We start from the raw sequence: 110,271 nt of genomic DNA, 5'->3' as shown, positions 1-110,271 counted from the left end.
GGGGAAGGGTAGTTACCTGGTCAGACTCCATGCAAGCCTTTTAACCCAAGGACTATTGTGTGACTTGTTTGGCATCTAGCCGTTTGTTATCTAACCACATGATTTCCTTGCAGGTTTTGATTGTAGGACATACTTGTCCTTACTACCTTGTGTGTGGCCTAATGCATTGCATTCGCGTGACATCATGACATCATAACATCTCATGATTAACTAACCCTTTCAAGGATCTTAGGAATTTAGGACGCACAATTTCAGGTGCTCTTATCAAGGACAAATTTCTTATCAAGGGGCAAGGGGATTTATTTTCCTCCGGCCATATACCTTCCGGTTCAAAGATACAGTACCTATCAAGGGGCAAGAGGATTTAATTTCCTCTAGCCATACGCCTTCAAATTCAGAGGTACCCCAAATCAGAGGCGATGACCCACTCGATATGGTGAGCTTGATTTTCAAAGAAGAACATCCAAAAATCAGAGTTCTTCAAACGAAGAAACGATCAAATCATTTTTGACGTTGCTAACTAAATTTCCAGAGATCCTTGAAAATATTGCATTTGCATTCATAACATTGCATCACAGGTTTCCACCACAGGTTTCTCATCTCCTTGCTGTTTATTTCAGCATCATGAATCTCGAACAATCAGTCAAAGACCTTCAAGCCCAGAACGCCCAGTTTCAAGATCTGATCCTGAATTTGTCTAAGGGGCAAGAAGAACTGAAGACACTCCTTACTAAGAAGGAGAAGAAGACCAAGAAGACTGTGGGTGTTCTCAATATGGGAAGAAGATTTCGAGGCCCTCTCAGAAAGGTCAAAGAAATCGAAGAAGAGACTGAACAAGAGAAAGGTGCTAGTGGCAAGACTGATCAAACGAGTAACAATGGTTCTGGCAAGCAAGACGATGAAGAGGAGGAGTACTATGACGACGAAGAGTATCCGGAGGATAAGTACAGACAGTTGGAGGAACGAATGAAGGCTGTGGAAATCCAGAAGATACCAGGACTAGACTTTGAGGAACTAGGGCTCATATCAGGAGTCGTGATCCCTCCAAAGTTCAAAACTCCGACCTTTGCAAAGTATGATGGAGTCTCTTGTCCCAAACTGCACCTAAAATCATATGTGAGAAAGATCCAACCTCACACCGCTGACAAAATGCTGTGGGTCCACTTGTTCCAAGAGAGTTTGTCAGGAGCTCAACTCGAATGGTACTATCAACTGGAAAGTACCAACATCCGTACTTGGGAAGATTTGGTTGTTGCTTTCTACCAGCAATACCAATACAATGCTGATCTCGCACCAACTCGCATACAACTACAAAGCATGTCTATGGGACCCGAGGAAAGTTTCAAGGAGTATGCTCAAAAATGGAGAGATTTAGCTGGAAGAGTCAAACCCTCCTTGACTGACAGAGAATTGGTTGATATGTTCATGAATACACTGACTGGTCCTTTCTACAGCCACTTACTTGGAAGCTCCTCGTCTGGTTTCACCGATCTCATACTAACTGGAGAACGTGTTGAAAGCGGTATCCGAAGCGGAAAAATTCAGGTGGCTACTTCTTCTGGTACTGTGAAAAAGTCATACAATGGAAAGAACGAGTCTAACACTGTTGGAGCAGTTCTGGTCTCTAGTCAGGCACCAACACAACAACCTCAGAAAGATCATCGTAAGCAACAAGGTGGTCAGCGTACTTGGAAATCCAAACCCAAGAGGTCATTCACTCCACTGCATATGCCATTGTCTCAAGCTTTGCAACGTCTTCTCAATCAGAGCCTGATAACTTTGCTGCCTCCATACTCAGCTCCAGTAAATCCTGCTCCTGGATACAAGCATGATGCGAGATGTGATTATCATTCAAACAGTCCTGGTCATGATACAGAAGATTGTGGTCCGTTGAAGCATAAAATTCAAGACTTGATTGATGAAGGAGTTATTGAATTCGGCCAGCCAGAAAAGCCTCATAAAGTCTAATGCATTGATATCTAGACGGATGACTTTTTAGATCATTAGTTTATTTGCATTCGCAATTTCTTTCCCGTTTGTTTAAACATTCATCTTATGTCAGACTCTATTTATTTTATAATAATCATTAATGCATTGCATATGTTTGTCTTGAATTATTTTGTACCGTTATTTTAAAACTTTGTTTTTACTGGGTTTTCTTTATGATATTCAATTCTCGCTAAAGCTGTGAACCTTTTGAGGGAGGATGACGAAAATAATACCGTAACCTCATACAGTATGCTTTTGAACAGACTGTGCTGACGATGTACAGGCATTGTTTCAAATCCCAAACAGTGGAGATATAAGGATGTTAATCCCTAGTCAACCCCTTTGAGCCTAAGGCGTAGGAGTTTTCTTTCTTGTACAAATTAAGACCCTTAATCATAACCTAGGGCAGGGTAGTTACTCAGCTAACTCAATTATGCTGGTAGTTCTTTTACAAGATCGGTGGTGGGTTCTTATAATCATTAAAAACTAGGCAGTCAATATCCATCAAAGGAAAGACGATTAAGTCAAAACCTATGAAGGTAACTTAGTGAAAAGAGAAACATCCCGCTGACTGTAACTCCAAAATAAACAGTCAGGCAAAAATTAGGGATAACCAAAGTCAAAAAGAGGTCACTACAAATCCTCGACAAGAATATTACAAGAAAAAGGAGATAGATGACTGCCTTTTAAATAAACTTCAGGTTTTTTGAATCTTCACCAATGTCAATGTTACAATTCCAAAGTCTTTTGGAGCACCAGCGCACAGTTAGCTGAGCATAAGATTGAAGAACATCACGAAGATTGGGATGGGTATAAATATATTTTGAGCCATTATCTTTTGTTTCTTAAAACCGTGAACCAAGCCACGTTACAACCTTTGAAAGTCCTAACTGAAGCATGGTTAGTTCGAAAGCGTACTGTTACCAAAGGTATCCTGACTCCTTAAAGTTTACTATAAATCCTGAGTTGACATCATGTTTTTACAAACATCGTTTTCTTACTTTTTCTGTTGGTTTTACTAAAAAAAAAAAAACGTTTTAAACTTCAAGACAGACGTATGCATTACATTCATATGAGTGTCATTATAAAAAAAATTTGTCTACATAATTTCAAATGTTTGGGCATCAGGAAGAAGCTACATGGGGCATGACTAATGACTAAAAGTCCTCCCGACAGATAAAATTGCAGAGACATTTCATACGCCTGACTCAGTCAGCTAAAAAACTTGTATATACAAGGGGCATGATACATTATTATCCCATCTACCAGGGGCAATCGAGCCACGATTCATATAATCTCTCAAAGGCACTGAATAACCAGAAAGGCTAGTCCATAACTAGGGGCAGGTAGACTCCCACAAGAAAAGGACCACGTGTGGTTGAAGGTTGTTTTCCAACAAAGTACCCAAAAGACATGGGGCAATAAAGAATTGAAATCTCTGAGAATCTTCCCCACAGAGCAGTATTCATAGCAATCCTCAAGAAGTTATCTTCAAATAGTCTCTTCCCAACAAAAGCTTGGTTCCCCAACGGAATTTACATCTCCGACATTGCCGGTTCTCCGATATAATCTTCTTCTTCGACATGGTTCATCCGAACTCACTATTTCCATGAAAGTTGACACTCACAGTTGAACTCGATCGGATAATACGTCAGAAGGATATTCTTCTCTCTTGTCCCGAGGATACATCAGGATCAAATCACTCAAGTTACTCTCTTCCCCAAACGGAGATGAAAATCCCCAGCTGGATATCCTCGAATGAAAGACAGGAATTCTCAATACTCTTGTCATTATCTCCAGCAGCATGCAGAGATTTATTTTCTCAACCAACAGTTGCTATACAAAGTTATCAATATGCTTCGACTATATAGTTATCCTAGCATCATTCACATTACATACATAACATTCATCATTCTTGTTCATTTCGAGAACCTCACCAATGTATGCATCATGACATTGTATAAAACTAATTTTGCCTTTTCAAGTCAATTCACAATCAAAAGAACTCTATCATTCAAATACTGCACAAAGATGATCGTGTCAACGATTCAATCTTAACGCTCATTCAAGACGCAAATACAATTCAAAAGCTTCATCCTGAATCTTTCTTTAAAGATAATTCAGAAACAATTAAAGAACTTCTCATCCTTTATAGGAACCTTTCTAGGTAGTCTTTTCTAAGACGTTTATCAACCTTTCTAGGTAGTCTTTTCTAAGACATTTATCAACCTTTCTAGGTAGTCTTTTCTAAGACGTTTATCAACCTTTCTAGGTAGTCTTTTCCAATAAGTTTATCAACCTTTCTAGGTAGTCTTTTTCAAGACGTTTATCAACCTTTCTAGGTAGTCTTTTCCAAGACGTTTATCAACCTTTCTAGGTAGTCTTTTTCAAGACGTTTATCAACCTTTCTAGGTAGTCTTTTCCAAGACGTTTATCAACCTTTCCAGGTAGTCTTTTTCAAGACGTTTATCAACCTTTCCAGGTAGTCTTTTTCAAGACGTTTATCAACCTTTCTAGGTAGTCTTTTCCAAGACGTTTATCAACCTTTCCAGGTAGTCTTTTCTAAGACGTTTGCCGACATTTCTAGGTTAGTCTTGTTCAGGACGTAACATAGTCTTTCTAGGTGGTCAGCTTTAAGACACATCTCCACCTTTTTAGGTAATCTTCTCTAACATATTTATCCAATCTTTTCTAAGATATCTTTTGCCCTTTCAAGGAGCTTCTCAGTTAATCTTCTACAAGACACGTATTCCCGAGCTTTGTTTAAAGCCTAAATCTCTTTACATCATTCAATGATCTACCCTATCCAGGAACCTCTTCAGGTAGTCTTCTATAAGACATCACTTCATAAGACACAATCAATGTATATGACTCAGTCTAAAAAGCGTCTGCTTTAGACTATACTCTATCAACACCTAGATGGCATCTTTGAGCCCATCTCAGACAACTTCATGTCAACATCCTGATGGCATCCGTAAGCCCATCCCCGCTATAAGTCCCTGCATCTGCAAGGGCAAATTTCTTGGCATTCTAGTGTTCAATCCTCTTCCATCTTCAGATTCCGACTGGCACACAAACCACTCTACATCCTCAGATTTAAGAAGATTGAACAGGGGCAGCTGTCATACCCCAAAATTTGCCCATCATATTTTGACTCACATGCACAAGGCTACACAAGAATTGGGCATGCTCATCCTTCTCCTAAGCAAAAGGACCCCAATTAGGATTCTGTTTCGTCTCAAGGAAAAGAGATTTTTGACACCTCAAGTGGACTCCATGTTCTCTCATATGATTCAAATAATCCTCATGCCAAGCTTCAAGCCCTGGCTCAAAAGATTGCTCACTCAATGGCCCGAACGATCAATAATCGACTGGTTAACCTAAAAGTCAAATTATGGTCAAACCACAGTCAAAACTCCCGATTTTTGGGCAACATCAACATTTCTCTGATATATTCATCATTTGATCAACACTTGATCATGATTCATCAAGAAAAAGGTTCTAAATCATCAAAGGAAGAAGGGAAAGTCAACCGAACTTTGACCGATCATAACTCTCACATGGTTCATCAAAAATTCCCCAACCAAAGCCTATTCTCAAGGAAATTTCATTCTCTACAATTTTGGTGTTGGGCCCAGAGTCAAGAAATGCACCAGTTGAAAGATATGGACTAATACATTATAGGTCCCTTTGAAAGTCGACAAAAAGACGTTTTTTCTCAAAGGATGGTAAATGAACATGGCAAGTTCAATGAAGGTGAAACCAAAAGAATCTTTTAGAAGACTCTTTGAGCTTTCTAAAATTTACAAAAACACCTTCATATGATAAAAAACGAGGGAGATATGATTGGTACAAGGTGGACGATTTTCATGAAAGGCGCAAAAACCTAAGTGATGAAATTTCATATTTTTGAGTAATGGGCCATAACTTTTTGATCATCCACGAAATTACAAGTCTACAAAGGGCCCAAAGACCATTTGATATTTATTTTATGGTTTTATTCTATTAATTTTTGAATTTATTAATTTAAATTCAATTTTAAAAGAAATAAAATCATAACTTAATGGTAAAGAGATCATATGTGTAATTTCCAAATACTTAAGGGCCCCACATGTGTGCAAAGTCGTATGAAAATATAAAAGGAAGGTTTGAGACAAAATCTTGGAGTTTTGGAAAGTTTTCAAAAAAATGTTTTGGAAAGAAATCAAGATTTTTCCACACTTTCAAGACAATGTTTCTTTCCATTTTTTTTTTTAACCCTAATATGGCCTATTATATATTCAGAACAGCTACAGCCTCATGAAAGGGGACCCCTAGCTTCTCAAGCGCTTCCCAAAGTTCCAAATAACACATAAAAGAAGTTTTTCGTTTTCAGGGTTGCAGCCCCTCTCAAGGCCAAAAAATTCTCCTAAACATCTCTCAAGGTAGACTAAAGTGATAATAGACCATCATTGAGGTTCCATAACACGCAAAAAAGCTTGCATGCTATTCATATTTTTTATGTCATTCTTGAGTTTTGGTTTGTTATGTTTTAACGTCTTTGCTTTGGATCTAACGACTTGTATGAGTTCCTGGTATTATTTAGGACAGGTTAAAGCCATTGGAACGATGCCATAATGCATAGAACATGAATCACCATTGTTAGGGCATTAAGGTCGTGCACTTTCGTTTTCGTAGCTATGAGCATTATTTTTGAAAACTAATGATTCCATTGAATTCGTAGCGCCAAGTTTAGTGGATCTGGGTGGTTTTCGCGTTCGTTTTGATGTTATTTTGCAGGCTGCAAAAAGAGCCTCGTCGGAGAAGATGAAGGCCTCACCGGATTCTGCATTTCAGGGTTTTGGGACGTGATATTACAACCTGAGCGTGATTTAATGTCACGAATTGCATCCAGTCCAGTTGGTGAACGTGTGCGTTTTGCAATGAGTGCAGGGGGGTGTGTTCGAGCCCTCTCCACGACACTCCATTTTATTTTTAACTTAATTGCTTTGTTTGCATACAGATCCAGCGTTTCAGGTCAGTGCACGTCCATGATAGACTCTCACATATCGACCATACGATCTCCACCTGATACAAATCTAAGGACTCAGCATTGTAGCCCCCATGGTGCACTCTCCAGGAGGCGCCGCACCAGATCCCATGACATTTATCTCTTTATTTTTATTTTGTTCTTTCTTTCCCTATTTCAATTTCCTATTTTATTAACCACTTTTTAATTAATCAAATAACCAAATAAAAATTCAAAAAAAAATAAGATCAATTTGAATTAGGATTAGTTTTTTTTTAACTATTTAGTTTTTTTTTATCTTAAATAATTTTATTCAACTTAATTCAATTTAATTAGAATAATTAGCTCTTAGGATTTAAATTATTTAGACTTTAGGTTTAATTTTAACATAATTTCTTTTATTAATTAGTGATTAGGTTTTAGATAATTAATTTAATCAACCTACAAAAATTAATTAGAATTAATAAATTTAGTTAATTAGGTTTGATTTAGTTAGGCCAATTAGATTAACTTTTAATTATTAACCTAAGTTTTTTTTTTTACTAAACCCTAATCTATCTCGATTTCTCTTCTCACCTCAAACTCAATGAATGTCGCATGCTTGTTTCGAATTATGTCCTTTGATTATTTATTTACTTATTTATCTAAATACTAGAAATCAATGTATAGGTCGCAAAGTTTTTTTTGTAATAGCTTAGGATTTATTTTTCTCGCACATTTACCTTTCGCACATTATAACTGTCAATATTATCTGTTTAGATGCATGACTAATAGGATTGTATGGCAAGATAAAATCAACCGTTAGTTCACTAATTTCAAGATAAATATATATTTGAATCAATACACTTGCACTCACTCACCTCTAAGGTGCCCCCCCTCTTGGTTGCCTTTCGTAAAATAATAGTCAAGTCCCTTCGAATGTAGGGATATCTTAGCCTATGTTGCCTACGATTCAAAAATCACCATGTCCCTCCGATTTAAAAGATCATAGTCCCTTCGATGTCGCCTCAGTGTAAATGATCTTGTCCCTCGATTAAATGGTGATAGTCCCTCCGATGGCTAAGGTATCCTTACATGTTGCCTTTATGACTATTCATATCTCATAGGACTTCCTACCCTCTTTATGGTATGGATAGTCTCTATGACGATTCGATGACCCTTCGATGACCCGCACATCCAATGTATAGGACTACCTACCCTCAAATGGTATGGATAGTACTATCGCCCAAGGAAAACTTTAAAGTATGGGAAAGACCTTACAAACTTAGGGTAGGAACTCTTAAGTGCTTGCTCACAACAATTAAACTTCAAATGCTTTTCACACCATGTTTTTTAACAATGTCTTTTCAGACATTTCAAAACAAAAGTGTTTTTCTAAACACACACTACTCTTTCAAACGAATCAAACAAATCAAAATGAGCTAAGCAACTAAGAGCCCGTAGATAACTACGGATGAAAAGGGTGCTAACACCTTCCCTTTTCATAACCTACCCCCCGAACTCAATCTCTTTTCAAAGAAGGTCTTTCCTGTTCTTTTATACCTTTCCTAATTGGATAAAATAAAAGTCGGTGGCGACTCTTGCTCTCACCGCAACATTGTTGCTTATTAAAGATAAAAAGTCAGTTCACCGTATTACAGAACTGGCGACTCTGCTGGGGACAAAATAAAAAGAGGGGTTTACCTTAGGGCTTAGATCACTATTGTTTGTTTGTTTGCTTTACTTTTTCAAGGTTGCTTGGGAATTAAATGAAGGACGAATCCTATACCCGGATTCAAGTACACTTAAGATAAGAGTGGCATAGTCATGGCGACCTCTTTCACATATGTGGGAGATGAGTCAATATGAAGTTCACGCTTGAGTTAGGACTCCATAGATATATGCACACCTTTCTCAAATGAGGGGGGTCTATGTATATAACTTTGGGTGCGCCGGAGCTCAAGGACCTTTAGTCACCTTTAACCCATCTTGGCCTTTAGGAACGTAGTGGGGGGACTACTCTTGACAAATGTTGAGAACTAGTCGCTACCCGATGCTACAATTCAGATAGGTTCTCTCTCAAAGTATCATTACATGGTGCAAATGCATCATGTCTGAGGGTGCTTTAGAAGGGCTGGCAATTCTGAATAACTCGGTAGAACCCGTTGCTGATTTCATCTCATCCTTAGAAGTACCTATTGGGGAAGGGTAGTTACCTGGTCAGACTCCATGCAAGCCTTTTAACCCAAGGACTATTGTGTGACTTGTTTGGCATCTAGCCGTTTGTTATCTAACCACATGATTTCCTTGCAGGTTTTGATTGTAGGACATACTTGTCCTTACTACCTTGTGTGTGGCCTAATGCATTGCATTCGCGTGACATCATGACATCATAACATCTCATGATTAACTAACCCTTTCAAGGATCTTAGGAATTTAGGACGCACAATTTCAGGTGCTCTTATCAAGGACAAATTTCTTATCAAGGGGCAAGGGGATTTATTTTCCTCCGGCCATATACCTTCCGGTTCAAAGATACAGTACCTATCAAGGGGCAAGAGGATTTAATTTCCTCTAGCCATACGCCTTCAAATTCAGAGGTACCCCAAATCAGAGGCGATGACCCACTCGATATGGTGAGCTTGATTTTCAAAGAAGAACATCCAAAAATCAGAGTTCTTCAAACGAAGAAACGATCAAATCATTTTTGACGTTGCTAACTAAATTTCCAGAGATCCTTGAAAATATTGCATTTGCATTCATAACATTGCATCACAGGTTTCCACCACAGGTTTCTCATCTCCTTGCTGTTTATTTCAGCATCATGAATCTCGAACAATCAGTCAAAGACCTTCAAGCCCAGAACGCCCAGTTTCAAGATCTGATCCTGAATTTGTCTAAGGGGCAAGAAGAACTGAAGACACTCCTTACTAAGAAGGAGAAGAAGACCAAGAAGACTGTGGGTGTTCTCAATATGGGAAGAAGATTTCGAGGCCCTCTCAGAAAGGTCAAAGAAATCGAAGAAGAGACTGAACAAGAGAAAGGTGCTAGTGGCAAGACTGATCAAACGAGTAACAATGGTTCTGGCAAGCAAGACGATGAAGAGGAGGAGTACTATGACGACGAAGAGTATCCGGAGGATAAGTACAGACAGTTGGAGGAACGAATGAAGGCTGTGGAAATCCAGAAGATACCAGGACTAGACTTTGAGGAACTAGGGCTCATATCAGGAGTCGTGATCCCTCCAAAGTTCAAAACTCCGACCTTTGCAAAGTATGATGGAGTCTCTTGTCCCAAACTGCACCTAAAATCATATGTGAGAAAGATCCAACCTCACACCGCTGACAAAATGCTGTGGGTCCACTTGTTCCAAGAGAGTTTGTCAGGAGCTCAACTCGAATGGTACTATCAACTGGAAAGTACCAACATCCGTACTTGGGAAGATTTGGTTGTTGCTTTCTACCAGCAATACCAATACAATGCTGATCTCGCACCAACTCGCATACAACTACAAAGCATGTCTATGGGACCCGAGGAAAGTTTCAAGGAGTATGCTCAAAAATGGAGAGATTTAGCTGGAAGAGTCAAACCCTCCTTGACTGACAGAGAATTGGTTGATATGTTCATGAATACACTGACTGGTCCTTTCTACAGCCACTTACTTGGAAGCTCCTCGTCTGGTTTCACCGATCTCATACTAACTGGAGAACGTGTTGAAAGCGGTATCCGAAGCGGAAAAATTCAGGTGGCTACTTCTTCTGGTACTGTGAAAAAGTCATACAATGGAAAGAACGAGTCTAACACTGTTGGAGCAGTTCTGGTCTCTAGTCAGGCACCAACACAACAACCTCAGAAAGATCATCGTAAGCAACAAGGTGGTCAGCGTACTTGGAAATCCAAACCCAAGAGGTCATTCACTCCACTGCATATGCCATTGTCTCAAGCTTTGCAACGTCTTCTCAATCAGAGCCTGATAACTTTGCTGCCTCCATACTCAGCTCCAGTAAATCCTGCTCCTGGATACAAGCATGATGCGAGATGTGATTATCATTCAAACAGTCCTGGTCATGATACAGAAGATTGTGGTCCGTTGAAGCATAAAATTCAAGACTTGATTGATGAAGGAGTTATTGAATTCGGCCAGCCAGAAAAGCCTCATAAAGTCTAATGCATTGATATCTAGACGGATGACTTTTTAGATCATTAGTTTATTTGCATTCGCAATTTCTTTCCCGTTTGTTTAAACATTCATCTTATGTCAGACTCTATTTATTTTATAATAATCATTAATGCATTGCATATGTTTGTCTTGAATTATTTTGTACCGTTATTTTAAAACTTTGTTTTTACTGGGTTTTCTTTATGATATTCAATTCTCGCTAAAGCTGTGAACCTTTTGAGGGAGGATGACGAAAATAATACCGTAACCTCATACAGTATGCTTTTGAACAGACTGTGCTGACGATGTACAGGCATTGTTTCAAATCCCAAACAGTGGAGATATAAGGATGTTAATCCCTAGTCAACCCCTTTGAGCCTAAGGCGTAGGAGTTTTCTTTCTTGTACAAATTAAGACCCTTAATCATAACCTAGGGCAGGGTAGTTACTCAGCTAACTCAATTATGCTGGTAGTTCTTTTACAAGATCGGTGGTGGGTTCTTATAATCATTAAAAACTAGGCAGTCAATATCCATCAAAGGAAAGACGATTAAGTCAAAACCTATGAAGGTAACTTAGTGAAAAGAGAAACATCCCGCTGACTGTAACTCCAAAATAAACAGTCAGGCAAAAATTAGGGATAACCAAAGTCAAAAAGAGGTCACTACAAATCCTCGACAAGAATATTACAAGAAAAAGGAGATAGATGACTGCCTTTTAAATAAACTTCAGGTTTTTTGAATCTTCACCAATGTCAATGTTACAATTCCAAAGTCTTTTGGAGCACCAGCGCACAGTTAGCTGAGCATAAGATTGAAGAACATCACGAAGATTGGGATGGGTATAAATATATTTTGAGCCATTATCTTTTGTTTCTTAAAACCGTGAACCAAGCCACGTTACAACCTTTGAAAGTCCTAACTGAAGCATGGTTAGTTCGAAAGCGTACTGTTACCAAAGGTATCCTGACTCCTTAAAGTTTACTATAAATCCTGAGTTGACATCATGTTTTTACAAACATCGTTTTCTTACTTTTTCTGTTGGTTTTACTAAAAAAAAAAAAACGTTTTAAACTTCAAGACAGACGTATGCATTACATTCATATGAGTGTCATTATAAAAAAAATTTGTCTACATAATTTCAAATGTTTGGGCATCAGGAAGAAGCTACATGGGGCATGACTAATGACTAAAAGTCCTCCCGACAGATAAAATTGCAGAGACATTTCATACGCCTGACTCAGTCAGCTAAAAAACTTGTATATACAAGGGGCATGATACATTATTATCCCATCTACCAGGGGCAATCGAGCCACGATTCATATAATCTCTCAAAGGCACTGAATAACCAGAAAGGCTAGTCCATAACTAGGGGCAGGTAGACTCCCACAAGAAAAGGACCACGTGTGGTTGAAGGTTGTTTTCCAACAAAGTACCCAAAAGACATGGGGCAATAAAGAATTGAAATCTCTGAGAATCTTCCCCACAGAGCAGTATTCATAGCAATCCTCAAGAAGTTATCTTCAAATAGTCTCTTCCCAACAAAAGCTTGGTTCCCCAACGGAATTTACATCTCCGACATTGCCGGTTCTCCGATATAATCTTCTTCTTCGACATGGTTCATCCGAACTCACTATTTCCATGAAAGTTGACACTCACAGTTGAACTCGATCGGATAATACGTCAGAAGGATATTCTTCTCTCTTGTCCCGAGGATACATCAGGATCAAATCACTCAAGTTACTCTCTTCCCCAAACGGAGATGAAAATCCCCAGCTGGATATCCTCGAATGAAAGACAGGAATTCTCAATACTCTTGTCATTATCTCCAGCAGCATGCAGAGATTTATTTTCTCAACCAACAGTTGCTATACAAAGTTATCAATATGCTTCGACTATATAGTTATCCTAGCATCATTCACATTACATACATAACATTCATCATTCTTGTTCATTTCGAGAACCTCACCAATGTATGCATCATGACATTGTATAAAACTAATTTTGCCTTTTCAAGTCAATTCACAATCAAAAGAACTCTATCATTCAAATACTGCACAAAGATGATCGTGTCAACGATTCAATCTTAACGCTCATTCAAGACGCAAATACAATTCAAAAGCTTCATCCTGAATCTTTCTTTAAAGATAATTCAGAAACAATTAAAGAACTTCTCATCCTTTATAGGAACCTTTCTAGGTAGTCTTTTCTAAGACGTTTATCAACCTTTCTAGGTAGTCTTTTCTAAGACATTTATCAACCTTTCTAGGTAGTCTTTTCTAAGACGTTTATCAACCTTTCTAGGTAGTCTTTTCCAATAAGTTTATCAACCTTTCTAGGTAGTCTTTTTCAAGACGTTTATCAACCTTTCTAGGTAGTCTTTTCCAAGACGTTTATCAACCTTTCTAGGTAGTCTTTTTCAAGACGTTTATCAACCTTTCTAGGTAGTCTTTTCCAAGACGTTTATCAACCTTTCCAGGTAGTCTTTTTCAAGACGTTTATCAACCTTTCCAGGTAGTCTTTTTCAAGACGTTTATCAACCTTTCTAGGTAGTCTTTTCCAAGACGTTTATCAACCTTTCCAGGTAGTCTTTTCTAAGACGTTTGCCGACATTTCTAGGTTAGTCTTGTTCAGGACGTAACATAGTCTTTCTAGGTGGTCAGCTTTAAGACACATCTCCACCTTTTTAGGTAATCTTCTCTAACATATTTATCCAATCTTTTCTAAGATATCTTTTGCCCTTTCAAGGAGCTTCTCAGTTAATCTTCTACAAGACACGTATTCCCGAGCTTTGTTTAAAGCCTAAATCTCTTTACATCATTCAATGATCTACCCTATCCAGGAACCTCTTCAGGTAGTCTTCTATAAGACATCACTTCATAAGACACAATCAATGTATATGACTCAGTCTAAAAAGCGTCTGCTTTAGACTATACTCTATCAACACCTAGATGGCATCTTTGAGCCCATCTCAGACAACTTCATGTCAACATCCTGATGGCATCCGTAAGCCCATCCCCGCTATAAGTCCCTGCATCTGCAAGGGCAAATTTCTTGGCATTCTAGTGTTCAATCCTCTTCCATCTTCAGATTCCGACTGGCACACAAACCACTCTACATCCTCAGATTTAAGAAGATTGAACAGGGGCAGCTGTCATACCCCAAAATTTGCCCATCATATTTTGACTCACATGCACAAGGCTACACAAGAATTGGGCATGCTCATCCTTCTCCTAAGCAAAAGGACCCCAATTAGGATTCTGTTTCGTCTCAAGGAAAAGAGATTTTTGACACCTCAAGTGGACTCCATGTTCTCTCATATGATTCAAATAATCCTCATGCCAAGCTTCAAGCCCTGGCTCAAAAGATTGCTCACTCAATGGCCCGAACGATCAATAATCGACTGGTTAACCTAAAAGTCAAATTATGGTCAAACCACAGTCAAAACTCCCGATTTTTGGGCAACATCAACATTTCTCTGATATATTCATCATTTGATCAACACTTGATCATGATTCATCAAGAAAAAGGTTCTAAATCATCAAAGGAAGAAGGGAAAGTCAACCGAACTTTGACCGATCATAACTCTCACATGGTTCATCAAAAATTCCCCAACCAAAGCCTATTCTCAAGGAAATTTCATTCTCTACAATTTTGGTGTTGGGCCCAGAGTCAAGAAATGCACCAGTTGAAAGATATGGACTAATACATTATAGGTCCCTTTGAAAGTCGACAAAAAGACGTTTTTTCTCAAAGGATGGTAAATGAACATGGCAAGTTCAATGAAGGTGAAACCAAAAGAATCTTTTAGAAGACTCTTTGAGCTTTCTAAAATGTACAAAAACACCTTCATATGATAAAAAACGAGGGAGATATGATTGGTACAAGGTGGACGATTTTCATGAAAGGCGCAAAAACCTAAGTGATGAAATTTCATATTTTTGAGTAATGGGCCATAACTTTTTGATCATCCACGAAATTACAAGTCTACAAAGGGCCCAAAGACCATTTGATATTTATTTTATGGTTTTATTCTATTAATTTTTGAATTTATTAATTTAAATTCAATTTTAAAAGAAATAAAATCATAACTTAATGGTAAAGAGATCATATGTGTAATTTCCAAATACTTAAGGGCCCCACATGTGTGCAAAGTCGTATGAAAATATAAAAGGAAGGTTTGAGACAAAATCTTGGAGTTTTGGAAAGTTTTCAAAAAAATGTTTTGGAAAGAAATCAAGATTTTTCCACACTTTCAAGACAATGTTTCTTTCCATTTTTTTTTTTAACCCTAATATGGCCTATTATATATTCAGAACAGCTACAGCCTCATGAAAGGGGACCCCTAGCTTCTCAAGCGCTTCCCAAAGTTCCAAATAACACATAAAAGAAGTTTTTCGTTTTCAGGGTTGCAGCCCCTCTCAAGGCCAAAAAATTCTCCTAAACATCTCTCAAGGTAGACTAAAGTGATAATAGACCATCATTGAGGTTCCATAACACGCAAAAAAGCTTGCATGCTATTCATATTTTTTATGTCATTCTTGAGTTTTGGTTTGTTATGTTTTAACGTCTTTGCTTTGGATCTAACGACTTGTATGAGTTCCTGGTATTATTTAGGACAGGTTAAAGCCATTGGAACGATGCCATAATGCATAGAACATGAATCACCATTGTTAGGGCATTAAGGTCGTGCACTTTCGTTTTCGTAGCTATGAGCATTATTTTTGAAAACTAATGATTCCATTGAATTCGTAGCGCCAAGTTTAGTGGATCTGGGTGGTTTTCGCGTTCGTTTTGATGTTATTTTGCAGGCTGCAAAAAGAGCCTCGTCGGAGAAGATGAAGGCCTCACCGGATTCTGCATTTCAGGGTTTTGGGACGTGATATTACAACCTGAGCGTGATTTAATGTCACGAATTGCATCCAGTCCAGTTGGTGAACGTGTGCGTTTTGCAATGAGTGCAGGGGGGTGTGTTCGAGCCCTCTCCACGACACTCCATTTTATTTTTAACTTAATTGCTTTGTTTGCATACAGATCCAGCGTTTCAGGTCAGTGCACGTCCATGATAGACTCTCACATATCGACCATACGATCTCCACCTGATACAAATCTAAGGACTCAGCATTGTAGCCCCCATGGTGCACTCTCCAGGAGGCGCCGCACCAGATCCCATGACATTTATCTCTTTATTTTTATTTTGTTCTTTCTTTCCCTATTTCAATTTCCTATTTTATTAACCACTTTTTAATTAATCAAATAACCAAATAAAAATTCAAAAAAAAATAAGATCAATTTGAATTAGGATTAGTTTTTTTTTAACTATTTAGTTTTTTTTTATCTTAAATAATTTTATTCAACTTAATTCAATTTAATTAGAATAATTAGCTCTTAGGATTTAAATTATTTAGACTTTAGGTTTAATTTTAACATAATTTCTTTTATTAATTAGTGATTAGGTTTTAGATAATTAATTTAATCAACCTACAAAAATTAATTAGAATTAATAAATTTAGTTAATTAGGTTTGATTTAGTTAGGCCAATTAGATTAACTTTTAATTATTAACCTAAGTTTTTTTTTTTACTAAACCCTAATCTATCTCGATTTCTCTTCTCACCTCAAACTCAATGAATGTCGCATGCTTGTTTCGAATTATGTCCTTTGATTATTTATTTACTTATTTATCTAAATACTAGAAATCAATGTATAGGTCGCAAAGTTTTTTTTGTAATAGCTTAGGATTTATTTTTCTCGCACATTTACCTTTCGCACATTATAACTGTCAATATTATCTGTTTAGATGCATGACTAATAGGATTGTATGGCAAGATAAAATCAACCGTTAGTTCACTAATTTCAAGATAAATATATATTTGAATCAATACACTTGCACTCACTCACCTCTAAGGTGCCCCCCCTCTTGGTTGCCTTTCGTAAAATAATAGTCAAGTCCCTTCGAATGTAGGGATATCTTAGCCTATGTTGCCTACGATTCAAAAATCACCATGTCCCTCCGATTTAAAAGATCATAGTCCCTTCGATGTCGCCTCAGTGTAAATGATCTTGTCCCTCGATTAAATGGTGATAGTCCCTCCGATGGCTAAGGTATCCTTACATGTTGCCTTTATGACTATTCATATCTCATAGGACTTCCTACCCTCTTTATGGTATGGATAGTCTCTATGACGATTCGATGACCCTTCGATGACCCGCACATCCAATGTATAGGACTACCTACCCTCAAATGGTATGGATAGTACTATCGCCCAAGGAAAACTTTAAAGTATGGGAAAGACCTTACAAACTTAGGGTAGGAACTCTTAAGTGCTTGCTCACAACAATTAAACTTCAAATGCTTTTCACACCATGTTTTTTAACAATGTCTTTTCAGACATTTCAAAACAAAAGTGTTTTTCTAAACACACACTACTCTTTCAAACGAATCAAACAAATCAAAATGAGCTAAGCAACTAAGAGCCCGTAGATAACTACGGATGAAAAGGGTGCTAACACCTTCCCTTTTCATAACCTACCCCCCGAACTCAATCTCTTTTCAAAGAAGGTCTTTCCTGTTCTTTTATACCTTTCCTAATTGGATAAAATAAAAGTCGGTGGCGACTCTTGCTCTCACCGCAACATTGTTGCTTATTAAAGATAAAAAGTCAGTTCACCGTATTACAACAGGAAATAGTCAACTTCATTTACTCTTTTAGTAGAGTTTTCATCAATTCATCACTAAACTTGATGTAAAAGTTTCATATTATTTTAGAGTAATGCTATATATCACGAACCCAATTGGACGCGAATTTCACGAAAGCTACTTTTTATATATTTTTCAATACTATTTTGACAATAGAACCACTACTTACTAGCTATCATGTACTAGTTTGTGTTTCAATTTGTCACGTCAACTAAATATCATAATTTTAAATGCAGTTTTTGAACCATGTCATTGCTAACTCTCAAATTATATCATGTGAATTTTTTTCAAATTTGACACCTAGCATAAGTACTTCCACCATTTAGTGGCTCAAAATAATTCACAACTTTTTTTTATTACAATTCAATAATTTCATTGTTTAATTACACTATTCATGCTCTTACGCTTTTCATTTTGGAAGGTAAACCAAGTGTGAAAGTAAGAATGAGAGATAATAAGACATGATTGGAGAGAGAAGAGATAAACAAAAATTGGAGTCAGCACGTCATTCGCGATGTTTTCGTGATATTAATATTCGCGACATTAAGCATTTTCCATTATTTTATTATAATAAAAAAAGTTTTATCATCACACCAACTGGTTGGTAGCATTGGCTATTATAGTATTTCTTAGATCTTTAAGTAAATTAGGATACACTTTTTCATTTAATTCCAACACCAATCTATTTATTAAACTCAGACAAAAAAATACAACTTTAACATAACACCAGCAACATGTTAACAACAACATTGAAAAACTTACAATACAAAATCAAAGTAGCTGATCAAACAAGAATCATCAAGCTTATTTTAAATAGAAAATTAAAACTAACACAGTCAGAAAGATAACAACAACGACAAAGCTATGACATTTGTATCATCTGATTCATGGTTGAACCATTGGTCCTCCTCACTCTTGTTCTTCTTTTCACTCTTCTCTTTGGTTGGCCACCAAATATCATCACAAGCCATCTTGGCCTTCCAATCAAGAACATGCAATATCCAAGGCCTATTCCAAACACAAATCCACATCCATATCCAATTGCCACTGGCTTCCATCCAAATCCAAATCCAAATTTCTCTTCACTCCAAAGCTTGTTGGGTGAAGGAGGAGAATGTTGTTCAGGTCCACAGTTCTTTGACAAAGGAAATCCGCATAACCCCAAGTTTCCTTCATATGAATCATTCGAAAATGTATTGAACTGACTTCCTTGAGGTATTTCTCCCACAAGATGGTTATTGGAAAGATTCAAAACTTCAAGGCTGTTTAGATTTGTGAAATCGGCAGGAATCATACCAATCAACATATTTGAGGAGAGATCCAACCATTCCAAGTTTGTCAAGTTTCCCATGGATTGGGGAATATGACCAACGAGTTTGTTATGGGAAAGGTTAAGTCCTATGAGCTCATGAAGCTCACCAATAACATTTGGAATCTCTCCTTCAAATTTGTTTCTTGACAAATCAATAATTACAAAGATTCTTGGAATTTTTACCATTGGCATATTGATTCCTTTCATCATCACAACAATAGAATCAGAGTAATTCTTATATTGTTCTGATCCATTTCTTGATTTAAATCTAAATGTTTGAATGGTAACACCAGGAATAAAAGCCTTTTCCATATATGACCTACCTTCTGGATCTTGAATAACATTTTTCATGGCTTCAAACTTTTTAAAATAGATTTTTGGTAGCGGACCGCTAAAGTTATTTCCTGAGATATCAAAAATAATTAAACTGGGAAATGGATAGTTGATCTTTTGATTATCAATGGAACCATGCAACTTATTGTCTCGCAAAACCAATATTTTCAAATTTTGCAGAGTTTGAAGCCAGTAAGGAAATTTGTCTTCTATTCTGTTACTGCCAATATTTAAGACTTCCAGCTTTTCTAATTGGTTGTCATAGAGATTTAGAGTAGAAAGTTGACTATCCTTTGAAAACTTACTTGGCAAAGTGCCATAAAATTTGTTCATTTGTAGATCCAAAACTTGAAGACGCGATAAACTAACAAGACATTATGGAATGGTACCTGTCAATTTAGAGTGTGCAAGATTGAGAAATTGTAGTGAACTCATGTTGCAAATTGACATAGAAAGTCCACCTTGTAGTATGTTAAACCTAAGATCAAGGAAACTGAGCCAATAACTACTTCTTGAGCACTGATCTATCGACGTGAACAAGTTTTGAGAAAGGTTCAAAAATTCAAATGAGTTAATTGTTTCAAGTAACCAATTGGGAACTCTTCTAGTAAATTTGTTATTGGACATATCAAGAGAATCCAAACTTGGGAGTTTTCCTATGAATCTGGGAAGTTCATTCAAACTCAAAGAAGACAACTCCAATTCAATTAGTTTAGGAAAACTGTAATTGACACTGGATTCAATGCTTATTGCTAATTGGCTATTATGTGAAAGAGACAGGGAAAGCAAAATTTGAAGTTTGGAAATTTTTTGAAAATCAACACCACCACTGAAGTTGTTTGATGATAGACATAGTCTAGTTAGATTTGAAAGGTTGAAAATTGATTTTGGAATAATGCCTTGAAGCTTATTGTCGCATATAAAAAGCTCTTCTAAGGAATATGATGAGATTGCACTAATATGCCCCGTAAATTGATTGTTTGATAGATATAAATATTTCAAACAAGGCAAAGTTAACAGGGAGGAAGGAATTGTTCCATTTAACAAGATGTTATCTAAAAGCAATACAATTATCTAAGAAAGTTACTGCAACTCCATTCTGGAAGATAACTTCTAAACTCTAAAGTCATTACCTGACATATATAGTTCACAAGTTCTTGGTAAACAGATGATGCTTTGTTCCGCTTAATCCTGTGTTTTCAAGATTTAGAGTAACCAATGAGGAAGAATGATTAAAGAGAAAACTAATGGAGTTTGGTCTTATTGTAAAAAATTGAGGCTCTGTTGTATGGGCAAAAAGCCTAACTAGAACGTGAGGGGGGGTATTAATGTACATTGTGTTGAAATATAAACTTGATTTGGGCCTAAATTAGTTATTTGATATTTTGGGCTTTGTTATTTTGGGCTTAAGTAATTTTGGGTAAAGTTTCTAGAGAATTCTTGTATTATTTGGAGAGTCTAGATATTTCTTAATATTGTAATATTCTCTAGAATACTCTTTGAATTTCTAGGATAGAGAACTCTCTAGAATTAGTGAGTCTAGAGTTCTCCTTAGAGTACTATAAATAGAGATGTAATCTCACACATTTGAATCAAGCAAAATACAAAGTTCTCTCTTCCATAAAGAATTCTCCTACCTATCAAGTTTCTATTCAAGCCTCCAATATTTCTAAACACTTGTCCTACACACAAAAATAACCTTAATTCCAACAAAGTGGTACCAGAGCTTCAAGGTCCTCAAAAGATGGCGAATGGAGGTTTCCCTTTTCAAATGCCGATGCTCACAAAGAACAACTATGATAATTGGAGTATCAAGATGAAGGCGCTACTAGGATCTCACGATGTGTGGGATGTCGTTGAGAAAGGCTTCAAGGAGCAAGACGAAGCCTCGTTAAGCCAAAGTGCGAAAGATACATTGAAGGAGTCAAGAAAGAGAGACAAGAAAGCTCTCTTTCTCATTTATCAATCGGTGGATGAAGATACTTTTGAGAAGATATCCAACGCAACGACGGCCAAAGAAGCATGGGACAAGCTTCAAACTTGCAACAAAGGAGTTGAGCAGGTAAAAAAGATTCGTCTTCAAACTCTTAGAGGTGATTTTGAACGTTTGTTTATGGAGGAGTCCGAGTCAATTTCTGATTATTTTTCTCGAGTATTGGCCGTAGTCAATCAACTTAAAAGAAATGGTGAAGATGTTGATGATGTGAAAGTCATGGAGAAAATACTTCGCACTTTAAATCCAAGTTTTGACTTCATTGTTACCAACATTGAAGAAAATAAGGATTTAAAGACCATGACCATTGAGCAACTCATGGGTTCCTTACAAGCATATGAAGAAAAACAAAAGAGAAAAACTAAACAAAATGAGGCTATAGAGCAACTACTACAACTCAACATAAAGGAAGCAAACTATGTAAACTACAAGAGCCAAAGAGGACGAGGACGTGGCCAAGATCGTGGACGTGGACGCGGACGTGGAGGAGAAGGAAGAGGAGGTTACAACAACTACTCTAACAACTTCAACAATGGAGAAAGAAGTTGGAATCCACAAGCGACAAGAGGTCGTGGAAGAGGAAATTCATGGTCGAGGTACGAAAAATCACAAATCAAGTGCTTCAACTGCAACAAGATTGGTCATTATGCATCCGAGTGTAGATTCTCGAAGAAGGTTGAAGAGAAAGCTAACTTCGTAGAAGAAAAAGGTGGAGAAGAAGAAACTTTGTTACTCGCATGTCAAAACCAAGTTGAAGAGAAAAGAAACAAGTGGTACCTCGACACTGGTGCAAGCAATCACATGTGCGGCGATCGAAGCATGTTTGTAGAGATCAATGAAGCGGCAACTGGCGATGTCTCATTTGGAGATAACTCGAAGATACCGGTCAAAGGAAAAGGTAAAATTCTCATACGCTTGAAGAATGGTAGTCATCAGTTCATATCCAATGTCTACTATGTCCCTAACATGAAGAATAATATTTTGAGCTTGGGACAATTATTAGAGAAAGGCTATGACATCCACTTGAAAGAACATAGTCTTTTCTTAAGAGATTGTAGACATAACTTGATTGCTAAGGTGCCTATGTCAAAGAATAGAATGTTCCTCTTGAACATTCAAAATGATGTGGCAAAGTGTCTCAAGGCGTGCTATACCGATTCCTCGTGGCTATGGCATCTACGATTTGGGCATCTCAACTTCGATGGTCTAGAACGTTTGGCAAAGAAGGAGATGGTGAGAGGCTTGCCTAACATCAACCACCCAGACCAACTTTGCGAAGGATGTCTAATTGGGAAGCAATTCCGAAAAAGCTTTCCAAAGGAATCAACATCAAGAGCCACAAAGCCGCTAGAGCTCATACACACAGATGTTTGTGGACCAATCAAACCCAACTCATTTGGAAAGAGTAAGTACTTTCTCCTATTTATTGATGATTATTCCAGAAAAACATGGGTTTACTTCTTGAAGGAGAAGTCAGAAGTGTTTGAAAACTTTAAGAAGTTCAAAGCCCTTGTGGAGAAAGAAAGTGGTCTTTCCATTAAGGCCATGAGATCTGATCGAGGAGGAGAGTTCACTTCAAATGAATTCAACAAATATTGTGAAGACCATGGAATACGTCGTCCACTAACTGTGCCAAGATCGCCACAACAAAATGGAGTAGCAGAAAGAAAGAATCGAACCATACTTAACATGGTGCGAAGCATGCTCAAAAGCAAGAAGATGCCGAAGGAGTTTTGGGCCGAAGCTGTGGCATGTGCGGTTTACTTGACAAATCGCTCCCCAACAAGAAGTGTGCACGAGAAGACACCACAAGAAGCATGGAGTGGAAGGAAGCCTGGGATCTCTCACCTTAAAGTGTTTGGAAGTATTGCTTACACCCATGTTCCAGACGAAAGAAGAACAAAGCTCGATGATAAAAGTGAGAAATACGTGTTTGTAGGTTACGACTCAAGTTCCAAAGGTTACAAGCTTTACAATCCAAATAGTGGAAAGATCGTCATAAGCCGCGACGTGGAGTTCGATGAAGAAGATTGTTGGGATTGGAGTGTTCAAGAAGAAAGGTATGATTTTCTTCCTTACTTTTAAGAAGAAGAAGAAGAAATTGAACAACCAATGATAGAGGAACATATTACACCACCGACCTCACCGACACCAAGGTTGGAAGAAACAAGCTCAAGTGAGAGGACACCGCGACTAAGAAGCATTGAAGAGCTTTATGAGGTAACCGAAAACCTAAACGACATTAACCTCTTTTGTCTTTTTGGTGATTGTGAGCCTCTAAGCTACCAAGAAGCGGCGGAAAACATAAAGTGGAGAGATGCCATGGATGAAGAAATCAAGTCAATCACGAAGAACGATACGTGGGAACTTACTACGCTTCCACGAGGACACAAAGCAATCGGAGTAAGATAGGTGTACAAGGAGAAGAAGAATGCAAAAGGAGACGTGGAGAAATATAAAGCAAGATTGGTGGCGAAAGGATATAGTCAAAGACAAGGAATTGACTATGATGAGGTATTTGCTCCCGTTGCTCGTCTTGAAACTATTAGACTGATCATTTCTTTGGCAGCTCAAAATAAATGGAAGATCTATCAAATGGATGTGAAGTCGGCCTTCTTGAATGGTTTCCTCGAAGAAGAAGTTTATATCGAGCAACCATTGGGTTATGAAGTAAAAGGGCAAGAAGAAAAAGTCTTGAAGTTGAAGAAGGCATTGTACGGTCTCAAGCAAGCACCAAGAGCTTGGAATGTTCAAATCGACAAGTACTTTCAAGACAAGAACTTCATCAAGTGTCCATATGAGCATGCACTTTATATCAAAGCGCAAAGTGGAGATATTTTGATTGTGTGCTTGTATGTAGATGACTTGATTTTCACAGGGAACAATCCGAGCATGTTTGAAGAGTTCAAGAAAGACATGGCAAATGAATTTGAGATGACAGATTTGGGGCTCATGGCATATTATCTTGGCATCGAAGTAAAGCAAGGAGACAAAGGAATTTTCATCACCCAAGAAGGTTATGCCAAAGAAGTACTCAAGAAATTCAAGATGGATGATGCCAATCCAGTTGGCACCCCGATGGAATGTGGAAGCAAGCTGAGCAAGCATGAAAATGGAGACATCGTGGATCCAACTCTTTACAAAAGTTTGGTTGGAAGTTTACGTTACTTGACATGTACAAGGCCGGATATTCTCTATGCCGTAGGAGTCGTAAGTCGCTACATGGAAGCTCCAACAACAACTCACTTCAAGGCGGCAAAGAGAATTCTTCGATACATCAAAGGTACAACAAACTTTGGCTTGCACTATTACTCTTCTAACAATTATGACATTGTTGGTTATAGTGATAGTGATTGGAGTGGAGACTTGGATGATAGAAAGAGCACTACTGGTTTTGTGTTCTTTATGGGAGATACTGCTTTCACTTGGATGTCAAAGAAGCAACCTATAGTCACATTATCAACTTGTGAAGCCGAGTATGTCACTGCCACATCATGTGTTTGTCATGCAGTTTGGCTAAGGAACTTGTTGAAGGAGTTAAAGATGCCACAAAAGGATCCTATGGAAATATGTGTTGACAATAAATCAACGCTTGCTTTAGCAAAGAATCCCGTCTTTCATGAAAGAAGTAAGCACATCGACACACGTTACCACTTCATAAGAGAATGCATTGAGAGAAAGGAGGTGAAGTTGAAGTATGTGATGTCTCAAGATCAAGCTGCCGACATTTTCACCAAGCCACTCAAGTTGGAAACTTTCGTGAAGCTAAGGAGTATGCTTGGAGTCACAAATCAAGTTTAAGGGGGGATGTTGAAATATAAACTTGATTTGGGCCTAAATTAGTTATTTGATATTTTGGGCTTTGTTATTTTGGGCTTAAGTAATTTTGGGTAAAGTTTCTAGAGAATTCTTGTATTATTTGGAGAGTCTAGATATTTCTTAATATTGTAATATTCTCTAGAATACTCTTTGAATTTCTAGGATAGAGAACTCTCTAGAATTAGTGAGTCTAGAGTTCTCCTTAGAGTACTATAAATAGAGATGTAATCTCACACATTTGAATCAAGCAAAATACAAAGTTCTCTCTTCCATAAAGAATTCTCCTACCTATCAAGTTTCTATTCAAGCCTCCAATATTTCTAAACACTTGTCCTACACACAAAAATAACCTTAATTCCAACACATTGTATCATATTCTGAATGTTGACTTTGTCAACATTTCAGTTTTGGGCTTACTATTATAATTGGGCTTATGATTGTTATGGGCCTTTAACTACCTGAGTTGTGTAGATAAATACACTGATATAGTTTTGTATCAGTTAACAGTTTTGTAACGGAAAATGCAATGATTAATTGATTAATTCAATGAAAAGAATATGCACAAGTGCAGAGCTGTACAAATCAATAAAAATTAATGGTGTTTATTGTTGTGGCAAATAAATTGCAAATTAATATGTTGTTAAACCTCAATTAAATCAGCTCAGTTGATAGATGTGTGCATGGACGTCAGATGCATGCAATTATATAGATGAAATTCAATGTATTAATGTAATTCTAAATAAAATCGTACAATGAAATTATAAATTTATTTATTTTTTATATATAGTTTAACATTTTTTTAGTGTTACTCTAATAAATGTGATATTATTATAAGAACTATCTCATTCACAGATTGGGAGAAGAACTTGCACATCATATACGTCCTTTACCATGTTGATCATCGAGGAGTAAATAAAAACATGCATGAAATAATGATAAAACTATTATCATTAGTCACTTTTATTGAACAAAATGTTGATTTGAAAATTAAGTTTGAGCTACTTTCTATTTGAATTTTGACTAAATATTTGTTACCTTTCTTTCCATTTCCATGCACACTTTATTTTGTTTCGGTTTTCTTTCTTTCTGATAAACCAGTAAGTTTCCTCAAACTCCTTCATACATGTCATCCATGAAGTGGTTGCTTCTGTGTTTCCATCTTTTTTTCTTTCATTTTCCATCTTCCTCTTCTTTCAACTTGTCGTGTCATCCTTATGAGACTTATGCTTTGCTTCATTTCAAGTCCTCATTCACTCTAAGTACCGCTTATTATCCTTGTAATGAATCTCCTATGAAAACAACAACATGGCAAAATGAGACTGATTGTTGCTCATGGCATGGTGTCACATGCAACACCATCTCTAGTCATGTGATTGGCCTCAACCTTGGCTGTGAAGGCCTTACAGGTATATTACATTCTAACAGTTCCATTTTTCATCTTTCTCATCTCCAAACACTCAATCTTTCTTCCAATTATTTCTCCAATGTTTCTTTTGGCTCCCAATTTCATTCTAAGTTTGGTGGATTTCAGAGTCTCACTCATCTTGACCTGTCTAACTGTGATTTTCAAGGAGAAGTTCCTCCTCAAATATCATATCTTTCTAAATTAACATCACTTCATCTCTCTGCCAATAGTGAATTGATTTGGAAAGAAACCACTTTGAAGAGACTTGTGCAAAATGCAACAAATTTAAGAGAGATGTTTTTGGATGGCACAAATATGTCTTCAATAAGACCAAACTTCCTTAGTTTTCTCTTTAATCATTCTTCCTTTTTGGTTACTCTTCATCTCAAAAATTCAAGATTAAGGGGTGACTTCAAACAAAGCATTCTCTGCTTACCAGCTATTCGTGAGTTATATATGTCAAAAAATAACCTTACTGGCCAGCTTCCAAAATTCAGTTGCAGTAACTTTGTTAGACTTTTGGATTTTTCATTTAATGGTTTTCAAGGACACATTCCTCCGTCATTTTCTAATCTCACATCTCTTACTTATCTAAGTTTAACGGGAAACTCTCTTAACGGTTCAATTCCATCTTCACTTTTAACTTTTCCATATCTAACTCATCTAGATCTCTCGTCAAATGAACTTAGTGGTCAAATCCCAAATGTATTTCACCAATCAAATAGATTTCAAAAGTTAGATTTGAGTTATAACAAACTTACAGGTGATCTTCCAATATCAATTTCAAACCTTCACCATCTCATTTTCTTAGACCTTTCATCCAATTCATTTATTGGTCAGATCCCGAATGTGTTCGGTGGGATGACCAAACTTCGAGAACTCTATCTATATTTAAACAATTTAGAAGGACAAATTCCTTCTTCATTATTTAACTTGAATCAACTTCTGACATTAGATTGTTCTGATAATAAATTAGTGGGGCCCCTAATCAACAAAATTTCAGGGTTTCAAAAACTAACTTATTTGATTTTACATAACAACTTATTAAATGGAACAATTCCTTCCTCCTTGTTATCCTTGCCTGATTTAAAAGTATTAAATCTAGCAAACAATCGACTGACGGGACCTATCAGGGCAATCTCATTGTATTCCTTAGAAGAGCTTTATCTATGCCAAAATAAGCTACAAGGCAATATTCCAAAATCACTTTTTAGCCTTCCAAACATTACTATACTTTGTCTATCATCAAACAACTTAACCGGAGTTGTTGATTTTCACCACTTTTCTAAACTTCAAAATTTGCATTCTTTGTCCCTTTCACATAATAGCCAATTATCACTAAAAAATGAATCCAAAGTCAATTACAATTTTTCTGAACTAATTTTATTGGAATTGTCTTCTTTGAGTTTGAATGAAATTCCCAGATTTTTAAAAAATTGTCCAAGATTGTATTCTCTTGATATGTCCAATAACAAATTGAATGGAAGAGTGCCTGATTGGTTACTTGAAACAATGAATTCAATTGGATTTTTGAATCTCTCTCAAAACATGTTCACATCAATAGATCAAATCTCAACAAGTAGCTACCGGCTTGGTTCCCTTGATCTTAGTTTAAACTTACTACATGGTGAACTTTCTTCTTCAATTTGCAACATGAGTTCACTACAATATCTCAATCTTGCACAGAATAAATTGACAGGCACCATTCCACCATGCCTTGTTAGTTTATCGTCTCTTCGAGTTTTGGATCTACAAATGAACAATTTTTATGGAATTCTGTCAAATAAATTTTCGAAGGACAGTCAACTTCTTAATTTGAATCTTTTTGGCAACCAATTAGAAGACCAGTTGCCAAAGACTTTGTCCCATTGCAAAAATCTGGAAGTTTTAAATCTTGGTAGCAATAGAATAGAAGACAAATTTCCTTATTGGCTTCAAGCTCTGGAAAATTTGAAAGTGTTGGTTTTGCGAGACAATAAGTTGCATGGTCCCATTTCTAATCTAAGGACCAACTATTCATTTCCAAATTTAATGATTTTTGATATCTCAGGCAATAAGTTTAGTGGCCTACTTCCAAAAGAATTATTTAAAAAGTTTGAAGCCATGAAAGATGAGGATGCAAGATTTTCATATATGGAAGAGTCATTGAATTTTTACAGTCAGCTTAGTATTATATGGTACTACGATTCTGTGACCTTGAGGATTAAGGGGATCAATTCCATATTGGTGAAAATTTCAACGAACTTTGCAACTATTGATATGTCAAGAAATAAATTTGAAGGAGATATTCCAAATGTTGTTGGAGAGCTTCATGCACTCGTAGGGCTTAACCTTTCCCATAATAAACTCACTGGTAATATCCCACAATCCATGGGAAACTTGACGAGCTTGGAATGGTTAGATCTCTCATCGAATATACTCAATGGTATGATTCCTGCATATTTAACCAATTTGAATTTTCTTGAAGTCTTGGAACTTTCCAATAACCATCTTGTGGGGGATATACCTCAAGGAAAGCAGTTCAACACATTTTCAAATGTTTCATATGAAGGAAACTTGGGGTTATGTGGATTACCCTTGTCAAAGAAGTGTGGACCTGAACAACATTCCCCATCTTCATCCAACAAGTTTTGGAGTGAAGAGAAATTTGGATTTGGATGGATACCAGTGACAATTGGATATGGATGTGGATTTGTGTTTGGAATAGGCCTTGGATATTGCATGTTTCTAATTGGAAAACCAAGATGGCCTGTGATGATATTTGGTGGGAAGCCTAAGAGAAGAGTGAAAAGAAGAACAAGAGTGAGGAGAACTAATCATTCAAACATGAATCAAATGATACAAATGTCATAGTTTTATTGATGTGGTAAATTTTCTTTAGTGTTAGTTTTTGTATTCTATTTAAAATAAGCTTGATCATTCGTGTTTGATCAACAAGTTTGATTTTGTATCGTAAACTTGCGTTGGTGTTGCAGAGATGTTTTAAATGTGTTTCTTTTTATAATTGTTATAAATATTGTAAAGTGGGTTGCATTTATTTTTGTTTGAGTTTTACTAATAGATTGGAATTGGAAGTTAATGAAAAAACATTACTTACTTTAGAGCACCCACATCCTTCACATTTTTTAAACAACTCAATTACCTTTTTCAATTTTTTTATATTGGATCACAGTTTTACATTTTTTAAACAACTAAACTACATTTATCAAATATCCATATAACTCACTTAAAACTCTAAACTGAATCCCATAAGATTCCACAATATATCTCACATTTATACTATAAAGAAATTTAATTAAAATAATATAATTCATATATATCAAAATACATTAAAAATTATAATTCCCTTTTTCCTCAACCATCACCGAAGATTACGCCGTTACTGTCAAAGTTGTTAAAATCTCGATTTAAAATCTAAACTCTATAGATTTCAAGTTTTCAGGTCAGCATTTCATGTTAAATCGCAGGTAAAAACCTTTTTATATAAAATCGTATTCTAAAACGATTTTAAGTGATTTAAATCATTCTGAAATCGTGTAAAATTGTTGGATTTTACTCTTTGACCTGATTTTATTATTATTTTTTTGTTAAAATTTATAAATCACATTTTATATTTTGGCCCATAGAATTTCCTCTATGAATTTTTAATTTCATTCATATTTATATCTTGGTTATAATATTAAAAAAAATTTAACATTTGGAGATGAATTTAATCGAGTCGAATATAAATGCTCTAATGAAGATGATGTTGTAGAAGGATTGATCTTTTGATTAAGTTGAAGATGAAAAAAAAAATTAACTTGAAAAACTTTTGAAACTATTATATTTTTATAATTTTTTTGGTGTTACTTTTTATGATTTGGTGGACAATTTATATAGTTTGATACAAGTTTGTGAATATTACACTTTATTATGATGATATAGTATATTTTTATTTTATAATTAAGTTAAAATTTTAAATAATTAATGCATTTAGAATATTCAATAAGTGTATATATATATATAAATTTAATAAGAGGTAAACTCTATGATTTTACGTTTCGATTTTACCTAGGTAAAACGAATCAAGATAAAAACTCGATTCTGACAACCTTGGTTACTGTTAACCCACCTAATCTGACTTATATATATATATATATATATATATATATATATATATATATATATATATATATATATATATATATATATATATATATATATATATAACACGACCCAAATAATAAAAGAACATAAATGTTTAAATAAATCAGTAGCAAAAGTTACAAGAAAACAATATATGTAGAACATTTTTCAATTCATGTTATTCCCTGTCCATAATGTTGTTATAGATGTTCTATGGAAGTCATGTTGAAGGTGTCGTTGAATTTGTTTATCACGAATATTAAATCTTTTAAGTAGAAACTCTTGAAAATCAATATTAAAATTATTCGACAATATTGTCACGTCATAGCTCAAATGATCATAAGAAAAATAATTTTTTTTCACCATATATAACATGTTCATCCTCAACAAACATATTATATAATATGATGCATGTATTCATTATGCATGTCATTAAGCTCATTGACGCCCTTGAACTCTCCGAATATTTGTTAGCCAGTAAATATGAACATATCTCATAATCAATAATCGAATCTTGATCTATCAAATCAGGGAGTCAGTCATATTGGCTAGAGTCAACCCCATTTATCACAACTTCAATATTTTATTAATTAACACATAAATATTAACTAAAAACTTTTTCCGAAGGTGAATACCGAATTATTATTAATCTCCTATTTCATTCATAGGGATAATAGACATTTATCCCCTGTCATATAGGCAAGATTCGGGTTATCCCTATTAATTTTTTTTTTTAGATTACCCCCTTGAAATATGAAAAGTTCTATGATTTACCCTCTAGGACCCTCCTGTAAAATTGTTTTTTTTTATTTACCTCCTGAGTTTTCACTGTTTTTTACACGCTTAGGGGCACCCTAAAAATACAGCGGGTAATCTAAAAAAAAATTAATAGGGTAACCCGAATCTCGCCTATATGACAGGGGTAAATATCTATTATCCCTTATTAATATGGTTCCATATATCTTTTTCAATATTTACAAAGTCATCGATTCCATTAAGTCTTCTTCAAAGATAGAAAACGGTCTCATGTGTTTATCTTTTTTGCATACGTATGATTTTCACAAGTCCTCTCTTTGGAGCATGCTGGAGACTAATCGAATGGGAAAATATTCAACAAGTCATTGCGACCGTTATCATCCTTCCACATATAGATAGGGGTGGCAAAACGGGCCGCCCGCCCCGCCCGCCGCCCGCCCCGCCTTATGCCCGCCAAAAAACGAGCGGGGCGGGCATGCCCGCCAAGTAAAATGGGCATCAAAATCATGCCCGCCCCGCCAAGATGGCGGGTTGGCGGGCGGCGGGCTTACCCGCCTATTTTTATTTATATTTTTTTAATAGATTAATATGTATTTTTTTACCTTTTAATTAAACTTTTCACTTATTTTTTAAAACAATTTTTATAAAAGTAATTTTTTAACAAATTTACTCTAAAAAATATTACATATATTTATAAATAAATGTATAAAATAAACCATCAAGAATTACAATTACTAGAATTAACTAAAAAAATAGTGAGTTTTGGAGGAGGAGCGGGTTTTGGCGAGCGGCGGGCTTTGGCGGGGCGGGTATGGCGGGCGGCGGGTTTTGGCGGGGCGGGCTTTGGCGAGCGGCGAGCCTAGAATCCCAACCCAACCCGCCAAATTTTGGCGGGTGCGCGGGCGACCCGGCGGGCCCCGGCCCGTTTTGCCACCCCTACATATAGATGCATCGAATTGCATGACCTATTTCATTTGAATTTTCATCTCCATATTTATGTCTTGCTTTGACAAATAAAAAACTGATTTGGTTGAAATATCTACATTTATAGTATGACATGTTTAAAATATAATTATTTCTACTATGAAATGTTCTCCCGTTTAGTAACCGACGTGTTTCGAATAAATGGTCTAGACTTAACTTGCTGCACACGAGAATAATTATAAATCAACAACAAGAATAAATTAAGCTTTAAATATGGATAGTCATATACTAATTGGATGCAAGTCGTTTTGTGTTAGGGCGCAAGGTTTTTATGACGAACAAAAGAAATGAGAGAATATTTAATGCTCTGCAAATGATTGTTATAATGATTGCTAAATAATAGGAAGATTCTAAAGTTTCACATTGATTGGAAATAGAGCATTGAAAGAGTATATATAGAGGGACACTCCTCACCTTATAAACCGGTTTTGTAAGAATGAGTTAGGTCAAACCCATCTTTTTTATTGCATATCCTTTTATATTACTCAGTGGGAAACACCCCATTACGAAGAAGATCCCACCTCCACAAAGCCATGGTTTAAGCCTCCATCACCCACAAAGTAAGAGGAGGTATCAAGCGCCTCTTCATCCACCCACAATGCTGATTTGTCATGTCTTCCGAATTCTTGTTTGACATTTCTTCATTTTAAAAGGTTTTGCCAACACTTATAAAGGGATAAATACGAGTAGCGTGTCAAAGAAAATTAAAGGAAAACTTGACATCCTTATAAAAGTACATATATGAAAATGAGGTTTATGAAAATGCAAAACAGAAAGGCCAGAGATTCTTTAACACTCTTCTGCGAAAAACCCTAATGAAGGAAGCAAAAATAGAAGATAAGGTGACATGAGTATTATCTCAAAGAAAAAAAGTTTATGGACACACATTACATATTCGGCCAAAAGAAGCAGCGCAAATAGGAGAAATACGAAGAACAATGTAGAAAGCATGGCTGCAACATAGAAAGTTACGAGCACGAAAGGAGAAGAATTCAAAAATTTGCAAATGATGAAGAAAGATAAACTAATAGTTCTAAAACTTATTTTATGTGTCTCAACAGAGTGAATAGAGCGATCCATTACATTGGAAAGTGTGAATTTTACCATTATCAGTTGACATCTCATCATGAATTGTTCATTGTACTCGAGTATCCTAAGACGTAGAGGATATCATTATCGTCGATCAAGAGAAAGAGATTTAATGTATTTGTTCCCAATACTAATGACGTTAAGACTCTTTGCTTACTTCTGCTAACAGTCGGCCTAAAGGTGTGTCATCTCAAGCATTCAAATTGAGTTTCACTCTTATACTATTTATCATTCTTTACAGACACGAACATTAAAATGCAAACTTTGTAAGTCTACTTCGATTCATCACATTGGAAGTATCACCACCTCATCTTCTGATTCTAATTCTTAGCAGAACAATAATGTGTAAAAGATTTCTCCATTTAAAATATGTATGGATTTAATTTATATTATTAATATTTTAAAAATAAAAATGCATTTGAGATCGGATATGTTAGAAAGTCGGAAAGTCACCTCCGTTTTTTTTTTCTTCCAATTTTGTGCTATAAAAATTACAGTTTTCTCAATCTTTTTGTATCAGTTACGTTACTCTCCAGATCAGTTTTATTCTTTGTTTTTTTTGTGTGTATCTTTTGAATGAATCATGGAGAAGCTTCCAAGTCCATGTGTTTCACTAGCTTAAACCCTTTGCTAGAATTTAAACAGAAGTCATGTGCAGAAAGCAATTCATTGAACTGAAACTACCAACAGGAACCTTGATATGTTGTTTTGAATTAGAAATTACATTAAGAGAATGGAGCTGATCATATTTAGGCATATTTTTTACAATTATTCACATAATTTTGTAACAATTATTCACAAAAAACAGAATTGAAAATATGAATTACTAGACAGTGTTGCTTACTGATAATACAATCAATATTTTGAGAGACATAAAATTCTTAACAATAAGAATAGCAAGAAACACACTCAAAACACCTCAACAATAACAACAATGGAAAACTTACAAACTAAATTAATCTTGCTGATCAAACAAGAATGATCAAGCTTATTTTAAATAGAATTAAAAACTAACACAATATAAAAAATAAACACAATAAAATTATGACATTTGTATCATTTGATTCATGGTTGAACCATTGGTTCTCCTCACTCTTGTTCTTCTTCTCACTCTTCTCTTAGGTTTCCCACCAAATACCATCACAAGCCATCTAGGCTTTCCAACTGAAAACATGCAATATCCAAGGCCTATTCCGAACACAAACCCACATCCATATCCAATTGCCACTGGCTTCCATCCAAATCCAAATTTCTCTTCACTCCAAAGCTTATCGGGTGAAGGTGGAGAATGTTGTTCAAATCCACATTTCTTTGACAATGGAAATCCGCATAACCTCAAGTTTCCTTGATATGAATCATTTGAAAATGTATTGAACTGCTTTCCTTGAGGTATTTCTCCTATTAGATGGTTATTGGAAAGATTCAAAACTTCAAGGCTGTCTAGATTTGTGAAATCGGCAGGAATCATACCAATCAACATATTTGAGGAGAGATCCAACCATTCCAAGTTTGTCAAATTTCCCATGGATTGTGGAATATGACCAATGAGTTTGTTATGGGAAAGGTTAAGTCCTATGAGTTCATGAAGCTCACCGATAATATTCGAAATCTCTCCTTCAAACTTGTTTCTAGACAAATCAATACTTACCAAGATTCTTGGTATTTTTTTCATTGCCATATTGGTTCCTTTCATTGTCACAACCATTGAATCGTAGTAATTCTTAATTTCATCAGCTGACAAACCAAGTCTTTGTTTAAATGAATCAATTACTACAGCAAAAGAAATATCCTTTTCCATATATGACCTACCTTCTGGATCTTGAATAACATTTTTCATGGCATCAAACTTTTTAAAATAGGTTTTTGGTAGCGGACCGCTAAAGTTATTTCCTGAGATATCAAAAATAATTAAACTGGGAAATGGATAATTGATCTTTTGATTAGCAATGGAACCGTGCAACTTATTGTCTCGCAAAACCAACACTTTCAAATTTTGCAGAGTTTGAAGCCAGTCAGGAAATTTGTCCTTTATTCTGTTGCTGCCAAGATTTAAAACATCAAGATTTTTGCATTGGGACAAAGTTTCAGGCAAACTGTCTTCTAATTGATTGCCAAAGAGATTCAGAGTAGAAAGTTGATTGTCCTTTGAAAAGTTATTTGGCAAAGTGCCATAAAATTTGTTCATTTGTAGATCCAAAACTTTAAGAGACATTGAACTAACAAGACATTGTGGAATAGTACCTGTCAATTTGTTGTTTGCAAGATTGAGAACTTGTAGGAAACTCATGTTGCAAATTGACACCGAAAGTTCACCCTGTAGTAAGTTAGAACTAAGATCAAGGGAACCGAGCCAATAACTACTTGTTGAGATTTGATCTATTGATGTGAACAAGTTTTGAGAGAGGTTCAAAAATCCTTGGTTATCCATTGTTGCAAGTAACCAATTGGGCACTCTTCCAGTAAATCTGTTATTGGAGATATCAAGATATTGCAAATTTGAGAGATTTTTTAGGAACTTGGGAATTTCTGTCAAACTGAAGGAAGACAATTCTAATTCCAATAGTTTGGGAAAATTGTAATTTACATTGGATTCAGAGTTCAGCGATAATTGGCTATTATGTGAAAGAGACAAAGATTGCAAATTTTGAAGTTTGGAAAAGTGTTGAAAATCAACAACACCACTCAAGTTGTTTGATGATAGACATAGTATATATAGGTTTGAAAGGTTGAAAATTGATTTTGGAATATTGCCATGTAGCTTATTGCCGCATAGATAAAGTTCTTCTAACGAATACGATGAGATCGCACTGATATTCCCTGTAAATCGATTGTTTGTTACAGATAAAATTTTCAAACGAGGCAAAGATAGCAGGGAGGAAGGAATTGTTCCATTTAACAAGTTGTTGTCTAAAACCAAATCTGTTAGTTTTTGCAACCTTGAAATTTTGTTGATTAAGGGACCCACTAATTTATTATTTGAGCAATCTAATGTCACAAGATGATTCAAGTTAAATAATGAAGAAGGAATTGTTCCTTCTAAATTGTTTGAATATAGAGAGATATACTGCAGTTTGGTCATCCCATCAAACACATCTGGAATCTGACCCTTAAATGAATTGGATGAAAGGTTTAAGGTAGTGAGACGATGAAGGTTTGAAAGTGATATTGGAAGCTCACCTCCAATTTTGTTATAACTCAAATCTATTTGTTGAAATTGATTTAATTGGTGAAATACATTTGGGAGTTGGCCACTAAAACCATTGGAGGAGAGATCCAGAAAAGTTAGGCATGGAAGAGTTAAAAGTGAAGGTGGAATTGAGCCATTAAGAGAGTTTGCCGTTAGATGTAGAGAAGTAAGATATGTGAGGTTAGAAAATGATGGTGGAATGGGTCCTTGAAAACCATTACTTGAAAAATCCAAAATTCTAAAAAAGTTACTACTGCAACTCAATTTTGGAAGCTGACCTCCAAGGTCTTCATTACCTGACATATATAGTTCATGAATACCGGGTAAGTAGAGAATGCTTTGTTTGAAGTTCCCTCTTAATCTCGTGTTTCCAAGATTAAGAGTAACCAAAAAGGAAGAAAGGTTGAAGAGCAAATCGAGGGAGTTTATTTTTATTGAAGACATATCTGTGGCATCTAAAAACACCTCCCTTAAATTTGTTGCATTTTGCATAAGTCTCTTCAAAGTGCTCTCGTTCCAAACTAACTTATAGTTCCCAGAGAGATGAAGTGATGTTAATTTAGAAAGGTGCGAGATTTGAGGAGGAACATCTCCTTGAAAGGAAGAAGAAGAAGACAAGTCAAGATGTGTAAGACTCTTAAAGTCCCCAAACTTAGAATGAAAATGGGAGGGGAAGAAATCATTGTAAGAGAGGTCGAGTGTTTGGAGATGAGGAAGATGGAAAAGGGTACTGTTGGGATGTAATATACCTGTAAGGCCTTCACAGGCAAGGTTAAGGCCAATCACATGACCAGAGATAGTGTCACAAGTGACACCATGCCATGAGCAACAATCACTTCCATTTTTCCATGTTGTTGTTTTCATGAGATTAGATTCATCACAATAAGGGAAAGTTGGTATTGTAAAGGAGGACTTGAATTGAAGCAAGGCGGAATTCTCATCATGATGACATAAGAAATTGAAAGAAGAGAAGGAAGGAAAATGGAAGAGAAAAAGATATAAACACAAAAACAACCACCCCATTGGATAATTAATTCAGCTTTGTGGAAACTTTAGTGGTTTATTTGAAAGAAAGGAAACTCAGAGAAAACAAAGTGTGGATGAAAATAGAAAGGAAGGTAACATAGATATTTATAGCCAACATTTAAATACAATATATCTCAATTTTAATTTTATTTCTATGGTGGAAAATGTCTATCCACATAAATTATATTTGGACTAGTCATAATAAAATAAATAACATACTTAAATTTAATTATTTATTTAATTAATGACCCATTGCTGATCATAATAAAATGTTAAGGGACGTATATAAACTTAGTTCTACTCCCAATCTGTTAATGGAAATGTGATTATTATTACAAAATTATCGAATTTATCAAGTAATATTATAAAATGACATACAACTATGGGTCATGCTAACGAGTGTTCCAGGGGCACTCTTTAAGGTTTCCATATAAAGAAAACATTCTCTAAATAAATTAATCAATTCAATTTTCAATGCACTGAATACAAGTTTTTTTTAATGAAACATGCATTTTTGCTCATTAAAAGAAGTCAATTATTTCCATTTTTAATGTATTAAATACAAGTATATTTAACAAAACATTCTTTTTAGACTCTTAACCAGTGTCCCTGGGGCACCCGTTAGCATTTCCCTTAATTTTACTTGTATATTTAGTGTCACTCTCTTCTAGCAATTTCTTACGTTTAAATTTATTAAATTATATAAATCATTTATTTTTCATAATTTACATTTTTAATTAAATTATATAAATCATTTATTTTTCATAATTTACATTTTTAATTGATTAAATTAAAATGAATGATATATTTGATAAGTATTATTAAATACTGAAATTTAAGATAACTCTATACAAATAAATAAATAAATAAATAAAATTAGACAAAAATTTCACAACAAATCCACCATTTAAGAAACATGATACTCTGGAAAACCCCACCATACTCATGCCTTGCTAACCTACCCGTATGGCTTTTGGTATCACTTCATGTCTTTTGTTACCCTTCGCATAACTTTCTAAGCGTGACATCCTGATCCAACCATTCCATCTCCCTTTGCTGCTAGGGGTGGCAAAACGGGCCGGGGCCCGCCGGGCCGCCTGCGCACCCGCCAAAAATTGGCGGGTTGGGTTGGGATTTTAGGCTCGCCGCTCGCTAAAGCCCGCCCCGCCAAAACCCGCCGCCCGCCATACCCGCCCCGCCAAAGCCCGCCGCTCGCCAAAACCCGCTCCTCTTCCAAAACTCACTCTTTTTTAGTTAATTCTAGTAATTGCAATTCTTGATGGTTTATTTTATACATTTATTTATAAATATAAGTAATATTTTTTAGAGTAAATTTGTTAAAAAATTACTTTTATAAAAAATTGTTTTAAAAAATAAGCAAATTGCTGCAACGTTTTCCAACCTTTTTGCCAACTAAATTGTTCCATACAACTAATTCTTCTTCCAAAAAGCAATTACATTTACATCTGCTTTGCACGAGTTCCCATATGTCACTTTAACACATCTTTCTTCTTCTATCATACTAACCTACTCTCTCACTTCCTTTCATATTTGAAACTCTGGAAATCTACCATATCTCCTTTCTACACGCTTATCTTTGTGAGCATTCAACAAATTAGAAGTAATCACTGTTTGCAAGCGCGACGAAAATGGCGAGATCGTTCGAGGAGATAATCGATATCACCATTCTACACCCTTTCTCATTTCTCTAAAACTCACTTCTCTCTGCCACTCTTATCTCTCTTCTCGTCCCTTTTCTCTTTCTCCGTTTCCTAATTTCTCAGATCTGAAGTTCTGCCTCTCCTTCATTTTAACATTTTTTTTTGGTGAAATAACAAATCATGAAGAGATGGCTCCTAAGAGTAATTTTTTGGATGATTTGCGTTTTCGTTGGGTGATGATGAACAAAGCTGGAAAAAAATACGACAATAATTATGATTTTTTGTGATGGAGATTCAGTCTTCTATCGCTTTAAGACTACTATTTGTGGTAGAGATTCGGTTCGTATGTTTATTGTTTAACCATGTTTAGTGGTGTATGTGTATAATGGAATTTTTGGTAGAGATTTGTGTTCATCTTTGAGAATTTAGAATAGTTGTTGTCGATAAAAATGTGAGTTAGACATGGTCTTAACTACATCCGTTTATGTTTACTGTTTCTTTGTATTATGTTTTGCATAGCTTTCAATGTTAACATTGCGATATGTTTGTATATTGTTATGCGTTTGCATTCTGATGAATTAGCAATAGCAACTTGATTAGAAGAGGCACTCGCTGCAGATTGATTAGGGCCAGACTTCTTAATCAATTTTATTAAGGCAGTGAATTGATCCTGAGTCATAGGGGAATTGCCACTCTTTATGTCAAGTGAATTGGAAGTAGAATTCGAAGTAGGTCCTTGGTCCCCTCCTTCAGAGCTAGCATTATTCACAGATGTATTGTTTCTGCATATGGGGTGGAACTCCATGCTTCTTAAAACAATTCTCAACAGTATGATTAGTTTTCCACAAAAGGTACATACACGAGCACGAGCCTTGGAGAAATTGTGCTTAGAAGAAAACCTTTTGGAGTCAGCAGCACTTATCAATGCTTGAGGTTCATCAGTGGGAACTTGAATCGGATGTATAACCATGGTAAAGATCTTATTCAAAGGAGGCAACGGTTCCATCAATAGAATTTGGGATTTAACCACAGTAAAATTATCATTCAGGCCAGTCAAAAACCTAATGATGTGCAACAATTTTTGGTTTGATCTGGCACTACGCATAGCTTCACAGGCACATTGAATTTGGCAAGTACACATAGGTTAAGGTAGATATAGGTCAAGTTCTTCCCAAAGAATCTATAATTCAGAAAAGAATGTAGTTACAGATTTATCTTCTTGTTTGAGATTAAAAATTTCTTGTTGTAATTTTGAAATAAGAATGCATTATGTGATTCGATTATGATAGATCATAAAATTAACACACAAAAACGTAATGACAAACTTATATGATTTAGATTGTCAAACTTTGAAAAACATAGACTAAATTTCGAAGATGCATCACCGAACACATTTTTTTCTATATTTTTAGTTGAGATTTCATCAATTCATCACTTTTTTATAAGTAGCATTGCCCTTATTATTACAATATTTCTTAAATCTGTAAGTAAGTTAAGTAACACTTTTCATTTAACTGTAATTTCAATTTATTTGTTAAACTCAAACACAATAAATACAACACACCTTACAACATTAATAACAAGAACACCAACAACACCTTAACAGCTACAACTTTGGAAAGTTTCCAACACATAATCAAACTAGTTGATCAATCAAGAATGATCAAACTTATTTTAAACAGAATTAAAAACTAACACAGTAGAAAAAATAACCACAAGAATAAAACTATGACATCTGTATCATCTGATTCATGGTTGAACCATTAGTCCTCCTCACTCTTGTTCTTCTTCTTCTCACTCTTCTCTTTGGTTGGCCACCAAATATCATCACAAGCCATCTTGGCCTTCCAATTAAAAACATGCAATATCCAAGGCCTATTCCAAACACAAATCCACATCCATATCCAATTGCCACTGGTTTCCATCCAAATCCAAATTTCTCTTCATTCCAAAAGTCGTTGGGTGAAGGTGGAGAATGTTGTCCAGGTCCACATTTCTTTGACAAAGGAAATCCACATAACTCAGAGTTTCCTTCGTACGAATCATTTGAAAATGTGTTGAATTGTTTTCCTTGAGGTATTTCTCCCACAAGATGGTTATTAGAAACATCCAGGAATTCAAGAAAATTCAAATCGGATAATTCTGCAGGAATAACACCGGTGATCATATTTGATGAGAGATCCAAAGATTCTAAATTTATCAAATTTGCCATGGATCGAGGAATACTACCACTGAGTCTGTTATGGGAAAGGTTAAGTCCTATAAGTGCATGAAGCTCTCCAACAACATTTGAAATATCTCCTTCAAATTTGTTTCTTGACATATCAATAATTGCAAAGTTTGTTGAAATTTTCACCAGTGTGGAATTGATCCCCTTTATCCTCAGGGTCACAGAATCGTAGTACATTATATTACTAACTTGACTATAAAAACTAAATGACTTAACCATATATGAAAAACTTCCATCATCATGTTTCATTGCTTGAAACTTTTCAAAATATGCTTTAGGAAGTGGGCCGCTAAAGTTATTGCCTGAGATATCAAAAATAATCAAACTGGGAAATGAACTGTTGACCCTTAGATTAGAAATGAGACCATGCAACTTATTGTCTCGCAAAACCAACACTTTTAAGTTTTTCAGGGTTTGAAGCCAATCAGGAAATTTGTCTTCTATTCTATTGCTGCCAAGATTTAAAACTTCCAAATTTTTGCAATGGGACAAAGATTTAGGCAAATGGTTATCTAAATGGTTGCCATAAAGATTCAAAGTTTGAAGTTTACTATACTTTGAAAAGTAACTTGGCAAAGTGCCATGGAGTTTATTCATTTGTAGATCCAATACTAAAAGGGAGGATGAATTAGATAAACAATGTGGAATGATACCTGTCAATTTATTATGTGCAAGATTGAGATATTTTAGTGAACTCCAGTTGCAAATCGACACAGAAAGTTCGCCTTGTAGTGAGTTAGAACTAAGATCAAGGGAACCGAGCTCTTTTCTACTTGTTGAGATTTGATCTATTGATGTGAACATGTTTTGAGAGAGGTTCAAAAATCCATCAGCCACAATTGTTTCAAGTAACCAATTGGGCACACTTCCATTAAATTTGTTATTGGACATATCAAGAGAATACAAACTTGGGAGTTTTCCTAAGAATTTGGGAATTTCATTCAAACTCAAAGATGACAATTTCAATGTAGTTAGTTCAACAAAATTGTAATTGACATTGGATTGAAAGTTTAGTGATAATTGGCTATTATGTGAAAGGGATAAAGAAAACAAATTTTGAAGTTTGGAAAAGTGTTGAAAATCAACGACACCGCTCAAGTTGTTTGATGATAGACATAATATAGTTAGGTTTGAAAGGTCGAAGATTGATTTTGGAATATTTTCTCGTAGTTTGTTGTTGCAGAGATTCAGTTCTTCTAAGAAATAAGATGAGATTGCACTGATATGCCCTGTGAATTGATTGTTTGATAGAGATAACCTTTTCAAACAAGGCAAAGATAACATGGAGGAAGGAATTGTTCCGTTTAACAAGTTGTTATCGAAAACCAAATCAGTTAGTTTTTGAAACCCTGAAATTTTTTTGATTAGGGGACCGGCTAATTTATTATCAGAGCAATTCAATGTGAGAAGTTGATTCAAGTTAAATAATGAAGAAGGAATTGTTCCTTCAAAATTGTTTGAACTTAAATCGAGTTGTTGCAGTTTGGTCATACCGCTAAACACATCTGGAATCTGACCCTTAAATGAGTTGGATGAAAGGTCTAAGGTTATGAGATGGTGAAGGTTTGAAAGAGATATTGGAAGCTCACCAATAAAATCATTGTGAGAGAGATGTAAAGAAATTAGAGATGGAAGAGTCAAAAGGAAGGACGGGATTGAACCGTTAAGATAGTTTCCTGTGAAATCTAGAGAAGTAAGATGTGTGAGGTTAGAAAATGATGGAGGAATGGGTCCTTGGAAATCATTATGTGAAAAATCCAAAATTCTAAGAAAAACACTGCAACTCAATTTTGGAAGTTGGCCTCTAAGGTGATTCATTGGCATATATAGTTCTTGAATACTTGGTAAGCAAAAATCATATTTTTTGAAGGTTGTTTGTAATCCTGTGTTTCCAAGATTTAGAGCAACCAAAGAGGAAGAATGATTGAAGAGCAAATCAAGGGAGTTTATTTTTATTGAAGTCATATCTGTGCCATCCAAAAACATGTCCCTTAAATTTGTTGCATTTTGCACAAGCCTCTTCAAAATGCTCTCTTTCCAAACTAACTTATAATTCTCGGAGAGATGAAGTGATGTTAATTTGGAAAGGTGTGAGATTTGAGGAGGAACTTCACCTTGAAAAGAAGTATAAGACAAATCAAGATGTGTAAGACCCGTAAAATCTCCAAAGTTAGAATGAAAATGGGAGCTGGAGAATTCATCGAAAAAATTGTCAGAAAGGTTGAGTGTTTGGAGATGAGTAAGATGGAAAAGGGTACTGTTGGGATGTAATATACCTTTAAGGCATTCACCACCAAGGTTAAGACCAATCACGTGACCAGAAACACTGTCACAAGTGACTCCATGCCATGAGCAACAATCACTCTCATTTTTCCATGTTTTTGTTTTCATAGGACTGTGTTCATCACAATAATAGTAACCATCAGTAGTAAATGAGGCCTTGAACTGAAGCAAAGCAGATTTCTCAATAGGATGACATAAGAAATTGAAACAAGAGAATGATGGAAAATGAAAGAGAAAAAGATGTAAAAACAAAAACAACCACTCCATGATTAATTAACTTAACTTTGAAATTAATGCTGATTTTGTGAAAATTGTTAACAATCTGATAGAAGGAAGTGTGCATGAATGGCAAGGAAGGTGACACATATTTATAACCAAATTCAAAATAGTTATTTAGAACCAAAATATTCATCTTTTCCATACAAGTTTTATTGCGATTTACTAATTTATTCATACACAATTTCTACTGAATGATATTAGAAAGTTACAAGTATAAGTTTATATTAGGAAGATCCTAAAATTCCACATTAGTTGGAGATAGGGCATTGAAAGAGAATATATAGAGGGACACTCCTCACCTTACCAACCGGTTTTGTAAGGATGAGTTAGGTCAAACTCAAATAATTTATGAAACAGATAAAGTATAATAAAACTTACACGTTAAACTTGTAATTTCAAAAATGTTAAATATGCCGGTTTTTAACTATTTTTTTTTATTTATAAAAGTTAATATTATAAACAAAAATGTAGCATTAATCAATTTCAATTTTTTTAGAAGACCAAATTAGCAATTAGTTCAAATTTAAAGGTATTAGAGTGTAATTTTGTCTATTATTTATTAGAAGATAAAGGTTTTGTGTTCTCACCTATTTTTATTGTTTGAAGTTATTTCCCTGGTTGCTAATGTTGTTTATCTCACCCATTAAATTTTTTGGTGCAATTGAACTTTAAATAATTATTTAGAAGGATTTTTATTTATTCTATCAATTTTACAATATAAATGTTGACCAATAAAGTAAAATTGAATTGAAAAAGACACAATTAATACTTTTATACAATTTATTGATTTGGAAAAGACACAATTAATACTTTTATACAATTTATTGATTTGGAAAAGACACAATTAATACTCTTCTACTCCCTTTGATCACTATTATAAGAAGAAAATTTGAAACTTTTTTTTTTAACTTTTTTTTTTTACATTTGACAATTAATTTTTTTTATCAGGCAAATACATTAAAATGGAGTATAAGGGATACTCCAACCAAAAACAATGGTCATCCTCTATAGCAGAGAAGAGGATTAGTGTTCCAATAAGAGAAATTACAAGCTACCGAAATATTACAATATGTAGACATCCAATACCAAGACTTCGATGCGATAGCCGTCTTGAACTCAAGGAAATTGAAGACAGTATTGTTAAAGATAATGTCGTTCTGGTTCAGCCACACCACCGCCACGGTTATTCTGAGGGACCTATTAGAAATTTTAGCGCTCTTATGAAAGAAGTTCTTCAGCTCTGTCAGAGACAATGGCATATTGTTTCCTAGCCAAGACGAAATACTCATCCAAATTAACGCCGTTCGTAATACCGCAGCTGGCGAACAAATGTGACAATGATTCATCTTCCTGCCTGCATAGCACACACGACCTATCCATAGTAACTCCTCTCTTCTACAGCTGATCCTTTGTTGACAATCTATTCATGAGAAATCTCCACCCGAACAAAGCAATTCGATGGAACTTTGAGCTCCCATAAGTAGTTTACTACTAACAGAAAAACAGAAGCAAATGGCACAGTGTTTACCTTACTGAAGTGATGATGAAAAGAACTAGCAGAGTAACACCCGTCAACAGTTAGATACATTAATTGTCAAAGGCACCCAAAAAAATTAATTTGTTTATAATAGTGATTCGAAGGAGTATAAATTAGAACCATTTTACTCACCGACCGAATGAATTAAATGATAGGTTATAGTTGATGGAAAATGACTTATAACTGATAAATTAATTAAAGTGTTTGGTAAAATTAATAATCCAATTAATTGATTAATTAAAATGATAGAAAAGACATTTAATATATAATTATATTATTTTAAATTAAAATAAATTATTAAAGGTACTAGTGGATTTTAATTAAAATAATAAGGACAAAAGTATAAGAAAAAATGATAAGATATACGTAAGCTATAAACTGAGACGCTATTTAATGTAACGTCTGAAAAATAAATTATAAATTAATAAAATAAAATATAGGTTTATGATAAAAACACTGTTACCAAACAAGTTTTTTATTATTATATATGTTTATAAATTATTAGCTCAACAAATGTCTTGCCAAGCAAAGTGTCAAACTAAAAAAAAATATTGTCAAGAAAAAGTTAAATTTATTTTCTTTGTATGATTTTATTGAGTTATTATAATGAATTTCAGACATTCAACTGCATTTTAGTGTCTTTCCTATCTTGTCGGAACGCCGGTATTGTTTGGAGGGAAATGGCCGAGTGGATTGGGTTACCCTTTAATATCGGTGTAGATTTCAAAGAAAGTTTTTTGTCTTGGAGCTCCTTTTGCCGTGCGATGAAAGTCAAAAGCGGTAAAGTTGGTACCGTTTGGCTAGCTATTTTATGGAGCCTTTGGTTGCGAAGGAACGACATTGTTTTCAACAGCGGCTCATGGAATTCGCGGGATGTCGTTTGGAGTTGTAAAGCGCTCGTTTGGAGGTGGTCGTTCATCGGGAAAATTACTCATTCCAATTATAACTTCTATGAATTTAGCAATAACTCATTGTTTTACTTAAGTTAGGTTTCAATCGGTTTGTAATTTTCTTGTTCGGCTCTCTTGTGGGATGTAATCTCGACTCTTTGAAGCTTTAATATAATTTCTTGATTTAAAAAAAAAAAAAAAAGTGTCTTTCTATATATTTGTGCATTGTTGATTTTTAAGCCAAATAAATCTATTTCATCATTACTATTTTGAAATTTATCAAACTCATAAAGAATGGTCATAAAAGCATACACTGTATTTGTCCTTTTAATTATCACTATTCAGTTTCTAGCCCATCCATTTGGTTATTATGATTTTTACAAAATCTCTCGATTGGGAAATTCTGGTTGTTTGCAAATTGACTTGGAATGGAAATCATTGCTTTTTCCTACCGTAGTATATGAGAATTCTTTGGTTTGATTTTTCATTTTCTAAATTTCTAACACTTCATATTTTCACTTAAACTTATATAATACTAAATTTCCTAAACAAAGGCAATACCCCTTTTTAATAAGCAATGGATTAAAAGGGAGTTAAAGGGTTACTCCGTCCAAAAACAATAGGAAAGCTCCTAAGCCTCAAAACATGAGAGCGAAAGGATATTCCAACAATAGAAATTACAATGTTCCACCCGTACATAAATTAAGCCACCTCCAAGAGTTAAACACAATCTCCGTCATACAATCGGTGAAGCTAAAAGATTCACTTTTGAATATCAACACGTTGCGTTTGAGCCACAAACTCCACACCGTGGAAAGCCAAATCACCGCCCCTATAGACCTCTTGTTTGCACACTTTATCTTGCTACAGTTGTGAAAGAAATTCACAAACTCCTCCAATGATATTGTTGAGCCAAGGTCCGACCACCCATAAACTTTCTGCCAAATTCCTTTAGAAACTGTACAGCCCGAAAACAAGTGAACTAATGTTTTCTCCTCCGTTTTAAAAAACACACATTTGGACTCATTACCCTCCACCAAAATGCCTCTTCTAATCAATTGTTCTTTAGTGGCTAATTTTTCAAGAATCAAACGCCAACCGAAAAACAAAATTTTAGAAGGAGATTTTGTTTTCCAATGATGAGCCAAAGCTGATACCTTAACTTGATTTAGAGGAGGTCCAAATAACTTTCCTTTGAAACGATCGTAGCATGAGCTGACTGTAAAAGCTCCATCCGCACTCAGTTTCCAAGCGAAGCCATCATCACCATTGTCACGCACTTCCGGCCGCTGCAGAAATGATCTCAATTCACACAGCAACGTTAACTGCTGCTGATTGTCGCTGTCAGCACTGCAGTCGGTCACCAAATGATCCACGCTCCACATCCATTTGCCGTCACACATAGAACCTGCACTACTAACAGCAGCCAAATGATTTCCTGCATAACGAAACAACTCCGGAAAAGCCTCCATTAACGTTTGCGTACCCAACCAACAAGCATACCAAAGAGGAATGTCTGCTCCGTTCCCTACTATACATTCAATAGCTCCCGCGAAGTGATTGTTATTTAGACTCTCATAATTATCCGAAATAATTAAATCTCTCCACCAAATTGAATCTTTCTTTTCCACTACCGAGTTATCCCCAACTAAAACTTTTAGCTTCAAATTACCATATCTTGCCTCTAAAATATCCCTCCAAACCGCTTCCTTTTCCACAAGCATTCTCCACTTCCATTTATTTATTAAGGCCACATTCATAATTTCGACATTCTTGACTCCGAGGCCACCTTCCTCACGGGTTTTGCACACCGTATCCCAAGACACACAATTGATAGACTTTCTAAGATCGCTCCTGTTCCAAAGAAATTTGCTTTGAATAGATCTAATCTCATTTAACACCTTTTTTGGAGCCTTATAGAAAGATAGAGTATAAATAGGAATTGCAACGGAATTAATCAACACCACTCTACCCGCCATATTGAGATGTTTCCCTTTCCAAACGACCAATCTACATTTTAACATCTTCAATAAATCATTCAACAATGTGATCTTCCTCGAATCTCCTCCCACAAAATACTTTGTTTTCCTGCGGACTTACCAGCGGATAAACGTATTTCCTGCGGTTTTTCCTACTGTTTTTGGTTCCAAGGTAACCTTCGTGGGTAATATTTTCGACAAGAAAATCCGTAGGTATGCCTGCAGAAAATAATCCGCAGGAAAACTATCTGCAGGTAAATCTACAACAAAAAATTTTAGTAATTAAAAAAATTATATGAGCTTCTAAATTCAGACCAAATATTTTTCCTATGCAATAACTATATATGCATATAATGGCTCAATTCAGTTAGATATGCATTGCTTCTACTGATACTAAACAAGATGAACAAATATAAGCATCAGTTATGCATGAGTGGTTTTCTTCAACAAGATAAGTAAGCTACGCTTAAATTATAAATAAACAATAATCAGTGTGATCTTGAGTGCAAAACAATAAAGGAATAATACAACTTAAAGTTTTTTTCTTTGGTAAGATTGAGTATTATACCCAATAGTTCATTGTCATGACACATAAATACTTGAGCACATAAATACTAATACCGTGAAGAATTTTCCTATCCAACAAATGCATGCACATTCTCAATAAAGAATCACAAATATGAAAGTTGATAATTAATTATTATGTTAATATATATTTTTATTTTTCAAGGTTTGAATTCATGAACTCCAACAAAGCATAAATATATGTTCAGTCTTTTGAGAAGTAAATATAAATTTTTGAGTAATGCTAACTTGTGTCGCAAGGGTACAAGTTAAAAGATAAATGCAGTAAAAATTACTTGAAAATTGTGTGTTGAGTTTAATACAAGGTTATAGTTAATGATATTATTGCTTTTTCAAAACGAATGTATTATGGGTAATGCTAACATATGTCATATGTCCTTAGGGCACATGTATTAAGTAAGATACGTTATTTTGTAAATTTATCATTTGTCATATTATTAAAATACTACCTATTTTAAAAATGACTATTAATAATTATTATTTATATTTTTTTGTGTAAGCAAGATATTATATAATGGAGAATTAAGGGTTCTCCAACCTGTTTACACAAAGAGACGGGAAAACCCGACCAAAAAGAAAAATTACAATCCAATTAAGATTACGCGAGAAATAACAACGGGTACTTGCTAAACTCGTAAAAAGAATAATTGGAATGTAATTTTTCCGCAAAAAGACCACCTCCAAATAAGAACCTTTATGTTCAAAACCGTGTCAGTAACGTTCCAATCCTCCTCCCGAAAACACACCATGTTCCTTACTAACCATAAAGTCCAAGTTGGGGCGAGCCAAACAACATCTACCTTACACTCTTTAACCTTTTGCGTACAAAAGAAAAAATGTCAATCCATAGTCCAACTTGATAGGGGTTGTTACTGTATATGTTTTTTAGTGTACAAGTTATAGCTTTTATACTACTTTCCATACTTCTTAGTAATTAGTTAGGACTGGTTGTGGAAGTTAGTTTGTTAACCAACTTTCTCTTGATCTTTTCATATATAGAGGATCATTTTTGCTTAATCTCTCACATAATTGTTATTCACTGATTAATAGAGATGAGTTTTTTTTTAAGCAAGAATGTATTGATAAGGGAACAAAAGTTCACCTGAAAACTTGGTACAAAGGAAAAGGCAATAAGAGGAGCCTTAAAAGAAAAATTATACACCAATTACAATCTATGATAAAATTAACAACGAATTTTTTTTAAACTCGTAAAAATTACAATTGGGATGGTTAATTTTTCCTATGAAAGCCCATCTCCAAACTAACGCATTAATCTCCCAAACGATATCTGAAACGTTCCACGTATCGCTCCTAAAAACAATACCGTTTCTATTCAACCAAAGAGTCCACGCCACCGCCAACCAAACGACCCCATCCTTCCCTTTCTTGAATTTCCCACTCTTGGCAAGCACATACCACTTCAAAACCCCCTCCTTAAACGATACATCAGTACTATATTCGAGGCCGATCCAAAGGGCTACTTCTTTCCAAACTAAGTCCACACAGTGACACACCAAGAGGGAGTGGAGAGAGGATTCGACAGAACTTTCACAAAAAACGCAAGAAGAAATGTTTGAATGAGACATACCTCTGGATGCTAGAAGGTCTTTTGTTGGCAGTAAGTTTTGGAAGCATCTCCACCCGAAAACTCTAACCTTGATCGGAACTTCCATCTTCCACAATTTAACAAAAGCCCCATCAAAACGCTGAACAGGACCGAACGGAATTCTTTTTCCAGCTATGCAATTAAAATAACTTGCAATTATAAATCCTACGGAATCGTCATGAACCCACCGAGGACGGTCTTTGCTGCCAGTTGACAGCGACTTCGAATCTAGGAAAGCATGAAGCTGTTGTAATTATGCAGCGCAAACAGAGTCGAAATGGCAGACTTGCGGCAATCCAAGATCACCCCACACCCATCTACCGTCCCTCCATCCACCCATGGCAGCGCACGAGACATCCTGTAACAAAAAAACAGAAAACAAAGAAGGGAATCGGTCCTTGAAAGAACCCGATTCTGTCCATGAAAAGTGCCAAAATAGAGTTGAAAAACCGTTGCCCACCGTAAAAGAACAGCCACTATAAAACACCTCCTCTGGTGTACCTCTCTCAATAGCAACCAAATCCTCCCACCACGAAGAACAATAACCCTTCTTCTTGATGTTGCTAGCACCATTGACGATCCGATAGTGTAAATCACCATACCCCGCTTTCAAAACATTATACCAAATCTCTTTGTTGCCCTCCAAAATCCTCCATTTCCATTTGCAAAGTAAGGCCACATTGAAATCATCGATTCTTCTTAACCCCAATCCGCCTTTTTCCACCGGTAAACAAACTAAATTCCACTTCTCCCAATGGATACATCTCTTTTCCGCCGTCCCACCCCACAAAAAATTACTTTGCAATTTAGTGATTTCCTTTACAATACTCTTAGGAGCTTTGTAAAACGAAAGCGTGAAAATAGCAAGACTCCCGAGGACCGTCTTTAAAAGAGTTAGCCTTCCTCCAATGCTTAAGTATCTACCTTTCCAACTATTCAACCTCTTATGAATCTTATTCACTAGGGGACGCCAAACATATAATCTTTTAGGATTGCATCCTACAGGTATTCCAAGAAACACAAACTCATCCTTTTCCTTCTTGCATCCAAGAAAAGAAGTAGCCACCTCCATAAAACTGCAACTAATATTGATTCCAATAATTTTACTTTTGTGAAAATTAATACCTAGCCCCGAAATAAGTTCGAAACCTCTCAAAACGGACTTGATGGCCCAAAGATGATTCCAACTCCCATCTCCTAACAAAAGCGTATCATCCGTGAATTGGAGAACATCTACAAAGCATTTGCCATTAATAGTAAAACCCGCATAATCACCATTAATAACCGCCTTATCAATCATGCCTTTCAAACCCTCCGCCGCAATAACAAAGATGAAAGGCGATAACGGATCACCTTGCCTTAAACCTCTCTCCACCTTAAACTCTTTAGTTGGGCTACCATTCACCAAAACGGACATATTGCTATTGAAAATCATCGCTTCCATCCAACTCGACCATTTCTCCCCAAAACCCATTTTATCAAGCATAAAGCGAATGAAAGGCCAACTCACTTTGTCGTACGCCTTCTCAAAATCGACTTTAAAGAGTAAACAACTTTTGTTCTCCTTCTTAGCAAAATCCACCACTTCGTTTGCCACAAGCACGCCGTCTAACAATTGTCTCCCGGGAACGAAAGCGTTTTGACTTAACGAAATAATGTTACCAGTCACTTTTTTAAGTCTAGCCGCCAAAAGTTTCGAAATCACCTTGTAGATACAACCTACCAAACATATAGGTCTATAGTCATCAAGATCCAACGGCGTCTTCTTCTTAGGAATTAAGGCCAAGAAGGAAGACGTTATGGATTTAGAAAGCAAAGCTCCCGAATGAAAGTCCGAAAAACAAGCCAAAACATCCTTTTTAACAAAACACCAACATTTTTTGAAGAAAAGAATGAAAAAACCATCGGGTCCCGGGCTTTTCGCTCCATCACAACACCAAATCACTTCTTTAATCTCCTCCTCAACAAACGGAGCTTCAAGAGATCTTCTTTCTTCCTCACTAAGCCTCTTAAAAGAAATCCCTTCAAATCTTGGTTGATTCAAAAGGATCTCTTTGAATTTGTTCCCAAAATGATCATAAACCTCGCCTCTCACCTCTTCCACCCATTCGAACACCCCTCTACTTGTATTTAAAGGACCAATACGGTTACGTCTTAATCTACCTTTCATAACCGAATGGAAGAACCTACTGTTGACATCCGCATCGTTAATCCATTTCAATCTCGATCGTTGAATAATCATATTCTCCTTTATCTTTAGATTAAGCCAAAGTCCTTATAAGGTACTCCATTAACACATGTTAAAAAAATAATTGAAAATTGCCAAGTTAAAAATAGGAACACTAAAATCTAAACATTGCTAGGATGAATAGATGAAATATACACGTATACTTATAAAAAGAAATAGAAAATTTCTTTACCCACCTCCCTATGGGGGTCACCCCCAGCGAAAACCACAGTTTACCCCTGCTTCGGAAATTTATTTTCGAAGTATTTTTTTTAAAAAAAATTTTGAGACTTCGGAAGTGCATCTCCGAAAACACCAAATGGGGGGTGTTTTCGGAGATGCACTGCCGAAAACACTTTTTTTTTCCAGATTTTGGGGGGTTTCGAAAATGAACTTCCGAATTATGCAGAAACTGTGTTTTTTTTTATGTTTTTGGAAACAGTCTCGTATTTTTAATTAATGGAAGACGACAAATAAAATAAGCGATATATAAACAGAAAATACTAATATACTAATATGATAAAAATAGTAATATATACAAGCCGATCCAAATCCAAATAATAATAGTGTACGAAAGATACAATCCGAAAAAGAAAAAAAAACCCGACCACTACTGGGTATGCCTAACCCTCTCTCCCTAGGACCTCCTCTGCCGCCTGTATGCCGCCGCACGGCCCGCATCAGTGACGATCATCTCCATCACGGCGACTGCCTCTGGACCGCCCTAATAAACGACACCTCGATCCAATGCGTCCCGCCCAAGCATCTCTATCCGCTGGCAGATTGGCAGGAGATCAATAGCGTGGTCATCCTCGGCCTGCTGGTTCTCCAGGATCTCCTCGTGTGCTGGCCTAGGAGCGCCGGGAGCGTCGGGTGTCAGCAGAGGATGTGACACCCGGTAGAACCATATGACGTACCCCTCCACACTGTGCCAGTCCTAGGTGACCCAAATGCGACGATACTCCTCTGGTACCACATGATGCTCCCAATCCTCAAATATGGCAGTGAGCTGCACTCTGGTCACTGTGTCGGGAGCAGCCTCAAAAGGTGACCTGGGTATCATCTGCACAAATCTGAACTGCCGCATGCACCGCTCAGGGAGATACCGGACCATGATGCTGGTCCCCCATGCCAACCAGCCAGAATATAAAGATATGCCGTCAAAGGGGACAACCTGAGTGTAGTTGCTGAATGGCCTCCAGGTGACGTCATCGTGCATCATGCGGTCCAGGTACCCACGGTATGGTCCCACTGCATTGTTCCCCCTCTGGAGAACGTATCTGGCGGCCCTGGGCATGGCGTCAACGTACTCAGGTTCAATGTGAAAGCCGTGGATCTGGGAGAAGTAAGAGATGATCCAGCTCTGAAACACAAACACGATAATGTAACATACCGTAAGTAAATACGAAACATAAATAAATACGAAATATTCGACAAATACGAAACACAAATACGAAACATAAATAAATACGAAACAATTAAAATGAAACGTACCATGAGTAGTGTGCAGGATCCGGTCAACTGCCTCGTTCTCTAGTTGGAGGCCTCATTCAGCTTCTGGTATAGGTATGCCAGAGTAGCTGCCCCCCAGTTCCACTGGTGAACGGTGGTCAAGTCCATGAAGTAGCGGAGGTAGGTCACGTCGACGTACCTCGCACTCTTGTCCACAAAGATCGCAGCGCCTACCACATGCATGTACCAGCACCGGAGAGCGCAGCCACGAAGATAATGTGTAAATAGGTCGTCACCCGCATCCTCGGCGTCGGCCGCCGCCACCAGGTGGTGCTCGAAATAGCGACTCATGTGGTGAACCGGATATGAGGCCCAGATGTCGTGATGCACTCATAGTCAGCAACTTCGGGCTCCATACCCAAATATAGTGCCATCCACTCTGTGGCTTCGATCCTCTGGATCCGGGAGTGGGTCAACAGCGCCCCCCTGATCGGAAGGAGGAGAAGATACTGCACATCATGCAAGGTGATCGTCATCTCCCCAACCGGCAAGTGGAAAGAAGACGTCCTCTTGTGCCACCGCTCCACAAAGGCCCCCTGCATGCCGTGGCTGATGGTGGAATACCCCGTCATGCAGAGCCCACTAAGCCCTGAACCTCTCACAGCGTCGTTAAACCACTCGGCAATCGGTTTAAACAGACTGAAAACCTTCCGGGCGTGGTTCACCATTTTCAACGGCTCTCTCTCCTGTTACAAAAAAAAAGTATGTTAAATAGACCGTTAAGAAAATATTGAATAAACGTCTAAATTATAAACAGTTAAATAATATAGTCGGGCAAATTATAAAAAATACCTCTCCCTCCCAGATACGCTGAGCGACGTGCTCGCGGTAGGATATCAGCAGAGAAGTGTCTCTAGGCCCTCCCGGGTAGCCCTCCTCCTCCTCATCCTCCTCCCCGAGTGGAGGGTCAACATCCGGTACATCCTATGCCTCGTGGTATGATACTGCCACCTCTGGTACCTCCTCCTCCTCCTCCTCTTGCTGGCGGGAAGAAGATACCCGAGCCAGACGACTCCTCGATCCAGATGTAGAGGTACCCTCGTCCATCTCCACGGGAACTCGCACACGTCGTCCCCGGCCCTGCCCCCGTCCCCGTGTCGACGCCAGCTGCGCCGCCGCCCGCTCGCGTCTATCCGCCGCAGTCTGGGTCTCTCTACCCTGTCTGATGCGTGCTTGGTTGTCTGACATGTTCCTGAAAATAATTGAAATCGATTAATATGCGAGACAACATAAAGAACTAAAAAATTGCACTTCTGATACAATTCGGAAGTTCATTTCCGAAACTGGGAATGAAGGTGTTTTCAAAAATGAACTTCCGAAACACCCTTGCGCAGAAATTTTCTGCAACTTCCATGGCAGACCCCAAAATCCTAAATCAAAACTATTTTTATGCCTACTAAACAACCTAATATCAGTACCAACCTATCTTAATGTGACTTTTTCATATTCTAAACACCCTAATAGAGTAATGAATAATGGATCTGAAAATTGAAAAAATTGATAAACTTAACAATTAGTGTTTGAGATTATTTAGGTTGAGATTGGAAGAAGACTTTGGCAATCTCTTTGACTTCACACTTGCCTTTTTGCAGAAATTTTGAAAGAGGATGAGTTTGGAAGAAGATTAGGGTAAATGAATGGGGGAGGGGGGCTGTTTTGCTTAATCTGCAAAACGCGCAGTATTTCGGAAATGAACTTCCGAAATGCTGTTTTCGGAAATGCATTTCCGAAATAAGACAATTTTTTCAAAAAAAAAAAGGCGCTTTCGGAGATACATCTCCGAAAACACCTTTTTCTTGCACTTCAAAGATGCATTTCCGAAGTCAGGGATAGTTTGGGTTTTTCACCAGAGGTGAGCTAGAAGGTTGGGAGGTGGCCAAAGAATTTTCCAAAGAAATATTTCCAAAGTCAATATGTAAAAATTGAAATTCACTTAAAAGTTCCACTACCCTAACGTTATGAATGGGCTTGAAAATCAACGAAGTTTTCCATGTAGTTAGGGACTCGAAAGTCTCTTAGTTGGAGGAAACACGCTATGGTCTTAGCACGATCTTTTAATTGGAGAAAAAAAGAAAGATAAGGTTTTAAAATATGAAGTGGAAGAATTGTTATGTTGGTACTGAAATGCAATTATAATGGATGGAATTAAATACCAAAGTGTAACTCTAAAATAATTACTATAATGAAAACAAATGTATTTAATTACTTTAAGATAGTACTTTTTATATATTTTTTATAATTACACACACTTCAAACTCAATTGGAAGTACAACATGTGAATTTCCTACAACTATATCTTTTTTATTTTATTTTCTTTCATACAACATATTTATGTTTACTATATTTTATCTCCACTCTCTTTTTTGACAACCAGACAAAATATAAAATAGATAGAAATTATATTATCATAGTTTGTTTTTTTGAGATTACAAATTAATTTTATTTTTTCATGGGTTTAATTGGATCACTTTTAGTTAAAAACTAAAATTAATTTTACTCTAACATAAAAAATAAATATTCATAAAAATTTAAGTAAAAATATGAAGCGGAAAACATTGCTCTATGAATAAACAAATCAATCAATGTTTCTTTCTTTTTTTTTTTTTGAAACGCAATTGCAATAAGATATCGCACTAGGAGTGCAACCCTTACAACATAAAGAAATTACACAAGATTGAAACAATTCAATGGTAATTTATACCAATCATAAATGCTAGAGGATGAAAGCATATTAACACTAACTAACCAACACCAAGATAGATACATAATATTGGAATACACCAAATCAAAGCTATAGGAAACCTTATCAAAGATCATAACATTACGCATAATCCATAAGCTCCAAGTCGTGGCAATCCAAACCGTGTTAATCTTTCTCCTATCAATGTTTCTATACGTTTTACACAACTACAGTTACCTAGTCAATGTAATGTGTCAAGATTTGAAATAATTATATTACGTAATGGATGGGCTAGAAAATGTAATTGTCAAGATTTTAAATAATTATATTAGGTAATGGATGGGCTAGAAAATGAATGTATTTTATTATAATTAGTCACCTTTGAAGGACTTTGCTTTAAATAATTAGTATTGTATTGTATCTCCAATTAGGCTATAAATATTTATGATACATTGCTTAACATTTCATAAACACTTTACTCAAAATCTACATTTATAAGAAATAAATAATCAATTATCATGGGGTGGTTGCTTATGTGTTTACATCTTTTGCTCTTCAATCTTCCATCTTTCTCTTCTTCTTTCAATTTCTCATGCCATCATGATGAATGTTATGCTTTGCTTCAATTTAAGTCCTCGTTCACTATAGGTGCTTCCTATTTTATGGATGAAACTTATATTCCAAAAACAACAACATGGAAAAATGAGACTAATTGTTGCTCATGGCAAGGTGTCACGTGTGACATTATCTCTGGTCACGTGACTGGCATCAACCTTTTCGATGAGTCCCTTCAAGGTATGTGAAAATTATTTCTCTTATTTTCTCGTTCATTCTATATTTGGTGGTTTTATGAGTCTTACATATCTTGATTTATCTTTTTGTTACTTTTTTGGTTATTTTGTAGGTGAAGTTCCTACTCAAATTTCACACCTTTCCAAATTAGAATCACTTAATCTCGCTTTAAATGAAGAGCTAGTTTGGAAAGAGATCGCCTTAAAGAGGCTTATGCAAAATGCAACAAATTTAAGGCATGTTATTTTTGATAGCACAAATATGTCCTTAATAAATTCAAACTCAATGAATTTGATCTTCAAAAAATCTTCCTCTTTAGTTACTCTAAGACTTCAAGACACGATGTTAAGCGGGAACATCAAAAATAATATTTTGAAAATTTCTTCACCCACCTCCTAACCTTCTTGCCAACCCCTGGTGAATTTACCACAATACCCCTTGTTTCGGAAGTTCATTTCCGAAACTGTACTTTTTTTCTTAAAAAAGGTGTTTTCGGAAATGAACTTCCGAAAACGTGTTTTTTTTAATATAAAATATTCATTTCGGAGATGCATCTCCGAAATAAAGTTATATTTTCAGAAAATGTGGTGTTTCGGAAGTTCATTTCCGAACGCACCCTCCTTGGAGAATTCGGAAATGAACCTCCGAAAATATGTCTGGACAGAATAAAATGAAAAACAACAACAATTCGCTTTATTTAATCGGGTGAAGTTTACAACGACAATATTACATAAAATTAAAGTTACATATTGTTGAACACGGGTAGGTGGGGATGAGAGAGTGGTGGGAAGAAAAAAAGGCTTCCAAATTTCAAAAGGTGTACTACTGTGAGTAACAAATGACGGAGGAGGTGTAACCGGGGCCGGAACATATGACAGAGGAGGTGGATGTCCGGAGGAAGAAGAACCGGAGGTACGTCCACCGCGAGATAAAGGAGCCAATCAATGTAAGTTATAATTTATCATTATCATCAGGGGACGTCATTACAAAAAATCAAGAAAAAAATCTTATTATTTTTAATCTTGATTTTTTAGAAATGACGTCCCCAGATGATAATGATAAACTATAACTTACAATGATTGGCTCCTTTGTCTCGTGGTGGACGTACCTCCGGTTCTTCTTCCTCCGAACGTCCACCTCCTCCGTCATATGTTCCGGCTCCGGTTACACCTCCTCCGTCATTTGTTACTTACAGTAGTACGTATTATTTTTATTAACATGATAAATCCAATACAAAACACTGTGCGATACAATCCGAAATCCGAACAAAACAAAACAAAACACGTCAAACAAAACAAAAACATGTTATTCTGCCCGACGAGCGTTACAAAATACACATCAAACAAAAAAAAAAACAGGTTATTCTTCCCGACGAGCGAACTCCTCCGAATGAAGATAATTATACCAATCCTCATCCCACTCAGTCTCAGAACCATCAGCGTTTATCACGACTCTCACGCCTGAAGACTGAGCTTGAGCATCCGGGCCCCGGGCCCCCTGGGAACGAGAAGTGGAGCCGGTCGATACCTTCTTCTTCTCCTTCACCTCCTTCACCTTCTTCACCTCTTTCACCTATTTCTTTGAAGAATCCTTTCTTCCCTTAGCGCCCTCTCTAGAAGACATGTTCCTGTAAACAATTGAAATCGATTAATATGCGAGACAAAATAAAAAACAAAAAAATTTGAACTTCTGATATATTTCGGAAGTTCATTTCTGAAAACTGGGATGGAGGTGTTTTCGGAAATGAACTTCCGAAACACCCCTGCGATGCAATTTTCTGCAACTTCCATGGCAGACCCCTAAATCAACCTTCAAACCAAATCAAAATGCTTCTAAACAACCTAAATACTACTAACAACCTAGCCATATATCATTTATGCAATTAAAACCCTAAATAACATGCATTTGAATAATAGATCTAAAAATTTCAAAACTTACAAAGTGTTAGGATTGAGGGCTTTTGAATGTTGTTTAGCAGTGTGATTGGAGCCTTGATGCAGCTTTGGAATTCTGTTTCCACAAATTTTCGCCTCTGCCACTTTTTGTTTTGATTTAGGGTAAATGATTGGGGGAGGGGGAGTGTTTTGATAAATCTGCAGAAATCGCAGTATTTCGGAAGTGAACTTCCGAAATAATTGTTTCGGAAATGAACTTCCGAAGTAAGTCAATTTTTTTAAAAAAACACGCTTTCGGAAATGAACTTCCGAAGCAGGGGTAGTTTTGGTTTTTCGCAGGAGGTGACCACCCATAGGGAGGTGGGTAAAGAAATTTTCTAATATTTTTTGCAGTGTTTTAAAAACCGGACCGGACCAGCCGGTCGGACCGGTCGAACCGGGAACCGGCCAGGTAACCGGCCTGGTTCAATAGTCAGATCGGGTATGTCATCAAACCGGTGGGAACCGGTGAAAACCGGTAAAAACCGGGAAAACCGGAAAAACCGGGAAAACCGGAAAACCGGCGGTTTAATTGCTTTTTTTTTATTTTTTTTTTAAACTTTTTTTTAATTTTTTTTTAAACTTTTTTTTTTAATATATTTAGTAGTGTATTACTTAAATAGCATTCTCACATAGTTTTTTTCGTTAGTGACAAATTAAAAACTTTATTGTCTATTTGTTATCTTTGCTAATAAATTTTCTTAAATAGCATAAATATATTGAATTTTATTTGATTTTCTTTTTAGGAGGATCCTATTTTGAATTAAATTTGGTACATATTAAAGTTATTTTGTTATAAACTATTCAATTAGATTATGTTGTAATTAGACTTTGTTTAGATTATGTTGTAATTAGACTTTGCAATTAGACTTTGTAATTTTTTACTATTTTGTTATATGTGATACCTTTGTTTAAAATTTGAATTTAAGTTATGAAATTGTGAATTTATGATATGATATTTTTTAAAAATTTAAAAGCTAGTTATATTTTTTTAGAGACTGAATCATCCGGTTCGACCGGTTTTATACCTATATAATGATAGGTCTATTCAACCGAATTATCCGGTTTAATCCGGTTTGGTCGTGCGGTTCGACCAGTGACCCAGTGGTTCGACCTATAAACCAGTGACCCAGTACCCTCACCGGTTCGATGACCGGTCCGGTTTTTAAATCACTGATTTTTTGTTTACCAAGTGTTCAAGAGTTAGATTTGTCATATAATGCTAAACTTTTCGGTCAACTTCCAAAATTTAATTGCAGTGCATCTCTTAAAATTTTGGATCTCTCATGGGGTCGATTTCAAGGGTCAATTCCTTTTTCCTATTCAAACCTCACACATCTTACTTCACTAGATCTTTCATTAAACCACCTTAACGGTTCAATTCCATCTTCACTTTTAACTCTTCCGCATTTAACTGCTCTATATCTCAATGACAATGATCTTAACGGTCAAATTCCAAATGAATTTCCGCTGACAAATAAATTTCAATTATTAAACTTAGGTCATAACAACATTAAAGGTGAGATGCCGTCATCACTCTCAAACCTTCAACATCTCACTCATATGTGTTTACATCTTTTGCTCTTCAACCTTCCATCTTTCTCTTCTTCTTTCAATTTCTCATGCCATCATGATGAATATTATGCTTTGCTTCAATTTAAGTCCTCGTTCACTATAGGTGCTTCCTATTTTATGGATGAAACTTATATTCCAAAAACAACAACATGGAATAATAAGACTAATTGTTGCGCATGGCAAGGTGTCAAGTGTGACATAATCTCTGGTCCCGTGACTGGCATCAACCTGTTCAGTGAGTCCCTTCAAGGTATGTGAAAATTGTTTTTCTCTTATTTTCTCGTTCATTCTATATTTGGTGGTTTTATGAGTCATACATATCTTGATTTGTCTTCTTGTTATTTTTTTTTTTGTTAATTATTTTGCAGGTGAAGTCCCTCTTCAAATTTCACACCTTTCCAAATTAGAATCACTTAATCTCGCTTTAAATGAAGAGTTAGTTTGGAAAGAGATCGCCTTAAAGAGGCTTATGCAAAATGCAACAAATTTAAGGCATGTTATTTTTTATAGCACAAATATGTCCTTAATAAATTCAAACTCAATGAATTTGATCTTCAAAAAATCTCCCTCTTTAGTTACTCTAAGACTTAAAGACACGATGTTAAGCGGGAACATCAAAAATAATATTTTTTGTTTACCAAGTGTTCAAGAGTTAGATTTGTCATATAATGCTGAACTTTTCGGTCAACTTCCAAAATTTAATTGCAGTGCATCCCTTAAAATTTTGGATCTCTCATGGTGTCGATTTCAAGGGTCAATTCCTCTTTCCTATTCAAACCTCACACATCTTACTTCACTAGATCTTTCATTAAACCACCTTAACGGTTCAATTCCATCTTCACTTTTAACTCTTCCACGTTTAACTACTCTATATCTGAACGACAATGATCTTACCGGTCAAATTCCAAATGAATTTCCGCTGACAAATAAATTTCAATTATTAAACTTTGGTCATAACAACATTAAAGGTGAGATTCCGTCATCACTCTCAAACCTTCAACATCTCACTCACATGGATTTTTCACATAATTCATTTGGCGGCCAAATTCCAGACGTATTTGGTGGGATGACCGAACTTATTACATTAGATTGTTCTTATAACAAATTAGAGGGCCATATACTTAAAAAATTCACTGGATTCCAAAAGCTAATTGGTTTGAGTTTAAATGACAACTTGTTAAATGGAACAATTCCTTCTTGGATGTTATCTTTGCCAAATTTAGTAACTTTATATCTATCAAACAATCGACTCACAGGACCTGTAAGTTCAATCTCATCATACTCGTTAGAGATTTTATCTCTATGCGACAATAATCTTCAAGGCAATATTCCAGCATCAATTTTCGGTCTAGCAAACCTAACTACACTAGATCTATCATCCAATAACTTCAGTGGTATTGTTGATTTTCAACGCTTTTTGAAACTTCAAAATTTGAATTACCTGTCACTTTCACACAATAGCCAAATATCATTGAACTTAGAACTCAATTCCAGAAGCAATTTTTCACTTCTAACAAATCTGCATTTGTCTTCTTTGAGTTTAACTAGATTTCCTAAATTGTTAGGAAAATTTCCAAGTTTGTATGATCTTGATCTATCCAATAACAAACTTAATGGAAAAGTTCCAAGTTGGTTATTTGAAACAATGGATTCATTAAGAGTTTTGAACCTCTCTCAAAATTTCTTCACATCAATAAACAAATTCTCAACGAATTATTGCACCTACAATTTGAACGATCTTGATCTTAGTTATAATTTACTAGATGGCAACCTAGATGTGTCAATTTGCAATATGAGTTCTCTTGGAAGGCTTATCATGTCACACAACAAATTGACTGGTATCATTCCGCAATGTCTTTTAAGTTTATCATCACTTGAAATATTGGATCTACAAATGAACAAATTTCATGGAACTTTGCCAAGTTTTTTTTCAAATCCCAATGGTCTTTACACGCTGAATCTCTTCGGAAACCAATTAGAAGGCTGCTTGCCTAAATCTTTGTCCAACTACACATACTTGGAATTTTTAAACCTTGGCAGCAATAGATTTGAAGACAATTTTCCTGACGAGCTTCAAAGTCTTGAATATTTAAAAGTGTTGGTTTTGCGAGACAATAAGTTGCATGGTCCAATTGCCAATTTAAAGATGAAGCATGCATTTACCAGTTTGGTTATTTTTGATATCTCTGGAAATAAATTTAGTGGTCTGCTACCAAAATCGTACTTGGGAAATTACGAAGCTATGAAGATTGTAACTAATGTTGGAGGGAATAGGAGTTTGTTATATGTAGAGGATTCAATAGGGTCATTCGATTCTGTGATGGTGACTAACAAAAGAATCAATATGACATTGGTGAAAATTCCAACAAATTTTGTAGTTATTGATTTTTCAAGAAACAAATTTGAAGGAGAGATTCCGAATGTCATTGGAGATCTTTATGCACTCATAGGACTCAACCTTTCCTACAATAGACTCACCGGTCTTATTCCCCGGTCATTAGGAAACTTGACAAACTTGGAGTCGTTGGATCTCTCATCAAATATGCTTACCGGTGTTATTCCTTTAGAATTAACCAATCTAAACAGTCTTGAAGTCTTGGATCTTTCTAGAAATCATTTAGTGGGAGAAATACCTCAAGGAAAGCAGTTCAATACATTTTCAAATGATTCCTACGAAAACAATTTGGGGTTGTGTGGATTTCCTTTATCAAAGAAATGTGGACCTGAACAAAATTCTCCACCTTCACCCGACAAGTTTTGGAGTGAAGAGAAATTTGGATTTGGATGGAAACCAGTGGCAATTGGATATGGATGTGGATTTGTGTTAGGAATTGGTCTTGGATATGGTGTGTTTTTAATTGGAAAGCCTAGATGGCTTGTGCTGATATTTGGTGGCAAGCTTAAGAGAAGAGTGAAAAGAAGAACAAGAGTGCAGAGGATCAATGGTCCAACCATGAATCAGCTGGTGCAAATGTCATAGTTTTCTTGTTGTGGTTATTTCTACTATTGCATTAGTTTCAACATTGTGTTTAAAATAATCTTGATCTTAGTGTGACAAACTTGTTATCCTTATTTAATCCTGCTAGTTTAATCGTCGGTTCTGACTTTCTATTGTATTATGCTTTATATGTGTGGTTTAATAAAATTCTGAGTTTATATATGTGTTTGTAGTACAAATATTTGTGAGTCTGTTGTTCTTTTGGTGGATAATCACATGATTGTTTATAACATGTTTGTATATAACAGTGTTTGAAATTGTAAAAAATAGGAATAAGAAATTTTGTGAATGTGCTTGAGTACACAATATATAATTAATTACATATTATGTTTACAAGCAAAAATAAACAATAGTTCAACTCCCTAAATGCATGATTCTAAATATACATGAACGTATAGACTTACATGCTCTTTTTAATGAGAAATATAGAATGAATTTTACTAGAAAGTAAAACATAGGAAATTTGAAAGTTATTGGACTCTTTACGCCCTAACTTTTCTCGAAATTTACTATCCGACCCAAGTCCTTTCTCAAAGATCCAACACTTAAGGTTTTCATCTGATCCTCCAACAGCCACCGCCATCTTGGTGAAGTGGTTAATGTATGCACACAAGGTTTCCTTTTTGGCAGTGAAGTTGTGGTGAAAGACTTGCATATATCAACCCACGATGCTTCCGTCCGGAAGGGACTTAAACCAGGTTTGAGCAAAATCAGTTAAGGTGAGAGAAAAGAGCTTGTAATTCACATCTATGTCGGCATGATAGTAGTTTAACTGACCATTCATGTGCTTGATGTGCTCGTCAGGGTCTCCATTTGCATTATAACTATGGAGTTTTGGGGATTCTCCAAATATTTGTCTTCCATTATGCAAACGCTCAGCGAATTTCTCTTCCTCGGTTGAACGTTGATTCCTTCTTACTTCCTTTCTCTTGTGGGCCGAAAGGTTTTTGGGAAGTGTGACAGCCTCTTCCTACCTCAGGGGGACTTCTAGACCTTTTCTAGGTCCTTTCTCGACTCGACAAACTTCTGTGAATCATCCTTTTGGACAATGTTGTTCTTCGGGGATAATATTTTGTAGGCTCTCTTTGATCCGAATAAATCTGTCAACAAGAGCATGGTAGTTTTGCTATTAAATCATCTGGAGCATGTCATACAATTAATAATTCGTGAGCTCTTTGGGGGACGAGACTAGCTTGTAGGAGCTGGAAGCCAGGAAGTGCTTTGTGTCCGACGATGATAAGCGACAATGTAGGTCTGGTGGAAGGTTTCCCAACGTGGAATTGTGGAGCGGATTCGACGAATAAAGAAATTGAGAGGTTACTTGGACTGTCCTGAGTTGCACGAAATTTGGCGGTGGAGGATTGAAAGGAGTAGATGTTGAGATTTTTCCGTCTGTCCTCTAGGGAGGCGGATGGGAATTTTTTGCTGTTTGAGCAGCTTGCCGTTGAGTGGGAATGAGTGACTTTTGATGGTGTCATTGGTAAATCTGATATAAGAGTTTGACTTTGAACTTAAGACTAAGAGAGCTAACTTGAAGGTGGAGATATGTACTTCGATCAAAAGAGATTTGGATCTAATCAATCAAATCAAGATATGATAGATCATGGAAATCGTAGGAATCATAGATCGATTCCTACAAACGGCGTCAATGTTCTACTCTAGAGTAAAATGATGATTGGAGAAGCTGAATTTGTGCGATGTTGCGGTGCTTCAAATTTTCAATGCGGTGGAGAGGAGGCTAACTTGCAAAGTTAGCACTTCAACGCCCAAATCAGTAAGAGATTGAGTAGTGTAGTGTAAATGGGAAATGAAATTCATAGCTGAGAAATGACGCGCTAACCCCTTTAAATAGAAGAGTTAGTTAGCAATTGAATGCAAATGTGAGCATAGGATGCGGGTGACTGTTAGATGAATCTAGATGGTGAGGATGATTTTTACGAGTGAGTTGATCTGAGTGACGTGAGACACATAATCAATAATTCTTTCACCTTGTTTTGCATTCTTCCTGTATTGAACCTCTATACTTTTTTTAGCCTTTCAGTCGACTCAATACATTATGAAAGAAATAAGTGTACCATAGTTTTACGTGACTGAGCTATTTTATCCAAAATGTGACCCCGACTCGCCATATTTGAGATGTATGACTATTCTAAAAATCATAATTACATAGTATGCATAAACAACACTTGACAGGTATCCAAGATAATTAGGTTTATAAATTGTATTTATCTTGTTTAGACAGGAAAATGTGGTGGCTATTTCTACTAAGATGATGATGATGATTTGAGACTTGAAAGGATTATTGATATGTATATTTCTTGTTTGTGTACTAAAATATATATCACAGTTTTCTATGCTTTTCTCACTTACTTCATATACTCTTTCCTTTATTTGGTCTAATACTGCATTTTTTGGAAACTCTTGCATCACATATGACAGAATTTATGCAACTCTATTTAGTAACCATGATACTACAGAGTCTCATTTATGTGAAAAATTCAATGAACTGTGAGGAACATCATGCCTGAACCCTACATTTTTGTTCATTTTATCTATAATTTATATACTATGGCGCAATCCATGCCGTTGGATAGTCAACTGGAGAACTTAAATCAAGTTCAGCATGCTGTGTAGAAATAGAAGATGATGACACAAAGGATTATTATAGTAAAGTCATATTTCTATGCAAAGATCAAAAGAAATTTGTGTCATTCTCTATACTACAATTTATAACTAGCTGTTTCGTTATTGTTCTTATATCGATTAATGCGAAAAATATTTCATTTTAGTTGTGTAAGTTCTCACAAAGCCTTAGCTATGAAACATGTCATTTTTGTATTAGCTGTGTAAGTTTATTCAGTCGTGATGTTTTGAATGAAAATAGATAACGATATTTTTGAAGGTTAGTTTAAGTTGCTTATAATCTCAAATTAAATATGTTGAATTTGGGAGAGAGTGGACCTTAAAAAACATACACACTAGTTCTTATTTATATTGAATGAATAAATTATGAATATTAAGGGTATAATAGTAATGCAAACATTTATCAGTCTAAAAGTTAATGACTTTTGCTTATAATAATGGTCAAGATTTGAGGCCTTTTTTCTTATAATAATGACCGGAAAGAGTGTATTTCATTAAGAAAATAAAGTACAAATATAAAGTGGAAGAAATTGTTAGGTGAAAAATCAAACCAATCAATGCTTCTTTAATGGATACTAGTACGGTTTCACAAGCACAGCATCAGAGTCAGTGTAGTGTGAAAGAAGGACTTTCTCTTTTCTTTTTTTGACCAAAACAAAAATTAACACATTTCATTATTCAAAAGTTGCTCAATACAAGGAGCAATACAAGGAGGAGACAAATTAAAAATAGATATATTATAATGCTATCTAATTGGGGCATATTATCATTAGTTACATTTGTAGGACTTTGTGTCTCGTTTGTGCACACTAGGAAATTTCCATCAAAAACTAAACTTTGTCTTTTGGCTATAAATACATATGATTCATTCCTTACCAATTCATCAACACTTTCCATAAAACCTTCATTGATAACCAATCAATAATCAATTATCTATGGGGTGGTTGCTTCTGTTTTCACTTCTTTTGCTCTTCCATTTTCCATCTTTCTCTTCTTTCAACTTCTCTTGTCATCGTGATGAATATTCTGCTTTGCTTCACCTCAAGTCCGCATTATTTACTATAGAAACCATCTCTGGAACAACATGGAAAAACGGAACTGATTGTTGCTCATGGCAAGGTGTCACGTGTGACACCATCTCTGGTCATGTGATTGACCTCGACCTCCAAAATGAAGCCCTTCGAGGTATAATTCACTCTAATTCTCATTTTCATTATAAAAAATTTGATGGATTCGATAGTTTCACTTCACACATGTTGACTTGTCTTATTGTGTTATTTTTAAGGTGAAGTTCCTCCTCAGATATCGCACCTTTCCAAATTAATATCACTTCGTTTCACTACGAATTATGAGTTAGTTTGGAAAGAGAGTACTTTAAAGAGGCTAGTGCAAAATGCAACAAATTTAAAGGAGCTATTTTTAGAGGAAACAGACATGTCTTTAATAAGACCTAACTCAATTGATATTCTCTTCAATCATTCTTCCTCTTTAATTACTCTTAATCTTCGAAACACAAGACTACATGGAAAATTCACAAATCGAACTCTCTGTTTACCAAGTATTCAAGAACTAGATATGTCATATAATATCTTTTCTCAAAGTCAACTTCCTCAATTGAGTTGCAGCACTTTCCTTAGAATTTTGGATCTTTCAGAATCTCAATTACAAGGGCCAATTTCTCTATCATTTTCTAACCTCACACATCTTAGTTCCTTAAGCCTAACAGCCAACTACCTTAACGGTTCAATCCCTTCCACTCTTCTCTCCCTTCCTCGTCTTACTTTTCTATATCTCTCTGAAAATTATTTTAGTGGTCAACTCCCAAATGCATTTCACCAATCAAATACATTTCAAGAATTAGATTTGAGGTTTAACAAAATCGAAGGTGAGCTTCCAACATCACTTTCAAAACTTCACCATCTCATTAGCTTACTCCTTTTATCAAATTCATTTAGTGGTCAGATTCCAGATGTGTTTGGTGGGATGACCAAACTGCAAGAACTATATCTAGAATCAAATAATTTACAAGGACAAATCCCTTCTTCATTATTTAACTTGAATCAACTTGTGACATTAGATATTTCTAATAATAAATTAGATGGCCCTCTTCCTAACAAAATTACAGGGTTTCAAAAGCTAACTTATTTGAGTTTAAGGAATAACTCGTTAAATGAAACATTTCCTTCTTGGCTTTTATCTTTGCCTTCATTGATAGAGATAGATCTGTCAAATAATCGACTTACAGGACACATGAGTGCAATCTCGTCGTATTCCATAGAGATGCTATCTCTATGTAGCAACAAGCTACAAGGAAATATTCCAGAATCAATTTTTAACCTCGCAAACCTGACCAGATTATGTCTATCATCAAACAACTTGAGTGGCATTGTTGATTTCAACCAATTTTCCAAGCTTCAAAATTTGGGTTCTCTATCTCTTTCTTATAACACTTACCTATCACTAAACTTTGAATCCAATGTAAATTATAATTTTTCTAATCTAAGAAGATTGGAATTGTCTTTTGTGAGTTTGACCACACTTCCAAAACTATCAGAAAAACTGTTAGGGTTGTTGAGTTATCTTGATCTGTCTAATAATAGAATTAATGGAACAGTGCCTAATTGGTTAGTTGAAATGGTCCATTTAGGATTTTTAAACCTCTCTCAAAACTTGTTCACGTCAATGGACGAAATCTCAAGCAATAATCACATGCTCCTTTACCTTGATCTAAGTTCTAACTTACTACATGGTGAACTGTCTGCGTCAATTTGTAATTTGAATTATCTTCAAATTCTCAATATGGCACACAATAAATTGACTGGTACCATTCCACATTGTGTTTCTAATTTTTCGAAACTTGAAGTTTTGGATCTACAAATGAACAAGTTTCATGGCATTTTGCCTAGTAACTTTTCAAAGTACAGCAAGCTTCGAACATTGAATCTCAACGACAACCAATTAGAAGGCCGTATTCCTAAATCTTTGTCCAAATGCAAACACTTGGAGGTTCTAAACCTTGGCAAGAACAAAATAGAAGACAATTTTCCTAATTGGCTTCTAATTCTGCAAAAATTGAATGTGTTGGTTTTGAGTGATAATAAGTTGCACGGCCTCATTTCTAATATAAAGGTCGAGCACCCGCTTCCAAGTTTAATGATTTTTGATATCTCGGGAAATAACTTTAGTGGTCCTCTACCTCTAACCTATTTGAAAAGTTATAAAGCCAGGATGATTGATCCTCAAACCATGAAGATTGATCCTCAAGTAGGTGATAATAAAAATTTGCAATACATGGACATAGATGTAGTGAATGATACACAGTATTTTGATTATAATCCAAGATACTATGATTCAATGACTTCTGATTTTTATACAAAATATTATGATTCTGTGGTTGTGAGGATAAAGGGGATCAATTCCACATTTGGGAAAATTTCAATGAAGTTTGCAAGTATTGATATGTCAAGAAACAAATTTGAAGGAGATATTCCAAATATTATTGGAGGGATTCATGCGCTCATAGGACTTAATCTTTCCAATAACAAACTCACCGGAATTATTCCTCAATCCATGGGAAACTTGACAAATTTAGAATCTTTGGATCTCTCATCAAATATGCTCACTGGACCTATACCTGCAGAATTGTCCAATTTGAATTTTCTTGAATTCTTGGATCTTTCTAATAACCATCTTGTGGGTCAAATACCTCAAGGAAAACAATTCAATACATTCACAAATGATTCCTATGATGGAAACTCAGGGTTATGTGGATCACCCTTGTCAAAAAAATGTGGACCTGAACAACATTCCTCACCATCACCCAACAAGTTTTGGAGTGAAGAGAAATTTGGATTTGGATGGAAACCAGTGGCAATTGGATATGGATGTGGATTTGTGTTTGGAATAGGCCTTGGATATTGCATGTTTTTAATTGGAAAGCCTAGATGGCTTGTGAGGATATTTGGTGGCCAACCAAAGAGAAGAGTGAGAAGAAGAACAACAAGAGTGAGGAGGACCAATGGTTCAACCATGAATCAGATGATACAAATGTCATAGTTTTATTGTTGTGTTTATTTTCCGTATTGTTTTAGTTTCTACATTATGTTTAAAATAACCTTTGATCTTAGTGTGACCAACTTGTCATTCTTATTTCATCCTGCTAGTGTGATCGATCACCTCATATAATATATACACATTAATGGTCACTGCACAAAACTGAAAAAGAAAAATACACATATATACACATTAATAGTCAATGCTTATCTGAAAAAACGTGATTCATCTAGCCGAATTTTCATTTTTAATACGTGAATTGGTACCGTTGATGGAAAAACAATTAAGTACACAAATCATAAAGATTTGTTACTACTGAAGCATAAACATGTAGTAACACTTCTCTTATTTTATCAGTTGAATCATATCAATTCCTAGAGAAGTAAACAATCAAGTCAAACTGACCACACAGTAGAAGAAGCGATAAAAGAAGAGACAAAAAAGCATGAAATCCTTACCTCCCAGTGCAAGCATTTGAACTCACAAGTACTAATTAATTTACCACCTTCTCTTGCACCGAAGCATTCAATTTCTTCCCTGACTTTAAACTATTCCTACAAAATCAAGAAGCCACATTAAGATCTACGTCAAACTCTTTTTAATATTTAGAATCAAATACATAAATTAGAAATGTATTTCAAGTGGCAAAGTAATCTATATAGTATCTCAAGCCGAAACTTTGACATAGATCCTGTCCTAAAGTTCTGAGATTTTGCATAGCCTTCGGCAGAGAAAAAAAATACTAGGGGCAACATACATCAACTATACAAGGTCAGTCTCATCCAACTCTAAATTGAGATTCAACGTATGCAATATGATTATTTAAAATCTCTAAAACATAGAACAATCAAACCTAAGCAACTAAAAGATCATAATAATCAAGTGAGCTCACAAAACTAAATTTTGAGCACAAAGTAGAATATATAAGAAAAAATAGAATAACAATTACACTAGAATCATCCCAAATCCATACAGCATGTACTGCACTATAGCAATCTACGACAAAGATTGAGAAAACAAATATAATTATAAAGTAGTAATCAAAATTTCATACGTTCTCTTTGAAAAACTCCTCTCTTTTGCACCAGATTTTTATGGTGTGTGGAAGCTTCTCTTTTATACATTTTAATAACTATCCTGCATAATTATCATCACATCAGAACTTGTAAACCTTTCATCAAGAGATTCAAAGTTTATATATTTTTTTACAAATCAAACTAAAATTTAATTTTATAGTTTTGTTAAATCTATTCTCACAGTTAAGTTATCCAACAAAAGTATAAGATCAAATTTCCAAACACCTTGTGGGGGCATTTTTACAAACACCTTGTGGAGGCATTTTTACAAACACCTTGTGAAAGGAGATTTAGATGATGAATAAACAGGCTAGAGTGCTGAGATACGGGGGTAACCAGTTGCGTACATGAGCACAAGCGAGAGAAAATTTGAGTAAATCTAAACAGATTTTCGTAAATCGATTAGACACAATAAGAAACACCAAGTTTCAAAAATTCGATTTGAAAAATAAACCTGATATTCCTGAAATGCAATTGCAATCATCAAGAGCTCCTAAAAAGTGTGCTTCTGAAACGAGATTCCAATGACCAAAACAACAAGCTCCTCAGATGGGATTTTCTGTAACGTAAGTGAACCAAACAAGTCTATTAACATTGGCTTCTTACTGTTGCCTACCACTTGTTTGTTAAAATGCATTCATCTGTTTAGCAAAGTCATGAGCGTCAACTGCTGCTACTGCTACCATCTCATTCTTTGACAAAAATCAAGAGTCAACAACTACATTCACTAGTCGGGATTGTTGTTTTTTATGGTGTTTGTTCAACATTGTAATATCATCAAAACCACTTGCCATAACTTTCAATACGAGTACAATAATGTTCTTGGTCTGCATGATGAGATTTTGATTTTTTGCAAAGAGATTATGTTGAGCGAATTTAATAATTTGCACGTTCTGGATTGTCCTAGATTTAGGAGTGTCAGTAAGCTTGTATAAATAATGTATTATAGCACTTCCCATTGTTGAAGTTGCACCTCTAATCTCATGACAAAGAATTATGGCATGTGTTTGGTCTAGTTTTATTTGCATTTGAATTTTTAGATTAATTTATGTGTTACATTAGTTTACTTTGAAATTAAATATAATAGAGTTTCAGTTAATTATAACTCTACACTCCAAGTATTGAATAATTCCTATTCTACATTATTTATTGTACTGACCTGAGGATTAGAACCAGAAAGGGTCAATGACGTTTGCACAGTATTGATGACGAGGGGGAGGGGAAATGTTCCTGCAAGACACTCCGACGATCAAGTAAGTAGGAGCACAGATACGATTTGGTGTTTTTGGGTTTGAAAATTGTGTTACTTATCCCTCTCAAAAGAGATAGTATATATAATACCCCTAGCGCATGGCCATTGTTCTGCGTTTTGAGTTGGATCTAAGCCTAAAACGCAGGACTCCCAGGATTATAGGAGTAAATTTAGGAATCCTGGGAGGCTTTTCAGAACTGGTTGTTAGTCAGGCAGACAGATGTTCCTGGTCGACGCAGTCGTCTCTAGAGCAGAGGTTGCTTCTCTCCTCGATAAGAGAACAGGGTGTGTGATTCGTCGCTGGCTTGGAGCGAATCTTGCCCGACAAGAGGAAGGGTATGCTCGACCCTGCTGCCCTTAAGTGATTGGGCCAGGTTCATTGGGTCGTCCTGGAGAAGAAGTGGATTGGGCCGCTCCCAGCCGTAGGACTAGTCCAAAACAGGAGCCCCGAAGTCGTTGCTCCGAGTATAGGAGTGAGGACTTAAGGGCAAGTCCCGTTTGAGAGAGAGAAGTCGAGGACATTGTTAATGTATTTTAAATTGTTCAAGGAAAGTAGTTGTCGAGGAGAATAAGTGTCGTCGAGGAGATGAACAGTTGATGGAAAGCGCAGTGATGACGCCGCACGCATGCATTGAGCCACGTGCTGCCATTAAGGCGCAATGATGGCTATGCTAGGTCTAGGATAGGTGCGTGCCTGGACACGCGCTGGGAAGTTCCTCTATAAATAGGGGGAGTTTAGCCATTTGACACTTTCTATTCTCTTTCTTCTCCAGACTTCTGCTCGACTGTTGCTCAGAATTTACTTCGCCGTTTGCCGCGTGAAAAGTTTTCGACCACCGTCAAACTTCCTACCAACCACGTAAGTTTCCTTATTTTCCAGTTTTTCGTGCTTTAGTTTAGTTGTTTGGTAGAACGTATGCGGTTTAGGATAGGAGGAACATAGTTTTTAGGGTGTTTCTATTGACGTGTTGGTGGTTGATGGCGGTCTTGCCATTTTCTGGACGCCGGAGCCGTTGATTCGAGGCAAGGTATCGCTATTTTGTCGCTGATTGGCTGCTATGGTCGACGCGATAGAGCGGCTTGTATGAGTTTTCGGATGAATATCGACCGGGAATTGGGTTGGCGCGGTGGTTCGCAGCCGTTTCTGGGTTAACCTTATGCTAAGCTTAAACCCCAGCGGTCGGGGAGGTACTTCCCCGGTCTAAAGCCCTAGTCGTTGGGGAGACGTATCCTCGGGGCGAACTGGGATAACCTTCCGGGGAACTCCCTGACATCTTCGCTTGTTGTTTTGAGTTAAGGGCTCTGGCCGAGGATGTTGTCCTCGTTGCTTTTGCACACACCCTTTCACTTGATTTGCTTTTGCACACGCCCTTTCACTTATTTATCATTTTAAATATTTTTATTTCTACATTAGACAATACATATGTTTATAAATGAGAGCGATCTTTATTCTATAAGACGGTTTTGTAGACATGAATTAGGCCTAAACCACATTTCTTAACGGTTATTCTCATTTTTTTCGTTGTTAGATGGTTTGCGTTTTGGTTTTCATAGATCAAACTTAAGATTTAGATATTATGAGAAGTCAATAGTATGTTTATTGAAATGTCTAAGCTGCACTAATTTCTTAATGCCTGCTTCAAACCTTTCACAATATACTATGAAGTGAACAAATCCAATTTTAGCAAAAAGATTTGAAGGCTGAAACATAGAGGTTGTCTTCACAAAATGGAACTGGTCTAATTACTTCAGTGGTTCAATTAGCATCAGAAAAGTCTGTTTATAAATGTTCAGCTACTTACCATTACCAAGCCAATTTTATTCATGTTCTTGATATGTTCTTATAACAATTCACAATGCTTGAATTAAAAGGATATGTGAGAACAACACTCATACCTAAGAGCTTGCCATGAAAAGTATGTGGCCAACCAACCATAATTCTACCTCCATTATATAGCCAAGTTCTTGGTATACACAGTTGAATCATGACATATAAACTTCATTATTAGACCCTTAATTAGTTTCATCACCTTGCTCTCATTAACATCATTGATCATGGAAAATCTTAGAGAAGATGAGATTGAGGACAACATGTCAATGTCACCGCCTTCCGTCGGTTCCATGCAGATTGCAGGAAGCAATGGCTTTGGTCACAGCATGGAGTTCATGTCTCAGGCATACCTTCACAATCGGTACCCAGAGATTGATATTCAAGTCGCGGATTCCACTTTCAACCAAGATCCTCCTCTCCCTGTATTTCTCAAGGTACTCAAAAATTCGAGTGAAGTTTTTCTTAGTTTTTTCTTTTATCATATTCTCAATTGATGTGCAGTTTGAAGATGTAGAGTTCAAAGTGCGAAATAGCCAAGTAGCTTCCAAGAATCCTGTGAAAACAATGGTGTCAAAGGTAGCCACGCCAAACAATGTGGAAGAGAAAAACAAATACAAGAAAATTCTAAAAGGTATCACCGGAAGCATTGGCCCGGGCGAAATCCTCGCTTTGATGGGTCCTTCTGGTAGTGGAAAGACGACATTGTTGAGAGTTGTAGGAGGAAGATTACTTGATAATGTTAAGGGAAAGATAACTTACAATGATGTACCATATAGTCCCGCGCTAAAAAGGAGGTTAAACATATTTTTTAATAATCTATGTAGCACAGACATCTCTGAAAAAAAATGTGTCTGTATCAGTGTTTGTATCTTAATGTCTCTCTCTTTAATGCTAATTTTATAGGATTGGATTTGTAACACAAGAGGACGTGCTTTTTCCGCAACTTACAGTAGAAGAAACATTAATCTTCTCTGCATTCTTAAGGCTACCAACCAACATGAGCAAGCAACAAAAATATGCAAGAGTTGAGAACACTGTCAAGGATCTAGGCCTAGAAAGGTGTGTGAACTCAACCATAACTATTGAATGCTTAAATTCATCCAAATGAAAGAAATGAAACTGTTTTCCTAAATAATCTCTTGTATAATCATAGATGTCGCCACACGAAAATAGGTGGAGGATATCTCAAAGGTATATCAGGAGGAGAAAGGAAGAGAACCTGCATAGGTTATGAAATTCTTGTTGATCCTTCATTGCTGCTACTTGATGAACCAACTTCAGGCCTTGATTCCACGTCGGCAAACAAACTCCTTCTTACCCTTCAGGGACTTGCCAAGGTATCGATTGTAACATCGGATCCTAAATTTAACTGTGATTTTGATAACATGTTTTGAAAATATGCTGAAAAAATAGTTTTGAATTGTCCTTAGGCTGGAAGAACTATAATCACAACAATTCATCAGCCATCGAGCAGAATCTTTCACATGTTTGACAAACTTCTTCTGATAGCAGAAGGACATCCTGTTTATTATGGAAAGGCAAAAGACACAACTGAGTACTTTTCATCATTGAGATTCATCCCGGAAATACCGATGAATCCCGCAGAGTTTTTGCTTGACTTAGCAACTGGACAAGTGAATGATATAAGTGTTCCTCGAGATATTTTCAAAGATCAAGAATCTTCTGACCCTTCAGCAGCTGTTATTAAGGTATTATTTATTATAACTTATAGTTATTAATAAAGTCGTCTCAAATTTTTGGAAGCTCCGTGTAGATTAGCCGCAGTTTAACCGTGGCAAAAGAAATAGAGGCACTATTTCACTGTGATTTAACTGTGACAATATTTTACGAGTTCCTATTTAGCCATGGTTTAACCGTGAAATTTTTTTAAACCTGTGCGGTAGCACGCCCTCAATTACGTCACGGATTATTAATGTTATTATATTCATTGTCTATTCATTTCCAACTTAATAAATGTTTCTTAATTATGTTAGTATGTACAACTCAAGTATAAAGACATATTGGAGCCAAAAGAAAAACAAGAGAATCATAGAGGAGCAAGCACACCAAAACATCTTCAACTAGCCATTCAGGTTAAAAAGGAATGGACACTGAGTTGGTTAGACCAATTCATTATACTTTATAAGAGAACATTCAGAGCAAGATGCAAGGACTATTTTGATATATTAAGACTAGTTCAAGCTGTTGGAATCGCACTTTTGTTAGGACTACTTTGGTGGAAATCTTCAATTGATACAGAAGCTCAACTCCGAGATCAGGTACTAGATAGTCTCAGAGACGGATCCAGACGTTTTAAGTAGCGGAAAGGAAATAATATCTCATTTTTTTGTGCAGGTTGGTTTAATGTTCTACATTTGTATATTTTGGACATCTTCATGTATTTTTGGAGCAGTCTATGTATTTCCATTTGAAAAAGTGTACTTAAGAAAAGAAAGGAAAGCAGACATGTATAGACTAAGTGTATACTATGCAAGTAGCACTCTCTGTGACATGGTGGCACATGTTTCGTATCCTACTTTTTTCATGCTCATTGTGTACTTCATGGCTGGGTTTAAGAGCACGGTGGCTTGCTTCTTCCTTACGTTATTCGCGGTTTTGCTGATAGCTATAACAAGTCAAGTAAGTTATGTCAAAACTCGGAGTGTTAAAGAGTAAAGGGTTTGTGAAAAGTTATAGCTCGAATGAATATGCATATTGTTTTTGTTGATAGGGAGCTGGAGAACTATTTGGAGCTGCGGTTATGAGCATTCAAAGAGCAGGAATGGTTGCTTCTTTGATACTCATGTTGTTCCTTCTTACAGGTGGCTACTATGTTCAGGTATGCACAAAAGAGTAGCACTGTTCATATATGTAGCACCGATACCTCTAAAAAAAGACGTATCAGTTTTTGGGTTTGTGTCTGGTGCTTACACTGGACATTCACCGACATTGGTGATTACGTTTAATTTATTTATTTATTCAAATTTTTACCAGTGTCTACGTGCGACGTGTCAGTGTCTGTGTCGTGTCTGGTGTCCGGTGTCCGGTGTGTGAGTGCTTCATGGTTCTTTTCGACTGAAACTGATTCTTTGTGAACTGAACTGATTCTTTTGGAACCAAATTGATTGTTTTGCAGCATATACCAAAGTTCATGCAATGGTTGAAGTATATGTCATTCATGTACTATGGATTCAGGCTTCTTCTAAAAGTGCAATATTCAGGAGATGAACTATATGAATGTGAAAGTGAGGATGGATGCAAGACACTTCAAAGTTCACCTTCATTTGATACTGTAAATTTGAATGGAGGTTTAACAGAAGTTTGGGTTCTGTTAGCCATGGCTCTTTGCTTTAGAGTGTTTGCTTACTTTTGTCTACGTAGAAGGATTGACATATCCAATTAGTCTTTGAAGAAAATGAAAATTTCTTGTTTAAGATTTATGCTATGAATGTGTATCTAGTATCTACTAGTTCTATTATTTGGCTTTGGGTTGTAACCTTGGAAGGTACTTAGTTACCATATTAGCCTTTTAGGCAATGGTGAATAATTAATTTTGGATAGAATATAGTAAGCCATTAAAATTAGATTTCTAACTTTGAATTTTTACGATAGTAAAATATTTGTAACATTTTTTTAAAAAATAAATAAATGCTTATGTAAAATATTTTGTAAATTTTTTTTAAAAAAAATAAATAAATGCTTATTTGATATAGGAATGTTACACAGTTTCTATACTGATTAAATGTTATGTCTTTTTTATATTAATATTTTAGTGTAAGCATTGTTATACAATCATTTAATGTTGTGTCTTTTTTATATTAATATTTTTTAAATATATTCAAATGTTGAATAAACTTTTCTCATAATTTACCACTATTCAACCAATAGTACTTAAAAAATTTCCATTAACTTTTTCAGTTCAACTTTAAAGCCTTTTGATTTTTCTTAGTCAATGAAGGCTTCAAATTGTCCATTAACCGTTATTCAACCAAACTCCAACTGTTTTATTCAACTTTGAAGCCTTTTGATTTTTCTCTTAAATAATGAAGGCTTCGAATTTTCGTTACCTTTTCCCCTAATTTTGTCAAACAATAAATTAGTTATAGTTGTCCCAATTCTTATCCATTTTCTAGAAAGTGATTGATTTCCTTTGTAAGATAGGTCTATAATAACACGTTGCATGTTCTACCGACCTAATAGGGTCAAATTTGATTCACATACGTAAGTTTTATTAGTTAATTATATATAATATAATATAATATATTGTTTTCTTTGAAATATGGTCACTTCAACAACATTTTGGAAATTATTAAAGGTTAACACATGGCCAAATTTTAGACATCAATCAAATTACATGCTCCTTAATCAACTTGTTTTTTATTCCATGCATATATTCCTAATCTTATTTTAGTTGATGTTATACTTTGTTGATACGTATTGAAGTTTAACAACCTTTTCTTTTTAAAAATTGGTCCTACATTATTATTTTTATTTAGATCTCAAAAACATGTTTAAGAATGTTTGAAATGGTCTTTCTTGTTAAAATTTCACATGACCAACCAGGTCATGAATTTTTGTGAAATTGTGAAATATTCCTCTTTGCACCATATTCTTGAACTAATTTGGCATGAGTTTGACCATTATCAGTCATTTTTCTTTGCTCCTAGTTTTAATATGGCAGCTATGTACGTGTATAATTAAAGGGGCCTAAAGAAAAACATAGACTGAGAAAATGTTTAATAATGTTTGCTTTGCCCCCTATAAGAAATAGTTGCTGCCTTTATATTTTTCTTTCTAAAAATAAATATATAACTTTGCATCACTACCATAATAGTAGTACTTCTCAAGCATATTTCAAGCTAGCTTTACAAAAGTTGTTTTTAAGATTTTGTCAAATACTTTTGTACACATTGGTAATTATAGAACAAAGCGTTTTCATCTTTCTTTTTCTATATTTTTTGGAAGTTGCACATGAACCTATGTTTGAAGACCTTCATTTAGATATTGATTTACATTGTGAAGATTGAATATCATTTTCATTTGTTTACACCTTCTATTTCAATTTCCACCCCAAGAATTGATAGATTTGTTGGAAAGCTATTGTTTTCGACCATATCTCCAATCATTATTGTTTTCACAAAATGAGTATAGTTCTTGATATCAATTTTTAAGTGCAAATAAAAAAAATAAAAAATAAAACTAGATGAATAACTGAATATCAAAAGAGCAATGTATTTATACAAGTACTATGAGTTTCAAATTGGACATAACTAAAGTCAATTAAATGCTACTAACCTTAATTGATTTACTAGTTAATGATAATTACCTTAATTAATTCACTGCCTTAAATTAACTCACTACGTCAATTACCCCAATTAATGATAACTAGCTTAATAACGTAAGTTGAGTTTAAAAAAATAACTTAAATTACAAGAAAGTCAATCGTACATAATTATTGCTCTGTGGTGGAACCAGAATTGGAAGAGATTGTGGAAGCTACGGCGAAGCAAAGCTTCTCAAGCAATTCAAGGGAGCATCATCTCGATCCAAAGGTTGTGATTGTGATACTTTTGGAATCGGGGGTGTTGGTCTTGAATTTGTGTCTTTGATCTTCGATACGGAGGACCTACGGGGTGGCTGCAGGGCTAGCACTTCAACGCCCATGTCAGTTAGGGTTCAAGATAATCGTATTGAAAGTGAATATTAGAGATTGTGTACCTGAAAATCCTTTGAAAACTTATTTATACCTTGGGCTTAATGGAACAGGCGGGATAAGTGGGTTTTGCCTAATTGGGCTTTTGGCCTGTATGGAATAGCTTTCCCCAAGACTCACCGGGCACTATGGATATCAGAGGAGTCTTTTGTCAGCTGTGGTCGGCCTTTAGGAGTGGTTGTACATACTTTTACGGGCATGCATCCCTTTAGTTTTTCCAAAGAGTAGTGGGGAACATGAGCATTAAATATGGTCTCATTATTGAAACGTTTTCACCTTTTTTCTTGAAGATTGACCTGAAAAGGTAGAGAGTGGTGTGACGCAACTTACTGTATCCGTGGATGCACTTGAGTTTTGTCATGTTTCCAAGGTGAAATCTTATTGTTGGTCTGCACTTGTTTCTTACTTTTATTCTGATCCATCTAATTGTCTTTGCTTATATAAGGGTAGAAGAAATTTGGTTGAACTTTTTTCAACCTATTGAATTTCCCTTATTTTATTTTAACATTCCCTCCTCTTTAAGAGCGTTTTTCCTGGTGTAATTGTCATTGCACATTCAAAGCTTTCAACCTTCAACTTTCTCATGCTTGTCTTTGACTTCACACTTTAAGGTATTTTCCTCCAAATCGAGCTTTCTTCTTCAAAAAGTATTGGTTTCTTTGTTAAGATGAGTGATAACCATATTATCATAGAGAGTGATTTGAAAAGTATCAATTCTTCTTAGAAAAAGGGAATGGAGCCCGAATCGCATTCCATTTATTCTATCACTGAGGGAGTGTCTGGAGATTCTCTTTCAGACGGAACTCCTTTCTGAAATCCTTTAGAGGCTCTATTTTCAGGGAGAGGTGGTGGGATCAGTTTTATGTTAAGAAACCGATGCCTCCCCGTATCTTGATTGAGGCGGAAATAAAAGCCACCCATCAAAGGATGAAATGTGTTGGTTGTTTCGTCCAGCTGTATAAAAGAACGAGTGGTCGTGATCCCAACGATGCTGAGTTCGCACACCATTTGGTTGTTTCGTCCAGCTGTATAGAAGAACGAGTGGTCGTGAGCCCAACGATGCTGAAATCGCACACCATTTAGAATGCTAGGGGCAGTCTAACGTCGTGTTTTGGATTAGTCTCGGTGATCACCTTAAAGTTGTTGAACTGGCCCAAAGGGGATTTCGGTTCATTGAGCCGGATAACGCTAATAGATACCACTACTAGAAAAATCGCTTTTAGTGACTGAGTTAGAGACCGAAAAAGCTTAAAAATCGGTCACTAAAACGATTAGCGACTGATTTAGCGACCATTACTTTTCGATTGAAAAAGTGCTAGTTGCTAAGCTTTGCATCGAATTTAGTGACTGAAATTTAGCGACCAAATTTAGAGACTGGTTTTAGTGACCGATTTTATTGTTCTTTTTTGTAAAATAAAATTAAAAGTTATGACACCTAGAAATTAAACTCGTGACCTCCATATATCTTAATAAGACATCGTCACTACATTAACATACATCTATTGCTATATTTTATATTTAAACATATATCCATATATTTTTTATATAAATATATTATTTGTTAAAACAATAAAAAAGATGAAACTTTTTGTAAATAATAAAAATTGAAAGAGAATCAAAATCTTTAAAAAAATGGAAAGAAAATAGTAACATAATAAAGAGAATTAAAAATAGAAAAAGAAAACAAAAAATATTAGTGACCGAAATTTTGGTCTCTAATTTTTATATATAAATTAAATTGTATATAAAAATATTTTTTTCGTGACCGAATAGGTGATCCCAAATTTTTGGTCTCTAAATTGGTGGCTGATTTATTTTAGTGACTGATTTTTTGACCTCTTAAAATTGGCTCATGAATATCAAATTTTGATGGCTAATTCGGTCATTATATTGACAAAAATATTTCAGTCACTAAACGCGAATTTTCTAGTAGTGTACCATTGGGTGGCCTCCAAAGTGGTAGGGACTTATTCCAATCTAAATATTGTCGAGGTTATAACCAATGCTAATATGTAGCTCTTTTTAGGGTTACTCGGTCCCTTTGTATGAACGCCTCTTTATCAGGTTAAGGGTAGGTATGCCCTTTTCTTTTGAGGTAGCTATGATGAACCGTCTAAAGGCTGCCCCTCGCAACTTCATCCGGGATTTTGGGCTTATATGAAGGTGTTCCAACTTTGTGTCAAGCATAAAGATTGGAAACCTTATTTGGGGCTATTTTATCTCTTTTATGCAGAACTCGCCTCTCAGGATGATGCCCAGGATCAAGGATTGATCTTTCTTCGCCCCTAAGTCCATTGGTTTAATTATTTTACTAATAATTATGGCTACTTTCTTGACTGTTTCATGCTGGTGAAACCTGTTTCTCCTGGGGCTCACTTTGCCTTCTCTTTGTTTTCGACCCCATTGAGATTTGTTCTCTCTTGTAAGACTGAACTTTTAAAGTACTGGTCTCGAGTTAACTTTTGTTGACCTATTTCTTCTTACCACACCGGGTTAAGTCATTTTTCCTCCAAGGAGGTGGAAATGAATGAGGATATGCATGCTTGGTATTAGGCACTCAGTCATGAAGAAGTATTTGGTCTTAGTGACGTACTCCCTTCTCAATAAAAGAAGAAGTTGTTTGATACTTATGTGAATAATCAGCGCGCTTGATCATGTAGAGAGACAAAAACTCTTTTTTTTAACAATTGCAATTCGTATCATGCAAATAACGTAGATCGGTTGCAGAATTTTCTCGTGTGTTCCAAGGATTAAGGTTTTACGACCGACTAATCGGGCCAAGTGATGGTGACTTCTACTGCTCCGACAGTCTGATCATTGGCTACAATTATTACTCTGACATTAGCTGCTACTATTATCCCGAGTACAACTCCTAAGGTGGAATGGTTGACCATTACGGTGACCGGTCTCTCTGTCTGTGAGCTTTCACCATCCCTTTCTTCTATCAAAAGGAATCAGGATCACTTTTTGTATAATTAACAATTGTAAATATTATTTTTATTATAATATATGAGTTATATATAAGTTATAAAAATATATATTTTTACTCCATATTTAGAATTATTGTTTATGGATAAGAATGCAGAGATACGTAGATACGTGAGAGTGTTTTATGGATAAGAATTGAATTACATGACCCTCTTAAATGATAGGGTATTTATAGTACCCCTAACGCATCGTCTTTGGTTCCTATTTTGGGTTGGGCATTTAGGACCCAGATCCAAAATAGGTGACTGTCAGGAATTCTGCATGAAAGTAGGGGCGGGCAGCTCGTGCTCGTCATCTTGGAAGATTGTCCAGACAAAGTGAAACCTGACCGTTAGTGCGGGCAGAGAAGTAGTTAAGGGAAGTGGTAGTTTAGTTGGCCTTGGGGTCAACCGATCACGCATGCCCAACCAAGGAGCGGAAGTGGAAAACACCTTTCGTTGGTCCCACCGTTTGGGCCAAATCTGTTAGGTCATCCTGAACTCAGAAGCGAATTGAGTCATGCTTAGTTGTGGGACTATTTCAGAACAGTAACTATATTTAACTTTATATGTAATTTTAGATGAAATTTTTAAACTATTGTGCCATCAAATATATTATCTGTAGTGTCAAAATTATATTAGTTGTATAAATTATATAACTATTTATTATCCATAATTTATGATCAACAAATGAGACATGTGTGTGATATTGTGTTTGTGAGTTTCTTATTGTGCTCTGCTTTCTCCTACATTAATTAGTTGATATTGACTTATAATTATCCGTGCTTGATCTCACAAGTTATCTTTGCTAGAAGATTATTTAGTTATTGGCTAATAAAATAGAGCTTGTGAGTCCAAGTTATGATTATTATTGAAAAATGGCAACTCAACTCATTTGATTTTATTAATTATGAAAAAAAATAATAAAGGACGTGATGTTGAAACTTATGTGACGCCACCTATAAGGCTATATAGTAACGGAACTTCCAAGCACCTAAAGAGTGTATGTATAAGTAACCTCATTCTTAATTAAACACAACTTTACTCTAACGATTTTTCTTTAATTAGAAAATAAAATCTCAACCAATTTAAAATATTAAGCTACGTATACTATAACTTTTGGTGTGGTATGATGTGGCTAATATATGAAACATAGCCATATCAATCATTCATAGACACAACGATAGTCACATTTTCCTAATATTACATTACATGAATTAATAGTTGGATTAGGTGGCCAATTACCATATAATTATACCCAAAAAAATCAGTGCACGCTCCATAATTCAATTCAATTATATTATATGGTTTATAAATTATGTGGTTTATGTTAGAACATCATTCTAGTTCAAAAATAAAGGTGAAAAAAAAACCATATTCTGGAGATAAGTATGGCTTTGATTAATAGGGTCAGTCTCACCACTGACTTGTGGTGGTCTGGTGAACTGAGGATAGGCTATATGACTGTGACTGGTCATTTCATTGATTCAAAATGGCAGCTTCATAAAAGAGTTTTATCTTTTAAGAATGTGCCACCACCACATTCTGGAGAGGTTTTGTGCAGGGAACTGATAAAGGTAATGGATGATTGGGGAATAAGGGATAAGGTAACATCTATTTCTGTTGATAATGTCAGTGCCAATGATAATTGCATTGCTAGGTTGAAGAGGGATTATTCTGGTAGGAGAAATTTACCCTTAGATGATAAGTTATTTCATGTAAGGTGTTGTGCACACATCTTAAATTTGTTGGTGCAAGATGGGCTTGATATGATTAAGGTGTCTGTTGATAAGATAAGAAATGGTGTCAAATACTTGATATGAAATGTAATGATCTTTTGAGTTTATTTTGACTTATCATTTTGAAACATCATGTATTTTTGATACAATTATCTTTGGTAGCCTCTTATCAAAACATTAACATTTGTCTTGGTATATTATATAAGTTGGTATATTATATAAGTGATTATGAAATGCTGTTGGGTTGTTAATTTGATATGTAAAATCATTAGTTTCATTTCATGTACAGTTTGGAAACCCATAAATAAACATGAAATTTCATTAATTTTTTCTTGTGTATCGGGTGGTCCGGTTACCCGACCAACAACAACGGTCCGGTTTCGGTTATTTTATTAAAAAAAATCTAATTCGGTTCGGTCTTCGGTTACCCGAAATTGTTGGATCGGTTTCGGTCCAACAATTTATCCATCATTGTACTGGACCGGTCCTGGTTTACTCGGATAAGTTTTCGATCCATGAATCGGGATATCAATTATTCGGACCGAACCGGACCGATAACAGCCATATTCACACCCCAAGCATACATAAAAACTATTTTGTAACAAGACTTTAAGGAATTTTGTTAAAGAAGAAGAAACAAAAAGATAAAAAAAATATGCAAATCAACAAAGAAAACCTGAACACGGAAAATATACGGTAATATATCAGAACGACGATAGAGAGCAACAATTGTAGCGGGCAGCGAGTTAAGTGAAAGCAAATTTTTGTGACTTATGATATCTACTTTCTATATGTTTTTGAGTTTAGTTCTAAATGTGTGTTTTGCAAAAAAGAAGAAAGTATAAATAAAAATGAAAAATGGTTGGACAAATATAAAATTTGAGTTTAGTAGTGCGTGAAATAAAAGATCTATAACATAATTATATCTATTGGTTTGATTTATCAATTTGGCAGTTTATAAAAACTAAAGTCAAAAACCAAATCAAACCATATCGATTTTTAATGGTTCGGTTCAATTTTTTAGCCAAACTAAAAACAATCGATTTTCTTTCAATTTAAATGGGTTTGAATTATTAATTTAATTGGTTTTTTCTAATTCGCGCTTACACCTCTAGTAAAACCTCTTCAACTTCCAAAATGAATTAATTTTTTTTCAAACATACTCTAATTATATATCTTTTTCTTCATTTTGTAATAAATATTTTTGTATAAATATTATTTATTTATCTCTTTTAAAAATAAATTTGTTAAATTATATAAATATTCAAAAAATAAATTTTTTAATTAGCATATTTTTTTCTATTCGGTCTTATTTAGGGATAGATAGATGTAGTACTATATTTTTGTTGGAGATGATATTAATATTAACATATACACCATTTAATCACTTTAAGTCTTATCCACTTGAATTCAAAGAGAAATCAACTTTACTTTATTTTAATTTCACTCCAAAACAAAACAAAACAAAAAAAACACTGCAAATATTCTAATTTATAATAATAACTATATAGAAACAAAAAGTCACCAAATTGAAATCCAATACCTTTCTAAATTCATCTTCATATAAAAAATATGATCAAAAAGAAGTTGGCCAACGGTTAACTTCCCTCCAAACCAATTCTTGTGATTCACTTTGAATCAAAGCAAAGTTTCTATTTTGATTCACAAACTTCACCTTCCCTGACATACCCTTCACACCCTTTTTCCCTTTTCTAATCCATCTATAAACACTTCATTTTTCCATCATGCACACCATGTGTTTGATGAAATATTTGTGATAAAACTAGTTTGAAAAATACCCTTTTTTTTTCATGAATTTGAGAGTTTAAGCTTGATATTGATATAACTTTACAATGAATTCTAGGTGTTTGTTGAATTCCAACAGCATGGTTCAATCTTCGAATTCTGCAGGTGAAGATGAAAGAGTGGATGGTTCTAGAAATAGCCATCGGCCTGGACGTGTCTCGTTGCCGTTGACGCCTTCGTTTTCAGTTCGGATGGCTATGAGAATATCTAGATCAAGATGGTTTACTTTTCTAAGAAGAGTTTTTCATTATCAGAATGGGTCGAGGTCTAGTCTTGGCTCGAATCCTTTCAATTCTAGTACTTGGTTGATGTTGGAGTTTAGTGCTTTAATTGTACAAATAATCGTTTCTACGTTCACTTTGGCTATTTCGAATATGGAGAAACCTGTTTGGCCTATGAGGGTATGGATATCTGGTTATGATATTGGATGTGTTCTTAATTTGCTTGTGGTTTATGGACGGTACCGACAAATTTATCTGATTCAAGGAGATGCTGTAAGCCTTTCGAATATGGAGCAACAGAGAAACAGTGAAGACACAAGGTATTCTATGCACTTTCAATCTTCAAAATTTTATTTTACTTGGTCAATTTTGTTATTTTGATGCATAATTATAATATAGTATTATATTGCTTAAAAATAAGTTATAACTCATATATGTGAGGTATTAGTCTTTGAGCATGCTTAAAAATGGAGTAGAAATGGTTGACATCAATCCGCCATCATGTTTTTGGTTTGAGAATTTAAAAAAAGAAAACAAAATTTGTGCACCTTGAATTGAATATGATATTTAGATATAAGGCCAATTGGATTTCTAAAGATAGAAAAATATAAAGTATCGAGTATTATAAAGGATTTGTAATTTATCTCCTTAATAGAGTATGAAATAATCAACTTTTGTGACTGAGAATCAACCTTTTCTATTCTTATCGTTCGTGGAATTACTTTTGTGACTAAGAAGAATCTATTGTTTATTGCAATCTTTCCTATCTAATCAAGAACAAATCACGTGAAAAATGAAAAGCCTTTGGATGTATCATGTATTACCAACTTTATGTATTGAAAAGTTAGTGTCCAACAAAAGAAAAATTAATATCTGGCACCAAATTAGGACTAAAAAGTTAACTTTAAACTTGTTTGTTTGTGTTAGCTTGGCTTGAATAACTTTAATAGTCATCAATCCAAGTTTAATTAGAGAACAAGTTCTATTTATAGTTATGCAAAATAAATACCAAAAATGGAAACAGAAAATGCACGATATTTGATCATGCCATGGAGTTCGGCTAATTGCGTCTGCGTCTCCAACTGGAGAGAGAGACTGTAGTGTCTTCTATTATTACCAAAAACATAGAGTTTACTGAGTACAGGTTGTGTTAAAAAGTTTAAAAACTTCGGTTCAGTTTACACCATCTCCCCTGTACTGAACTGCAGGGGGCTTAACGCCGCTCGAGCGACATGCCCATTTATCATTGAACTATGTGTCAAAACTAACAAATTTTTTTGAGGGTGAAATTTGAAAACCAATGTTAATTTGCAATATACTATGTCAGTGTATACAGGATGTCACACTTGATGCACAAATGCAGGACTTCATTGGAGCTTTTCTTTGCCATATGGTTTGTGATGGGAAATGTTTGGGTTTTCGACTCACGTTTCGGTTCATTTCAACAAGCTCCAAAACTTCATGTCCTCTGCATCACTTTGCTTACTTGGAATGCAATCTGTTACTCTTTCCCTTTCCTACTTTTTCTTTTGTTATGTTGCTGCGTGCCACTGATTAGCTCCCTCCTCGGATACAACATGAACATGGCATCTTCTAACAAAGGAGCATCTGATGAACAAATCTCACAACTTCCAAGTTGGATACATAAAGATCCTCATACCACAAAGTTAGATCTTGGAAACGACTCTGAAAGCATTGAAAATTTTATCAATGAAGATCCGGTAAGTATCTAACTCACAATGTAAACAAGTTTTACAAAAAGATTCGATCAAATTTCACCTTAATATGATAATTTGAGCATATGCAGAGTCGTCTTAAGTTTTTAGAAGTCCTGTATAAATTAGCCGTGTTTCTTCTATGACAAAACAATCAGAGGTCTTATGTAACCAGTAACCACTGTTTAACATTGACAAATATTTTATGAGACCTTATTTAGTTACTGTTTAACCTTGACAAATTTTAGACCATGTGCGATAATCTGCCTTGTACGCCCTCAAAGACGGCTCTTAGCATATGCTACAATTTCCATTAATTTGAAAATTTGTCTTGTATCCAATTTTATCGATATCGAACTTAATAAGTTTCTCATTTGTGGCATGGTTGACAGGAATGTTGCATTTGCTTAGCCAAGTACAAAGACAACGAAGAGGTTAGAAAATTGCCATGTTCTCATGTGTTCCATTTAAAGTGTGTGGACCAGTGGCTGAAAATTATATCTTGCTGTCCACTTTGCAAACAAGGATTAGAGAGATAGAAGAAATAGCTATGACAACAGTCATATCCTCATATACTAATTTGGTCATATACTCATGGATGTTCCTTTTTTTTTTCACTTTAAATTTTGGTTGAATATACTTTACAGTGTTACTTGAGTGAGTTTGTATATGTAAAGAATAGCTCACCAGTAACAAAAACTATATTACATACTTATTGTAAGTATTGGATAGCTTTTCAAATTAGGGGATTGTTTAAGCATTAATTTTTCTATTGTGAAATAAGATGTTTGTAATAATGAAAAAATGAAGTAAATATTGTATTTGTTTGATAAGTAATAAAATTTGTACTCTTTAGTAAATCTAGTACATTGTATACTTGCTATTCTTTTGGGTTTTGACTGAGGTATTTTCACATGCATTCTGTTGAAATTTGTTCTTTTAAAGGACAGAGTTAAAAATCTCTAGGTGAAACTTATTCCTGCAACTTTAAATTAATAATAATTTTCTCTTTCTCTGAATGTTTTTTTTGGGAGTAAAATTCAATTATCATTGGCATACTTTTATGGTGTAATAATAAAAAAATATCCTTTGAATTATAGGATTCAAACTGTGTTTTTTTGTTTGTTATGTTTTGATTCTAGAATCCGAATTAAGACAGAAATAATGAGTGAAAACAATACATATAAATAAATATATCAAAATCAATTATTGTTGGGAGATTTTATAATCCAAACTTGGACTAGACACTTTTGAGATTCTAGAATGTATGAGTAAATTTTTAGAAAATTTAAATAAAATTTTAATTCTTTTATTTTTTTTAAATTAAATTTTTATTCCTCCATTTTTTGATTTTTTTAATTTTGGTCTCTGCCCAATTTTGGCATCAATTTTATTTCGCTAAGTTGGTAGTATCTAGATTAATAAATTTAATATTCATATTATATTTTATGGATGATTTTGTTGAAGTAACATCTTAAATTTGTTCAGCATTTTTTTATTATCAAAATTATCCGTAAATTGGACGGAAACTCAAAACACATAAAAAATTATAATTAAAGAACTAAAAAGTTAGTTTTAAATGAAATAAATTAAAATTTTAATTTTTTAGAAATAGAAGAACCAAAAATAAATTAAAAACCCTTTTATTGTAGTTTGGATTCAAGAACCATGACAATTTTTTACAAAATTATATTATTTGAATTATACAATTCAAATGTTTGATGCAGATTCTAAAATCAATAAAGTATTTATTTCTAGAATTTCCACAAACTTTTAAAAGGAGTAAGCTAAAATCTATAAAATAGTAGAATTTATAACTAACATGAGTAGGGTTCAGTTTAACAAGGGAAAGTTGCTATAGTTAAACGGTTGACTTTAAATTTTATTTTAGATTTAAAGTGTGTTTGTTTCAAATTATAAAATATCATTTCTTGAAATCTTATTTCTAAGATTATTATTCTTAGAAATAATATTTTCATACAATTGTTTGTTAATATCAAGATTCGAATCCTTATATTTAAAGTTATATTTTAAAATTTTTAAATGTTTGTTAATATTATCACTTTGTATTACATGTTTAAAAGAAAAATTAATTCTTATTATAATTATAATACATTAAAAAAAAGAGATGTTGATTTCTTTTAAGATATTTTATGTTAGTCAAATTTAACTCCTGGACTTTGGGGCAATCACCTACTATCTATTACAATTATTAGAAGAATATCATATTTAATAATTAAAATAAAGGTACTCTAAAGAAGAAAAACTGAGTACCAACATGGTCCCAATCAGTTCACCAACAACAGCAACTCTTTTTTCTAACGGCAGTTCACCCGCAACTTCATAATTGTAGGTCATAGGTTGGTTGGAAAGTATTTTATTTTTTTGTATTTTCCCCAGATCATATATTTATATATAAGTTCATTTATTTTTTATAACAATTATTTTTTGACAACACACATTTAATGTCTAACCATGCTATATATAATGTACATCCATGATTTACCAACACTGGGACAAAAAAAAGTATGAATAAGGGTTTCATTTTGATTAAATCTTTCCACAGACAAAGATGATGCTATTTTTGTATCCCTATGAGAATTAAATTAATTTTAGTTGAAAGGAAATCATAATAACCTCCGCACAAATAGATAAATCTTCGATAAGACGAGTTTTTTCCAAAGTAACTTTATACACAAGTAACTTTAAAATTTGATATGAACATAGCTTCTTCAATATAAAACGTGACATCAATACATAATAAAGCCCTACACTCCTTCACTAATTAAACCTCTCTGACAAATAAGTTTCTTCTCTAACTCCAACATCCATCCCAAAAAATACAACTTGACATCATATCCTTCATAAATATAAACATGTTTTGACCCAAAGTTAAATTAAAAAATTTACTAAAACCATCCTTTTAAGTCAACCTTATCCAACAACGTTTCATACTAAAACAACATATTACTACCATTTTGTATTGGTATATTTGTAAAGGGTCCACGAGGAGTGGTGTGGTGATGAAACACCTCGCCACAACGCCTTTTTTATTGCCACTGTTTAGGACCGATCGTGAATTTATTAGATGTGACGCCCTTTCTCGAATACGTTGTCCATTTTTGGAATCATTCATCCAAAGTAGGAAAACATGGGAAGTGATGTGCCTTTAGTCCACATTAATGATATGGAAGAAGTCAAAGGGAAGTTAACCACGTTCTCCTAAATAATAGAGGATCGACTATTCGCTTCCGCGTTATCAGAGAAGTGGTTGTTATTTCCTAGGTGCCTGGGATTCAGGCCCAACAACTATTATAAATACATCAACCCAGAAGTTGAGAAGGACAATATGAAATTTACACAAATGCTAGATACACAGAGCTTCTCCCCTCCCTACGTGGGCTAGTTCTAAATCCTACAACAAACCCTATAGCCTCTAACAACCTTAATCACTGAGAGTTGTTATAAGTACAAATTCCCTAGTTTTAGAGACATTATTCACAAACCCCCTCTCTTTTTTCACCTCATCATCACCCCTTTGTATGCTAAAAGATATCTTTCTAGCAATCTGAATCAATATCTCTCACACCCTCACCAAACACTTCTCCATTAAAAGTTCCATATTTAATTACCAAAACATTATATTATAACCCATGTTTCTCTCTTATTGACATCAAACATCACTTCTCTAAAGCGGCACCTGAAGGAACTTTGAAAAGGGAGTGAAAGTGCATCGTTAATTTTTTTTAAGAGAATTAGACAATCATCCTTAAAGAGCTTTCAAAAGTTCAAAGATGACAATATTTCTTTAATTCAAATAACCATAGGGTCCCTAAAAACTAATTTATATGGGTTATCATCACTTGTCATCCATAAATATTTAAAAGGTAGTACATCCATTTTACGATTCAGCACATATGTTATATCATTTAGCTAAAAAAATAACATTAACATCCAATAAAAGACCTAGGTGAAAATTAACGTTCAGCCTAGATATCAACTCAAAAAGTAACTTTAATGATATCAACTCAAATCAGGTGAAAATAGGTCTTTTGAAGGTAACTTTAATGATATCAACTCAAATTATGTGAAAATTAACCTTCAGCCTAAACCTAGAGTTTTGATTGCACCAATTTTTCCTCTAAAAAATTAACGTATCATCTACAAATTGAAGATAAATAATTTTAAAAGCTTCATCATTAGCCACGTAAAACCCCCAAAAAATTTCCAATCTAGTAGCCTTAAAATATCATCTACAATAAAAAAAATAATAAGAAGACAATAGACCATCTTGTCTTAACCCACAAGCCAAAAAAAATTCATCACTCGGCTTGCCATTTGCAAGAAAATTCAAGTAAGCACATCCATTTAAAATGAAAAAAAAAATATATCCTTTCAATTATGGAATCAAGATACGATTAGTCCACTGAATCTTGATTTTTCAAAATTAACTTTAAACATAATTAACTCTCGATTATTTTTCTTGATATCATATACAACATCGTTAACAATCAAAACCTCGTCAATAATTTGTTTTTACAATGGATGATTGAGTAACAAATGATGAAAGTTCGACATTACATGTTTTTTTAAACATAATTTACATTTGTTTTAAATACTTTTGCTTGTAGTCGGATATATTTGTAGGCTTTATTAGAGATTCAAAGAATTATGGAAAAGAACAATATGTGTCAAAATGATCCTAACCAGAATTTTTTTGAATTATTTTACTATAGAAGTTATTATGACGAAGGATGGAGAAGACTTTCAGACAAGAATCGAAAGACAATTAGAAGGAAAAAAAAGCAAGAATGGAAAAAATATGTGAAAATAGACAGCATAATGCGTTTTAGCAATCTCAGTGCGTCAAGTTAGTAACATCATAAAAATGTGGCACGCACATAGCCTAGTGCAACGTGTTTTTTACAAAAACAAATTTTCTATTTTAAATGGTCAAATGCCTCAAGTTGTTAGGGTTTCAAATTTTATTCCATTGGAGTGATGAGAAGAAAATAAACCATTGAAGCTTTCACCATTCATAAATTGTAATGTGTATTTTCTTTCTTTTCATTAATTTTGTCATGAATCCTTTGAATATGAGTATCAAAAGAATGAGCTCAAAAAATAAAAAATCATAGACTAATTACACCATTTTATTTTTCAAAAGACATAATCAATAAGTAAAATCAATAAAAGATGCATAAACTTACCAATGAATGAAATCATACAATAGAGAGATTGGAGAAGACGGAAAATTGAAATCTAAGGAGAAATTTGGAGAGTCAAAGAAGGTGCAAAAATTCAAAGGTTATAGAAGGTAAATCAGATACACAAAGGAGAAAACCTATATATTATTAAAATCAACGAGTTAGATCCAATGGACAAAAGTACATAGTGACCAAATCCAACTAATGACACATAATGACCTCAAAGGTCTCCACATACCCAATGAATGAATGCAACATAGCGATACTTGAAGCATTGTTCCTCACTATGTAATCATCACACCTAAAATTTTGAGGAAAAAAATCAATGAATGTGCCCTTTAACCTACTATGAATGTGCCCTTTATTAATTTAAGAGTTTTTTTGGGTAAGTTATGGAAATCAAAAGTCACTCGTAGACTACATATTTTAGTTTTGATATTGATCCATAATATCATCCTAATAAAGGATAACCTAAAAAAAGAGATATTCAATAACATATCATATGTCTTAGATACACAACACAAACATTGAAACAATTGAACATTGCCTTAAGGGATATGTTTAGGTATCTCAAATCGGTTTGTATCCTTCATAGTACAAACTTCAATTGTTGCACATAATTGAAATTTATTGATTGGTTGATTAACATAACTATGAACTCAAATAAAGAAACATGGCTATCAAAATCAACATTAAAAATAAGATCTTGATGGATAAAAACTTAATCTTTTTTATAGAAAAAGGCACGTCCTTTAGTCAGTTCATTGACCAATTCATTCACCAAGTCATGCAATGAATGAATAATTTCAAAACATCAAACAACCTATTAGATAATAACACATATATCAACAAAAGGATGAGAAACAACACTGGGAATTATATAAAGTAGGTTCCTTAAAATCAAACTTCGTAAAATGTCGATGCAACTTTAGTGATTAGAGACATGAAGTGTAGAATAGTTGTCGATGCAATTGGAGAGAAACGAGATTCAATGTTGCAATTAATTATTTAGGCTCGTGCAATCTCTATAATAGTTAAGTTCATTTAGGATTGTTGCATCAAGCATGTAATTTTCGAATAAAATTTTAAGATGATGGTGGATGACACTCTAAGGAAATAAAAATCCCTAAAACCGTGTGAGGGTTCTATCGCTCATAGCCTCATACAATCAAGAGGAAGTTGATTTCAATTCATGAATATTAAGATCATGTGGTCTAAACCTTATCCCAATTAGAGTCCGGTCCAACGTCAATTAATGTGATATAATAAACATCAAATTTCTACTCTCTCTTGGATTAGTAGTCGGTAACAGGGTCAGATACCAAGATTTAAAAATAAAAAAAAAAAACATCAAATTCCATTAAAAAAATAACATGAGATTAAACTTTAATTTTAAAAGCTCCTCTAAATATAAATATAAATAACAAAATTTGTGGAGAATATCTGTCTAAGAAATAATAATACAGATACTAATGTGTGAGCATTTGATTTTGTCCCAAGTTGTACCCCATCTCTCATCAATCATCATCCTTCATATCACTTTCGCCACCTTCCCACTCTCCATTTGATTCCCTTCAACCACCGCGTGGAGTTTCAGAGAACAGAAAACACAGCCCTTCTTCACTATTCCCCTCAATTTCCAAAATCTCTGTTTTTTCTCTGATCCTCTTACATCAAGGTAAGTTTTTTCACCATACCCACTTCATTTTTCGCTCTGAAATCTTACAATATAGCATCATTATCTCAAATTCTGATTTGGGGTTCTTGAATTTTCCTTAAATTTTATGTCTTTTTTGTTTCTTCATGTTGATTTATGTCTGCTTCATATAGATCCATAAACTTCCCGTGTGCACGTGGGTGTGTGAATTGCCTTGGATTCAGAATCTAAATGCTTTCAATGTTCTCAAATTTCAATTTTTTTGGGTCTATGGTATTGAATTTCGTATGTCTTATCTTGAAATTATTTTAAGGCGATTCTGGTATGCTATCTATCTGATGATACATGTGTGACCATGGATCTTAGGTCCTAGAGAGAAATGGGATTGTTTTGATCTTTACAATTTTTTCAATTTAGCAGTTAACAAGGTGGTTATATGAAGAAATGGATAACAAATTCTTAGTTAATCGCTTAAACTACAAGGAGTGTAAGCAAGTTTTGTTTTGAATTTTCTCAAACATAGGTATCATTATGGGAAGAAAGCAATACATAGTTTGTAGTCTTTGAGTTTGGAGTGTTTTTAGTTTGATCGAGTAAGTAAATTGCAGTTAAGTTCTGTTTTTTATCAGCATGGCTGTCTTTGAGGGCGTGCAAGGCAGACTTGCGGACTTTCGTATAGGGCCCAAAATATGTCACGGTTAAAACGTAGCTAATCAGGGCCTCGTAAAATATTTGTCACGATTAAACTGTGGTTAAATAGAGCCTCTAATTGTTTTGTCATGGTTGAACCGTGGCTAACCTATAAAGGGCCTCGAAAAACATAAGACGAGTCTAATCAGTTAGAGCTTGGGACTTGTTCTTTTATGTTTCCATTTTGGTTACTTTGCATTCTTTTGTAGAATGTTATAGATATTTTACTTTGATTCTATAACCAGAGTTTGTTTATAGTGTTTCCTCAAAATTTTGCAGATCTCGACATTTGGGCTTGGCCAACTAATATTGGAAATGGTTAAAAGGTTTAGTTGCTCATTGCTTGCTAAAGATGACTTTTGAGGAATTAACTAAATTGAATGACTAATTGACTTGTTTTTGGAACAGCTATGGAGTGCTTTGATTTTGCGCTGCAAGAGATATCATGTTGCAGTGCATAGAGGGGTTTAAGCATTTGTTTGCTCCTCTATTGCGATGTTGTGACCTTGATTTATATAAGCAGACAACTGGTCTTGAAGATCCCGAAATCCTTGCGAGGGAGACCGTTTGTATGCGTCCATCTAATGTTATGCTTATAATGCATTTATTGTTACTACTGTTCTTATACAAATGAATTTTGATTTGAATATATACTTCTAATATCTTGTAAGTTGAATATAATGTCGTTTGATTTTGAAAGCATGTGGATCATGTTATGCTCTTGTAGTTTATTTGTGAATTCTATAAATACCAATATTCTTGGAAATAAATACACATGATATGGATGATGATAGGTATTTGTTTCTCTTGTGTGCGCAGTCAGTGTAAGTGAAATTGAAGCACTTTACGAGCTCTTTAAAAAGATCAGTAGTGCTGTGATTGACGATGGACTGATCAACAAGGTTTGTCTGTTTTATCACCATACAACTTGTGGTTTTGACATAAAAATTTGTTGAATAAACCTTTTCAATGCAAAAATAAAAGTGTGTTTAATGTGTGAGATGCTATGTTCAATTTTCACATTTTTTCTTACAATACTAATGTTAATATGCATATTGCATCATTTGCAGGAAGAGTTTCAATTAGCATTATTCAAGACAAATAAGAAAGAAAGTTTGTTTGCTGATCGGGTATGCTTTTTCCATCTTTTCTTTTAATCCGTGTTTAATGTTTCTCTGACTATAAAATGAAATTATGATTCTCTGATACACAACAACAACCAAGCCTTATCTCACACTTATATTACATACAAAACAAACTTTGTCTCTATTTGATTCTAAACTACTGAAATTTTGATTCTCGTCTTTCTTTTTTATTACCTCAAAGTTAAACCGAAATGAGTTTCTCAACAATAATGTCTTGAAAGGTCGTGTTAGTGACAAAGTTAAAATGACTTCTTACCTGTTATTCTGAATGTTTTGTCATGATTCAAATTAAATGTAACAATGTTGCCTCTCTTGTTTTCATGATCAGACATTCCTGTGAAAATTTATATATAAATTATTTCCATTGATTTACAAGTATTCTCATACTGATCCCTTTTTTTGTTTAATATTATAAATAAAAATACACTTTCCATACCGTATCAATTACCATTGTAAATGTCATTCCTTCTCCCATGCAACATATGCATGTATTGGTTCATATCGTATATTGCTTCAAGTTGTTAATATCTCATATGAGCTTACCTCTTGGTAGGTATTTGATTTGTTTGATACAAAGCATAATGGGATACTTGGTTTCGAAGAGTTTGCTCGTGCTCTCTCCGTTTTCCATCCAAACGCCCCAATGGATAAAAAGATCGAGTGTATGTTATTTCAATTCTTTAGTTTACTTTACCTCACTTCTTTTCCATATACAAAAACTAAAACCATATAATATCTTGTTTCAGTTTCCTTTCAATTGTATGATCTCAAGCAGCAGGGTTTTATTGAAAGACAAGAGGTGAAGCAAATGGTGGTTGCTACACTTGCTGAATCTGGCATGAACCTATCAGATGATGTTATAGAGAGTATAATCGATAAGGTGCACTACCCCTTTTTTCCATTAATGTTTTCATGTGGATTGGAGTATCCTTTATACTTTATATTCTTTATAATCGATTGAGTTTTTGATTTCTTCAGACTTTTGAGGAAGCAGATACGAAGCATGACGGAAAGATTGATAAAGAAGAATGGAGAAACCTTGTTTTGCGCCATCCGTCACTTCTCAAGAACATGACCCTTCAATATCTAAGGTAAATTTTTAAGTCACTCTTTATTATTATCAACTTATGTTTAGTTTTCATTTTATGGCACTCTTTGACATGTTTTTTTCATGTGTTGAGCAGGGACATCACCACAACATTCCCAAGCTTTGTATTCCATTCACAAGTAGACGATACTTGAAGCCTAAGTAATATTTACTTGATTATGTTGCATATGTAAAAAGAGATATTGCAGAGAGAGATTTAATTTTATTGTCATGCATTAGTTGGCTACTTTTCTTGCATGAACATGTTTGGTGTTGTGGTTAAGCCTTCAAGAATTTCATTCGATTTATTGCTTGAAAAAAAATTCAAATATCCTTCCTATTTTGTGTTATTATATTACCATTTATTCTTGTTTTTTTGTGGTAGCTTAAGAAATAATTGTATTTGACCGACATAAATCCAAAAGATTTTGAGCCCGGCCTCATATATATGACAAAGCACGGGCCTTAATTCAAAGGGGAGTTGCTCTCCCCATTTTTATTGTGCAAATCACACTTAAATCATACTAGTCACAACGCTTCAAAGGTTCGGCTCATGTTCTACTCGTTGAGTGTATTTAGAGATGCATTACTGAAATAACCCCAGCACGTAGCTATGGATATTTGTTATTCTATTGAATTCAGTCGGAAAAGTTGACATAAAAACAAATTTGCATGAACTTCTTCTATATACTAAAACAAGTAACCATGGGCAAATCCTTGAAAATTTTTCTCTCATTTTCAATTAACTTTTCAACATCAAAACATCACAACATCACACTTGTATTTCATCACTTCAAAGGGAGCAAAACAAGTTGGAATTGCAGATAAAGATCATGTTTTCCATCCATCAGTCGGAGATGCATCTCCGGATGAAGTTATTGGTGTTCCAAATAAGCATTTTCGGATTATGTTCTGATAGTTTGAATTTTCACACTGTTCTTCTGTTATTGGTTGTAATAGATATGGTGCACCTTGATTAGGGGTGTTCGTGATTCAGTTTGGATCAGTTTTGAGATATAAATTCAATTATGTGGTTTGGTTTGATTTGGTTTGGATCGATTTTGAAAAATCAATCCGAAATCTGATCTGAACCATGCGGTATTTATAAAATAACATCCAAACACATTCAATAGTATTTGATTTTTTGTCATTTTTGTTTTTTTTAATCAGTTTGTGATTTTTATTTGGATTAGTTAAGATCTGAACACCCCTAACCCTAATATGTTTCCCAAAGCAATTGTGAGTGTGGAAGCTAAATCAAAAATATCATCAGTTTGAACTTTTTTGACTAAAAATCAGTTCAAACCTATCCGATTACATCTCTAGTAATAATAAGAAGAAAAAGAAAAATACGCATTTAGGAATGCTTTATTGCTTGATTCTATTTTTTAATGGTTATTAGGTGATATTACCGGGATCAGAATAATATTCAGTGGCCTACAACACTTGAGCTTTTGTTATTGGTACAAAAAAGGAAGGGTGTACCTGCAAAATACACTGATGACAAAGTAAGGTTCAGAGTGAGAAATAGCAAGTACAAAGTTTAGAGTGTGATTTCCGAATACCTGACCTTCTTGTGAAGAGGATATTTATAGTGCCCCAGCGTTGGGTCAAGATTCTTATTATAGGTTGGATTCTCAGGCCCACAATAGAAGATGACTAAATGGGCAGGGGAGACCAAAACATAGTCTATGTTCTAGGTCAAATCCCCCGAGATCCTCAGACTTTGAAAGACCGTATCTTCTGAAAGGCAGTTGGTCACGTGTCCTTAGAGGGATACGTGGGTTAGAAGCTCTCCAACAGTTAGGATAGTTTGGACCACTTCATTGGACCTTCCTTGCAGTGGCGTTGGACTGGACCTGCTCGACGGTGGGCCAGCTACTGGTCTAGTCCAGAACATCATGTATATTTATTTATTTTATTTTATGCTTAATTGTAATTCTGGTCCCCTTATTATTATTTTTTTGGAATTTTTGTCCCTCTGTTTTAAAACCCATAATTTTAGTCCCTTTATTTTAGTTTCTTGAGGATTTTAGTCCCCTGCAAATTCGAAGACAATGACGCTCACATTAATAATGTGTCAGTGCCATTTCAGTCTTGAATTATTCAAAAAGTATTTTTATTTAAGATTTATGTTGAACATGTCATCAATGTGACTTTTATTTAAAATAGAAGACAAAAAATAATAATAATAATAATAATAGATGATCAAAATTGTAATTAAACCATTAAGAATGTTGCTCTTAATTAGTGGAATACATGTTGCTCTTAATTATGTTGCTCTTAATATAGGACTAATGCATTCACATCTCTAGCTTAAGAGCAACATGCTCTTAATTTAGTTCAAAAAAATTTATTAGTTCAAGAAAGCTAGATGATATTTCCAATTGGTCATTTTGAATCACATGTTGCTCTTAATTAGCGGAATACGTGTTGCTCTTAATACATGTTGCTCTTAATACATTAAACTAATTAAGAGCAACATGTATTTCCAATTGGTCATTTTGAATCACATGTTGCTCTCAATGAATATACACTTAAAATGTCTTGAACATCAAAAAATAAGAATGATAAACATATTTTTGAACCATATCTTATTTCATAATTAAGAGGCGTTTATTTCCAATTATATAATTATATACTAAAATAATATTTCAAAGATTATAGTTCTTAATTCTCCAAAATAAATATAAAGTAATTAATTTACTACAAACTTTTTTTTCAGAACATTATTATAAGAGGCAAAGATATCACCAATAGTCGGAAGAAAACAAAAAGAACACACCAATGATTGTAACTTGAGAAAAACCAAAAACTTATGAAAAATAAGCCATTGATATTAAACTGCATCTAGTATTGTTATTTGTTAACATTCCAAACTTAAAAACTAAAACAAAAACATCATAATACTAAAAACAAAAACATCATAAAAGACAGTTTATCGACCCCAGACAATTCTAAACTAGCAACTACGTCAGACTTAATCGACCTCTTCCATCTTGCTACCCTCTGCATCGGCATCAGCTTCCTCCAATGGTGGCATGTCAGCATCAGCTTCAACAGCATCATCATCAATGCTAAGTCCAAGCTTGAGCATCCTGTGAATCCTGTTGCCAAAAGTGTTTGGCTCATCAAGGCTGAATCCAGATGTTAGAAGCGCAGTCTCAAACAGCAAGAGAACAAGATCCTTCACAGATTTGTCATTCCTGTCAGCATCAGCACGTTTCCTAAGCTCCTCCATGATAGAATTCTCAGGATTGATTTCCATTGTCTTCTTGCTTGACATGTAACCAGCCATGCTGCTATCCCTCAAAGCTTGTGCCTTCATGATCCTCTCCATGTTGGCGGTCCAACCATATTCACCAGTCACTAGACAGCAGGGAGAGTCCACAACTCGGTCAGAAACAACTACTTTCTCAACTTTGTCACCCAACACTTCCTTGATAACCTTGCAGAGATTGTCAAACTTCTCCTTCTGTTCTTCCATCTTTTTCTTTTCATCTTCACTCTCATCAAGTTTCAAACCTTCCTTGGTTGCAGAAACCAGCTTCTTTCCCTCAAACTCCTTGAGTTGACCAACAGCATATTCATCAATGGCGTCAACCATGTAAATCACTTCATACCCCTTCTTCCTAAGCCTCTCAAGGAATGGAGAATTCTCAACAGCTTTCTTGCTTTCACCAGTGATGTAGTAGATGTCATTCTGTCCTTCCTTCATCCTGGTAACATAGTCCTTGAGGCTGGTCATCTCATCACCACTCTTGGTGGAGTGATACCTGAGCAAATCAGCTAGCTTAGTCTTGTTCTGAGAATCCTCGTGGATACCGAGTTTCAAGTTCTTAGAGAAGGCCTCGTAGAACTTATTGTAGTCCTCCTTGTTCTCAGCAATTTCAAAGAAAAGCTCAAGGCACTTCTTCACAAGGTTCTTCCTGATGACCTTCAGGATCTTGTTCTGTTGAAGGGTTTCTCTTGAAATGTTAAGGGGAAGATCCTCAGAATCCACAATACCCTTGACAAAGCTAAGGTATTCAGGCATCAACTCATCACAGTTGTCCATGATAAAGACTCGGCGGACATACAATTTAATGTTGTTGGGCTTCTTCTTTGTGTCAAAGAGATCAAAAGGTGCCCTCTTGGGTACAAAGAGGACAGCCTTAAATTCCAACTGACCCTCAACAGAGAAATGCTTAACAGCCAAATGCTCTTCCCAATCATTGGTAAGACTCTTGTAAAAAGCAGCATACTCATCCTTAGTAATCTCTTCAGGCTTCCTCATCCAAATAGGTTTCTGCTTGTTCACCAAAGACCACTCATGAGATACCTCCTTAATCTTTTTCTTCTTCTTTTCCTCCTTTTCCTTCTCTTCATCTACTTCCTCAACTTTACCCTCTTCCTCCTTCTTCTCCTCTTCCTTCTTCTCTTCCTCATCCTCGTCATCAGAAATCTCCTTCTCAATAGTCTTCTCAATCCAAAGAGAAATTGGATAGCTAATAAACTCAGAATGTTTCTTGATCAAGTCCTTCAAACGACGTTCCTCAAGATACTCAAGCTGGTCTTCCTTGAGGATAAGAGTTATCTTAGTTCCTCTGCCTAGAGGTTCACCAGTTGTATCCCTAGTCACAGTGAATGACCCACCAGCTTGAGACTCCCACACATATTGCTCATCATCATTGTGTTTGGTGGTAACAATAACCTTCTCAGCCACAAGATAAGCAGAGTAGAAACCAACACCAAATTGTCCAATCATGCTAACATCAGCACCAGCAGCCAAAGCCTCCATGAATTCCTTGGTACCTGACCTTGCAATGGTACCTAGGTTGTTAACCAAATCTGAAACACAGAACAAACAGGTGTTAGAGAAAAAGACAAATTATCATTCCACACACAAAGCAACATGGATCAATTTCACAGACTATTATCTTACCAGCTTTAGTCATTCCAACTCCACTATCAATGATAGTCAATGTGTTGTTAGTCTTGTCAGGGATGATATGAATGAACAACTCTGGCTGAGATTCAAGCTTGCTCTTGTCTGTCAAGCCCTCAAATCGGATCTTATCTAAAGCCTACATTACAACATTCAAACATAAGAATCAAAACAACACTCACAACAACAAAATCCATCAATTAATCACATCAATCATTCCTAAGAACTAACACTCACAACAACATAATCCATCAATTAATCATATCAAATATTCCAATATAAAGCAATGTCGCTCATATTAATTAGAGCAGCATATGGATTAAAACAAAACAAAAACAATTGCAGAGTATCAAATTAGTTCACAATTTGGGATAATAAGTATAAAACAGTACATAACTAGACTAATAAAAATTCAAATTAGGTATTTCAATTATGAAATTGATATAAGAATTAACAACGAAAAAACACTACTTTATACAAAATCAAAACCGCATTACGTAACTGCATACTGCGATCACCACAATTAAGTAAAAAACAGTAGAACAAAAACAAGCCTAACAGATCATCATCATGTAATCAATTAACAGAAACCCTAAGAACAGAATAAACCAATCCATGGATCAAATTACAGAATGAGAATAAATAAAACTAACATGAATCAAATCATCATACACAAACAAAACTAAACATGCAACAACGTGAACGATTCGTGATCAAAAAAACAGAGTGAAAGAGAAACTTACATCAGAAGCATTACTGATGAGTTCACGGAGGAAAATCTCCTTGTTGCTGTAGAACGTGTTGATGATGAGACTGAGAAGTTGATTGATCTCAGCCTGGAAAGCAAAGGTCTCTTGATCCGCCATTGTCGATTTGCTTTTCTTCGATGAAAGAAAAGGGTTAGGGATTTTGGAATAGAGAGAGATATGAAAAGTTTGAAGCTTAAAAATATTTATGAAAGAATGAGAAGAGAAATGGGTGTAATATATAGGAGTGTTTGTTAGGGTTTATGTATTTCTAGATTGTTCGTTTTTCTATATTTAAACTAAATTAAATAACAAATCGAATAACTAGATCCTTCTATTTCTAATTTCAAATCTAAATAAAAAATTATACTAATGCTAATGCTGTCGCTATTATTTAGGTACGTGGACTTGATTTTCTATTTATTTTGATTTTATTTTATTTGGTTTTTCAAATGAATTATATTTTATTTTATTTTAAAAATACATATATTTGTTTTCATTTTTATACTAATATTTGATTTGGTATTTTTTTATAATTTCATTTGGTATGGTGAGTAAATATTCTAGTTTATTTTTTAAATATATTGTTTAAAAAAATTAAAGATAATTTTTTTAAATCATAATATATTTAAATTATTTTTATTTTAAAAAATATTAATTTGAATTATTTATAATCGACTTATTTTATTCATATAGTTTTAAAGATTTTTTCGTATCTTATATATAAAATAAATAAATTATTGTGTTATTCAAAAAATATTCTGTGTTTAATATTTCTAATTTTTAGATGGTTCCGTTTTCTATTTACAAACTAATTAATTAAAAAAAACTAGATCTTTTCGTTTCTAATTTTGAACCTCTAAATAGTCATATAATAATAATAATAATAATAATAATAATAATAATAATAATAATAATAATAATAATAATAATAATAATAATAATAATAATAATAATAATAATAATAATAATAATAATAATAATAATGGTTTGGATCTGGATCTAACAAGATTTCGAGAAAAATCTCTATTGCCTGGAAGCATGTTATACATCGAGGAATGCAAAAGGGTATGAATATTATATTCCTAACGGATTGGAATAGAACATGTCTCTTGAAGTTACTGTGGAATCTTAACGAGAAAGTGGATAGCCTATGGGTTAGATGGATTCGTGCTTACTATACAAAGGGGGCGGACATAATGGAGGTGCTTGTGAGGGTTTCATGCTCTTGGATCCTCAAGGCAATTATGAACCAGAAGGATGGTATTCAACTCAACCAGAGCTGGGGACAAATTATACACAAGGAAAAATTTTAAATAGGTTTGATGTATAATGAGATAAAAGAGAAGAACCAAATTGTCACTGGGAGGAATATCATGTATGGAAACGCGGCTAGGCCTCGTGCCTTGTTCGTGATGTGGTTAGCTTGTCACAATAGGCTTGCAACGAAAGATAGACTTCACAGGTTTGGACTTGTTTACAACAATTTGTGCATTTTTTTAAGGCAAATTGAATCGATAAAACATTTGTTGTTTACATGCTTAGTTTTGAAACAAATTTGAGAGTTTGTTCTAGATTGGATGCGTGTGAGCCACAAACCTGGCAGTTGATCTGAAGAGTAGACTTGGATGATTGATCAGGGCAAGGGTAAGGGGTGGACAGCTGATATTTTAAAGTGTGCATTTTCCAAAATAATATATCAGGTGTGGAAGTTTCGTAATAAGTGTTGTTTTAGTAAAAAAAATTAATAGGCAGTCAGCTAGTACTATAATCACTGGTAGTTTTGTTTATAGAATTTGGATGAGGCTTCATCTTAGAAAACACATTAGCAAGCTCATGATGTTGTAGGATTTTTAATTTACTATTGGGTGGCTGGATTGATTTTGATCACCTTACCTCTACTTATTTTTTAGAGTTAATAAAATTTCTATTATATCAAAAAAATAATAAATAATGCTAATGTAATCATAGTTATTTAGGTTTGATTTGATTTAATTGATTTTTTTTAAACTAAATTATATTTTTTTTTATGTTTTAATACACTATATTTGAATTTATTTTAAAGACATGTTTAGTTGTTTTGATTTTTATACAATAATATTGATTTGGTAAGTTGAGTTAATATTCTAGTTTACATTTTAAATATATTAGTTACAAAAAAATATTTAAAGATGGTTTTTTAAAAATATAATATATATTTTTATACATGATTATAAAATAAGAGAATATTAAATATTTTATTAAAAAATTTAGTTAGGTTTATGTCGCAATGCTTTCTTCATTTGAGAAAATTTAGATACAATTCTATAAGCGTGATTCTTGCTATTTTCCAATGAAATATGACAAGTGTACTTAAATATGATTTAATGAGTGAAAATAAGAAAAAAATTGTATATGCCTAAGAGCATCTCAAATGGTGCAACCCATTATTTGGTTCTTTGTGGGACCCATTAGACCACATCATCTTGAAGCAACTCGCTCCAATTTTCACTCTAATGGTATAATTTTAAAGAACTCATATTGGGGTTCCACAATTTTACTTTGTATATTAATATTTTATTCAAAGGACCGTGGCATTTTAAAGCTCATATTGGGTTTACATTTTTAATAATATTTTAATGCAAAGGACCGTTGAATTGCACTTCACCTCTTGCATATGTGGCGGACTGCAAGCTTGGAAAAAATTTGACAGCTGGCGGACGAAACTAAAAGTTACATGCGTTGGAGATGGTCTAAGAGAAAGTTATACACTTGTTATATTTTTATTAAAAAATAATAAAAATAACACCTAAAAAATTGTATCTAAAGTTTCTGCTTTATCATTTTTATTTTTTACTTTACAAAAATTCAATTTGTATTATAAAATAAACAAATTTAAAATTAAATAAGTTTAATCAAATCATTTTATTTTATTTAAAAAAATGAATTAAAAAGTTATTAGAATTATTTTTAATCATTAAAACTACTTATTTTATTCATATCATTTTTAAGTTTTGATCTTTTACTATAAAAAGAAACAAATTGGTGTCTTATTCATGATGTAAATAATTAATTTAAAATATATAATTTTTTCAACACCTATTATTGATATGAAATAAATGTATTGGATGATTGATAAATATATTTTATAATTAATCCTTTGGAAATCAACTCATTTAGTAAAATAAAGTTTTTGATGATGACATTTGATCAGAAAATATATCAAGTCTCATCACTTAGAAGATTCAACTTCTAGTTGAAATGCTAAGTCATTGTCGTATGAAGCAAAGAAACTTGAAGATTTGAAGATGTAAAAATGTGAAAGTTTGTCTGATCCTATGATTTCATTTTTTTAGAGTGATCAGTTAACATGACCAAGGTCAATTGAAGTACTGAGACTATCACACACACATTGAAAAGTTTTTCAAAATCCTCTATGATTTCATAAAATTTCTTAAAAACCTATCAAGACTTGTGTAGAATTGTTCTGGAAGTATTTATATTAAATTGGGAAAGTTTTTACATTGACTAATCATTTAAGGATTTGGTCCAATCAATTAGAGCAAGGTAAATGGGTTCCTAATTGATTAGAAAAGCTTTTAATCGACAAAATCATCTAACCATTCAAGGGTTTCCTTTTTTGGATAAGGGATGACGCACTTTAAAAGCTCTTAACTGATTAACAACTAAAATTAATCGATTAAGTCATTAAAATAGTCATGTGTTATTTCTATTTTGAGCTAAAAAAATTTATACAAAGGAGGTTTTTTCTTATTTCATTTTCCATTCAAATACATAGTCTTCTATCTTTCTTCTACTCTCTAGTGGGAGTTCTTGTTGTAGTGTCAAAAGATCGAAAAAGGCATAGTGAAAATTCTTGTTGTAATCGTAGTTGTGCTTTATTTTGTTGTCTCTGATAGTGTGATTCTCTTATTAAACTATTTTGTAAAGGTTAAAAGCAACTCATGTAATTTTAAATAATATATTTAAGGAGGTATTGTGATAGAAGATAACAATGTTATTGACAAATCATCTCCTAAAGAGGTGACATTTACTATAAATTCCATTGCTAATATCTCTAATTCAACCTCTTTAAAAAAATCCAAACCTAATAAAATAATAAATAAAAAAATTTCAATAAAAAAATATATACAAAATATATGCAAATTGAGGTGTTAGATATAGATGTGGACACAATCGTTTTGTAGGGAGTGCAAGGTGTTAACAATAGTGAATAGGTAGAAACATAGAGAAGAAAGACACTTTCAATAAGGGTTTCAATAGAATGAATGAAAGTTGGAGAATTAGGGTTACACCAGAGTATAAATAATGTATCGTGGGAAATACCAAACTACCCTTACAAACATATAATAAAACAATATAATAATAATAATAATAATATTAATAATAATATCTAACATCTCCCCTCAAACTCAAGATGCATTAGTAGGAAGCATCGAGAGTTTGCCAATCAAAAAACGAAAACGTTTAATGGAATGCGTCTTCGTAAACAAATCTGCAATCTGTAAAGCGGATGAGACAAACGGTAGAGTGATTGTCCTATGCTGAAGATGATGACGAGTGAAGTGACAATCAATTTCAATGTGTTTGGTACGTTCATGAAAGACTGAGTTGTGGGCAATTTGAGTGGCACTCTTGTTATCACAATACATGGGAGTTGGTTCCGAAAGAATGACACCCATATCAGAAAGTAACCAACGCAACCAAACTATTTCAGTAGTGGTGGATGCCATAGCACGATACTCCGCTTCTGTAGAAGAGCGAGAGACAATGTCTTGTTTCTTACTCTTCCAAGAAATAAGAGAGTCTCCAAGAAAGATACAAAACCCTGTGGTAGATTTACGATCTGTGGGGTCTCCAGCCCAATCAGCATCAGAATAAGCACGTATTTCCAATGAGGACGATGAGGGAAAGAGAAGGCTCTGAAATTGGGTTCCCCGAAGATAACGACATATGCGAAGGACGGCTGCCCAATGCACTGTAGTAGGAGAGACAACAAACTGACTAACAACATGAACAGCATAAGCAATATCTGGTCTAGTAATCGTAAGGTACACCAGGCTGCCAACCAAAGTGCGATATAAGGTGGGATCTGGTAGAGAAACACCATCAGATGGAGCATATTTCACATTCAACTCAAGGGGGCTATCTGCTACTCTAGTATCAGA

At 34.8% G+C, this 110,271-nt stretch overlaps 9 protein-coding genes and 3 pseudogenes across 10 annotated transcripts in view; 7 read left to right on the top strand and 5 right to left on the bottom strand.

The window, feature by feature from the left end:
* Positions 1-18,675: 18,675 nt before the first annotated feature.
* LOC131619635 (receptor-like protein 33) lies at positions 18,676-20,617 on the bottom strand (annotated as a pseudogene).
* A 5,804-nt stretch (positions 20,618-26,421) lies between these two features.
* On the top strand, positions 26,422-29,662 carry LOC131617761 (receptor-like protein 54). The gene is made up of 2 exons (XM_058889014.1): positions 26,422-27,529; positions 27,602-29,662. The coding sequence occupies exons 1-2, from the start codon at positions 26,422-26,424 to the stop codon at positions 29,545-29,547; spliced, it is 3,054 nt and encodes a 1,017-aa protein (XP_058744997.1). The 3' UTR covers positions 29,548-29,662.
* Positions 29,663-34,479: 4,817 nt separating this feature from the next.
* On the bottom strand, positions 34,480-37,915 carry LOC131615689 (receptor-like protein 9DC3). The gene has a single exon (XM_058886837.1). It carries the CDS (start codon positions 37,856-37,858, stop codon positions 34,691-34,693), a length of 3,168 nt encoding a protein of 1,055 aa, XP_058742820.1. The 5' UTR covers positions 37,859-37,915; the 3' UTR covers positions 34,480-34,690.
* Positions 37,916-41,025: 3,110 nt separating this feature from the next.
* On the bottom strand, positions 41,026-44,357 carry LOC131615688 (receptor like protein 22-like). Its single transcript, XM_058886836.1, has one exon. The coding sequence runs from the start codon at positions 44,300-44,302 to the stop codon at positions 41,249-41,251; it is 3,054 nt and encodes a 1,017-aa protein (XP_058742819.1). The 5' UTR covers positions 44,303-44,357; the 3' UTR covers positions 41,026-41,248.
* A 13,465-nt stretch (positions 44,358-57,822) lies between these two features.
* Positions 57,823-64,777, top strand: LOC131617760 (receptor-like protein 6; annotated as a pseudogene).
* Positions 60,913-61,973, top strand: LOC131617759 (receptor-like protein 6). The gene has a single exon (XM_058889013.1). It carries the CDS (start codon positions 61,206-61,208, stop codon positions 61,887-61,889), a length of 684 nt encoding a protein of 227 aa, XP_058744996.1. The 5' UTR covers positions 60,913-61,205; the 3' UTR covers positions 61,890-61,973.
* Positions 64,778-68,090: 3,313 nt separating the features above from the next.
* Positions 68,091-72,211, top strand: LOC131615686 (receptor like protein 27-like; annotated as a pseudogene).
* A 2,965-nt stretch (positions 72,212-75,176) lies between these two features.
* On the top strand, positions 75,177-78,985 carry LOC131617758 (ABC transporter G family member 26-like). The gene is made up of 9 exons (XM_058889012.1): positions 75,177-75,918; positions 75,986-76,278; positions 76,388-76,543; positions 76,638-76,821; positions 76,915-77,193; positions 77,479-77,763; positions 77,840-78,124; positions 78,216-78,323; positions 78,621-78,985. The coding sequence occupies exons 1-9, from the start codon at positions 75,709-75,711 to the stop codon at positions 78,885-78,887; spliced, it is 2,067 nt and encodes a 688-aa protein (XP_058744995.1). The 5' UTR covers positions 75,177-75,708; the 3' UTR covers positions 78,888-78,985.
* Positions 78,986-87,411: 8,426 nt separating this feature from the next.
* On the top strand, positions 87,412-90,504 carry LOC131615685 (E3 ubiquitin-protein ligase At4g11680-like). 2 transcript variants are annotated; one of them, XM_058886835.1, is made up of 3 exons: positions 87,412-88,249; positions 89,293-89,650; positions 90,037-90,504. In XM_058886835.1, exons 1-3 carry the CDS (start codon positions 87,756-87,758, stop codon positions 90,181-90,183), a joined length of 999 nt encoding a protein of 332 aa, XP_058742818.1. In that variant the 5' UTR covers positions 87,412-87,755; the 3' UTR covers positions 90,184-90,504. The 2 variants fall into 2 exon arrangements, with proteins under 2 accessions (XP_058742818.1, XP_058742817.1); XM_058886834.1 differs by having other exon boundaries at positions 87,414-88,249; positions 89,257-89,650.
* A 5,797-nt stretch (positions 90,505-96,301) lies between these two features.
* Positions 96,302-99,780, top strand: LOC131615684 (calcineurin B-like protein 3). Its single transcript, XM_058886833.1, has 9 exons — positions 96,302-96,529; positions 97,478-97,524; positions 97,607-97,767; positions 98,018-98,100; positions 98,269-98,328; positions 98,897-99,005; positions 99,090-99,223; positions 99,322-99,434; positions 99,528-99,780. The coding sequence occupies exons 3-9, from the start codon at positions 97,644-97,646 to the stop codon at positions 99,583-99,585; spliced, it is 681 nt and encodes a 226-aa protein (XP_058742816.1). The 5' UTR covers positions 96,302-96,529; positions 97,478-97,524; positions 97,607-97,643; the 3' UTR covers positions 99,586-99,780.
* Positions 99,781-102,246: 2,466 nt separating this feature from the next.
* On the bottom strand, positions 102,247-105,342 carry LOC131615683 (heat shock cognate protein 80-like). Its single transcript, XM_058886832.1, has 3 exons — positions 105,101-105,342; positions 104,355-104,496; positions 102,247-104,260 (listed from the first exon to the last, which is right to left on the bottom strand). Exons 1-3 carry the CDS (start codon positions 105,221-105,223, stop codon positions 102,411-102,413), a joined length of 2,115 nt encoding a protein of 704 aa, XP_058742815.1. The 5' UTR covers positions 105,224-105,342; the 3' UTR covers positions 102,247-102,410.
* A 4,173-nt stretch (positions 105,343-109,515) lies between these two features.
* LOC131619634 (uncharacterized mitochondrial protein AtMg00810-like) overlaps positions 109,516-110,271 on the bottom strand; it is a 1,302-nt gene continuing 546 nt past the window's right edge. Inside the window, exon 1 of the mRNA XM_058890710.1 lies at positions 109,516-110,271. This exon is cut by the window's right edge and continues 546 nt beyond it. Within this exon, the coding sequence (XP_058746693.1) occupies positions 109,516-110,271 (756 nt within the window).

This window comes from Vicia villosa, linkage group LG7 (assembly GCF_029867415.1).
Source record: "Vicia villosa cultivar HV-30 ecotype Madison, WI linkage group LG7, Vvil1.0, whole genome shotgun sequence".
Taxonomy (NCBI): domain Eukaryota; kingdom Viridiplantae; phylum Streptophyta; class Magnoliopsida; order Fabales; family Fabaceae; genus Vicia; species Vicia villosa.
Note: the sequence above shows the minus strand (reverse complement) of the source record. Positions and strands in the feature narration are given on the sequence as shown.

What these genes read in the sequence shown, in the direction of transcription:
- LOC131617761 (XM_058889014.1), top strand. Translation starts at nt 26,422, where the DNA reads ATGAAGTGGTTGCTTCTGTGTTTCCATCTTTTTTTCTTTCATTTTCCA. An exon ending in TTCATCCAATTCATTTATTG is followed by an intron (nt 27,530 to 27,601) that starts GTCAGATCCCGA and finishes ACAATTTAGAAG; the next exon opens with GACAAATTCCTTCTTCATTA.
- LOC131615689 (XM_058886837.1), bottom strand. Translation starts at nt 37,858, where the DNA reads ATGGGGTGGTTGTTTTTGTGTTTATATCTTTTTCTCTTCCATTTTCCT.
- LOC131615688 (XM_058886836.1), bottom strand. Translation starts at nt 44,302, where the DNA reads ATGGAGTGGTTGTTTTTGTTTTTACATCTTTTTCTCTTTCATTTTCCA.
- LOC131617759 (XM_058889013.1), top strand. Translation starts at nt 61,206, where the DNA reads ATGACCGGTCCGGTTTTTAAATCACTGATTTTTTGTTTACCAAGTGTT.
- LOC131617758 (XM_058889012.1), top strand. Translation starts at nt 75,709, where the DNA reads ATGGAAAATCTTAGAGAAGATGAGATTGAGGACAACATGTCAATGTCA. An exon ending in CTCTCCCTGTATTTCTCAAG is followed by an intron (nt 75,919 to 75,985) that starts GTACTCAAAAAT and finishes ATTGATGTGCAG; the next exon opens with TTTGAAGATGTAGAGTTCAA. An exon ending in AAGGATCTAGGCCTAGAAAG is followed by an intron (nt 76,544 to 76,637) that starts GTGTGTGAACTC and finishes GTATAATCATAG; the next exon opens with ATGTCGCCACACGAAAATAG.
- LOC131615685 (XM_058886834.1), top strand. Translation starts at nt 87,756, where the DNA reads ATGAATTCTAGGTGTTTGTTGAATTCCAACAGCATGGTTCAATCTTCG. An exon ending in AGAAACAGTGAAGACACAAG is followed by an intron (nt 88,250 to 89,256) that starts GTATTCTATGCA and finishes ATACTATGTCAG; the next exon opens with TGTATACAGGATGTCACACT. An exon ending in ATTTTATCAATGAAGATCCG is followed by an intron (nt 89,651 to 90,036) that starts GTAAGTATCTAA and finishes CATGGTTGACAG; the next exon opens with GAATGTTGCATTTGCTTAGC.
- LOC131615684 (XM_058886833.1), top strand. Translation starts at nt 97,644, where the DNA reads ATGTTGCAGTGCATAGAGGGGTTTAAGCATTTGTTTGCTCCTCTATTG. An exon ending in ACGATGGACTGATCAACAAG is followed by an intron (nt 98,101 to 98,268) that starts GTTTGTCTGTTT and finishes CATCATTTGCAG; the next exon opens with GAAGAGTTTCAATTAGCATT. An exon ending in AAAGTTTGTTTGCTGATCGG is followed by an intron (nt 98,329 to 98,896) that starts GTATGCTTTTTC and finishes ACCTCTTGGTAG; the next exon opens with GTATTTGATTTGTTTGATAC.
- LOC131615683 (XM_058886832.1), bottom strand. Translation starts at nt 105,223, where the DNA reads ATGGCGGATCAAGAGACCTTTGCTTTCCAGGCTGAGATCAATCAACTT. An exon ending in TCATCAGTAATGCTTCTGAT is followed by an intron (nt 104,497 to 105,100) that starts GTAAGTTTCTCT and finishes GTTGTAATGTAG; the next exon opens with GCTTTAGATAAGATCCGATT. An exon ending in AGTTGGAATGACTAAAGCTG is followed by an intron (nt 104,261 to 104,354) that starts GTAAGATAATAG and finishes TCTGTGTTTCAG; the next exon opens with ATTTGGTTAACAACCTAGGT.